This window comes from Bombyx mori, chromosome 7, assembly GCF_030269925.1.
Source record: "Bombyx mori chromosome 7, ASM3026992v2".
NCBI classification, from domain to species: Eukaryota; Metazoa; Arthropoda; class Insecta; order Lepidoptera; family Bombycidae; genus Bombyx; species Bombyx mori.
Genome location: NC_085113.1, coordinates 5340931 through 5457408, shown reverse-complemented (window position 1 = coordinate 5457408; position 116478 = coordinate 5340931). Strand labels below are relative to the sequence as shown.

At 35.8% G+C, this 116478-nt stretch overlaps 10 protein-coding genes, 1 long non-coding RNA gene and 1 other non-coding gene across 19 annotated transcripts; 7 read left to right on the top strand and 5 right to left on the bottom strand.

Annotated features, from left to right (window-relative positions):
• Positions 1-8622: 8622 nt before the first annotated feature.
• Positions 8623-33397, bottom strand: LOC105842350 (uncharacterized). Its single transcript, XM_062669282.1, has 5 exons — positions 32837-33397; positions 10790-10922; positions 10338-10684; positions 9671-9809; positions 8623-9569 (listed from the first exon to the last, which is right to left on the bottom strand). Exons 2-5 carry the CDS (start codon positions 10818-10820, stop codon positions 8623-8625), a joined length of 1464 nt encoding a protein of 487 aa, XP_062525266.1. The 5' UTR covers positions 10821-10922; positions 32837-33397.
• LOC101737409 (neuronal synaptobrevin) lies at positions 19179-36131 on the top strand. 5 transcript variants are annotated; one of them, XM_062669366.1, is made up of 8 exons: positions 19179-19585; positions 27295-27412; positions 30892-30970; positions 31536-31615; positions 31814-31865; positions 32090-32113; positions 33365-33400; positions 33477-36131. In XM_062669366.1, coding segments are annotated over exons 1-6 (345 nt in total). In that variant the 5' UTR covers positions 19179-19583; the 3' UTR covers positions 32104-32113; positions 33365-33400; positions 33477-36131. The 5 variants fall into 5 exon arrangements, 3 of the variants coding, with proteins under 3 accessions (XP_062525350.1, XP_037868031.1, XP_037868030.1); XR_009973496.1 differs by having other exon boundaries at positions 19180-19585; positions 32090-32215; positions 33365-33395; XR_009973495.1 differs by having other exon boundaries at positions 19180-19585; positions 32090-32215.
• Positions 36132-38513: 2382 nt separating this feature from the next.
• LOC101737266 (activating signal cointegrator 1 complex subunit 3) lies at positions 38514-72987 on the top strand. 2 transcript variants are annotated; one of them, XM_012694865.4, is made up of 39 exons: positions 38514-38732; positions 38827-38975; positions 39159-39417; positions 40394-40678; positions 40878-41127; positions 41422-41608; positions 41927-42078; positions 43148-43293; positions 43902-44102; positions 44577-44769; positions 45480-45666; positions 46083-46209; positions 46931-47214; positions 48041-48146; positions 49265-49489; positions 50029-50118; positions 50413-50557; positions 51183-51319; positions 51511-51687; positions 52749-52974; positions 53749-53890; positions 54853-54964; positions 55938-56029; positions 56923-56999; positions 58775-58995; positions 60182-60284; positions 61134-61323; positions 62525-62678; positions 64073-64209; positions 64973-65189; positions 65460-65618; positions 66330-66471; positions 67040-67230; positions 67690-67880; positions 68659-68827; positions 69606-69893; positions 70956-71090; positions 71707-71902; positions 72811-72987. In XM_012694865.4, exons 2-39 carry the CDS (start codon positions 38854-38856, stop codon positions 72957-72959), a joined length of 6564 nt encoding a protein of 2187 aa, XP_012550319.2. In that variant the 5' UTR covers positions 38514-38732; positions 38827-38853; the 3' UTR covers positions 72960-72987. The 2 variants fall into 2 exon arrangements, with proteins under 2 accessions (XP_012550319.2, XP_062525344.1); XM_062669360.1 differs by having other exon boundaries at positions 71707-72987.
• A 751-nt stretch (positions 72988-73738) lies between these two features.
• On the bottom strand, positions 73739-75378 carry LOC101737122 (alpha-1,3/1,6-mannosyltransferase ALG2). The gene has a single exon (XM_004931223.5). It carries the CDS (start codon positions 75376-75378, stop codon positions 74113-74115), a length of 1266 nt encoding a protein of 421 aa, XP_004931280.1. The 3' UTR covers positions 73739-74112.
• Positions 75379-75727: 349 nt separating this feature from the next.
• LOC134199144 (uncharacterized) lies at positions 75728-76656 on the top strand. Of its 2 annotated transcripts, none has more exons than XR_009973501.1 (2): positions 75728-75849; positions 76584-76656. It is a non-coding gene; the product is annotated as an uncharacterized LOC134199144 (long non-coding RNA). The 2 variants fall into 2 exon arrangements; XR_009973502.1 differs by lacking the exon at positions 75728-75849 and adding an exon at positions 76129-76245.
• A 135-nt stretch (positions 76657-76791) lies between these two features.
• Positions 76792-77830, bottom strand: LOC101736991 (peptidyl-prolyl cis-trans isomerase FKBP2). Its single transcript, XM_004931222.5, has 2 exons — positions 77267-77830; positions 76792-77090 (listed from the first exon to the last, which is right to left on the bottom strand). Exons 1-2 carry the CDS (start codon positions 77447-77449, stop codon positions 76833-76835), a joined length of 441 nt encoding a protein of 146 aa, XP_004931279.2. The 5' UTR covers positions 77450-77830; the 3' UTR covers positions 76792-76832.
• Positions 77831-78133: 303 nt separating this feature from the next.
• Positions 78134-86406, top strand: LOC101736857 (nuclear RNA export factor 2). Of its 2 annotated transcripts, XM_004931221.5 has the most exons (10): positions 78137-78653; positions 78774-79107; positions 79791-79908; positions 81221-81293; positions 81810-81950; positions 82814-83021; positions 83527-83714; positions 84774-84968; positions 85733-85848; positions 86220-86406. In XM_004931221.5, the coding sequence occupies exons 1-10, from the start codon at positions 78510-78512 to the stop codon at positions 86365-86367; spliced, it is 1665 nt and encodes a 554-aa protein (XP_004931278.1). In that variant the 5' UTR covers positions 78137-78509; the 3' UTR covers positions 86368-86406. The 2 variants fall into 2 exon arrangements, with proteins under 2 accessions (XP_062525348.1, XP_004931278.1); XM_062669364.1 differs by lacking the exons at positions 85733-85848; positions 86220-86406 and adding an exon at positions 85349-85660 and having other exon boundaries at positions 78134-78653.
• Positions 86407-88794: 2388 nt separating this feature from the next.
• LOC732959 (transcription initiation factor TFIID subunit 12) lies at positions 88795-90933 on the top strand. Its single transcript, NM_001046957.1, is given in 3 exon segments — positions 88795-89142; positions 89625-89817; positions 90672-90933. Coding segments are annotated over 3 exon segments (531 nt in total). The 5' UTR covers positions 88795-88932; the 3' UTR covers positions 90800-90933.
• Positions 90934-91374: 441 nt separating this feature from the next.
• On the bottom strand, positions 91375-107900 carry LOC101736728 (uncharacterized). The gene is made up of 4 exons (XM_004931220.4): positions 106589-107900; positions 102065-102191; positions 101047-101222; positions 91375-92363 (listed from the first exon to the last, which is right to left on the bottom strand). The coding sequence occupies exons 1-4, from the start codon at positions 106952-106954 to the stop codon at positions 92268-92270; spliced, it is 765 nt and encodes a 254-aa protein (XP_004931277.1). The 5' UTR covers positions 106955-107900; the 3' UTR covers positions 91375-92267.
• Positions 92776-92847, top strand: TRNAQ-UUG (transfer RNA glutamine (anticodon UUG)). The gene has a single exon. It is a non-coding gene; the product is annotated as a tRNA-Gln (tRNA).
• Positions 107901-108046: 146 nt separating the features above from the next.
• Positions 108047-110454, bottom strand: LOC101736585 (short coiled-coil protein homolog). The gene is made up of 2 exons (XM_004931219.5): positions 110020-110454; positions 108047-109871 (listed from the first exon to the last, which is right to left on the bottom strand). Exons 1-2 carry the CDS (start codon positions 110282-110284, stop codon positions 109729-109731), a joined length of 408 nt encoding a protein of 135 aa, XP_004931276.1. The 5' UTR covers positions 110285-110454; the 3' UTR covers positions 108047-109728.
• Positions 110455-113066: 2612 nt separating this feature from the next.
• Positions 113067-116040, top strand: LOC101736455 (large ribosomal subunit protein bL19m). Its single transcript, XM_004931218.5, has 6 exons — positions 113067-113315; positions 113410-113652; positions 114342-114484; positions 114722-114901; positions 115327-115481; positions 115843-116040. Exons 1-6 carry the CDS (start codon positions 113252-113254, stop codon positions 115973-115975), a joined length of 918 nt encoding a protein of 305 aa, XP_004931275.2. The 5' UTR covers positions 113067-113251; the 3' UTR covers positions 115976-116040.
• Positions 116041-116478: the final 438 nt, after the last annotated feature.

Below are 116478 nucleotides of genomic sequence, written 5' to 3'. Positions count from 1 at the left end.
TTGTTATTCCTAGCGCAAGTTTAGGTGGAAAAACGACTATGGATTTACTCGAGATTAAAATCATGGAATAGGTTATTCCTCGTATAGTTACTCGAGTATAAATTTAAGTTTGGTCGAATCCACCCTTAGTATGATGCCTATACAGTGTCCAATATATAGTCTGCGTGATGACGCAGATTACTATTCATATAAATAGCTGTTTCTTTGTATATTATTATTATATATTTTTTATAAATCATTGTGAATAAAATAAAGTTGATAACTTTGTAACGTAGTTTTTTTTTTACCAATAAAAAATCGTATCATTTGCAAGTCGCCGTGGCCTAAAGGATATGACGTCCGGTACATTCGTATCTAGAGATGCACCGGTGTTCAAATCCCGCCGGCAAGTACTAATTTTTCTAATTAAATACATAGTTAGCAAATGTTCACGATTGACTTCCACGGTGAAGGAATAACATCGTGTGGTAAAAAACAAACCTGCAATATTATAATTTACGTAATTACTGGTGGTAGGACGTTTTGTGAGTCCGATCGGTTAGGTACCACGACCCTGCCTATTTCTACCGTGAAACAGTAATGCGTTTCGGTTTGAAGGGTGGGGCAGCCGTTGTACTGCAAAAAACTGAAACCTTAGAACTCATCTCTCAAAGTAGGTGACGGTGTTTACGTTGTAGATGTCTATGGGCTCCGATAACCACTTAACACCATCCGGAGGGCCGTTCACCCATCTAAGCAATATAAAAAAAATAAAAGTGTGAACCAATTTTACATGGACATGCCAACCCTGAGTGTCTCTACCCGTAGTAATCTTCACTTGTTTTTCTACGTTGAAGGTTTCAAAGCAAATAATTTAGTTCTAACTTAGACTGCATGTCCCAATCTGAGTTACAGTAGTCGCGTTACACAATATAGGTCATAATTAACGTTAATCAATTCACCCATATAATCCACGAATTAATTCATTTTCATTTTATTAAATAAATTATTCGTGTTCGTAATTTCGTAGTAATTGACTAGTATTAATGATGTGTAATTAAGCGTTTGAATATTATGAATGTATTATTTTCAATATGAAGACCCTATTTAAACAGAGTTCTACAGTATAATTGAGAAATAAGCTAAATACTAGGTGTAGGGCGTTAATGATTTCGTTTTTAAGTTTATGTTGGTATGAAGCAAACTCAGTGGACACACCCCTACCATTGTCTGGAACTTGCCGGTTTGACGTCACTTCGCAAAACGAGGGCAAATACAGAGTGCACTCAGCCGACGAACAGAAAGAATCAATACGTCGAGAACTAAACGGAAACAAGGGTCATTTATGGATAATTTACATGAACCGTTTTCACTTTATTTTGTATGAAAGACTACCGATAAACCAGTTTATTTATTTATTTATTGCTTCGGTGGTCGGACGAGCTCACAGCCTACCTGGTGTTAAGTGGTTACTGAAACCCATAGACATCTACAACGTAAATGCGCCACCCACCTTGAGATATAAGTTGTAAGTTCTCAGTAAGGTCACAACGGCTGCCCCGCCCTTCAAGCCGAAACGCATTACTGCTTCACGGCAGAAACAGGCGGGGTGGTGGTACCTACCCGTGCAGAACTCACAACAGGTCCTACCACCAGTTATTTTTTCTTAAACATAAGTCTTAACTGTAATCGAAGAACGACTATCTACCCTACATCCAAACTAGAGAACTTGCCTCTGTCAGGAATACGAAGACGGATTAGCGATGAAAAAATTTTTTTTTTTTAAAATATACGGAAAAAAGGCTTGTCAGGTTATTATCGACATATGCAGTTTAATGTCGCCGTTCCAATACATTATATTGTTTAATATTGCATAAATAGCGGACTGGCTGTACGCTTTACTGCCAGAATAAAACACATAAACAATTTACATCACAACATAATTATGTATGTATATCAATATGTAATCGAAGGTGTGCGTATTTTTCGAAAATGACCGGGTAACTTTCTACTCTATCAGTAATAATCAAGATTTTTGGCAGATATATTATTATATTAGGTAATAGTATCAAGTCGTTTGTTCTCGAAGTACCCCGCTAAATGATACTGGACTGTGGCCTTATTAAATACTAGCGACCCGCCCTCGCTTCGCTTCGGAAACATTAAAACACACATGAAAAAAAAAAATTTTTTAAAAAAAGTAGCCTAGTTTCATCAGGGACAATGTCGGCTTCTAATGGAAAAAGAATTTTTCAAATCGGTCCAGTAGTTTCGGAGCCTATTCGAAACAAACAAACAAACAAATCTTTCCTCTTTATAATATTAGTATAGATTCTGGACACAAAAAACTAAGTGAAAATAATACACAAGAATTTAAATTAATTCTGAGTCCACTACGAAAATGTTCTTTCCGGAATGTTGTCACATTTCATAATGCGCTAATGTCTCAACTTTTGTACATACTATTTAAATTGTTCCTTGTGTTTTTTTACTTGTCTTGTGTTCCCTATAAACTGAAAAGTAGATTGACCAATTTAGATTAATTTTTCAGGGAATTTTCAGATTAGCCTAGCGGGCAATCCTGTGAAGATTGATAGGTTGTCAATTAAAATGGGACCAGGAAAGCCTGCTTTTACTAGTAAATAATACAATAAATGAATACTATAAGTTTTTTTAAGGTATTATTACGCAAAGCCCGCATCAATGCTCGTTGCAATTCAATTTGATTTCGGTCACGACAGCTCGTGACTTGCATACGTGTGACTCGCTTTAAAAATCAATACATTCGATTCTTTTTTTTTATTGCACAGATGGGTCAACGAACTCACAGTCCACCGGGTGCTAGGTGGTTACAGAGTTTCATATGTATTACATAGCGAATTCCATCACCAAGGTGGGCATAGGAAATAAAGGTAATAAAAGAAAAAAATACTCACCTTGGAACGTAAAGTCGGAGTTTCAATTTACTACTACTACTATCCGTCCCTTTTCCCGTTATCTGGGGTCGGATCTCCTCACTCTACGGCGCCAGGTTGATCTGTCCTGGGTTGCCGGTTTTGGCAATTGGGCTTTCTTAAGGTCTCTTTCGATGTTTGACCACCAGGTCGATGGTGGGCGGCTTCTACCGTTCTTTTGTTCTGGCAAGCCCAATGCGACCTTCACCACATGATCTTCGTCTCGTCTCATAATATGGCCGTACCATCTAAGGTGATTTTCCGTCATTTTGTCAGTGATTGATGTGACTTTAAAGCTCCCCCGTATGTAGTCATTCCGAACTCTGTCCATCCGTCGGAGTTTCAATTTAATTGTATAATATAACGGCTATCCCACCCTTCAAACCGGAAGACATGACTACTTCGCGGCAGAAATAGACAGTACGACGATGCGTAATACCGATCAGAGCGACTTTTGACAAATGTAATCCAAATTTGTTTAACTAACTATATCGAATGATTTAGTAACAGAGTTTCACATTCACAATTTTCACGATAGATTTGGGTCTACTACGTGTATTTGGTCATGTCTAGTATACTTCCGGTATCCGTTCCATTGAAGAAGACCTTACCCAAAGAAGATTGAAAGTGGAATGTAGAAAAAAAAATGACATTTGTCAAAAACACTAATACATTTCAAGAATGTAGTTCAATTAAAACAAACGAACAATAGATGGTAACATAACGTTATGAATCACTGCATTCGCAAAACGTACTGCGAATCTAGTTCAAGGTTCGAGTCACGTGAATTGAAAATGTGGCCACAGAGTAAATTGGGCTTTCGAAATTTGATAAGCTTCTAAAATCTGACACGCCATGCCCAATTATATTATACTCACTATAAACAGTTTAAAACAGTGATTCCAAAGTTGATTTAAACTCTTCAGGGACGAATTTTTTTAAAGTAAAAAAAAACATCAATGAATTTATTCTCTAATACGATTTGTTCATTTTATTTTTAAAATAATTCAATAAGCAAAAACCTTACAAAAATAGTGACTATTTAAAAAAAAGTCGTGAGTGCCAATATTTATTTTTTAATTTGAAAACTTACTGACCTTTGGCCTGGATTTTGGCCCAGAGGCCTTTCCAGTTTCACCAGGACAAGTGGGCGAGCAAAGCCAGGAGGGGTGGGATTTGCTAACAGCTCCGCCTCCGAAGAACACCTAACAAGTCAAGAGCTGCTGCTTCGCTGATGAATCTACGACCAGATCGGAATCGCGACCCGCTGAGAAGATCTGGCGAGAAACTCAGCGGGCTGATTTTTTTTTATTTTTTTATTGCTTAGTTGAGTGGACGAGCTCACAGCCCACCTGGTGTTAAGTGGTTACTGGAGCCCATGGACATCTACAACGTAAATGCGCCACCCACCTTGAGATATAAGTTCTAAGGTCGCAGTATAGTTACAACGGCTGCCCCACCCTTCAATCCGAAACGCATTACTGCTTCACGGCTGAAATAGGCAGGGAGGTGGTACCTACCCGTGCGGACTCACCAGAGGTCCTACCACCAGATTCATGGGAAAGTGTGCCAATGTCCCTGCATAGGTTAAAGTTTTAAACTGGTTGATATTTCCCGAATTTTTACACGTCTCTTTCTTATCTTTCGTATCTTTGTTCAAATTCATGCCATCATTTAGTCGACCACGACGGCGTAGTTGCATATTATGCATTGATATGACATAACATTTTAAAAACACTGTTTCGTGAACAATTACTTTAATAAAGACTTCTCTTGTTTTAATAAATATTTTTGTACAGTAAACGTTTGAGAACCTAATCTTAATCACTTAAACATAGTTTGGTACGTGCTGACAATGACTGTATTCGGTCTGCTATGTGAAAGAATTACTATTGCCCACTGAGTTTCTCGCCGGATCTTCTCAGTAGGTCGCGTTTCCAATCCAGTGGTAGATTCTGCAAAGCACTGCTCTTGCTAGGGCCAATGTTAGCAACACTGCCGGTTTAAGCCCCGTGAGCTCACCTACATGCCAAGGAGAAGCTAAAATAGCTTCTCAAGGCTATCAGCAGAGGTAAAAAAATTACTAAAATTACGTATTGTTCCGATTAACACTAATCGTATATACGTTGTAAATTATACTGAGATTAGCATACAATGAATACTTCTCTAACTACTTTAAGGCGTTTTTCTTTATTTTCGCTTCTCTAAATTATTATACCTAAATATACAAAGCTGTTATTTGCTCCAAAAACAAATGGCTTAAGGTCTTTTCGTCGGGTCTTGCTTACATCACCGCGTACGTGACTTTAATTAAACAAAAGTTTTGTAACATGTGCCGCAACTGTTAACCCAAAATTGTTTGTATAATACATTCTGTTGTTTGTCCTAAATATACGGAAAACGGTTCCATTAATTCATAATTTGATTATCCTTAAGTACATACTAACAATGTTTCATTTCACAACTGATAATATTCGAACATCTGATCAGTCATACTATAAAAACCATACACATTTATTGTGCATATGCATTCGCCAAATAAACTAGTATTTCCATATTTAAATTTGATATGTATTCATTACAATAGTCAAAGGCTTTAAAATCCAAAGCCATTCGTTGATCTTTTAATAATCCTATGTTGTATGCCTATGTTTAACCGCGAACACAAAAGCGAAACCTTGACATTACCTTAGCTGAGTCGATGCGCTCCGGAGTTCTAAATTAGTCATGATCAACAAAGCATTTTATATTTTATTACTAATGCGACACCTAAATCGCAGTTGAGTGTAATACAAAATGCAAAAATCGGTTAAGAGGTCATTCCAGCTTCTCCGGGCGCTTCGTCTGATAGAATTTTGTGAAATCGCAAAAGCAAGAGCGTGTTTCCCTGAACGTAACAGCGGATCAGGATCGCAACCCTCTGAGAAGACCCAACGAGAAACTCAGTACGTTACGTCTATGAATTAGGTTGCATTCAAAGATTTCGACGAGAACCGTGACCGCTTGGGATACCTTAATTCTCTCTCTCTCTCTTCGATCGGTCTCTCACTGCTGAGGATCGTGACTCCGTCCGATTTCGTCAACCAGCTGTCTCCATCGATCCCGCCCTGCAGCCCGGTGGAGTGCGTCGCTGACAGATATCCCCAGTTCCTCCGCTATTTGGTACGACCATCGTACTGTAGAATTATACTATTATATAATATAATTAAAATGGTATATTAGATTATTAATTATATTACTTAATTATACCTTAATTACCAATAGTGAATCAGGTAAACCCGACAAAATATGCACGACGACAGAAATACGCAATCAGTTTCCTTTTTTGTGTCAGACTTTTGCTTTGCGGATTAGATTTAGGAAGGTTAAGTTAAATTTAAGTCATGTTATATCAGACGTTTATTATTATTATTTTTCACACAGATAAGCATAGCCCAAGTTAAAGGTACTAAATGCACAATTTTAAGATATGTAATTGATTGACTTCTAAGAACTTCTTAACTTCTAAGAACAACAAAGCATATCCTGACAAATGCTGAGCTATTCTCACGTTGTAGTATCACTGTCTGCGATCTTGTGTGCTAAATGAACTACCGTTTCAATGCCATTACTCTGAATAAGTTTAACGCTATAGTATTAAGCTTGTCATAAAACATCTCAAAGTAATGTAATCGGAATAAACTATGTGTTTCAAATTGAAGTATAAACAAAATTTAAATACACTTTCTGGCATTTTTAACGCGCTTTTGTTAGCATGGTACTTATATATGTATTTTTGTGTAACGGAATCTTTGAACGACATATTCAGTCTTCTTTTTTCCTCTAACTATTTGCCGGTAGCTTAAACGGACAGACCAGCTACGCGCGAACTTCTTCATAATTCCGGTTTTCTTGAAAATTATGCACACACACCAAGGATCGATGACAACACAATAATCTTGTAACTTCACCTTTGTATCCTGACCAGTATCATCGTTACTTCAACTTGCTATTTAAGCGTGGTTTTTAAAGTGAAACTTTTTTATTACATGGTCTCAAACTTTTTCATCTGTGTGTTGCATGTCGCGTGATGGTCGGCCGCGGAGTAGGGATAAAATGAAAGGCGCTCGTCAGAGCAGCCAAGGCCAATATGGCGGCGCCTATAGTTCGCAGCAGCTGACCGTGTAGTGTATAGACTATTACTCATTTGTGCAAGTGCTCCACGCTATTTTGTTTGTTTTTGTTAGTGTTTAATGTAAATGTTGTTTGTCAGAGTTAAACGTCTATAATGTGAAAAAAAGTTTCACTTTTACTGTGGTTTCATAAAACCAACACAATCCTTTTTTAGTTTCCAAGCTACACAATAATATATTATTTAGACTACGCTTAACGTTGCAAATTAGGCTGTGCGTAATGTTTAACAGTGTGAAATTGCTTAATTTAATTATCATTTTGACTGCTAACTCTTAACCTTGTAAATATTTATGTAATTAGACTTAAATAATTAAGGTGCAGTTAGGGTAGGTGCCCACAACGTGAATGCCGCCTATTTCAAGGTGTGCAGAGGAAACCTCAAGCCTACTCATAAAGTTGCAGAATAGAATGCATAATTGCTTTGCAGCAATCTGGACAAATCAAATGGTTCAGTGTTCACCAGTAGTAATCACGACAGAAATACGTTGAGAACGTTTATTACCGGTTGTAGGACCTCTTGTGAGTCCGCACGGGTAGCTACCACCACCCTGCCTATTTCTGCCGTGAAGCAGTAATGCGTTTTGGTTTGAAGGGCGGGGCCGCCGTTGTACTGTTAAAAATGAGACCCTTACAACTCATGTGTCAAGGTGGGTGGCAGCATTTACGTTGTAGATGCCTATAGACTCCGGTAACCACTTAACATCAAGTGGGCTGTGAGCCCGTCCACTAATCTATGCAATAAAAAATAAATAAATAAAAACTACTAAGTGAGAATACATATGGAGAAGAAGTACCATAAGCTCGTATACAATGAAACTGCATACTACACATACGACACTTTTACTAACAAATAACTGACTAGGCGATTAGAGTTGTAGATCTTCTGGCGAGAATTACTGAGCATTGAAAATTCGTGTCACGAAGAGATTTGTTTTGGCCTTTGTCTAGGTCTTACATATTATGTATCTTCATGAAATCTCGTAAATAAGGACTTCACGGGAGAATGAGCCGCAATGCCAGTATGATCGCCAACCGGCCGCGGCATTTAGTGACTTGTGGTAAGATGTATTGTAAGCCCCCACGAGAACGTACCTCCGCTGTCTATTTATACCGCGAAGCCGTAATAAATTGATTTCAAGGGTGGGACAGCCGTTATATTATACAATACAAGTAATGTCTTCGAGCTCATGTCTCGGGATGGGTATTTACATTGTGATGCCTAATATCTCTGATAATGCTCAACATTAGATGAATCCTGGGTTCATTCACCCATCTATGAATTAAAAAAATAATCTGTATCCATTTAAACATAAAAGTATGGATATTAGTTTTTAGTCTCGCTTGCCCTCGTTTAGGGCAGACAATCGTGCGTGATTTATCCCCTATTGTTTATTTATTGTTAAGAGCTATGAATGTTTCATTAATTCCAAGCTGCATTTGACTTATAGATTTTACATGTATGGTTCCAAAGCTTCGGCATTAAGATCAAAAGTCACCTTTCGTGACTCTGGATGAGTTACTTCGTCTCAACATGTTCCCCGAATACAAATGATTCTGTATTATCCTCCATGATAAAGGCAGATCTTCTTGGCCAATGAGTGGTATGTCTTAAGATCTTAATACGATCACCATAGCGTGCTTTGAGAATCTGGTAAAAATCTCTTGTCTCGCCCTTTAATGTCGTTTCCCAAGTATTTGGTCTGTTACAATCTTTAGGATATGCTTCACAAGTGACTAATGATGGCTGACTATCTGTTGCTTTAAAGCTTGTTTTTTTATTCAAATCACTCAGTGTTTCTGTGTTTTGAGTGAATTCTACTACATTAGTTGTTAAATTACTATAGCTTTTAATTTCATTTTTAATTATTGTGGTTTTTGTTGTCTCTGAAATAGTTGGCTTGATAATATCATTTTCACTTTTACTAGATGTAATTGGCTTAGTAGCTAAATTTGTTACTAAGTATCTTGTACAGTTATGCAACGTTGGTGAATTTTGTTCAGAAAACATATAACTTATTGATGTTTCAGTAGTATTGTTGTATATCGTTATTACAGATGAAGTATCTATTGGTGAGCTCAACATAGTCGTCACTAATGTCTCTGCAGCTGTTTCAGATTCATTAACATGCACATCATTTGTTACAGTTGAACTAAGTGAAACAGTAGTAACATTTATAGAGTCACTAGCTATTGCGTTAGCATTCGTTGACTCAAATGTAGATCCATTCATTGCAACTGTGGCATTACTGTCATCAGCAACGGAGAGAGTAACATTATTCAGGATTTCATTTGTAATAGTTGAAACTGTATTCATTTCACTTGAACTTAAAGCAATAGTCGTCAATGGCAGAGTTGATTCAATATTTGTTACTGTTGGCTCCGAGCTCATACTAGGTATCTGATTGACTGTAGAAAGCGTGATAGGATCATCGGAACAATTATTGATATCAGTTTCTAAGTAATCTGGAATTATAACGAGAAAGCAATTTAATGCAAATAAATGCAAACATGAATGCCACTTACTCATCTCATAATATTTAGCACAAACCATTTCTCATACTAACATTTTTTGTAATCACAATTGTATTCATACATATCACATTTATCCAGAAACCTGCGAAAATCTTTATTGACTTTTTCGTATCCACATTCCGGAATCCACGTGTGATTACAAGTCTTTGATAATAAGCATGGGTCCGGAGGCTTAAAAGAAGGTAATCATAATATCTTTAACCTGAATTTTACGTATTAAAAGTATGTAAATCTAAATATCGTACCGAAATATAATGCGTTGCTACTTTTGACAATATAAACACAAAACATAATTCTGTAAGAAAACAGTTTAATCAAGCTTCCAAGAATTTTTTCTTCATAAAAGTAACATAAAGAAATTTAATTAACAGGAAAGCGAAGCTGGGTTCTCACCAATTACGAGCTGCCTATCATCATTAGACATTTTTCTTTAAGATTTAAATAAACATTTTACTTTAAAAACGTTTTTATTTTCTTAGAATTTCGTTTTGTTTTATTTATTTTTTTATCGCGTAAGGAAGTAATAATATATAAAAATGTTTATGTTTTAAAAATAACTTTCCGTAAAACACGATATTTCAAAAAAATTTCTCGCCATAAACTTTCTATTTTTCATACCATGAGTTAAAATCCAAAGAGAAACAATCATTTATTTCGTATAATGATTTAATTTTCCAAAAAATCTGAATCACGTCTTACTTTGGTAGGTTTCGAAGAGAAACCTTTAAATATTTTGACCATAATTTTCCCCCCCTTCATGAAAGTTAACCTTTTTAAGACAACTGTTCTCTTCTTTGTTACCAACACGGGACGAGTCGAGGAAATGTGACGTCTAGTTTTTGTAATTTTCCTTATCGGCTGAGGCGTATACCTCCGCTTGCCTCTTAACATGTGCATTGGTAATGTTGGAACGTACGTCGGTTCGTATATCATCCTCCTTCCGTCTGGCAGATACTTGTAATTCCCGATGCGTATGTAGTTATGCTTTAAAGTGGGACACCCCGTGGCAGGACCAAAACAGTCGGTGTAGTTAGTTACCTGATAAGCTGTAAATAAATTTCAATAATTCATTGACACCCCTAAAAATTTTAGAAGTGACTTTATTAGTTTTGGCGGTAATAATAGAATGAAACACAAAGAAATATACATACTTCTATTATGATCACAGTCGTATTCGTACATATCACACTCGTCTATGAACAATCTAAAATCTTTAACCTCGGCGCCACATTCTGGTATCCAAGTATGATTACAGATGTCTGCAAGGAGACAGCTGCTCAAAGGCTGAAATTAAAATGATTACTGATCGGAAAACACGTCATGCTTATAAAACTAAATTCATTAAATTACAATGTTCATACAACTTGTAACAAATTGTAACAGAATTATAAACAACTAGCTTTACACGTCCGCTTCGCTGGGCATTTAAAATTAACATTATTATTTCTCACCCCCACAAAGATTCTCATCATTAATGCCCCCGCAACTGGTGGAGGGAGTCTAACACTCATATAAATATTAGCCTATCCATTAAGTACATGTATTTTCTACATAGATACCAAGTTTCAAGTCAATCGGATGCACGCTTCAGTAGTTAAAACGGAACATCCGTAAAAACCACTGTAGATTTATATATTAGTATAGATTGTATTTATCATCTTCGTTTTTAAAACATTTATTTCACATTCCAAAACAAATAATTTCAACAACCTTACTTATATATTCTGTATGTTTTCGCCCTTATAAATCGATATCACCACATCAAATATTTTCATAAATACAAAACTTTACTATGTGTTGTTGCAAGTAAAGTTGAAACTAGCCTATACCAACAAACAAGTATGAACAAAATATAGAGAGTTCTCAAACCCAAAATCATACTCAATTACATTTATATCAGATCTTTAACGTATAATTAAACCTGATCGGATACAATCCATGACCGAATATACTATAGGTACTATAGTAGGTTTTTTGCGTTCATTATTCTTAAATAGTTTTTTTTATTGCTTAGATGGGTGGACGAGCTCACAGCCCACCTGGTGTAAAGTGGTTACTGGAGCCCATGGACATCTACAACGTAAATGCGCCACCCACCTTGAGATATAAGTTCTAAGATCTCAGTATAGTTACAACGGCTGCCCCACCCTTCAAACCGAAACGCATTACTGCTTCATGGCAGAAATAGGCAGGGTGGTGGTACCTACCCGCGCGGACTCACAAGAGGTCCTACCACCAGTAATATTCTAGATTATCAATTTCAAAAATAATAGCGGACGCTATGATTAATTTATTATGAAATTCGAACAATGTAAAGAGTCTCTCAATTGTTTATATGCTATTTCAAAAAACATTTATGTGAAGGTGTCACGCGAGTTGAAACCTTGAGATTACTAACTATATACACTATATTATTCTCTCGTAGAAAAAGTCCTATAAAGGTCAATTTATGTATTGTTTATATGATTGTTTTTTTTAGAGTGGGATTTCCGTTTTATCTACTTTTAAATAACAACGGCGCTGAGGAAGTTTTTAATTGACAATTCGAATGATAACAGTTAGTATTGAAACAAAGAAATTAAATGAATAAATTTTTATATGAAAATTCATCTATTTTAATTTTCCGGTAGAGTTGAGTTATCCTGGGAAACGCTTCCGTTTTCGCTCAATTAGAGACAGCTTAATGAGAGCGCTAATGAGACAAAATACTTAAAGCTTTCAAAAGATTGAAATGTATATTGAATTTGAAAGATAAATACGTTTTTTTTTTTTATTGCCTTTGTAGGCAGATGGGCATACGGCCCACCTGATGGTGAGTGGTTACCGTCGCCCATGGACTTCAGCAATGCCAGGGGAAGAGCCAAGCCGCTGCCTACCGCTTAATACTCTCCACAAGCCTCGTTTGAAGAAGGACATGTCATAGCGCTCGGGAAACACCATGGAGGGGAGCTCATTCCATAGCCGGATGGTGCGTAGCAAAAAAGATCTCTGGAAACGCACTGTGGATGACCGCAGCGGCTCCAGGTAGTATGGATGAACTCTACTCCGGTGGCGGGCGGTGCGATGGTAAAAACGAGATGCTGGTATCATATTTTAATTACTTAATTACATAATTTAATACGTATTTTCGTTCCTTAATATGACAATACACTATACGGATAATATGATAAATTTTGTTCTTATGTAAATAATGCTTACACAGTGACTGTAGATTTTATTATATATGTTTTTTTTTTTATCTATAATAATTTCTTTCGTATTTTCTAAGAGTTTCGTGTGTAAGGAAAATATTTTTTAAGAATTATATTTGCTATAGTTGATAGAGAAAAAGAGAAATAACGACCAATTAATATCACCAATATAACACATCGTGAAAGTACCGTTGTATTAGAGTGTTAACGATTTTCGATCCTTAGTTCGTCTATAATCACTTTGACAAATGCCTAAACGTCTTCAAAACTCTATGAAGAAAATGTACAAGCTGCGTTTTCGTCAATCAAAACAAATATCTCACCCAAACGAAATGTTGGACTGTTGGTATAGGAACAAAACCTGCATAAGAATAATATCAAATAAATAAAACATGTCGAACGCACAATTCACTTTTGATGCAGAAAGTTACCTGCTAACAGAAATAGTAAAAACTTAAAATATGTTTCAAACATTCTACAACTATAACATTTTATGGAGAATTGGACGTAAGCGTCGACAATTTTCCATGCGCACACTATAGGTATTCGATACGAAAAACAATGTTTTTCCCGCAGGCAGTTATAAAATTTTCGAAAGAAAGAGGTGCCTACGACGAGTTCGCGATCGACTTCACGATGAAGCAAAAAGATCGTGTAATCAAAATGAACTTTGGTAATTAGTTACACGGTATTATTTTTTGTCTGTCTTATTACTGCTGTAGGCTAATAAGGGTACGAGCACACCTGCTTATATGTCATTACCATTGTCTATGGACCACAATAACGATAGAAAAAAACCAAGACAATACCTACCTGTTCCAACGAGACTTTAAATAACAGTAGGTAAACTAAGCATAAAATAGGTATCGATATTGATGAAAAGGATACAAATATAGTGAAAACATAATACTAATTAATGAATAAATGACTGCAAACAATTTTTTTTATTCCATATATAGGTATATATAAAAAAACCATTTGAATTTAGAATTGATTGCCAGCCATACACAAATTTGTTTCAAATGACGACGAATGAATTAAATTAAAGTATTTTAAATATGTATATTCAATATGTAATATATGTAATATTCAATATGTAATGTATTATATAATATTTTAAAAGTTGTAAGAGAAAAAGGCAATATTTGTCCCAAAAATATGCACAGCTCATGTAAAAAAATGTTAAGTTAAATGAATGAAAAATGATTTAAATTAAGAAAATGTGCTTTTACTGCTACGAAACATCTTTTCTTCATAATATACAGTAAACCTTTATTACTAATTTCTTTTCTTATTTACCAAGCGAATGAAAAGTGATGATTGATCTGTGTGCTATATTTTAATATAATATGTTTTTTTTAAATAATACTTTGAACATTGTAATAATAAAAAATTTATATCTGATTTCATCTAACAGTATCTAAAATTGATTTTAGCTTGCAATTTAAATCATACTCGTGTATAATTTTCTTGATATCAGAATTTAATAAACACGGAATCGAAATGTCATATAAAATTGTCGACATTCACTTCGAACGGCAAGACGTTTATGCAAATAGCTTACAACTGTACTGCAATGTATCTCTATGCTAATAAACAGACTGGATATACGTATGTACATTTTTTTTTTATTGCCCTTGTAGGCAGACGACCATACGGCCCACCTGATGGTGAGTGGTTACCGTCGCTCATGGACTTCAGCAATGCCAGGGGCAGAGCCAAGCCGCTGCCTACCGCATACTTCCACATACTTCCACAGCAACCACAACAACAAAACATCGTAATTTGCATATACAAAACACATTAAAAATAAAATATTCGGCGATAATTATTAGCACACAAAAAAATTTGCTAGGAAATTGCTAGTCGTAAAAACATTGATTTCCGTCAATACATACGCTATGATACTCGTTAGCTGTTGATTCCGCATTAATTGCTCGATAAAACTTCCTTAGTACAACCGGTCCGGATATACGGATGTAATATGAGTGCAACGATTACTTGCTCTTGATGTTGACTCGGAGGTGAACCGGTTTCGAACAAGTTGCATGGGCTGTTACAATATAACAGTCTCAATCCCTTGGCGGTTAAGTTCGCTGCGTTTATTAATACAAGTAAATTAATTTACTGAATAGTCGCAAGTAGACACTAATGCCCGCATTTTTAAATGTTTACACAAGGAATGAGAGTTGTTGATAAAAGCTCATCGTAAAAAGTGTATTATGTATTTGCCACATTTTTATTGCTTGAACGTGTAAACGAGGTTACAGATCACCCATTTACTTGTGGTAGGACCTCTTGTGAGTCCGCACGGGTAGGTACCACCACCCTGCCTATTTCTGCCGTGAAGCAGTAATGCGTTTCGGTTTTGAAGGGTAGGGCAGCCGTTGTTACTATACTTGAGACCTTAGAACTTGTATCTCAAGGTGGATGGCGCATTTACGGTGTAGATGTCTATGGGCTCCAGTACCCACTTAACACCAGGTGGGCTGTGAGCTCGTCCACCCATCGAAGCCATTAAAAAAAAAAAAAACCATGTTAAGTATGTACCGGTGCCCATAGACGACAACAACAACGTAAATTCCACCACCCACCTTGAGATATGAGTTTTAAGTCTCATTTATATAGACCAACCGCTGCCCCACCCTTCAATCCGAAACTTGTTACTCCGTAGAAAGTATCAAATTTCTCGGAACGTCTGAAATTATATAATGAATATACGTGAGATTAAACCGTAAAAGTAGTTTTAATTGTGTTTACGATTCGCAATAATCGAAGAAAATGTTATGAAGATTTAAATTAAAAATATTTTTTGTTTAATCAACAATAGAAAGTATCAAATTTCTCGAAACGTCTGAAATTATATAATGAATATACGTGAGATTAAACCGTAAAAGTAGTTTTAATTGTGTTTACGATTCGCAATAATCGAAAAAAATATTATGAAGATTTAAATTAAAAATATTTTTTGTTTAATCAACAATAGAAAGTATCAAATTTCTCGAAACGTCTGAAATTATATAATGAATTTACGTGAGATTAAACCGTAAAAGTAGTTTTAACTTTGTTTACGATTCGCAATAATCGAAGAAAATATTATGAAGATTTAAATTAAAAATATTTTTTGTTTAATCAACAATAGAAAGTATCAAATTTCTCGAAACGTCTGAAATTATATAATGAATATACGTGAGATTAAACCGTAAAAGTAGTTTTAATTGTGTTTACGATTGGCAATAATCGAAAAAAATATTATGAAGATTTAAATTAAAAATATTTTTTGTTTAATCAACAATAGAAAGTATAAAATTTCTCGAAACGTCTGAAATTATATAATGAATATACGTGAGATTAAACCGTAAAAGTAGTTTTAATTGTGCTTACAATTGGCAATAATCGAAGAAAATATTATGAAGATTTAAATTAAAAAGAAGTTTAGTTTAATCAACAATTGCAAAAAATCGTAGCGAGAAAACCCGAGTAGCGTATTCGGCCCTTTCCTATATAGTTCGTTTGACAAATGAACTACAATCAACAACATTTTGTATTTCAAGGCGTTGTTGCTACACTACTAAATAGCTTATTCGATCTTTAATCTCGGTACTTTATTTTCTCTACTAGCGACCCACCCTCGCTTCGCTTCGGAAACATTAAAACACACATGAAACAAAAAAAAAAAAAAAAAATTTTTTTAAAAAATAGCCTATGTTCATCAGGGACAATGTCGGCTTCTAATGGAAAAATAATTTTTCAAATCGGTCCAGTAGTTTCGGAGCCTATTCGAAACAAACAAACAAACAAATCTTTCCTCTTTATAATATTAGTATATACAAGCAACATTAACAATTTTGAAATTGAGGTACCATTCGAAATACAATTTTTTCACTTAATACCATCGGAACCGCGCAATTTGATAACCATATGTTTGACATTTATTACTTTTTTTTATTTTTCTCTTTATCGATGAAATAGCAAAGGTCGCGTCTGTAACGACTAACTAAGCACTCCGTTTCAAAACTTTTAAAAATGCAATAACATAAAGACAAATGTACCGTATGTTCCGTGGGGAGTGCTCTGAGGAATTGTTTGAGATGATACCTTCATCTCGTTTTTACCATCGCACCGCCCACCACCGGACTAGAGTTCATCCATACTACCTGAAGCCACTGCGTTCATCCACAGTGCGTTTCCAGAGATCATTTTTGCCACGTACCATCCGGCTTTGGAATGGGCTCCCCTCCACGATGTTTCCCGAGCGCTATGACATGTCCTTCTTCAAACGAGGCTTGTGGAGAGTACCTACTTAACGGTACGCAACGGCTTGGCTGTGCCCTTGGCATTGCTGGCGTCCATGGGCGAGGGTAACCACTCATCATCAGGTGGGCCGTATGCCCGACTACCTACGAGGCCAAAAAAAAAACTTTTATTACAGTTTAATTGTATTACAGTACATATTGTAGCTACCTACATACGTATTCAAATGAATGTTTTCAGAAATATATAGAATCGAAGAAAAGAATAAAAATTCTTATTACAGTAAATATTATTACACAAAGTTATTACAATTATGACCACTCGATGGACAATGCTTCCCACGTCCACGGCAATTGTGCATCGAGTGGTCACCATTTCAAATTAGACCCGACCTTCATCAATGAAGAGACCGACTCAGAAGATTATAATTATAATAATTATCTTCTAAGACTACTAGGCTAACAGTATGCATTTAGTGTCGGTAGCCTACTTATGTGTTCACTGAAATCGAAGTTTTTTTTGCGTTGTGGGCAGATAACCATACGACCCATCTAATGGCGAGTGGTCATCGTCGGTCATGGACATCAGCAATGTCAGTGGCACAGGCAAGTGGCACAGGCAGTACTTTTTTGTCCATATCATAACTAGTAGTGCATTATAAGCCCGCTCGAGTAGGGGTCATGTACCTTATATTTAACACTGACAGGTTTTTTTTAATGGAAGTACTGCGTTTGGTCTGCATGCCTCGCCGCTTAGTCAAGGTAAACGGGTGAACTCCAAGGTTCGACTGACGGTTTTGGAAACAACTACCCGAGCATCCCGAAACACAAATTGCTGCGACGATCTAGCGGGAAACGACGCGGGCTAATGCTAAGCTAAATGTCACGTCAAGCCTTACGACGAGTGCGGTGAAGATACGAGGCAGTCAGGTCCCAAACTAAATTGTAAAATATTTTTTTTTTTTTTTATTGCCCTTGTAGGCAGACGAGCATACGGCCCACCTGATGGTGAGTGGTCACTGCCGCCCATGGACTTCAGCAATGCCAGGGGCAGAGCCAAGCCGCTGCCTACAATTCTTCTAATATGATCAAGTTTCGACATTATATCTCAAAGTGAGTGGTGGCATTCCCAATGACATATTTATGATATGCAGCGACCGCTTAAATCAAGTGATGTTGAGTTATTCACCTACGAAGTAACAAAAACAAATGCTTGGTAAAAGACCACAGGAAGCAATATCAAAATACAAAATCTCTAGAGCGAGAATCAGAAAAAGAAAGAAAGATTAAACCGGAGCAAGTAATAAAACGTAATCAGTCAACCTGCTTTAACTGTTTATCGCCAATACCTAATTTTCCCATCTATAAGCAATGCCCTGACAAAAATTAATTGACAATATATCACTAAAAGCTAAAGGCATAGAAAATTCGAATGTAGGCAAGAAAAATGTGTTCGTTAGCTTGTTAAGTCGAAATATTACCGCATTGTCGAAATATTAGCGAACGTCGCGTGGGTTTAAATGTCATCCACAAACTCCAACAGTTTATTTTTTCTTCAGATAAATAGAAATGGAATGTACATTCTCGGATATAGTTCGTTCATTGCTTTCCAGGTTTTTCATCCGCCCACATCTTCGCAAATCCCTAATTACTTCGCCCACGTAATAAAAAATACATATTTTGTGACCTTTACTTTTGACCAGTAATTTAAATGATGAACATGAATGATGAACTGTTACACAAAAAAAAATTAATATGTTAATATTTATACATACATAATGTTAACAGATTAAAGCATAGCTTCGTTTTTTTTTAAATTAAAACCAATTAGAGTTAGTATCTGTTGGTAGCATGTCTCATTACGTAACTCCCACGTACCGACGCCGATTGATTTTTGTTTGCATCGCCCTACGTTGTACGCATGCGTTAATAACTTAACGCACACACCCCAAGCCGGCACTGACATACATGCGCAAAATCAACCGAAACTCACAATCAAACCTCGACCCTTAGAGGTCAACCATAAAGTCGTATTTCACGGTGGCACTCGGCTTTATATTATTAGACAATTCGTTCCTATTAAGGCTTACACAGGCGCGCCCTCTTCCATACAAATCGGGAAAGTCAGTCGCGTCAGGTTTTCCTGTTCTTTCTGTATATTCTGAAAATTCCCATCTTTCGGTAATATCTAATCATTCTTCCGCTATATTACGTGCGTGATATTGATTGCGAGCGTTGACAATATGAAATTCAGTGAAAACAAAATTTAATTCTGAAATAGGGAGTCGAGACTAAAAATAGATCATTGCTCGATACGTAGGGTAATTTAGTGAGAGCTTTCCATTCATAAATTACATTCATTTCGCGTTCGGCATTGAGGTAAAACACTTCTCAGATCTCGTGTTGTCGGTGATCGGATATAGGCAATTTTGACAGCGGCTAATTGACAAGGGCCGCAACCCGGTTCAGTACGTGACAAGTTTCAGGAACTAGGAACAGCAATGTAAGTATTTAAATAAGATTTTTTTATTTATCTTTTTACTTTCGGAACAACGCCAAACGTCTTTAAGACTTTATATGATTTGCTTCTTGAGTTGCTTTTTGTCAAATCAATTGTCGTTCTAATTTGAGATTGCATGCTTTGTTTTGTTTGATTTAAATATTTTTCTCGCATGATCTCGATTATTGAATTTATTATATATACCAAACCCCTAAAGTTACTTATTCTTTTTACATTAAACCAAGGAAATGAATAAATGGAATATGTATGTAGATATATATTTATATATATTTTGTCACATATTGCTGCTATTAACGCACAATTCTAGAATATACTAACTTTTAATGTATTAATTTTTTTCCAGGCCTATTGATTTTGTATTATAATTTAGATCGGCCGCAAACTTATAGCGGACCGTGCGTCAGCCGTTTAGTGGGCACTTGACCTAATTTAGTTTCCACAGAAATATTGCGAGAAGAAAATTCAATCATTATAAGGCTTGGAGGGATTGATTATTAAAGACGTAGCGTACGATGACGATTATAGAATGAGGTTTTAATTTGACATCATACCCACCTATGGTGTAGTCATCCACTGCGATTATTCGCATTTTTAAATTACTAGATGTTAATTGCGGCTTCGCCCGTAGGGCCAAGGAAAAGCGTGAGTGTAACTTCCTGTGAAACGAGATTTCTATTCGGGATAAAAAAACAACCTATGTCCTATAACTGGAACTAAAACTCTCACTTTCAAAAATTATGTCAATCCTTTGCTTTTTTTTGACGTGAATGAAGGGTCAAAGAAACACAAGCAAACAAGCTTTCACATTTAAAGTTCCTATTTATTATATTTATACGATTAATATTGATTATACATATAAAAACTGTCAACTGTCAATTGGTTTCTGTCGTGAAGCAGTAATGCGGTTTGAAGGGTGGGCCGGGTCAGTCGTGCTGTTAAACTGATAATTACAGCTCATGTCTAAAGGTGGGCGTTTACGTTGCTGATGTCTATGGGCACCATATATGGGAAGTCGCCGTTTCCTAAAGGATAAGACGCTCGGTGCATTCGTATCTAGCGATGCGCCGCTGTTCGAATCCCGCAGGCGGGTACCAATTTTTCTAATGAAATACGTACTCAACAAATGTTCACGATTGATCTTCACAAAATTATAATTTTCGTAATTACTGGTGGTAGAACCTCTTGTGAGTCCACGCGGGTAGGTACCACCACCCTGCCTATTTCTGCCGTGAAGCAGTAATGCGTTTCGGTTTGAAGGCCGGGGCAGCCATTGTAACTATACTGAGACCTTAGGACTTAAATCTCAATGTGTGTGGCGGCATTTACTTATTGAAATGAAATGCATGCAGGCATGAAATATTTATTAATAACACAAAACATACGGACCATATATACAGGGTGTCCCAAAATTCAACGATAAGCCGGTACCCGTGTATATCAATAACTACCCATGGAAAAATAAAATAAAACATTAAATTTTTTGAAAAATGTTGTAATTTGATACCCTACACCCTATGATTAGATACTGTTGTTATAAATGCGAACATATCCCCACATTTTTTTTGTATTAGCTACCTAAGTAAGATAACTATTAATTGCAGTTCCAAATAGAACCAAAACATTCGTAGTTTTTAATATAAAAATAAATAAAAACAATATTTTTTTCTCGAAATTTTAGAATATTTTAACTTTGACATGCTACTGTGTAAAAAAAAATGTATAAAATGTACTATGGCATGTTATTATAAAAGTTAGCGCAACTCATCACAATTCTAAAATGGTGCAATACTATGACAACACTTGTAAAAATTCTAAAAATTCTCTTATCAAGGCACAAAAAGGATTATTTAGCTTAGTTTTTGAAAATATTACCTTTTTTTTTTAACACTGGGGAATCCATTTACGGATACCCGGTCGAGGGGGGTAACGGACCGGGTTATGTCGGACTCCGGCGCCTCCGGAGAGGAAGAGGGGGAGAAGAGAAGGGCCGAGGTCCCTCACCTCCTCCAATTTCTCACAGGAGACTACGCCTTGAAAAAGGCGCGCGATGCACTTGCCCCGCAGAACGACTACCGACTAAGCCCTATCGAGCTCCACCACACCGACTACACGAAACTTACGGTACCGCGGTGCGCGCCGAAAGTCTCGCCTTAGGCGGTATCCGTACTAATGTTAAGACGGGATCTCATCCCCGGGAAAATCCCGTAGAACCTCGTCTCGGGAGACACACCGTGAGCGGCGCACAGGAGCCACCTTGCACCGCTCCACCACCGGACCAACAGTAGAGTGCCGGGCGCCCCTGCAACCGGCACTCGATAGTCCCTACGAGGGCTGAGCGCCGGCCTCTCGCACGCGCCGTCCACCCCGCCTTCTGCGCTGAGGAGTCGAAGAGGGATCCCATTCCCTTTCGCGCTCCTCAGCCTCACGAAAATATTAAAATGAAAATATTACCTACTGTTCAAAAAAGGGTTTTCAAACTGTTTCAATTAAAGTCTTAAATGGGTAGGTACGTACGTATGGTTGCGTTCTTATGGGTAATTATTGACCCGACCACACACCGGTACCGGCTTATCGTTGAATTTTGGGACACCCTGAACATAAATATATAGAAATAAATAAATACTTAGATGTAAATACATAGAAAGAAGTAAATTGTACTTAAAAATTCAAATAACATTTTGAAATTACGTATAGGTAACGTAGGAAATCACTTCAATGGAGCACATCGCGTTTCCAGAGATCGCCGCCTAAAATTAGGCTTTGAGAAGCCCTTTTTTATCTTCTTATTATTTACTGAACTTTGTGATACAGCGTGTTCATCAAAGAAATGTAATCGATTAATGACTCAATGAGCCCTTTATCCTGAACTTTTAGGATTTTTAATAAATTTTGAGTTAATTAATTTTTGTATGTTTTACAAAATGTCTCTTAATTGAGTCTGCCTCTTGGCATAAACCTCCTCTAACATATTCCATTGTTGTACATCTTTAGCATATCACAATTTTACAGGTTTTGAAATGAAAATGTTGAAGCCATATAAAATTTTAATATAAATCTATTAATCATAAATAACTGTAATTGCCAATTTCAACAGTTCGCTGATAAATACTATCTTTTTTTATTACAATTAACTTGCTAACTTGGTTTCCTAAAACGTTGGCAGTACACGAACAATAGTATGAAAATTAATATCGGAGGAAAAAGTGTAAGGTAAGCGTTCATTGAAATTAAAACAGGTCCACGGGGGGTGATTTCGGACTAACATGAAGACGCAATATAATATGTACAATAAGCGACCAGTTAGCACGTGATGTTAAAAACAGTGTTGTCTGCGTATACATAAAAGGGTTATATAGATCAAAAACAAACTTTATTCCAAATGCTTTAGGACAACATATTTGACAAAACGATTTATAATGAATGGGGTTATATAGATCAAACACAAACTTTATTCCAATGCTTCAGGAAAACAAATTGACAAAACGATTTTATTGCTTAAAAATGACGCGAAACACATACGAGTATAAACTTCTCCTGGCAATATAAAGTTGTTGATCTCATATATCTGTGACACTGTTTTTTTAATTTTATAAAAACTTTTAAGTGAAAATGAGAATATGTTTTTTGGGTTTAATTAGACCTCTCGTTGCACTTAAGTAATGTTTTAATATTTTTAAATTTAGGGATAAAATAACAACATACACACGAAAGCTTAAAGCAAAGTTTATGGACGTAATAAATTCATTTTCTGTTATTTAGTCAAGGGAATGTTATTCCCCGATTTTAACGTTTTTGGGGTCCGTGTTTTGTTTTAGTTATAAACTCAATGTAAATATCTACTTTGCCTTATTCACTTCTCCGGCATAAAACATTTTCAATTGAAAAGTCTGTGTACTTTAGAAGTCTATTCATTATCGTCATCAAGTATTAATATCACTTCCACGCATGGCTTGAATCTTGGATATTAGTAATGTAAAATATTATGAATACGTGCTTTAAATTATAACCGGAGATATTTTGAAAATTGAAATGGCCGGCATTTGTGAAAGCTCTACCACAAATTGGGGATCCAGTTTCACAACTGACAAGAATAGTCATAAAGCTCAGAGCTTTTTATTGCCCTTGTAGGCAGACGAGCACACGGCCCACCTGATGGTGAGTGGTTACCGTCGCCCATGGACTTCAGCAATGCCAGGGGCAGAGCCAAGCCGCTGCCTACCGCTTAATACTCTCCACAAGCCTCTTTTAAAGAAGGACATGTCATAGCGCTCAGGAAACACCGTGGAGGGGAGCTCATTCCATAGCCGGATGGTACGTGGCAAAAAGACCTCTGGAAACGCACTGTCGATGACCGCAGTGGCTCCAGGTAGTATGGATGAACTCTACTCCGGTGGCGGGCGGTGCGATGGTAAAAACGAGATGCCGGTATCATCTCGAACAATTCCTCAGAGCACTCCCCATGGAACATACGGTACAAAATACAGAGGGAACCGAAGTCGCTCCGCAGACCCAGAGGTTCCAAACGATCCGTGAGAATGGTATTATCGACGATTCGAACGGCCCTCCTCTGTATGGAGTCAAATGGAGTTTTATGATTTTTTATGAATTACGCGCAAATATTTATAGGATATCCTAAATCAGTACATAATATTATTTTGAAGTTAAAACTCTTTTCCTATTAAACTTTCCAACAGCCCGTAATGGAAATTCGATCAGAAATTCTCCTCGAAGTATTCTTATCATAACAGTTATAACATATTCAGGTATAATATATCTGAAAACGCTTTATAGATAAAATAAACAATCTCCTTTGAAAACATTAAGAGAGGAATAATTAATTAAAAACCAAGCAACACTCACGAAGCTCGTTGTGTAACTTCAAACGATCTCGTTGATGAAAACACGAGTTATTTCGCTAAATTAGAGCCCATTGTAATCAACTTACCAAGCTGTCAATGTTGTTAGCAAGAATAGCGAATAATACGATATTACTTGAATAAATAACAATTAATACCACGTTGATATTGTGTAACAATTTCTTAAATCACTTTTCGAGAACAATGATGTAATTTATATATCTTCTACTTGGATTAGTAATCGCGAAAGCCAGTTCGCACTTTTTTTATGATTGAAAGATTACTGGTGGCCCGAAGGCCTTTCCAGTTTCACCAGGACAGGTGGGCGAGCAAAGGCTCAGCCAAGAGGGGTGGGGTTTGCTAACAACTGCCCGAGCGCCTCCGAAGGAGACCTAACAACTCAAGAGCAGCTGCTTCGCGAATGAATCTACTACCGGATCGGAATCGCGACCCACTGAGAAGATCCGGCGAGAAACTCAGCGGGCTGATGCATGGGTTAGGTTGCACGTCGACCTCTTTGTCGAGTTCGACGAGTACGGTTACCGAGGTAGCTCGCACTTCTACTGACCGAATGTAAAATACTATATTAATATTTTTCCATGCTAGCGAAGGCAGGTAATCTTATATCCCTTTGATACTATCTATACTAATATTATAAAGAGGAAAGATTTGTTTGTTTGTTTGTTTCGAATAGGCTCCGAAACTACTGGACCGATTTGAAAAATTCTTTTTCCATTAGAAGCCGACATTGTCCCTGATGAACATAGGCTACTTTTTTATTAATTTTTTTATTTTTATTTTTTTGGTTTCATGTGTGTTTTAATGTTTCCGAAGCGAAGCGAGGGCGGGTCGCTAGTATTATAATATAAACATACATTTCGAATATGCTTTCTCCTCAAAAACCCGCTACATCCCAAACACTCACTAACTTCACATATCTTTATGAAGCGGTGGTCAGGTCTGACGATTAGAATACTTATATTAGAGCTGTTGCAACTAAAGCCTTAAGGTGAGCTGCATCATTTACTTTGATGGCTGCTGACCCTGTTTAAGTTAATACCATGTAGCCTCTGAGTAACAGCCAATCTTATTAAGCAAAAAATAGGATTTCTTTAAGTAAGAGTGTTATTCAAAACTTTATACTACAAAAAGCTTTTCTATGAAAGTTAATTATAAAACGACAAATACAGGCGTCGCTCGAGGTAAGGAAGATCTGAGCCGTCAGACACAGCTTGTTAAGCTAGCGTCGATTCAAACAGGGTCTCAATGGGTGCCTTTGTTTAAGCCGATCATCTTATCTACAAAGGGGTCTGTCAAACTTCATTTGTATTATTAAGTTTTGGTAACTCCCAACTTTCTTGTTGAATAATATTCTGTCTTAAAGTTTGTGTTACGAAATAATAGCATTTGTCAGGCTTACGAAAAACATTTTGGTAAGCCGAACTGCCGAACTCAATGAATTTTCTCGAATGGGCAGTGTCTACGTCTTCTGCGTACTGAACAGATCTTAAGATGGTAAATTATCCTCATTGTCTCATTGTAATATTTTTATTCCACATTGAAAATACAAATGAACAATTATAATGATCAAATCATAAATGAATGTGTAAAACAAAAAACATTTGAGGTTATCACATTGAAAATTTGTTAGAAGTAAATTTAAATTATCATAATGACTTTTGGCTTAGTATGTACAAAATGCTATTAAAAGTGTGTCTGGACTACAGGACTATTCCATAAGATGATGATGTTTGTAAATTTTGTTATATAACAAAGATGTCGTTTCCTTTTTCAATTATAATTTCAAAATTTCCATAAAATATAGGTAAATTTTAATAATTAAAGTTAATTTATAAAATTTCTTTATTACGAAGCATTTTTTAATTTTCATTTTCTTTTTGGATATAATGAGATTAAGCTGTGATGAATAGCTTGTGATGTTCAAATACTTGAACGTTCAAAGAATTTTTCAATAGCTTCGAAATTAAAAATAAACCTTTTGTTACTTAATTACCCATAAACACGTGTATTTTGTTAGAAGCAACGGTTGTAGTAATTATGTTTGTGCTTGTTTTAAAACATTGCCTGGTTTGTTACCTATATTCGTTTTAACCTGTAACTAAAATACTAACAATGAAAGTTTATTTGTTAGTCACTCATATTAACTATTATAGTAGTCATCCAACTACGAAAATTACAACAATAAACTTAGAACCTCTGCTGTACTATCGATATTTTAATGCACATATATAATGCGATATTGAAGTCGTCGTGGCCTAAAGGATAAGACGTCCGGTGCATTCGTATGTAGCGATGCACCGGTGATCGAATCCCGCAGGCGGGTACCAACTTTTCTAATGAAATACGTACTTAACAAATGTTCACGATTGACTTTCACGGTGAAGGAATAACATCGTGTAATAAAAATCATACCCGCAAAATTATAATTTGCGTCATCACTGGTGGTAGGACCTCTTGTGAGTCCGCACGGGTAGGTACCACCACCCCGCCTATTTCTGCCGTGAAGCAGCAATGCGTTTCGGTTTGAAGGGTGTGTGATGTGTTTATCTAACGGGCTACGAAAGACTACTAATACATTGTTATCACTCATCTGCTACACTTACATAAGCCCCACCGATCCTGGTGAAACGGGAAAAGCCTCCGGCCACTAGTAATCCCTGGTCCATAAAAAAAACTTACGTAACAAATTCAAATGGAGTCTTACAAACAAATCAATGAAAGATTTAAATTCCAAAAATAAATTCCTGTGTATTTACGGGTCATCTGTCTGACCTTATCGAGTACATAATGAATATTGATGACGTCACCACGCAGGGCGACGGAGGGTGGCTTGGCGCCGGGCGGTGATGACATGCCCGTGGGCGGACCAAAGACGCCCCAGCAGATTGCCGCCCAACGTCGCTTGCAACAAACCCAAGCTCAAGTCGATGAGGTATTTATTAACATAATCACTACATAGTATAAAACAAAGTCGCTTTCTCTGTCCCTATATCTGTCTGTCCATACGTATGCTTAAATCTTTAAAACTACGCAACGGATTTTGAGGCGGTTTTTTTTAATAGATAGAGTGATTGAAGAGGAAGGTTTATATGCATAATAACATTCATTAAATAGTGGAGAAATCAATAATAAATTACAGTTTCCAAAGCGAAGGGAGGGCGGGCCGCTAGTACCAAATATACTGTTACGCAATTCACCGTTTACTTAATTTTATTTATTTATTTAAGTTATTAAACAACACATATTACTTTCAGAGAAGGCAGATATTGATGATTAATTAAATTACAAATAAATACTAAATTAATAATATTAAAATAATATTAATAATATTCAATATTAAATAATAATATTAATAATTTAATAACTAAAATATATTATTAAAGAGAGTCCCTTTAGGCAAGGTTCCGAAGATACTGGCAGCATTCCCCCTAGCTAGACTAATTCTTTAATTTTAATTTTATTTTATTTATTTTACTTCATATACGTTAATGTACATTGTCTTATTGTCTGAGGAATTCAACGTTGAAGGAGAAACGAACGTAGGTAGTTTATTGTTTGCCATATTAAAAGAAAAATAGGTGTTATACAAACTATGTTTACTAACAGTTTTTTTTTTATAGCTTTGGTGGGTGGACGATCTCACAGCCCACCTGGTGTTAAGTGGCTACTGGAGCCCATGGACATCTACAACGTAAATGCGCCACCCACCTTGAGATATAAGTTCTAAGATCTCAGTATAGTTACAACGGCTGCCCCACCCTTCAAACCGAAACGCATTACTGCTTCATGGCAGAAATAGGCAGGGCGGTGGTACCTACCCGCGCGGACTCACAAGAGGTCCTACCACCAGTCATCATCATAGTCGGCTACCCTTGGCAGAGCAGTCATGATCTTTTTTATTATAAGCTTTGATAACAGTTCTCAATAACGTTTACTAAACGACCATACAAATATATAAAATATAAGTGAAAGAGTTGCATAAAATGCACATAAATATTAAAAATATTTTAAATACATTAAATATAGTTATGTATTTAAAGTTTTTAGATACGAGGCTCGTACATATAGGATCGCATCAAACATATCTTGAGGGCGAGACAAGTAACATTATACTAGAGTTAAAGCTTGTAGACAATTATGCAAATTCAATTACACAAACTAAACGGATAGGACTTAACCATAGTCTATTTAATTTGATATATAATACTTGAATAATTTCCTTGGTTTTGTCCTCCAGCTTACATTCGCTGTTCAGTCGGAGTTCTTTATTAATTAATATGGATGATGCTAAATATGATTGACATTTGAAATCTGAAATCTTTAGAATGCATATTTCTGGGACTCATAACTTTTTTCCTCTATCTATTTGTGTTCATTAATTGTTTATTTATTTTTTATGTGTAAAGTAATAATATTATATTTTATTAGTTATTATCTTTTTTTTTGTCAATCAATAACTAACTTGCGGACAACTTATTTTCTAAAATAATGAATGTCCACTCGATGGCTGTCTTATTGATAAGTCCGTTGTACTTTTTATATGTTATGTTTTGCATTCATTTTCTATTGGTGTACAACAAAGCATACCCTATTCCAGTACACAATATTTATTCATTTTAATATTAAATAAATGTCGATTTGAAACAATGCATGTCGATTAATTAATTTTCACCGTGTTTGCTCACATCCAATACGCGCCGTATTTCCTGGAAATCAAACAGGAAATTCAGCGTATTCCTTCGGGCCCGTGTTTGCGTAAACACGTTTTCCGTATTCCTTTTCATACCTTTCGCGATTCCAATTCTATTTAAACGAGTTTCATCCGGTTTTTTTAATAAAACGCAAAGTTACAATTACGAGAGAATTACGGGTTATTTTGCGAACCCGCAATCCAAATTTCCACTGTCCAGTCTATTTATGGAGCAAAACTGTCATGCATTCCAATAGTAGAACGAGACAACCGGTATGCAATAGAAATGTCAAGTCAAGTGAGTAGCATTATTAAAGCATATAAACCTAAAAATCCTTTCAATTACGAAGTGTGTAAAAACAACAGAATTGACTAGTTCCAACCCGAACTTGCATTTTTGATTAGCAATCGAAGAACTTCATCTTACGTATGTAGTATTAAAAAAAGTCAAATGGATTGTAAGGAAGACTGTAAGAAATCCTTTAAAATGACTCTCTCGTCTTCTTTTTACCTCTATCTAAATCTCACCACACCCCACAGGAGCTAAGTCCATCGATGTAGCCCGGAAAGAAATCCTTTAAAATGACTGTCGCCTTCTTTTTACCTCTATCTATATCTCACCACCCCCCACAGGAGCTAAGTCCATCGATGTAGCCCGGAACCAGTACGCTATGCAGTGCATTTTCAGAGATCTTTCGCCACTTAATATCCGCCTCTAGTTCTTGGTAAGAACTGGATGCGAAAGGCAAAAGACCGAAGAGAATAGGGTGCATTCGAAGAGACCTATTCAGCATTTAGTGGACACGGGTTGCAGAAGAGAAGAAAAGAGAGATCCGCCTCTGGAATGAACCCCATTTCAGGACGTTTCTTAAGCCGTTTAGAGATAAGCTGCGATTCTAGATGTGCTTCTGGCATTGCTAATATCTCTAAATATCGAAGACCCTTGACTCATCATTAGGTGAATCACGAGTCCAAGTATAAGATAATAATAACACGCAATTTATGCGCAAATTATTCTCATGTTAACTTTATATACTTCGAATTAATGATTCTGATTTTTTTAATTTAACAATGATATCGCATAATGTTTATTTTAATATTAAAAAAAAATTACATTATGACTACAAAACAGAGTAAAATTTATTATACACCCAAATTTAAAGAATACATACGTCTATACGTGTTGTCAACGTTAATAATAGACTTACATTATCAACATACCTCGTAAACGCAACCCACTCTCAATAAATAAATGAAGCGAAATGAAGGCACGAACATAATAATATCACATAATGTTTTACTAAGGATGTTTCCGTTTGACGTCATTACGCTTGCGTCAGAGATTATAGTTGGATGTAATAATCCATATCGAGGGGTGAAAAGCTATTTGGGTTAAACGACATTTTTGCTTTACAGGAAAGCCATTTATAGTTTAAAATCTATCTATCTATCTATATAAAAATGAATTACTGTTCGTTAGTCTCGCTAAAACTCAAGAATGGCGTATTCAAAACTATTAATTTTGCCATTGAATAAAACTATTCATCTTCTTGTTCTTGTCCCACTACATGGGGTCGAGGCACTATGTCCTCTTTCTCCATAAAGTTCCCTCTGCCCTCACACCCTTCTCTCGCATATCCTCTTTCACACAGTCCCTCCTAATATTTTTGGGGCGCCCCCTCTGCCGTTGAATAAAACTATGATTATGCATCGGTTTCCAGGTCGTTGATATAATGAAAACAAACGTGGAAAAAGTTCTGGAGCGCGATCAAAAGCTCTCCGAACTTGACGACAGAGCAGGTAAGGTTTCAATATAGGATTAATTCAGCTTTATTATTTTGTTTCTTATTAAGAGATACCTTTATTATGAAATCTCTTCTATTTAAATACACACATTTCGAATAAGTACTTTCCGTGTATTTTTCGTGATCAAATTTGAATCTTATTAAAATAAGCACGAAATTAAATAGTAATTCTACAAAACAGCCTATTGCCTGTCAGTTACTGGTTTTCTTGAATTAAATTCGGAAATTACTAACAATAAAATTGTCTGTATTGACATCACAACACACTGCTCTAATTTTTTATATATTGGTAAATCTCATTTCGTAATTTAAATTCTTTATGACTTGCAATTCGAATGTACTTTTCCTCAATCCCCCAGAACGAAAAAGAAAAGTTGAGAGGTTGAGTGCTCAGTAGATCAATTCGAACTTCTCTGCAAAATGTCGTTTAGTGCGACTAAATATTTTCTCAAACCTCACCAGGCAGGGTGGTGGTACCTACCCGTGCGAACTCAAAAGGTCCTACCACCAGTAAGTAACAATGCAAGTAACAAGAGGATAACGTTTTGTTGTGCTTATAGATGCACTACAACAAGGCGCTTCACAATTTGAACAGCAAGCCGGCAAGCTTAAGAGCAAATTCTGGCTGCAGAACTTAAAGGTATGACAACAGATTTTTGTAACATCAATATCATTTATCATTTTCATCATTTAGAGACTAAGGAAATGTCTATATTTTACCGAAAGTGTTTTTTTCTTTTTAAAACACAAACAGCTCAGCGCATTTTGTTAGGAATCGAATGGGATACCTTAAGGCCTTTGACGTTTGAAATTGACCCTCCGATTTATGTCATTACAGATGATGATCATCGCAGCCGTGATTGGAATCATCATTCTGGCTCTAATCATTGGTGAGTAATTCACATCATCAACAAAAAAAATCGATTCACGTGCATAAAACACTTTTACGGTTTATCTTAAACCAAAGCGAAACCACGTTTTCGATTAAAATAAACAAGGTATCGAAGCCGCAAAAGTTTTTTAATCACATCGGCAACTAGAGAAACAAAAACAAAAATATTACTTGAAATTAAGCTATTAGACTAATGATGTGATTATTTTTCCTAATTTTCAGCCAACTTTGTGTGAACACATTTCGGTAACCGCAGTATATTATAGAAGTTATTGTTATAATGTTAATACCTAGTATATAACGTATGTTGTTTTTAATCGTTACGTTATTGGTATTAAGCCTTTGTTGGTAAGTGGGCGATCGTAATGTGATTGTTAATATTAAATGTTGGCTTTATCTGTTCTATTATATCACTTCGTATACGTATATGTGTCTGTCGAAATGTTTTATAGCGTTTCGGTCTTCTAGCTCTCTGTTAGTAGTTATTCATATCATATATAACATTATTATTTTTGATTTCTCAAATTAAACATACCTGTAATCTCAACAGTCTTAAAAAACAGATCCGTACATTGCAAACTATAATGCCTATTGGGTTTTAGGACAGAAATACGTATGTGGCTCTGAATACAGCGACTACAATTTCAATTGTTTTTTAATAGATACACAGACCCAAGGTAGCTCTCGTGACGCATGAAAAACTTGAGACATTATTCCAATACCACTCACAACACATATCTAACACTTCATACTATGATATGAATAATTTACTTCCAGACAAAAATATAATCAGCTTTATTTTGCAACTGTTGTTCTTGTATCTGAAATTGCTCTTTACCTACCTTTATACTTTACATACCTACATACTAAATTAAAAATGACAAAAATCAATAGTCATACGAGTATAACTAGTGTTGTCAAATAGCTTAACGCAAGAAATACTAATCTATAACATCAAAGAACGCTTACCTTAACAATATCCGAAAATTTAGAAGCTTCAGATTACAGAATCGGTAATTTACGAAAAATTTAGGTCATAAAAATATTATTGTGCAGTTTGAGCAGCTTAAAAAGCTTAAGTGAATAATGTTATAGCTAAAATGCTTTTAAATCAGTAACCAAGGACAATAGCATATTATAATCTACCTCAGATCTGTAAATAAAAGTGCTATCAATTTTTTTATTATTACAATGTTAACGAATTTCTAGAAACAAAGATTGCTGAGAGAAATGATATTATTTAAATTATTAAGTTAGATTTTATAAAAACATTTATTCGTAATGGACAGTAATGAAAAAAAAAAAAACATTAAAGACTCATTATCATAAAATTCCTTATTCGCATGAATTTAAACATTAAACATACTTAAAATTTTGCAACAAACCCCAATACCCTTATTGTTTTGTCTAATTAAATACTATTTAATGCATTTCTTATGATAAATAATTATTGCTATCATATACGTTATTCAAAGCTAATCCAATAATATTTTCTAGGTCTGTAAACATCTTGTGTGAAGGATTTCATGTATGGTGAGATTTTATTTAATTGTTACGAAACTGTTAATAATGAAAAGTATTTTATTTGATGATCACCTATTTTTTTCAGATGGCACGAATGTTGACTTCATCATCAAGACCTTTATATAGTATAGTTTCCTTATAACTTATCACTATAATTATAATATCGATGTATATTTTATCAGTATATTAAATACCTCCGTATATAGTATTTAAACATATTTACAAATGTATTATTGGTATTTCGAAAATCACGCGTCTTAGACACATTTCGTTTACCTAAATCACATTTAAAACACTGATAATATAGTGTATTTTTAGATGATCTTTTTTTGTTAAGAAAAAGATACTTACCTATTTTCTACCTTTTAGATAAGAATTTATTGAAAATATCCTTCCTATCAGAATCCTATCAGAATTTTTTTTTAATTATATGAAACATTCAACACTCTTTGGTTTATACAACAATACTTTTTCTAGCCTTACTATTTTTAAATGTATTTATTTTTATTTCTTGAATAATTTAATTGTTTAATGCAGGTCGTTGCGTGGTTGAAAAGTGTGTTGAGGCTTTTTGAAATAAATACTTTAACTTTATACTATTTCTGCTTGAAGTAAGTTTTAGCTTTTACAGTTCTTTCAACTGTGTTGCTTCCTCTAGTTAAAAGTGTTCTAAAACTTTTTGAATGATATTACTTTGAATATTTTTCATTTTTATACAACATTACTGTAACCAGTTTAAAATTCAATTAACGTAAGTTCCATTTCGAACCATTTTTGATATAAGGATTTATTTTTATTATTTCAAGTATCCTGTTTGAGTTTGAAATACAGTGGCTTAATATTGTTTATTCCAGTAACTTAGATTTAATCTAGCTTAAGTACTTTAGACTTCTACATTGTGTTTTAAAATTATATAATGCGTTTTAAAAGTATATAATCGTTTGCATTTACATTAATCTAAAAATATTCGAAATTATTACAAGTATTCAAATTAAATAAAAAGCTTCGTAGTCAGTTAGAAACTATAAACATTCATATTTAGGCGTTTGAAAACAATTTAGATTAATTATTAATCACGTATATCGATGTGATTGTGTTAATAGTTCGGATTTTGTCAGTATCGTATGCAATATATCGTTAAAAGTATTTAAATTGATTTGATCAAGTAAAATATATTTAGATATTTGTGTATAGGCCGTATGATACTGGATTTTAAAAAATATGCCATAAAATTTAAGGCTGAGCCGCGTTGAGCAGAATGTGCTTTTTCCTTGGAAAAAAGCACTCTGTTCCGTTCTTTCATTTTTTGGCATAGTTTTTATATTCCGTATATAAAGATTATGGTTCTTTGTGCTTTTACATAAGCACTTCGTTGTTAAAATCTTAGGAAGGTGTTTGTAAATAATCGTAGCAAAGAACTTCAATTTTGAAATGTGTTCTTTGGGTACCGATGTCATTGACACTTTATGGTAAATAGCCAAAGTTACTGTATAACCAATGCTACTCATATCAAATATAATTAATCCATTCTTTGTAACATTTATGAATAAATTTTGAGAACGAAACGGACACATTTCAAAATTTGAGGTTTTATTTCACTGTAAGGTAAAAAACAAATACACCAGTCTTTAATATAGGATTAGTGTTATTAACGTAACTTATTATAGAATGACAGTAATCTTCACTTCTCACTGATGTGGCTTTATTTAGCACCTAATTATATTATGTGTTTGATTTTGTTACCTTTACATTTCAACATAATCTCAAACATGTAAAGCTGACACAAATAAACCGTTCGTATCAAATCGGAACGCATTTCAACCATCATATAGTACTCCAAAGAAAACAGCCATACCAAACACCAAATAAAAATGACAAACAATATATTGTATGAAATATTTTAACGATATATCTAATAATACCAACCAAGAAACTCGATTACAGCATTAGGAACAACGGGCGAAAGTCCCAGATCAAAATTCCACAGCAATTCATATAAGCAAATGACTTAATATTCCGGTGTCTAGAAATGAAAGTTTTATAGCATAAATAATTAGGTTTTTTGTTTTGCATTATTGCCGCGCATATAATCTATTAAAAGCGTATGTAGCTAAATCAGCGTGTGTTTTAGATTTGCATTTGATTTAGGCTGTAGTTATTTAAGTATATTTATTATAGCTAGTTATTTAAGGCTGTTTCACGCATCATATAACCAAGCCTAACAAGTTAAACGACAAGATCGCGTACAGCCTAATATTGAATATCTATACTTGTTATGTATTTTGTTTTATGATGCCTGGAATAAACTTACTTACAAACGAAAAATGTCCGAAGTTGCGAATTTTAGCTTAGCATAGACACATTGCGATAAGGTGTGTCGTAAATATCTAGTTTTAAACAGCATTTTAGTAGGTAATAATGTATGTATTAAATGTTTATAAAGGTCTGTAAAGGAAATTTAAAAATAAAACATTTTCAAATCCCATAGCTGTTAACTACATTATCGCTGAAACACCGAGATATCCGAGTAACAGTATTCTTCGTTCAAAATGTTTGTAGTTTATAAAATGTTCTTAATGTTAAACTTGTGAAACTTATATCGATTAGAATTAAGTAATGATATCACTGTAATCACATCATGAAATAAAAGTTTAATTAAAGGTTTTACTAAAATATTGAATGTACCAAATTATTGTATTACTGCTTCACTGAAATAAAGCAAATTTAATAACAATAAAAATGTTGTGTTGTTTTCTTTTCTTAACTACATTAATTCGTTGCGCGTTTTCATCTACCATAGGTTTCCTTCACAGCATAGGGTATTATTGCTATTTACTGCTGAGAGATTTATGCACGAGAAAATCCTTGCTCGGGCCCGTGGCAAATGTGGTAATTCTAAATATTAAATACTTTCCTGTCCAAAAATTTTTTTTTCACAACTATAGAATTTTGATTCTCCCATCTGCTCCTAACTCTGGAATTAATAAGTAGCGGTCATTAGGTGTGTACTTCCATTTGATTCTACAGAGAAGAGAGCTCTTTGGATTGCTGATAATACTAAAATCACTTAACAAACTCCCTTTCTCGGCGAGCTGACGGCTCACCTTATGCCACCACCACCAAAGCCCTACACCATAGCATGAATGTCGCTGGAATAATCAAAAATACTGATGTACATCACAAGCGTGATGACGAATCCAGCTTTTTGTCACTATACAGTGGCAAAAAGCGAGTTTGACATGCTATCTAGTCAATAAGCTTCGGAGTATTTACTGTTTTCTTTAACTATCGTGGTGTTCTGCACTCGGAATTCTTGCCGGATTGTCAAACGGTAAATAAAGAATATTATTTGAGCATGATGCGACGTATAAGAGAGCAAGATGAATGGATTAGGTTGCACGTCGAACTCTTTGCCGAGTGCGGTTACCGGAACTAACGCTGCAGAAACAGCTCGCAATATCAATGTTGCGTTTGGAGAGGGGACTGCTAATGAACGCACCGTGCTATTTTGGTTTAAACGCTTTCGTGATGGAAATTTTGATTTGTGGAACGAACCACGTGGAAGGCCGACCATACATGTGAATAACAATGAATTGAAAGAGATGGTGGAAGCCGATTTGAGCCAAGCTACCCAAGAATTAGCGGCATGGTTTAACGTTACCTTACCAACAATATTGACTCATTTGCGTCAAATCAATAAAATAAAAATTTATGTAAAATGGGTGTCTCATGATTTGACTGATCTGCAGAAAGAAACGCGTGTTGAAACTTGTGTTGCCTTGTTGAATAGATACAGAAATGAAGGAATATTAGATCGAATTGTGACATGCGATGAAAAGTGGATTCTTTACGATAACTGTAAGCGAAAAATGTAATGACTAACCCCAGGACAAACGCCGCAACAGTGTCCTAAAGCAAAGCTTACCAATAAAAAGGTAATGGTAACTGTTTGGTGGTCTCAGCATGGTGTTGTTCACTATAGCTTTCTCCGATCTGTTCAAGCAAGAACGGCAGATGTTTACTGTGCCGAACTCCGGACAATGATGGCAAAACTTGCAGTGAAACAGCCCCGACTCATGAATCGATCTTCACCATTATTGCTCCATGATAACGCGAGACCTCATACAGCACGGGAAACCGTTTTAACTCTACAAGAACTGCAATTAGAAAGCATTCGTCACCCTCCGTATTCGCCAGACCTTGCTCCAACGTACCTACTAGCTACTATTTCTTTCCTGATTTTCTACGTGATAAAAAAGTTTCCAGTTTCTTCGTAGGAGGCAGTACAAAATGCTTTCACACAGTTTGTAGAATCTAGATCACCAGAGTTCTATCGCAAAGGCATAAATGACTTTCCTGTTAGATGGAAATAATGTTAGATATTTTGATTAAATAAATATCTTAAAGGAAAAAAAAATTAATTTCAATTTTTCAGTAGAAATCGGCAACTTCATACTTTATTCCCTAATACGAGTACTCGTACCTACTTGCAACTATAGCTTAATCACATACTGATTGATCACAGCACATTGACAAGATCTAATCATTTATTTAATGTGCACCACCGATTGCTCGTGTGACCAGCCGAGGAAGTAGAACCGAGTGACTGGGACTTGAGAAAATAAGTTGCAAGATAGTATAGTCAAGGAAATTGAAGTATGACTAAGTACTAACTAAAGTACGACTGTACAACTAAGAACTAACTAAAGTATGTAGGGCTAAAGTAAAAAAACACATCAATTGTTTATTGTTTAGCTTTTTTCACAGCAGCATAGAAGCGCATAATACACGAAACTGAGATTCAGCTCGAGATTTCAAACACGGCTCCCAAATTAAGTAGTATAATTATTTTATTTTTAATGATCCCTATTTCCCGTATTATCGAGCCCAAAATGGCAAACTTAATGCTCTTTAAGGTACTCCCATCAGTTAAAGAAAAAATATTATTTTAGTAAATATTGAAAAAGTTATATTTTTCATCTTTTCCTACTATTAATTTAATCCTGTATGCTTGCTAATGTACAGAAAATTGGGGTGAATTAAGTTGATTGCGGACATTACTGAAACAATCAAATCAGCTGTAGTCATAGTCATAGATTATACACTTTTAATATGTCATAGATAACATTTTGTAATTTTTGTATGACATGTAGTCGTGGAGTGATAACTTGTATTTGTAAAGCACAAAATAAAGTTGATTTGTGCAAAACATATTAGACCCAATTCAATTCAGCAAACTAAATTTACTTACTTTAGGCTTTTTTTAGCTTTAACTTTAGGCTTTATGATTTATTTTACACTAGAATTTTTATTTTTAGCAAGAGAAAAAGTTAATCGTGAGGTAAAAATAGAGATAGTGGTCTCTCACAAATTTAAATAAAGTTTTGCAATGTTGAACGGCTATGAAAATTTACTTACAAAACTTATTATTTTAGATATAATTAAAATAAATCGTCTGAATCATGATAGAACTTCCTCGCATTACACGAGCCTTAAGGGCTCACACACAGCTTGATAAACCTCGATGCTTGAAACCTCCAAATGATGAAGCAAACTTAATATTATTAACAAAAAATTTACAAAGGTGAGTTAATACATAGTTTAGTGATACCTCACTCACTCAAATTAATTTCGATTAATTTATCCGATTATCATAAGTCAGATAGGTGATGGTCAGTCTGCAGGGCAACTGTACTTTTTAATTATATTTTTTACGAAACAGCTACAGCATAGATACTTATTCAACATTAAAATTAATCCTTGACAGATTCAAATCATTCAGCGATATATCCACATACGTACAACATAATGAACCCAATACAGCTGAGCTACTGAATCTACTGAGACAACTAAAAGATGCATGCAAACTACTCACGGGTGATCAGCCAGACGATATCATTGAGGACGCTGCAGTGCTAACATTGAGAATGTTTCTTGATCAAGACATAGTCATGCTTAAACATCTTTCACAGTTGAGGCAAACATTTGGATCTGCCGCATCCACTACTGTTAATAAAATTTGTGAGGTAAATAACAATCCTAAGATTGAATATAAGCTGTTGTTTTGAGTGTCTATGAATATCTACAAAGATATGTGAATTGTAACTGTTAAAGCTTGGATGAATTCATAGGTTGCATATTCTGTTGTTAAATTAATTGTCATCTTAACAATGGTTCTTTAACAACAATATATCTTCTATCTGATCTGATCTGATCTGGTGGTAGGACCTCTTGTGAGTCCGCACAGGTAGGTACCACCACCCTGTCTATTTCTGCTGTAATGTGTTTCTGTTTGATGATTGGGGCAGCAGTTGGAACTATACTGATACCTTAGAACCCAGATATCAAGGTGGATGGCGCATTTACATTGTAGATGTCTATGGGCTCCAGTAACCACTTAACACAAGGTGGGCTTGTCCAACCATCTAAGGAATAAAAAACGGATTATACCTTTTATCTATCTCCCCCATATTTATGCCAAATCATAATAAATTTCAACCCATAACGAACATTATCAATTAATAATATTCTTATAGACTTTTAATTTTAACAAGCGCACAACCCATCTGGTAGGAATTGAATTATAAGTGGGGCTCACAGACAAACCAACAATAGTCATCATGAGACATAAGGTTGAAGTCTCAATTGTATTACGCCATACCTGTCCTACTCTGTCAATTTGTATGCAGAGCATAATATGATTGCTTAGTGAAGACTCACAATAAACCCTCTTGAATACCCAGTTTGTTAATTGCACTAAGCTATTATAGTAATACTAAAAGACAACTGGATACTTATTCTCCATTATTCATCTCTTAGTTGCCTTTTATGACGTCCATGATAAGAGATGGGGTAGTGCTATTTGAGTCTAACAACATAAATCCATAAATGAAATGGAACAAAATTTTGAATATATTATAGATCTTATTATGCTCACGGTACATAATACGTTCTAACAACTATTTTGCATTATTACATAAAAATTTCTCACTTTACTTCCAGATAGTAAATCAAATATCAAATGATATATCTGAAGACACAAAAGAATACATTAGATCGGAAACAAATGGAACAGATAAAGACAATTTTAAAATTTGGGGAGAAAATATCCAATGTTATTACATTCCGTATAAACCTCCAAAAAGAGTATTAAGCAAATTAACAAAGAAACCGGCTACAGCAAGTGCCTTTGTAGAAGATTTCTCAATGAAATACAACAAGGAAAATGTTAAAGTTAATGGTTTTCAATCACAGAGTACAACCAGGAAGACAGAACAAGAACCTAAGGTATGTTTTGATTTATTATAATTGTTAGAGAGCACATGAATTACCTATCTACCATTGGTCACTGTAGCTCTTAGGCATCATAAAATCAAAAATATTAAAATTTTATAGTCCTTTACAATTTTTCAATTAGAATAAAGCACAAATAACCAAATTTGACTGCTAGTTTGTAAATGACTTATGTAAATCTTATCATTTACAGTTCGGGAAAACATGGCTAGAAACCAAAGTAAAGGCACTATATGAAAATGAATTAGGAATGTCAAGTGCAGATATATTACAATCTATGATAACATTCCTGAATTCTCCAAGAAGTAATGATGAGCTGCAGAACGACCTCTTCGAACTATTGGGCTTTGATAAATTTGAGTTTATACAAGAGACACTCGAACATAGGCGGGACATTATAAATAGCCTAAAGACACCCACACCACAGCCTAGCATAACAGAAAGTGAGATATTTATAAATTTGTTTTCGAATGAAATAAATAATTTTGTTTTATGGCCTAAATTAATGTGCATTGATTCCTTTGTTACAATCAGCCTTAAATAAATTTAACTAGGTGATCAAGGTCAGGAATACCTTAGATTCTAATAACAGTGCTCGTTATTTCGTCATATGTATCAATGCCGGAGTATACTTTAACTATAAGCAATATAAAAATTTAAATTTTGGTCTGTGCAGTTCTAGCTTAATTAACTCACAGTACACATTACTTGCAAATAATACACAATGTCTTTCATAGTTGCAGCTATTTTACCTGAAAACAAAATGCCACAGTATCTTTGTCAAGTATCTGTGCTTTCTGAACAAGAGAAGATGCTTGCCAAATTGGTACGGAAGGAAGAAAAGAAGGCCAAGAATTCTAGGAAAAATGACAATGATGATGATGATGATCAGGAAATTAATATATCACAATTAAGAGCAAAGAGGTAATTGAAGTTTTTAGATTTAATTTCAGTACTAGACTGATTTTTTATCAAATAATAGATTACAGGATAAAATAGGGCATAAAGCAATCTTTATAACTGGATGTGTGAGGACATCACAACACGAATTTCATAAACTTGAGATATCAGTCAAAATATCAATGGCATTGTAATCATCATGAAATCTCCGTACCTCATTTGAAAATTCACGAAATTGTTTTATATATGCCTAAATACACACAAATGAATAATAAAAAAATACACCGTCATATCTTTATACAGTTAAAGAATTACATTTTACTAAACGATTGTCAATTGCAGAATAGCAGAACTATCAAAGCCGGTTGTTCCGTTTTCGGCATCGTCGCGATTGTCCAACACCGACCCGATTCTACAGAGGATATCGTACTTTCAAACTAAAGTCCAATACCCGAACGTGTACGACTCTTCGATTGATGCAAAAAATGCGGCAGGTTCGGATATGTGAAACTAAAATTAAATAATAGCTTGGGCGGTGAAAGGCTATTTGGTTTAAGCGACGTTTCTCTTAATATGCGACATTTATCTTTGTAAATAAAGATGTGTTTTCTTTGGCATTCGCTTCAACAGTTCAATGTTTTTAATTGAACTTCAACTAATTTAACTCCATTGAAATAGCTGGAGAAGATTTTTTGTTATGGTATTTGTTTCCAAATTTTAAACTTTAAAGGGCTCTCCAGTAAAGTTGCAAATGTCGCTTAAACCAAATAGCCTTTCACCCCTCGAACTGATTTTGTATGCAAGCAACATTGAACTACAAAATTGGGGAGGGTGATCACCTAGGTGTATGGTTATGATCAGTCTACATCTCTATTAACTAAGCTCCTAGTTTATATCATAGTCATCAGGACGACAAGCCACGAAATGGCCTAAAATATCCGTAAATTTCGGGTAAACGTACCTCCTGTATGCAAAAATAGCGTTTTGAAACAACGCAAAAAAAGTTTTGTGAATTACTTTTTTTATAGACTTTGCGTTACTCAAAATTTCAGCCACAAAAATAAAGTTTTAGCATTTAATCGTATTAAACAGAAAGACATCACTTTTGTTTATTTGTTGTGTTTTTCTTGGGGTCTCAATAATTCAAAACTATTCTTAGTGAATTATTTAACGAAAACTTATCGTAAAAGGGTGACTAATACATTAGAACGAATTGGAATATTGCGGTAGTTATCCGTATTGAGATCATAAGAACTTATCATTATACAGGATGTAGTAGAATGAGTTCCAAAGTCGAGACGGTATTGCTAAAGTAGTACTCGATACTATTTCGACATTAGAAGCATAAATGCCTATTGTTTTCGGTATTTGTTATATGTTAGTATGCGCCTATGTACGAACGCCTTTCACAACAGCAACGTCTTTCGGCGCTCGTGCATGGGCGATGTACGTACCGTTTGAAAAAAACTAAGCTAATAAATGAACTGTCGCCGTTGTTACTGTGAACTGTCACTGTTGTTATACCGAAAAGTTCATTTAAATAAAGATTATTCGTATTTCCAGGTTTCGTGTCCGGTTTAAAACTAATACTCCCCGAGAACGCCGCGAGGAAAGATCTCAAAGAATATGAAGAAGTCACAATACCGAAGAACGATCCGCCTCCATTAGAGATCGGAAACAAACGAATTCCTATATCCGCCATGGACGAGGTATTCTTTTTTTTTTTAAAAGGTACTGTATGCTCGTACAGGAAGGTATCGCCGCCATCCTTACTAGTTCTGACTGGTTTTCAGTCTACTCGTTAAGCCATTAGATATATATTTCTGAACAGACAAGTAGTATAAATATATTTATATCTGTAGTATCTGGTGAATCTCTGGAACGGCTGGACCGATTTTGACGAGACTTTCACTGATAGATAGCTGATGATATAAGGAGTAACTTAGGCTGCTTTTCTTAGACTAGTTTCCCCCCGCGGCGTCACCCGCAGTACGACAATAAACGCGGGTAACATCGCGGGACTTAGCTATCAATAATAAAATTTAATGTTTCCGAAGCGAAACGAGGGCGGGTCGCTATGTTTTATACAACTCGTATGTGTTTTGGCGAAACACGAAACGCCAAAGCTATTCTATAAATTAAGCATTTTATTTATTATGGAAAAGGTTAGCGAATTTATTTTCCCGATCATTCAGCCAATGCATGTATATTGTTTAGTGCCCTCATTCACTTTGGTCTCGACCGTTGCAGCCGCGATATGCCACAAGACAGCGAGTGAAGTTTCGACAAATAACTCTTAACAATATTTTTATTACAGATTGGTCAAATGGCATTTGAAAACATAAAAGAGCTGAATCGTATACAGTCGGTGGTGTTCCAAACGGCCTACAATACTAATGAGAATCTCCTTATATGCGCACCGACCGGCGCCGGTAAAACTAACATCGCTCTACTGACGGTTGTCCATCAAATAAAGCAGCACATCGAGAATAGTGTTATTATGAAAAATAAATTCAAGGTGAGTTTACGAATTTTCGGATTCTAGAAAGGGAGAAAGAGACAGAGATAAAAAATATCACTACATAGTTTTAGTAGTAGGATGTAGTAGTTTTATTTTTCCAACTGAAAAGGCAAAGGCGTCATACCATACAGCCTAATCTTTTATTTAAATATATATTTTATTATAATATGAAAAATTATAATATGAAATGAGATGAGATGATATGGGATGAAATATAATCTCAATAAAATGGTAGACATTTACTGAGATTTTTTCAGTGGACTTTTCGGAGGATCCCGAGAAGTTACGTCCAGCGGCTTTGTTTCATTTTCCCATATTTGTGCACTTTCACAGATACAAAACAGTTAATAAACCACCGTTATTACACATTTAAATCTGAAGAAACACTAAATAGACGAAATAAAACAATTCACACAACCTCGCTTCTCGCATTCCCGCCAAAAAGTCTTGCATAGTTTTATTACATTACAGATTATCTACATAGCTCCAATGAAAGCTCTTGCTTCAGAAATGACAGCTAGCTTCGGCAAACGACTCAAAGGTCTAGGCATTCTGGTCCGCGAACTGACGGGCGACATGAAGTTGACCAAGAGTGAAGTACAGCAGACTCAGATGATCGTCACCACGCCCGAGAAATGGGACGTCGTCACACGGAAGGGAGCCAGTAAGATTATTCACTCGATCATATAAACATAATATTAGTTAGAATATTATTATTATTATTATTTTATTGCTTAGATGGGTGGAGGAGCTCACAGTCCCTTGATGTTAAATGGTTACTGGAGCCCGTAGACATCTACAACGTAAATGCGCCACCCACCTTGAGATATGAGTTCTAAGGTCTCAGTATAGTTACAACGGCTGCGCCACCCTTCAAACCGAAACGCATTACTGCTTCACGGCTGAAATAGGCGGGGTGGTGCTACCTACCCGTGCGGACTCACAAGAGGTCCTACCACCAGTAATTACCTCTAAATGTGTAGTAACAAATAATTTACATACATAAGTTGAACTTTAGATGAACGAGATGAATGGTTTAAATACAGGGGCTAGTGACAATGGTTAAACAATGTCTCTAGGCATAGATTTGAAATGTACACTTATTTCTACTGCCTGATTGTATGGTGAAGCAGTTATGGTTTTTTAAGGGCGGGGCATTTCAACCAATTTCAATGGGACATTTACGTTGTCCATGGTCTCCAGTAACCACTTCAAACCAGGTGGAAAGTGAGCTCATTTACAAAAACAAAAAAAAACAAAAATATAGAAATAACTTTAAAAACGAAGACACATGTTAATTTCTCTTTCACATATCTTTAGATCGGCAAGGATATTCTTACATTGCCATATAAAGTTTCTTATTATTCTCGACAGCTGACACAGAGCTGGCGTCAATAGTAAAGCTGATAATCATCGATGAGGTGCATCTCTTACACGGCGACAGGGGACCGATAGTGGAAGCCATTGTCGCCAGGACATTACGACAAGTCGAATCGACTCAGAACATGATACGAATCGTTGGATTGTCTGCTACATTACCTAATTACCTCGATGTTGCCAGGTGAAAATATTTATTGGGAGTTAATGGGAATTTATCCAAAAACTTCCTACCCCATACTTTTGTTTGAAATAAACATTCTCAAGTCTTCAACTTATTTAATTAGTTTATTTTTAATTACTTAATGTACTATTTTTATTTAAAAATATTTTATGGCTTTAAAAAAAGCCTAGAACATAAAAGATCAATTTGAAATTCTAAGTATTAAAATTTTTATTTACGACAGTTTTAGAGTAAGGTCGCCTTTGCGGCATAGAGGTCGCCTAGACTATTTCATATATAAATTTAAGCCGATCTGAAAGGTTCCATCAGTGTATATTTACGTTTAATACTCAGTTACGTGTGTTGTAGCCTAAGCCTATTTTTAATAAATGTGCAACACCGATTTCAAAACTAACGATTTGATGTTATTCGAACAGGTTCTTGAGAGTTAATCCGTATATCGGATTATTCTTCTTCGACTCTCGATTCAGGCCCGTACCATTGGAACAACAGTTTATTGGTGTTAAAGAAGTCGGTAGTGGTGGAGGCGCTCATCTGCGTCAGGTACGATAACCTTATCAAATATATTTATTTACATTCGACATGGCCTTGGATCTTATGAGGTACATAATATTAGACATTGCCTATTCTTCATCTTATAAGGTACATGATCCTACGAGCTGGCGAATCGGAATAAAATAATGAATTCGATATTTATCGAACAACACATGTTTTAACAGTTCTCCAGATCTTAAGATATCGTTCCGTGCTTATGATACTTATTGCAGTGGAACCTTCGCGAACGTTCGTGTGATATAACTCTGTCATGACGCTGTTTTTAAAATCCTTCCACTTGCTACTATGGCGCCACCTTAGTTAGTTCCCTTGCAGCGGACACGCAGCTGGCACATACACTTTGAATATACTGAGATAGTACTCCTTATTTCTATCCTCCAAACTTTACACCCTACTAATTGGTTAGTTGTTATTGTGAAGTCTCTATCGTTAATTGTTAGTACCGATATTGTTCAAGAAATGGCTCCCGCTGTCCATACAAGTGATCGGAATATCTACTGCTTTTGCTGTTGTAGATTGCTACACGACTTCACAAGCAATATACATAGTATGGCTACTGGAACCCTTAAGTAGAACGAAAGTATGTAAATAAGATATAGTTAGTCGGAATCGGTAACTCCCCTAATGAATATCCAGATAGGTTACAATTAACGTAGGATTCCTGTGATCTAAATCTAAATCTGGTAATTTTTTTCTACGAAAATTTTAGATGCAAATAATGAATGAGGTGTGCTACGATAAAGCCGTCGAAATGGTGCAAAAAGGACATCAAGTGATGGTGTTCGTGCACGCTAGGAACGCGACTCACCAAACTGCGCTGATATTGAAGGAACTGGCACAGAAGAAGGGTCATTTGAAACATTTCGAACCGGAAGACACGGGGGGCTTCCTCAAAGCCAAGAAGTCCATAAGTAGCAGCCCTAACAGACAACTGGGGGAGTTGTTTGCGAGCGGGTTCGCTTGTCATCACGCCGGAATGTTGAGAAGCGATAGGTATGTCTTATAACGTAGATATTTTATTTTAGTTTGACAGATCATTTACATATCAAAATCACATGAACGTGTAATGTAATATTACTGGTGGTAGGACCTGTTGTGAGTCCGCGCGGGTAGGTACCACGGCCCTGCCTATTTCTGCCGTGAAGCAGTAATGCGTTTCGGTTTGAAGGGTGGGGCAGCCGTTGTAACTATACTGAGACCTTACAACTTATATCTCAAGGTGGGTGGCGCATTTACGTTGTAGATGTCTATGGGCTCCAGTAACCACTTAACATCAGTGGGCTGTGAGCTCGTCCATCCATCTAAGCAATAAAAAAAAAATGTAAACTTTATCATCACAAATAATTATTTAAATAACATTTTGTATCTCCAATTAATCGATTCAAGAAAACCAATAGAAATAAGAAATGTTGTTGTGGGCTTATCCCACATTCCACGCACACACATTTAGGTACTCATCACAATATAATACTTATATTATAATATATTTATTTAATCAATTTTATATATTTATTGAATCGTTAAAGATCTAAAGCACATTAGTGTTTTTAAAACAACAAATTATAAAAATAAATAATAATAATATAAATAACAAATTCAATTCCTGCAAAAATAATATAATAATAATAAATCAAAGTAACAAATGTAAAACGTCGTCATGAGTTAAAGTAAATACTTTTCCTTTTCAATTAGACATCTAGTAAACACGAATCTAAATAAATCAAAAATAACGAGATAAAAAAAAGAACTTTTGATTAGAATGCGTGTTGGCTTGGAGCGCGCAGTGTACTCGCCATTAAACTATGTTTGTTTTTTATAGGAACATGGTGGAGAAATATTTCGCCGAAGGATACATTAGGGTATTAGTTTGCACGTCGACGTTAGCTTGGGGTGTCAATTTACCAGCGCACGCTGTTATTATAAGGGTAAGTTAAATAGAAAAAGTAAGGGTATGCTATATTAATTTTACCCTCGGTCTTCGTTGACCACGAAATTTAAATATCCGAATCACATTAAGAAACAAGCTTCTTATACTGTTTGTTTGTGATCGTATTTTTTTTAACTCAATCAGTTCATCTAGCCTTAGGTTGAGATTTCACGAGAGACTGATATGTATAGTTACATGTGTTGAAATGTGCAGATGTTACCATCCACTCAAAGGTCCATTGTTTTCTCATGAGAATCATAATCCACTACCCCCGCGGAGCACTGGTAATTACTACGCTACCTATTTTTATTTATTGCTAATATGGGTAGACGAGCTCACGGCCCACCTGGTGTTGAGTGGTTACCGGATCCCATAGACATCTACAACGTAAATGCCGCCACCCACCTTGAGACATGAGTTCTAAGGTCTCAGTTGTAACAATACAACGGCTGGCCCACCCTTCAGACCGTAACGCATTACTGCTTCACGGCAAAAATAGGGAGGGTGGTGGTACCTACCCGTGCGGATTCACAAGACGTCCTACCACTAGTAAAAGCTATAGTATGTAACTAAGACTTAATATTTTTTATGAAAAATGATAATATGGAATGAAATGAAATGAAGATGATTAATTTGAGACGTTAATCAACGGGATGAAATTAAATGAAATGAGATGAGATGATATAGGGATGAAATTTAATCTCAGTAAAATGGTGGTCATTCACCGATATTTTGTCAGTGGACTTTTTGGAGCATCCCGAGAAACTACGTCCAGCGGCTTTGTTTCCTTTTCGCACATTTGTGCACTTTCACAGCACTTAAACAGTTAATAAACCACCGTTATTACACATTGACAAACCTGAAGAAACACTAAATAGACAAAATAAAACAAATCACACAACTTCACTTTTTTTTATTGCATAGATGAGTGGACGTTGCTCACAGCTCCCCTGATGTTAAGTGGTTACTGCAGTCCATAGACATCTACGACGTAAATGCGCCACCCACCTTAAGATATAAGTTTTAAAGTCTCAAGTATAGTCACTCCTGGCATTCCCGCCAAAAAGTTCTGTTGATGGTACTATGTATATATGCATACAATATTTAAATTTTCAGGGCACTGAGATCTACGATCAAAGCCACGGCACATTCGTGGACCTAAGCATACTGGATGTGCTACAAATATTCGGTAGGGCCGGCCGGCCGCAGTTCGACACGTCCGGTACCGGAATCATAATAACTACGCACGACAAACTTACCCACTACCTCAAGTCGATGACGAACCAGTTCCCCATCGAGAGCAACTTCATCAATTTGCTGGCCGATAACCTCAATGCTGAGGTGGGTAGTTGAATATACAAACACTTTCTTGCTGGGCTTGTGCTGTCGTTAATGGAACTATGGGCTAGCTTCACAGAACGAATGTCGCCATTCATTTTGTCTTTGTAGTATAAGGCTATGCTTCGAATTAAAAGATCGGTCTCATGTCTGATACTAAAGGTTTTTGTGAAGACGCTAAAGTTACATTAACTGACGCTAGATGGCGCTGCTCGGCTATCAAAAGTCTCAAACTCAGTACTCATATAAAAGGAAATGTTGCACAAACCTAAGACGAATAATTAAATATATATTAACAGTATATTTATTGTACAAAATCCCTTCAAAGTAACAGATATTCGATACGCCTGCCAATTGTAATTTGTTGTTTTAATGTTCTTGTATGTATAATGTATATGTATATATAAAGAAATTATACAACTATAATTAAAAAAAAACCTTAAAAAAATGATACACCTTGTATACACTATACCGCATGTAATAACGGTTATTTTTATGGATTGGAAATAAACCGAGTTTATTATTATTATGTTTTGTTGCAGGTGGCGCTCGGCACTGTGACAAACATCGATGAAGCCGTTGAATGGTTGAGCTATACGTACTTGTTCGTGAGAATGAGAATAAATCCCCAGGTTTCTTTTTTCCTATTTTTTTTTATTAATTTAAAAAGAGCCATTACAAATATTATATAGTTAAGAATGTTATCTTTATTTAAATGTACTCAGTTTAAAAACAAAAACATCTTAATTGTAAATCAAATTAAAAACATAACTAAAAGGCCTATTTTTAATGACATAATCAAGATGTTAGGATTCAGGTCATTGCAGATATTACAGACTTGGTTCATGAAAGTATTTTAAAATAAGGAAAGTCCCGCGGAATCTTCGGTGTACATATATATTAACTTATACTATTATCTGTCATAGGTTTACGGCTTAACCTACAGCGACGTGCAAGAGGAACCGATGCTGGAGACTAAACGTCGCGAACTAATCACTGCGGCCGCCATGCAGCTAGACAAGACCCACATGATCAGGTTCAACGAACGCACCGGGGATTTGAACGTCACCGGTATGTCGCCTCTCAATCTTATCCAATATTGGGTAAAAGTTGACCAAAAAAAAACAGCTTACACAGAATATAGATAAATCAGTTTGGTTGTTCCTCATAAAATATGCGTATCGTACGAAGTGCACAAGAAGGGCCGATGTACCCACGCGAGGAATGGCGACGTCTGGTGAAGCGTACCACCACCCGAAGTGATGACCACGACAACTCTGCCAAAACATTTTCAGATATTCTCGACGCTATACTAATATAATATGGTAGTTTTATTTTCACCTACCCGCATTTCTCCATAGTATTTCCCCCCACACTCATTCTTCCATTGTATTTTCCCCCGAACTCTTTCCTCAACAGCATTTTCGCCCACCCTCATATCTCCATATCATTTTCACCTATCCTCATTTCTCCATAGCATTAACCCCTACACTCATACTTCCATAGTATGTTCCCCCCGAACTCTTTCCTCAAAAGCATTTTCACCTACCCTCATATCTCGATATCATTTTCACCTACCCGCATTTCTCCATAGCATTTTCCCCCACACTCATTCTTCCATAGCATCAATTTTATTTTGTATATATTTATTAGATATTATGTCACTATGCAAGAACTCATTGTTATCGATAAACAGATCTCGGTCGCACGGCGAGTCACTACTACATAACGTGTGAAACCATGGAGGTGTTCAACTCTATGGTGCGGAAGTCGATGACGCAGGGGTACGTGCTGGAGATGCTGACGAGGTGCTCCGACTTCCAACAGCTTAAAGTAAGTGCTTAATGATAGCCAATGCATTTTCTATACCTTTGATTTCATCATAGGAAAAGTGTAAATGCTCTTACATAAAAATATTAATTTCATTCAAACAATGAAAAATTTCTTATTGCTTGGAATATGAAGAACATTGTCAAATTAACTTTATACCAACTCCTGAAATCATATGTTTGTTTTGATGAAAGGTTAGAAAAGAAGAGTTGACAGAACTATGGCAACTCAAAGATAAATACTGCGAATTGCGTATAGAAGATCCACCGGAGGACATACATTGGAAGATCAATATACTGTTGCAAACTTATCTATCGAGAGGACGCATCAATGGTTCGTCTTTGCAGTCAGATCTCAATTATATCAGTCAGGTAAATAATGAAAGACGTTTGAAAATATGAATAAAACAATAATAGTAAAAGTATACCCTTTTTATTATATCTGTAAGTGTGCGTGTGTATGTACGTAGCGTGTACGCGTGTATGTGCGTAACGTTTTCGTGTGCGTGTATGCGCGTGTGTCAGTCCGCGCGCGCACTCCGAGGAATTTTAAGGAATGTTGACGTAATGAGCTAGTGTTGTAATTAGTCGATATTGCGCTATCGATACTAACACATCTTAAGCCTCCGTGCGAGTGTAAATTATAAAATAGTTCTATGAAGGTATTATGTACTTCAAATAAAAAAAAAGCAATTGATCGCGTATGAATTTAATTTAATGAACTGATACTTATTGAACAAAATGAGCGTGAAATCTTATGAATTACTGTCGCAATCAGATTAATCAGTAGTTGAAGAATTTGGTGTACTATTGTCACTCTCCTCACGTACTTCATTAATAAATGATTCGACAACATCCTCCATTACGCCATCTTACGGCTTTTATGGTAGGCAGCGGCTTGGCTCTGCCCCTGGCATTGCTGACGTCCACGGTGACCACTTACCATCGGGTGGGCCGTATGCTCGTCTGCCTACAAAGGCAATAAAAAAAATCCTTTTGCCAGTAATGTTCCTCTAATGCTAAGACATGTTGATTATGCTAGTACTCGCCGTTCCTTTTTCGTCAAATCAAATAGCTATTTGTGCAAACAAAAAGGCAAGAGTAAGTACTATTTATATTAGGAAACACACGTAAATAACACTGTTATCGCAAAATTAAAAACAACGAGTCGGTAAGCGTACTCTCACGTTATGGTCGACACTAGTACTGGGAGAGTGCGGGGTATGAAGCGACGGTCGGGCGCGGTGCACGCCCGCCCGCTTCCTCAGCCACCAATTCCTCGGAGCTCGCACGCGGACTGTATGTATGTGTGTGTGTCTGTCTGTGTGTGCGTGTGTGCGCGTACTTAGCGTTTGTGTGAGTGCGTATCGTGTTCATTTGCGTGTGTTGTATGAGTGTTTGCATATTACCAAAACACACCTCCACAATTTCAGAACGCCGTCCGAATAATACGGGCGCTCTTCGAAATAACTCTACGCAAGAACAATGCGTACATGGCCGGCTTGTATCTGAAGATGGCGAAAATGCTCGAGCTTCAACAGTGGGACTTCTACAGCGACATGAGACAGTTCAACTGCTTCACGAACGAGACCTTAAAGTACATCGAGTACCCGATGCTGAAGCCGGATCAGATCAGGGATATGGATTGGAAAGAGTTAGGTATGTATGTGGGCCTCTCGGTCGCTTTTTATCCCCGTTCCCTACTAGACGTACAGTAATGTTACGCCGGTAAGAGTAACACCATCTATCGCCGAATAGTCGAACGAATATCGAAGGTTCTAGTAGCATCCAGAACGCTCGAGAAGTACAACGCCATCTATTGTTAGATAGCGGAAACACAATACTCAAAACGTGTGAAATATTCTCGATAATTATAGGGATGTGTTATCGGCTATAAAAGCGTTGTAGAGATGGCACACAGTCAGTCAGTAATCGGAACCACTCGAAGCGAAACAGCGAACGGATCACCTGAAGCGAAGCGGAAGAAGCGAATTGAGAATTTTAAAGTGTTCTGTGTGTGTTCTAAGTGATAAATACAGTTGTAAGTTGTACTCTGGTGGAACATTTATTTATCCCGAAACCCAGCGCGTAACAGTAATAAAAACAATTAAATATTTAAAAAAAAGAAGATTGCAGCATCAGCAGTCAAAGAAAATTTAGCTATTTGATTTTGATCACACAATGTTATTTAATCCTCGTGGAAGTCTACTTGTTCAGTACGTGTTGTGTTAGGTGTTACATATTTCTGATATAATCTTTCTTAGCATCTCACTTTACTTTAGATGGGTAGCAACATTTATGGTGTAAAAGTCCGTGGGCTACAATAACTACTTAACACCACGTGGGCCGTGAGCTCATCTACCCATCTAAGTAACAAAAAAATACCGGGCGCCTTAACTTTTAGGTCACGGCAACTTTAATTTTCTTTTTTAGGAGATCTAATAAGGAACCCAAAGAACGCACGTCACATGAAAAAATGCGCCGACGAATTTCCGTTACTTGAAATGGAAGCGACTCTGCATCCGATAACGAGAACAGTGTTAAGGATACGTCTCACGATCACGCCCAACTTCAAGTAAGTCACTATTTGATTGCTCTACAACGATACACTCTAGCACTGCATTATTTTATATTTTTATTGCTTATATGGATGGACGAGCTCACGACCCACCCGAGTGGTGATAGTTCTAAGTCCAACGACAATCGTTCAATTCGTCGTCGTTCAAAAGTCATCGTGGCCTAAAGGATAAGACGTCCGGTGCATTCGTATGCACCGGTGTTCGAATCCCGCAGGCGGGTACCAATTTTTCTAATGAAATACGTACTTAACAAACGTTCACGATTGACTTCCATTGTGAAAGAATAACATCGTGTATAAAAATCAAATCCGCAAAATTATAATTTGCGTTATTACTGGTGGTAGGACCTCTTGTGAGTACGTGCGGGTAGGTACCATCACCCTGCCTATTTCTGCCGTAAAACAGTAATACGTTGCGGTCTGAAGCGCGGGGCAGCCGTTGTAACTATTATTTTCTTTTCTGGTCGTTCCCTCAATGCTGAGGATCGTGACTGTATGTCAATCTTCTCCACTCGGTCCGGTTCTGCGCCATATGTACCGCTCCCCATATCTGGCCTCCAGTCACCTCCTTGAGTTGGTCAACCCATCTAGCTGGCGCTCTTCCTCTAGCGCGCTTCCCCTCCATCTGTCCGAGAATTGTGAGTTTCTCCAGGCTGTGCAATGAGGATCGCATTATGTGCCCAAAGAAACTCCGCATCCTTTCCTAACACATAGTCAGCAGGCGCTTGGTGACCTTCAGCTCTTCGAGGATGGAGACATTGGTTCTCATAGCTGTCCAAGGAATGCGTAGCTATACTGTAACTATACTGAGACCTTAAAACGTATATCTTAAGGTGGGTGCCGCATTTACATTGTAGATGTCTATGGGCTCCAGTAACCACTTAACCGCAGGTGGGCTGTGAGCTCGTCCACCCATCTAAGCAATAAAAAAAACTTGAACGCTTCCTATATCGTCACAGATGGAACGACAAGTACCACGGCAAAGCCCCTGAGGCCTTCTGGATATGGGTTGAGGATCCCGAAAGCGACATCATGTATTACCACGAATATTTTCTCATCACCAAGAAACAGGTAATGAAGATCTTCTCATTCGCATTGTGTTACCTCATCGACGCGGCTTTAGACTGTGTAGTCGTGTAGTCTCAACTGAATTATTGACCTAGCGTCAATAGCCTTTATGCTTTGCTGCTTAAATTATCTGCTAATGAGTGCATACTATTTGAACAATAACTATCCCCTCAACCCAAACGCGTGTTTGTATACCATAAATGCTAAATTTGTTCTGTTTCGTAAATAAATTAACATAAATAAGTATTTGCTTAAGGATCGTTATTCCATAATCATTGACATCTCAAGAGATTGATCAATTTGATTTTTTTTTGACGTTAAAAAAAATTAAATTCATCTCACTATAAATTAATTATAAAAACGTTAAGCTAAATGAATATGTGACTATGGAAAATGAAATATTTAAAAGTATTTAAACTTTACCCGAGACTAAACTAAAAATGATATACTATGTTGGCTTAGGAAGAAAAAGACAAAACATTGCCACTCACTGTCATCGATAAAATCAAACCTATAAAATTTGAGTTTAGTTAGTAAATTTTGACAACATATTTCACCAATGTCGTATTTACTTCTATTTTTCCGTAAGTCTATGGCTATGGCACAGCATCAGTTAGTTCTATTCTATTATTGTACCACAGTTCGCTTTATTGCATGTTTTTAATTTTACTCACTGCTTGTTATGTAAAATTTTACATCGATACATCAGAACGAAAAAGGGTCACATGTCTAAATTCAATATCAGTTTCAAACTGCAATATCTAATTTTAAATCAATTTGGAAATAATTAATTTGTGGAAAAATGAAATGTCGCTAAAGGGAAATGATAAAATGCAGTTTTCTGAAGAAGAAAAACGCTCTGATAATTAATTCAACAGCGCTTATTTGAAACTGGTTCCACTACGTTCTGACGTATCGCTGTGTAGTTTCAAAGGACAATAAGAACGTCCCAATTGAAATGTTCGTAAAACTTCAGGTAATCATGAACGAGCCACAAGAGTTGATTATAACGATTCCAATTCAAGAACCTTTGCCGCCGCAGTACTACATCAGAGCTACGTCAGAAAGGTTAACATTGTATTTCTTATCAAAACCAACTGAACGACTTATATTAATACATTTATTTTAAATTTCTGAATTTATTTGTTGGCACTTTTCTTTATTGCTTCTTTAATTCACTATCCACGCCATCTGTTGACGATCCAAGTTAAACTACGTGCGCAAAAGAGGAAACAAAACGTGTGGTAAAAAAAAACACGGTGCCAGTTATTAAAACGATAATTTGTGAATATCGTTAATCGATCTGTATATGAAACTCTCGCGAGTTTTAAAATTCAAAAGCGCATCAGGGAACTTCGGAGTGAGTCCATAAGTCTATCATTTTCTCAGTTTCAAAAATATTAAGCACAACATAATATGTTATCTTAAATATGTCCTAGATTTATTTCAAGATAATCGACGTACTAAATGTCTCATCGTATTTTAAAGCCGTGTAGTTTTATAACTGTCTATATTTAAATAACCACTGTCTACGATGCTCTCAGAGTAGCCGAGGATAGGACGAGGTGGCACAACATCATCATTAGAACTAACCCTCCAACCCACAGACACAGCTCACTGAGTTTCTCGCCGGATCTTCTCAGTGGGTCGCATTTCCGGTCCGGTGGTAGATTCTGCGAAGCACTGGTTTTGCTAGGGCGAGTGTTAGCAACACTCTGGGTTGAGCCCCGTGAGCTCACCTACACGTTAGGGTGAAGCTGCTATAGCATCTCAAGGCTATGAGCATAGGTAGGATAAAAAAAATTAGAACGAAACTCATGGATGGCAGTGGTCACGACCCTCAGACGTGAGGACGTCGACTGAAAGAAGATGAGTTTAATATCCCTATAAGAGCCGTATAACATACTAGAACAGAATATTCCTTATAGAAATATAAACTTTAAATATTAGTGTTCTCACAGATGGGTCGGCTCAGAGAGCGTGCTGCCGCTGACGTTCCAACATTTGATCCTACCTGAAACTCATCCACCTCACACGGGTAAGGAATCTAAATCACTGTTTCATTGTTATTTAGTAACTGTGGTAAATTGATTGTGTTGTAAAGTCACATAATGGAATTTCATCAAATAATGTTCTTAAGACGAGTAACGAGTGCCCGAGTAACGCCATCTGTCGTCAAATAGCAGAAAAAGCATATTGATACAAGTCTTAAATGTTCGAACGAACGTCTGAAACGACATTCTCATGTTGCTCTTAAGTTTTGACAATTTTTTTGACTGGCCGCCTGCCTGGCGTCCACCCTCCTTGGGAATGTTTTTGTTGACCTTGGACCTAGGTTGTATTGGCGAACGATTGTTGGGATGAAATGGCAAATAATGTCCGGAAGAAAGCTAAGGCTATGCTCGGTGAAATAAAAGGGAAAGATATCACTGACAAGGATACATGGTGGCGTTATAGCCAGATCTGATGCTCAGAAACAGTTGTGTGCCGCTTTAGATGGACCTTGTGGACGAAAGGACTTTACCCTATCACGAGAGCTAGAGAAGAAAGAGCGAAATATATTAAGCATGTTAGATGTATGAAAAATGAGTCAGGTACAGTTCTAATGAAAGATGAGGAAATAACACCGCTGGAAGATTTACTTTAAAAAATTTATGAATGAGGAGAACGACTGGAATAGGCTGATTAATAGGAAGCCTGAGAACGTGAGAAATATGAAAAACAGAAAATCGGAAAGGCCAGACGGTATGCCAATGGAAGTATGGAAGATACTGGGAGAAGATGGATATAAGCGGCTGACTTTATTCTTCCTATTCTAGAAGATGTGATCACTACTGAATGGAGCACTAGTACACTGGTGCCCGTATACAAAAATAAAGGGGATGTGCAAGACTGGCAGCTATCGGGGAATAAGGCTTATGTCACATAGTATAAAAGTTTGGGAAAAAGTGATAGAGAAGCGATTGCGAGATGAAAGTGAGATAACCCAAAACCAGTTCTGGTTCATGCCTGGTAACGGGACAACGGACGCCATATTTGCACTCCGCCAAGTGTGCGAAAAATATCGCGATGTGCACAAGGATCTGCATAAATGGTGTTCTTTTTGGGGAAGGTTTAACGACGAAAGGGAAGATCTTCCACCGAGCGGGTGATATTGCTCGGTAGACCGACGGTCCGAATGTTGTTGTTCGGAACTTGTATATATGCGCTTTATCTTGAAAATGTCGTAAGCGAGATTCAGGCATCTGTCAATTATCTTGCGTTGTATTATGGCTACCCGCCACATTCTTTGATCTGGAAAAAGCGTATGACCGAGTACCTAGAGCAGTTTTGTGGTGGGCGTTGAATGAGAAAGGTATACATGCTAAGTATGTGAGGCTAATCTGTGCCATGTACAGTCGATCCAGCACGTATTTACGAACCGCCGCAGGGAATTCCGACGAGTTACATGTGGCAGTGAGCTAACACTAAGGGTCTGCGCTAAGTCCCTATCTCTTCCTGCTGGCGAGCCTTGACGTCGGAGATACAAGAAGAGACCCCTTGGTGTATGCTGTTTGCCGATGACATAGTGCTCGTCAGAGAAAACGGGCTCAAGGATCAAAACACACTGGAGAAATGGCGATGCAAGTTGGAGAGTGTTGGCCTAAAAATCAGCAGATCCAAAACCGAACATCTGTTCTGTGATTTTGGCAGTCTCTCCAATTTTACACCCATTGCTCTCGACGGAAAGCGAAGAAATGATCCAAAAACACTGCTCATTTTATATACATATAAATCGTAGATGTAATATTTGTTGTTTTACATTCCCCACAGACCTGTTGGAACTGCAACCGTTACCGGTGACGGCTTTGAACAACCCATCGTACGAGATGCTATACAACTTCACGCATTTCAATCCGATACAGACGCAAATATTTCACTGTTTATACCACACCGACAACAACGTGCTGCTGGGCGCGCCGACCGGCTCGGGCAAGACCATCGTGGCCGAGATAGCCATGTTCAGGGTGTTCAACCAGTACCCTGGCTGTAAGGTAACTCTTCCTTCTCTTTCTATAATATATCTTCCATCCTTTTCACACTTGTCATCTTTTTGGTAGTGCTGCCTTCTCTTTCTATTTCATATCTTCCATCCTTTTCACACTTGTCATCTTTTTTTTTTATTGCTTAGATAGATGGACGAGCTCACAGCCCACCTGGTGTTAAGTGGTTACCGGAGCCCATAGATATCTACATCGTAAAGGCCGCCACCCACCTTGAGATATGAGTTCTAAGGTCTCAGTATAGTTAAAGGCTGCCCCGCCCTTCAAACCGAAACGCATTACTGCTTTACGGCAAAAAATAGGCAGGGTGGTAGTACCTACCCGTGCGAAATCCCAAGACGTCATACCACCAGTAAGGATCTTAACTGTCTAATAGTATTATAAATATGTTAACTCTCATTCTTCTAAGTCTCGGTACTTTGATGAACTCCATTTTGGAGCCCATATTATGTGAAAGCAGGTGCTTGAAGTCTCCGAAGAAGAAGCATTAATATGCTACCTTCGAAACCGATATGCGTTATCAAAGCTAGGATAATCAAGTCTTTGATTTGAATTAAAGTTTTACAACCAAACGGCTAGTGAAACTTACATACATACATCTCCCACGGCGATGGTGCATCTAGGTAGATCAGTATAGAAATTATTAGTGTATATGTTAAGTTAGAATATAAGAAAAAAAAACAATATATGCGATGCCCTAGACACGTCCTTACGGATCCATCAGATTCAACAACCTTTGCATTAGACGCCTTCAGATCTAACACTAGGAGCAGACTTAGTAGGGACTCCGGTAACCCTACTCATCGAACTCGACATAAAGGTCAACTTGCAACCTAACCCATGCATCAGCCCGCTGAGTTTCTGGCCGGATCTTCTCAGCGGGTCACGATTCCGATCCGGTAGTAGATTCATTTGCTTAGCAGTTGCTCTTGAGTTGTTAGGTCTCCTTCGGAGGCGCTCGGACAGCTGTAGCAAATCCCACCCCTCCTGCCTCAGCCCTTGCTCGTCCACCACGCCTTGATGAAACTGGAAAGGCCTCCGGGCCACCAGTAATCCTTCAATCAAAAAAAATAAATAAAATGATAGCAAAAACGAATGGAACTCACATTTAACTAAATATCTCGCTTCCTAAACAATTTGAATAGTCACAGATTATATATCAAGAAAATATTTACAGGTGGTATATATAGCGCCCTTAAAGGCTCTCGTCAAAGAAAGAATAAAAGATTGGAAGGTGCGTCTCGAAGAAAAAATGAACAAGAAAGTTGTAGAGCTGACAGGTAATTAATAAAAAAATAAAATTTTGATGCAATTTAATTTTAATAAAATCAAATATTAATGCAATCAAATATCCTTAAATACATACATGCTCATTGTTACAAATGTGAAAGTGTGTTTGTTTGTCCTTCATTCACGTCGAAACCCAGCAACGGATTGTGTTTTACTAAAGTAATAGTTCTTTTTGTCCCCAAAAAAAAACATCTCATTCCCACTTTGTAACTACGCTAACACTTTTCCTAGGCGCGTATAACAACTGGTATTGTTTTATATTGAGTTGAGTGTTTGTACATCTGTTTGTTCTACATATACGCATACGAGACTTTTATTTGTTAAATTTTAAACTTATTGCTATTGTTGGTGCTTTAGGAAATGACAATATTTCTTGACTTAGCAGTAGTTCTACTTTTTCAACTGGAACGGCAAAGGCAGCATTCCATACAGCCTAATTTTTCTAATTTTTTTAATGAAAAATGACAATAATATAAAGTGATATAAAATGAAGTTGATTAATTTGAAACATTTAGATTACATTAATCAACTGATATGAAATTAAATGATATGATATGAAATATAATCTCAGTATAATGGTGGTTATTTACTGAGACTTTTTCAGTGGACTTTTTGTAAGAACCCTACATTCAGCGACTTTGTTTCATTTTCCCAAATTTTTACACTTTCACATATATTAAACAGTTAATAAACCACCGGTATTACTCATTTAAACCTAAAGAAACACTAAATAGACAAAATAAAATAATTCACAAAACTTTGCTCCTCGCGTTTCCGCCAAAAAAATTCAAAAGAAGTTCTTGACTTAATTTGACCTCAATATTGATTGCTGTCAAAAGGCGACGTGACCCCGGACATCAGAGCTGTAAAGAGTTCGCACGTCATCGTGACTACTCCGGAAAAATGGGACGGGATCAGTCGGTCGTGGCAGACGAGGAACTACGTGAAAGATGTAGCCCTCATTGTTATAGACGAGATACATCTCCTGGGAGAGGACAGAGGACCCGTACTTGAAGTCATCGTATCCAGGTGAGGTCGCGGTCGGTGGTTGCATCCTTGCGGCGAAGACCAGGTCGGGAGCTGATTCAACATTTATAATGAAAAAAAAACATATTTTACTCAATTTTCTTAACTAAAATTCAATAATCGTAGGGTACGATCTATTTATATATTTGTATTTTTTTTCCTACCTAAACCGATAGCCTTGAGAGGCTATCTCAGCGTAACCTAAGAAGTAGGTGAACTTGCGGGGCTCAAACCTGACGACGTTGCTAATACTGACCCTAGCAAGAGCAGTGCTTCGCATAATCTACCACCGGATCGAAAACGCGACCCACTGAGAAGATTCGGCGAGAAACTCAGTGGGCTGTGTCTGTGATGACGAAAACGAAAGCGATGACCGATGCTTGAGGAACCTAAAAGCACCCTTAGTGGATCGGGAGGATCCGAAATGACGTGTATTTGTAAAATTTGTAGCGGCACATTATCATAGAAAAAAAAACATTTGGCCGAGTTTCGAATAATAACAGTCGGTCCGTGGGTTTACTGGGCAATATCACTCATTCGATGATTTGTCCAAGGGCTACAGTAACCACTTAACATCAGGTGAGCTGTGAGCTCGTCCACCGATCGTAGAAATAAAAAATAAAATAAAAAACCAGCGCCGGCGGGCCCGCAATTACGTCTGCCGTTCCTCGCGAAGAAATAAAATGACAATTAATACTTTCAAAGTATATTCTTCAATGAACTTTCCGCTAAATATATATTTACAAGCGGCCTGAGTCGGCTCAGCTCGGGTCTATAACAAAAATTTCAACGATATTTGACGTTGTTTTATTTTTTAAAATAAAAGAACACTTAATACGGCATAACTATAATAGTTAGACATATGCTGTCCCGACACTTTTTGTAGTTAATAATGTGTTCTACAAAGTCGTAGTACATTATTTTATTCTATCATCAATAGTTTTCGCAGGGCACGCGATGTAAAGACTATTTTTGGTATTTTTTACACCTTGCGTTACATTATTGGAGTTTTAGTAAGGATCCCTAATTTTTTTCAAAAAAGATTATAGCCTATGTCACTCGGGAATAGTATAGCTTCCAAACAATGAAAGAATTTTTCAAATTGGTACAGTAGTTTCGGAGCCTATTCAATACAAACAAACAATCAAATCTTTCCTCTTTATAATATTAAGTATTTATTTGTTTGATACCTTCGAATTTGCAGAACGAATTTCATCCAGTCCCACACTTCGCGTCGATTACGCATCATCGGCCTGTCGACTGCGCTGGCCAACGCCAAGGACCTCGCCAACTGGCTCAATATCGGAGAGATGGGCTTGTATAATTTTAGGCCATCAGTGCGACCAGTTCCTTTGGAGGTGAATATTAAATGTTCAATTATGTATAAAGATATTATGAATTGCTTTTTTTTGTAAATCAGGCAATACGGAAAGAATATTTGAGTCGACTATTATCAAAGCCGGCAATGTGACTTTTGGACAATTATTGGTAAATCAGAAAAACGAATTATTGACTTTGTATTCCATTGGCAGTCACAAAACTCTTCTGAACGACATCTTAGATAAATAACAGGTTAAGTATTAACCTTTATTTAATGCAGGTTTTGAGCCGTATTCTTTGAAGGAGATGATTATATTCAAATCAGTCTGTATTGACATATCAATAACATTTTTTTGTCCAAATGCACAGATTGCCACCTTTGATAATAAACGACTCATTTATAATCAGATGAACTAATGGAATCTAATCTAATAAATCTGAAAGACAATCTAATGAAATCAGCCATGCTTAATTTTTTTGTTTTTATTGCTTACATGGTTGGACGAGCTCGCAGCCCACCTGGTGTTATTTTTTTACTGGAGCCCATAGACATCTACGACGTAAATGCGCCACTCACCTTGAAATATTAGTTCTAAGGTCTCAGTATAGTCACAACGGCTGCCCCGCCCTTCAAACCGAAACGCATTACTGCTTCACGGCAGAAATAGGCAGGGCGGTGGTACCTACTCACGCGGACTCACACGATGTCCTACCACCCAACTACTGAACTATGCATCCGATTGACTTGAAACTTGGTATCCATGTTGAAAATACATGTACTTAATGCATAGGCTAATATTTATATGAGTGTTGGACTCCCTTCATCAGTTGCGGGGTCATTAATGATGAGAATATTTGTGGGGGTGAGAAATAATGTTAATTTTAAATACCCAGCGAAGCGGACGGGTACAGCTAGTTATGTATAAAGATATTGTAAATTGCTTTTTTTTTAATCAGTCAATACGGAAAGAATATTTATAGTCAGATAGACTAATGGAATCTAATCTAATCTGAAAGACAATCCAATGAAATCGGTCATGCTTAATTAGGTATAATCATTTAAGTCTACGTGTGGTATAATCCAAACACAAAAACAATAGGGCTGTATTTGAAAACACACAACGTGAGATAAACAAAGAGCCTCCTCCGTGCGTCGTATTTCTCAGTGCAGAGGGTCGTGACCTTGACGGAGCATTTTTGTTAGGACTATGTTCCTCCATTCACTCCTGTCTTCCGCGCAGTGGATAGCAGCATTAATGATGGATTAAAACAAAGAGCATGCTATGATAATAATATATTCATACATTTTTCGATGAGCACGTTTGCAAACTAAGGTATAGAAATGTTGATATATCTTGAAATATCATTTAAATTGCGAAAAAAAAAACTAGTTTCAATTTGTATTTAGAAATCAATTTTCCTATGTTCATAGGTGCACATATCGGGGCACCCGGGCCGGCATTACTGTCCGCGAATGATGACCATGAACAAGCCGACGTTCCAAGCTATACGCACGCACTCGCCGGCCGCGCCCGCACTCGTGTTCGTGTCCAGTCGACGCCAGACAAGGTTAATATCACATCACTCAGTTGAGCGAGCGAACGTGCGTGCGTACGTACGTGCGTGCATATGTATGCCTAAATTAAATAAATAAAATTATTTAAATCCACAATAATTAGAAAGAATTTAATTAATTTGGTATTTAATATTTTTATTACTAAGTTACCATAATGAATATAATACTCGTGCAATTTCATCTCCTAATATGGACGCCCTCAGGGTAAAAGCCTCGTCCAAAGAATTTAATTTTTCCCTGTCTTTAGCAGTGAACATTCAGTCTCTTCCTGCTTTAGATACAATGGCACCCAGGCGATCTCTATTTCTCACACCCTACGCTCCGTTCCATTTTATGGTGTTAATTGTCCATCGATTGTTGCCGTATCTCCCATGCCTAAACTACTTAACTTAAATCGAATTTTTGTTTTGTATCCGTCCCTGTTCCCCTTATGCGGGGTCCGGTCTCCTCACTATACGGCGCCAGGCTGATCTGTCCTGGGTTATCGGTTTTGGCAATTGGGCTTTCTTAAGGTCTCTTTCGATGTTTGACCACCAGGTCGATGGCGGGCGGCCTCTACCTTTCTTTTGTTCTGGCAAGCCCAATGCGACCTTCACCACATGGTCTTCGTCCCGTCTCATGATATAGCCATACCATCATAGGCGATTTTCCGTCATTTTGTCTGTGATTGATGTGACTTTATAGCTCCCCCGTATGTATTCATTCTTCTACTCTTCTCATTCTAAACTTAAATCGAATTAATAAATTAAATTATAGATTAACAGCGCTCGACTTAATCGCGTATCTGGCAGCCGAAGAAAACCCCAAACAGTGGCTCCATATGCAAGAGTCCGAAATGGAACAAATCCTATCGAACATTCGAGAATCGAACCTGAAACTCACCTTAGCCTTCGGTATCGGTATACACCACGCCGGCTTGCACGAAAGGGATCGAAATACTGTTGAAGAGCTTTTCATTAATCAAAAAATACAGGTAAAATAGAATACAAAATTAAATATGATTTTATTTGGTCCTTAAATCATGTAAAGCTTGTTCGCTATGTTGCAATTGTTTTGATTTTTATTACCCAATACTATAAGTCATTTGTGAACATGAATTATTGCCTCCGGGATTTGATAAGAATACACCAGGCGTCTTATCCTTTAGGCCAAGACGACTAGATACGATTTATTTTAAATACGGTCCGGCCGTTTCAGCAAGTTAAATGTTCAAACAAAATTGACATCTACTGAAACGTCATAGGTTTTGATTTGCACTGCCACGCTCGCCTGGGGCGTGAACTTTCCCGCGCATTTGGTCGTCATCAAGGGCACGGAGTACTACGACGGAAAACAGAAGCGTTACGTCGACATGCCGATCACCGACGTGCTGCAGATGATGGGCCGGGCGGGGCGGCCGCAGGTACGTGTGCACACGGACTAGGGTTGCCACCTTTTTTTTTTTTCAGATAAAGTACATTGGTTATTATACGTAGGAAAAAGTAAAGTACATCGTATTAATGAAAAATAAATTGTACTTTATGTTTATATACATATTTTTTATTACAATCGAACAAATTAAACAATAATGGTAATAATTAATGACAGTGACATTGTTGATATTTGAGGTTATGTTGTCTTCAGAAATATTTGTTAAAAAAAAGAGTCCTTAAGTGATGTGGCGTTGGCGAGTGGCGACATCGATTGAATAATCGATGTATTTCGCTGACTAAACTTTTGAAAATCCCAAACAAGCCAAATACTTAATTGTAAATAAAATATATTCGTGTACTTATTATTCACATAAAGTCAGAGTACAATTACCTGAAATAACGTACAATACTTTATTATAAAGTACGGGTGGCAATCCTAACCCGTACATATAGAATTAAATCGATCGAATCGATTTAATGTTACATTAGTGACGGCTTTCAAAGTTTTTTTTTATAATTTAGATGAGTGGACGAGCTCGCAGCCCACCTGGTGTTAAGTGGTTACTGGAGCCCATAGACATCCACAACGTAAATGCGCCACCTACCTATGAGATATAAGTTCTAAAGTCACGTCAAGATTGTTCACGTATATAATTCCGTAGATAGACCTATTCGATTATATTTAATCGTTCACTTCGCAGTTCGACAACGAAGGCGTCGCCGTCGTACTAGTTCACGACCAGAAGAAGAACTTCTATAAGAAGTTCCTATACGAACCGTTCCCGGTCGAATCGAGTCTGCTCGAAGTGTTGGCGGATCATCTGAACGCTGAGATCGTCGCCGGTGAGACTAACCGTGTTTTTTTTAGCTGGTAACCTAAGGGACTATTCCAATTACATAAATGTCTGGTAGGTAAGCTCACGGGGCTGAACCTAATAAAGAGTGCTAATTCTGGTCCTAACAAGGGCAGTGCTTCGCAAAGTCTACCACCGGGTCGGAATCGCGGCCCCCCCTGAGAAGATCCGGTGATAAACTCAGTGGTTGTTGAAAGACGTGTCATCAAAACTAAATTTTGTATATATTGAGGGTAGTTGAGCATAAGATTTTTATTTGTTGTTGTAAGAAGTCACAGAGATATGGACATGCCAAGGGCAGAGCCAAGCGCCTGTCTACGGCTAAAAGAACTATACGACAAAATGTTTTTTTTTAAACTAAGATGTCCGACGGTCCTAATACTAACAATTTCTACAGACGGTTAATAGGATATCGATCAGGTCTTCTTGTTCAAATTTGTTTCGGTAACTACCAAATTCGCCGGAACGTCAAATTAACGATGACTAAATCATAAATCAGAGGCGACATTAAGCGTTGTGAATTTATTTTTTTAACTTGACACCACTCATTTCACCAGGCACGGTGCAAACAAAACAAGACATCCTAGATTATTTGACGTGGACCTATTTCTTCCGGAGGTTACTAAAAAATCCCTCGTATTACAATTTGGAGAGCTTGGAGCCGCAAGACGTGAACCATTTCCTGTCGGGTCTCGTCCAAACTTCACTGGACGCTTTATGCGCGGCCTTTTGCGTGGAAATCGAAGAGGTAAGTAGTATTGGTTTACCGGTGCCAAGTATGGCACAACACGCTCCATCGCATCGGAGATTTACTGGTGGTAGGACCTCTTGTGATTCCGCTCGGGTAGGTACCACCATCCCGCCCATTTCTGCCGTGAAGCAGTAATGTGTTTTGGGTTTGAAAAGCGGGGCAGCTGTTATTACTATACTGAGACCTTAGAACTGATAAGAATGTCATATGTTTTTTCGCTCTTTGCATTATATTAGAATATAGAACATAAGCCTAGAATAGCACCTCTCGATCTCATTGCATCTCTCTGTGGACCAGATGTGCCGTGAGCGTTTTCCCACATCTATGCAAACAAGAACCAAACTACTTGTTCTGAAATACATACATACATACATATATACATTACCTACCTTGACATGTGCATATAGTTGAAGGCAGATTTATTATGATATGATATGATTATGAGTATGATTTTAGGATGAACGTACAGTCCACAGCACGTGGATGGGTCGTATCGCGTCGTATTACTATCTGTCGCACAGGACAATGGCTCATTTCTCAAAGAATCTAAACGGTAATATGAACGTGGATGATCTGCTACGGGTATTGTCGGATTCTGAAGAATACGCTACTCTACCAGTTCGACATAACGAGGATCTGCTTAACGGGTACGTACTCTAAAATGTATTACATTCTTCAACAGGGTGCGTGATGTCTATGGTCTCTGATAATCTATGAAGACCAGGGGGGCTGTGAGTTCATTGATCCCTCTAAGTCATAATAAAAGGCTGTATCAATTAACACTTCTTTTACGGCTTAATCTTGCGTTTTTTATTGTCCTTATATTATGGCCGATATTCTAAAGTTTGCATGGTCATGGACGACTAAATTGTTTGATTTTGTTTAATGTGCTAACTACCGTCTAAATTCTTTTTATGTAGACTTAACATTTCGTTTCACACAAAACGGCCTAATAATAGTATGTGGCGGTTTGTTTAACTTAGAATAGTAGTGTTTTCGTCTTACCGATATGAAGATTCCCCCGGGTGTTAGATAATTAATTATGTTTAAATTTTAATTATTAAATGTCTATGATTTGCGAGAACTGAATAAAAAACTAAAAGCTTAACGGTAGGCAGCGGCTTGGCTCTGCCCCTGGCATTGCTGAAGTCCATGGGCGGCGGTAACTACTCACCATCAGGTGGGCCGCATGCTCGTCGGCCTACAAGTGCAATAAAAAAAACATTCAGACAATTACTGGTGGTAGGACCTCTTGTGAGTCCGCGCGGGTAGGTACCACCACCCCGCCTATTTCTGCCGTGAAGCAGTAATGCGTTTCGGTTTGAAGGGCGGGGCAGCCGTTGTAACTATACTGAGACCTTAGAACTTATATCTCAAGGTCTAAACAATAAAAAAAATTCAAGAAATGTATGTGTATATTCGCAGGGAGCTATCGCAGCAATGTCGTTTGCCCGTCGACGCTCTGTCCCTGGACTCATCAAACGTCAAAGCGTTCCTGTTACTGCAGGCGCACATGACCCGGATAACTTTACCGAACTCGGATTATTTGACGGACACGAAATCTGTTTTAGATCAAACGATCAGGATTTTACAGGTCCGTTTGTCTTGTTGAATCCTCAAATACATATCGACACTTGAAAGGCAAACGTGACTAAGCGACAATAATTGCTTTGTACATAAATGATAGGCAATAACCATATTCGATGCGCAAAAAAAATATATTTCTAGGTCTATTAAAATCATTTCAATCCTAAGCTAGATTCGTTAAATATTTTTTTTTTAGGTATTTCATCTTTAAATTAGTCTACTGTAAAGTTCACGCATTGTCGCTTAGTCACGTTTGCCTTTCAAACGTCGATATGTAGGTACAAGTCCAAGTTTGTTTCTCATTCAACATTCTTAAACTTAAACGTTTCGCTGTGTGATGTCCATAAGAAATGGCTTCGATGAATTAGTTACATTAAAATCGATCATAAATGTATTTGGTAATTAAATCTCATTTTGTATGAGATTTATCTACAATTTATTTTATTTATTTATTTCATTTAATTCAGATTTTGCATCCATATGACATTCATTGACATTTCATATAGTATACCAGAATTAAATAAAAACAATAACTACAATCTCGGAATAAAACAAAAGCAATAATAATTATAATAAAACAGAAAGGCTTGTGGAGAGTATTAAGCAGTAGGCAGCAGCTTGGCTCTGCCCCTGGCATTGCTTAAGTCCATGGGCGACGGTAACCACTCACCATCAGGTGAGCCGTATGCTCTTCTGCCTACAAGGGCAATAAAATAAATATCAAAAAAATAAACATATGTTTTTTTTTCAAATATAAATATATAATAATATATTGTTTTTCACAGGCAATGATAGATACATCAGCAGAGAACGGCTGGCTGTCCGTTTGTCTGTCATGCCAGACGTTGATGCAGTGCATTATACAGGCGCGATGGCCGTCAGACTCTCCCTTGACCACCCTCCCGCACATCGAATCCCAACATCTATACTTGTTCTTACATTTAACTAAAGACAGTAAGAAGCCTTGCATGATGCTTAACGGTCTGAAAGTTAGCTGCATGCGAAACTACGAGTTACTTGCTAAGTATTTGAGGAAAGAGTTCGAAGAGAATCAGATTCAACAGATACACAGGGTGAGTTTTTTTTATTATTATTTTATTTTCAACTAGCTGACCCGGCAGACTTCGTAGTGCCCCAATCGATAAATAAAAGACCTAAACTTTTGTATAAAATAAACTTAAAACAAACAAAAGGAACCCGTCCGACGGGGGACACATCAAAGGAAAAACAAAATTGTTATTTTTATTTAATTCCGAGCATTTTCATATTTATTTACCTTTTAAACCCTCTCTGGACTTCCACAAATCATTCAAGACCAAAATTAGCCAAATCGGTCCAGCCGTTCTCAAGTTTTAGCGAGACTAACGAACAGCAATTCATTTTTATATGTATAGATATAGATTTTGACATAGGGAATTCGATGGTAGCGCTATGAAAAATGTATAACCTGGATGCCGGTAGTGATCCTGTCCGTCTCTTACTTAACAATTTTGATACTTGATTTTTTGCTTTTATAGAAAAAAGCGTGGGGTGCATGGTATCAGTATTTATAAATGTTTTATGAACAGATATAAGTAGAAGGGTTATTTTGATAATATCCTCAAAAGCATCCCACACTTTTTTTTACATTAAAATCATTTTTTCTTACACTGTCTTTAATTCAAATTTATTTTCTATTTTTAGTTGGATTATCCATAAAAGCGTATTTTGTTAGTTTTTTAAACTATTATGTATTATTCATTTTATAATTGAATTTCAATTTTTTTCTTAATATTGAATTGTCATCGGTTCTTAATAAATCTCTATATCTCTATCGGTTCTTAATAATTTCGAGTTAATCCGACGTTTTGAAGGAGGTCAAAATCATGTTCAAAAATTCCGTTACAAACATACATACGTCTGAAGCTAATAAAAGTGTATTAATAAGTTTTTTGGGAAGATATACGACAAAGAGAAGATCTTCCACCAAGCGGGTGATATTGCTCGGTAGACCAACGGTCCAAATGTTGTTCAGAACTTGCATATATGCGCTTTATCTTGAAAATGTCGTAAGCGAGATTCAGGCATCTGTCAAATATCTTGTGTTTTGTGATGACTACCGCCACAGTTTAATTCGTATTTGTGAATTTTCACAGGCGATATGCGACCTACCAACTACGGACATAAAGTTGCACGTCCGCGGTCTATGGTTCGACGCTGATCATGAACAAGACAAACGGATCACGCAACCTCCCGCCCGGGATCAGTGGATGCCTTTGCATGCTGATCAGGTTTGTTCATTAGCTCTCTGACTCACCTAATGGGCACGCAATGGTTTATACATAACATTTATACATTGCTTACATAACAAAAATGTATCCGACTACTCGACAGAAGCGAAACTAAGCTCGCGCTGTGTGCTTAGTGCGAGTTTTTTAACTTATCGATCGCGTTACGTTTCACGTAGTGGGGTTGTACAACATTCAAATTTCATTATTTTTATTGCTTAGATGGGTGGACGAACTCACAGCCCACCAGTGTTAAGTGGTTACTGGAGCCCATAGACATCTACAACGTAAATGCGCCACCCACCTTGAGATATAAGTTCTCAGATCTCAGTATAGTTACAACGGCTATCCCACCCTTCAAACCGAAACGCATTACTGCTTCACGGCAGAAATAGGCAGGGTGGTGTTACCTATCCGCGCGGACTCACAAGAGGTCCTGCCACTAGTAACGAGTTAACTTTTACGCGATCGAAAAGTTATAAAACTCGCACTAAGCACGCAGAATACAACGAAGCATACCTGTTTTGAAGTCATAGCATCGCCCAAGAAGAATTCAATCCTAACTGACTTACGACGCGCTAGATCAGGCAATAATGTTCCTTATCACGTTTGTCATTAGGAATATACCCTGCTATTGGATATGCAACGTAGAGGCGGCAATCCGAACAACGTGCTATGTCCGAGGTTCCCGCGCGGCAAGAACGAGGGCTGGTTCGTGACGCTCGGCACCGTGGACGATGGAGAGTTGCACGCCTTGAAACGGGTCCCGCCTAGAGGAACGGCACAGCTTACATTCTATACTCCTTCTCGGACTGGTAAAGTTCTTCCTTTGCTTGTCTTTTTTTTGGGTATGTCAATATCGGTAATTTCCTTCTTTTTTTTTAAGAGATTTTACGACCTGGTAACTGAGGCCATTAAGTCATGTCTTATTTTAATTTATATTATTCATATTTTTATGAAAAATGATATTATGGAGTGAAATGTAATGAAGATGATTAATTTGAGACACTAATCAACTGGGATAAAATTAAATGAAATGAATTGAGATGATATGGGATGAAATATAATCTTAGTAAAATGGTGGTCATTTACTAAGATTTTTTCAGTGGACTTTTTGGAGGATCCCGAGATCTTACGTCCAGCGGCTTTGTTTCATTTTCCCACATTTGTGCACTTTCACAGATATTAAACAGTTAATAAACCACCATTATTACACATTTAAACCCGAAGAAACACTAAATAGACAAAATAAACCAAATCACACAACTTCACTCCTCGCTTTCCCCCAAAAAAGTCCAATTGCCTTCTTCCCACGTCAATGTTGCCAGTGTTGAGTCTATAAAAATCTTCAATAAATACCAAACATATTGTCATATGAAAAATGGTATGAAGTTAAACAAGATGATGTTGATTAATTTGAGACTTAAATTCAATTAAGATGAAACTTAATCGGATGGGATTAAATATCACAAAGTAATGATAACCCGCTTAACTGCTTCAAAAACGTCAACCCAAACGTAAAATCTATTCCCAACGTAGCGACCCCTAGATAGGGAGTGGTGTATGGAGCTGCAAAATCGAAAGAAAATAAAAAAAATTGGCTACCCCCAATAGCCTTTTGGCGGTCCCACAGAGGTCCCAAGGTCCCTAGTTTTCGCACCAATGTTAATAAGAATAATATTTTTTTTTCTATTTTCAATACAATACTTATTTTTTCTTCCAGGGCGTATAATATATACTGTATATATTATGAGTGACAGCTACATGGGCTTAGACCAACAATACGATTTACAATTTGAAATAATAGATGCAATGCCGTCTGAAAACGTAGATAAAGTGTATGACACTATTGAGAAAACATTAATCGAATGATTTTGTATTAAAATAAATTATTTATACCGTTCGTTGTGTTATTTTATTTCATCTCAAATTTGGTATGGATTATAAGAACAAATCGATGGAACAAACAAACAAACACATATTCTTAAATGAGTTTTATATTTCTATTTGTTAAAATAAAATTCATACTAAAAACGTACTGTTTAATTTCGTCCTCCCTAATGTGACATGATACTGCATGCCTGCACTGGGTTCGTAATCAAAGCGACGATGTTTATTTGACTTTAGCTAAGAATGCAAGTTGTTTTGTACCTTTATAGTAGTAGAATATTCCAGCTTGGCCTCGATGAAAGTGGATTGTTGTCTACCCTTACCAAGATGACCATAATGACGGTATCAATACAGAAAGAGCAAGGTGCTTGTATCTATCCTGTCAGTTTCACAATACTATCACTAATTACAGATAATCAAAGTTACATTTTTATTAGAAGATATTATTCCTTATTCGTAGAAGTGAATTGTGAACAGAAGTTAGTAACATATTTACTAAAGAACAATCGTATCTACCTAACGTAATCGCATCACTTAAATGAGTACACTGGGCTTCTTTCCAATTAGGTCAGTACCAGTTCAAAAAATTTATAATTTACAGGAAAACTTTTTTTTTGCGGCAGACAAGATAAAAGATGCAGATATAAAACATTACAATAATGGCAACGCCTTTAAAATTCATATACCACCTAAAAATTTTATAAAAAGATCACACAAAAGATGACTTTTATAATGTTTAATACTAAAGGAAATAAAACAAATTTATTTATTTTTCAATAATTTTCTTTATTTTAATATAGTTGCTAACTAAGATTACTTATTGCAAAGCTCACCAAAATGCTATTCATGGATTAGATATTAGCAATTTATATTACAGCATACTTAAAAGAGGTTCACTTATAAACAATCCCATTAAATTATAAACATATTTTAAGCTACTTAGTAATCAATCTTTATTATAATTTTAATGAAGATACATAATTTCAAATAAAAGTACTTTAAATAGCAAAAATCCAGATGATGAATTCTGCTGAGATATTGAGTTCACATTCATACTCATTTGAACTATACAACAATTTACTTTGTTCAAACACTCTCATACAATGTCAAACATTGTTGGAGTGTTTGCATTTTGTTATTTTTTCTTCCTCTCTTCATATTCAACGCCTCGAGCCTCAGAGACTATTTGTCTTTCTCTTGTTAAAATACCATCTAACTGTTCTGTAAATGCATCAAAGGAAAAATTTGTTTCAAATCTTTTAAGTCCTGCTTGACCAAACCTCTCTATTAGATCAGGATTCGAAACTAATTTACTCATTGCTGTAGCAAATGATTTGCTGTTTGGTTCACACAAAAAACCTGTTACTTCATTAACAACTGTTTCAGTTGGACCCCCACTATTCACAGCAATCACTGGTTTACAGAAATACATTGCTTCTAATGGAACTATGCCAAAGTGCTCATTTGATGGAGTGTACACCAATGCCTTGCAGTTGTACAATAAAGAAATTTTCTCATCATCTTTAGGAGATTTCATGAATGTTATCTTATCATCAATTTCTAATTCTGCTGCCAAATCAGTCAATTCAATGTAATGTTCCATGTTTTCTAAATTGATTGGATCAAAACCACCAGCCATTATTAAATGAACTCTATTCCAATCTGCTTCACTTAAAATATGTTTCAAATGTTTAAAAGCCCTGAGAGCTAATTGTAGATTCTTTTTTCTCTCATACCTATTAATTGATAGGAATATAAACTTATCAGTACCCACTGGAACAATTTCTTTGAGTGGTTTTGGCATTGTAGACTTAAAATATTGAGTGTTAATAGATGGATAGCAAATGTCAGGAATGTCTTTGATACTTTGGAAAGCATCTTGGTATACCCTAGCTGTGTATTTACTGTTGACTAAGACTTTATCTGCTTTAGCTGTTGTCAATTCCTCAAGCCAATTAAGTGGTGCCCTGTATAACTTTTTAAGAATTCCACCCTCTGAGGTAAGTAATTTATCTGGATGGTGGCAGTAAAATATGACCCTGAACGGTCCTCGAGCCATCTTTAAGAATGGAATACATAATGAAATAGAATCACAGAAGATTAAGAGCGGTTCTTCATTAGGAATAATGTACCATGCCATATAAGCAGCTGCATAAATCATACGTATATAGGCACATGCAGCCTTAAATCTTCCCAAAATGGACCGGGGTATCCAATCGCCAACAACCGTAACACGAAATGTACCATCACGTGTTTCGGCAAAGCAATGCGTTGGATCGTGATGGTTTGTGTAGAAAGCAACTTCGTGACCTTTCTTCTGAAACGCCAATGCGGCATCGACTACAAGTCGCTCAGCACCGCCGATACCCAAGTCTGGATGAAGAAAAAGTATTTTCACCATTGTTCAAGAGGATACACCAGTTCTATTTAATTACACATTTGTACAAATAAGAACATCCAGTTTTACAGTACAATGTAAACAAGGGTGGAGGACGACGATTGCTAATATCTTTAGAATCGCCGGATAGTACAGTAAATCCACTGAAGTAGGTCTTAAGTTATATATAATCTTACTCTATGAGTAGGTCTATGAGTAAATCACATTCAATGAAAATTGAAAACTGTTTTGTTTTGACACATTGACAGATTTGACATTTTTTCTTCCCGTTGTCCATGAGGACAGGCAAAGAAAATACCCTACAGCCTACATTATTCTGGTTAATGTCCATATATAAAAAATATAATATTATAAATTAATCAGTAGCGATAATTTGGAGTGATGTACACTTTTAATAAAACTTTTATACGCATATTTAGCAATCGAGGGATTCCCGATCAATTAGGCACCGTTTTTACCATAATAATGATTATGGTAAGTCTGAATTTACGGGAATTTCCGCCAGTGTTAACAAAAGCTGTTTAATAAATGATTCCAGAGAATCTGAATATAGAACTTAGCACGTTTATCCTGCTACCGATTGCACATTAAGCCTGTCTGATCGTATATCCGGCGAGAAATAACGGACTGATAATTTTGGGTTAAATGTTAAATCGACCTTTGTCGAGTTCAACGAGTTCTGTTACCTGCGCTTTGTCTCCTGCAAGTGTTAGAACTGGTAGCATTCCATAGCCCAGAGTTTATCAGGTGACTGCTACGCGGGCCGAATCGGCCACTATAAGCAAAGCAGCATTCAAATGCTGTCTTTATATAATTTACATTTGGGTTCAAGATCAAACTCGCCATGAAGTTGGCAATCGATGATCACAGGTAGGCAACCCGTCGGCGAGTAGTCTAGAAAAAAACGCACTGCCCAATACATAGAGCAATTTAATGTTATTAGGCCTGGAAATACTTTTTTTGTATTTTTAGCTAACACAAACTTTCCAGAGCTAGACTTGCTGACTTTTGTTTTTCCAGTACCAGTACCACGAAATTCTGTATGTTACTTTAGGTAGGCATTACAGGGCATTGTGTATAATCCATATTATTTTACCTTAACCATAATGAAGACTGGCGATATTAAAAAACTGGCATGTTCGAGTAACAAGAAGCCATTTGCGTTTCCAACCATTTGATGAAATGTAAATTCAATTTTTTTTTTTCAGAAAACTCAAAAAGGAAATATATATTTTTACAAGTGTATTTTTATGGAAATTAATAATAAAACCCTATAATAAACTCCTTATTTTCATTTAAAAATTGTTTTATGTATCAATTAGATTCTTGAAGTTTGTTTATATGAGCTTCGAATGACTCAGCAATAGTTACTTTTAGGGATAGTAGTTCAATATAAAATATAAATTGCAAATAATATTCAGTTCAAAACATGTATATGTATTTGTCAGTTGAAACAATTATAATTCATCTTTTCTTTCAATTTTCACCAATTCTACGTGAAAAGTAAGAGTAGCAGACTTTGGTATCTTTGGTGGTGCTCCAGCTGAACCATAAGCCAATTCCGGTGGAATGACAAGTTTACGTTGTTCTCCTTCGCACATTCCAAGTAGCCCTTGATCCCAACCCTTAATAACTTGACCAGAACCAAGTTTGAAGGTTAAGGGGTTACCTCGAGGAATTGAACTATCAAATTCTGTACCGTCATCTAAAGTGCCCTGAAAAAATAATAAAAAATATTCATATTGCAATTTGTCACAGACCTTCAATCAATTTTATGTTGCTAATATCAAAATAGTTGGGAATATGATCTTTCTAATATAATATCAGTAGTTTTTCTTAGCAAACGTGCCTAATATTAACAGGGTTTTAAGATTGAAAAAATAATTATTACAGTGTAGTGCATATGCAAAAGATCTCCTTTGCGGCTCTTGATGGAACAGTCCTCAGGTCTTTTCTTAATGCCAATTTGTAGTTTCTTTGAAGCTGTACTTTCTATTACCACTAACTTAAACATAAACATTAGAATCAGCACAAATAAAAGAATATTACAAATTCTTATCATACTCATAACCATTGTTCTTTGATTATTTAAACACTGATTTTTTAACTTAGTTGCACAGCTTGTTTAACTGCTACAAAACACTGCTGAACACTAAAATGCGGTTTAAATCAACTCTGAATGTTCCGTAAAAATAAATTTATGAATTGAAAATTACGTGTGTAGGTTTACACACTTAAATAATATACTAAATATAAAATTCTAAAAGGATTATTTAAATGTCTTAATTATGAAAGGGATCCCGGATTCCGGATGATAAAGGATAACAGGATAACCAAGTTTTTTTTTTTGTACAATTTTTACTTATTAGGAAAGGCAAGAGGACCTAAGCCCATACAACGTTATCTGTTCTATATAACCATAGATATTTTTTTTGGTATATAACCATAGATAAGGGTAGCCGTAATCTTAAATAACTAAAAATGAAAGATTTTATTACTTTTTTTATGAATTAATGGCTTGTAACGAGACCTTCAACTCAAGTCTTATATTTTCTTACATTCTGTTAATGAAAAATGAGATAAAGTTCATTATGTAAGACTTTAATTAATTAGGATGAAATAATATTAATCGACATGAAATTAGATGAAAAATTGCGTTGTTTTTCTGGTTCTTCCAAAAAGTCCAATGAATTTCAGAATATTTTCACAATTATATAATTATATATATTATTAATGATTTCTTCCCATTCAACATATAAGTTGCTGTCTCATATCGATTTATTCAACTCCATTTAATTTCATTTAATTCCAACTAATTTTTGAAAGGACAGACATGCCTTCAACCTTTGCCACTAGATATTGGCCGATAGGCTGCGTTACGTTTGCCTGTCCATAGGACATAAAATATGACGTATCAAAGAAAAAAGGGGGTAAAGTACGGTAATCAAAACAAATGTAAAACAAATCAAATTTTATTTGATACATATTATACCTACATAACGATAATAAAATAAATTTTAATTAAAAAAGCGACACAAAATGGACCATGTCATAAAATAGAAATTCGGATATCGATGTTTGCCTGCACTTATTAGTTACAAGGAAAAATAAAAAGTCTCAAATAAGTAATAAGTATGAACAGTCCAAAAAAACTTGATAAGTATAAAGGATTTCCTTTGTACATTGAAGCAATTACTACTAAAGATTTTAAAAAATATCTAGAAACATGTTTGACTCTGGAAGATGAAGCTCGGGATCATTCGTTTCATAAAATATTAGTAAGTTTATCACACTATCACCAGTTCTAACTCTTAGGTCTATTAAGAAATTCGTACTCTTTTTAATTAACTTTATTTAAAATTAATTAGGTATGAATACAGGGAGTTTTTATTTTTCAGGTGAACCATTGGCCAGAAAATTTGAATAGTTTCATATCAGCATTTAGTGATTATTTCGGCTTTGCTCTTATCCCTGTTAATGTTGTTAAAGAGGACAATGATAAATTATCATTCTACTCGAGCAATCTTAATTTAATATCAAAAATTATTGAATTAAATTTTTTATTTCCATATCAAAAATGCATGTCCAATATAGAAATTTTATTTAATTGTAAAAGCTCCATAGAGTTATTTGGAAAGTATACTACAGTTGATGAAATTGTTACCAAAGTTGTAAGTAACAGATTTAAAGGAAGCTGTGAATTGGATTTGTCTGCATTTTGTGAAGATAAAGGTAATAGTTACTTGAATGTTTTCCCTTTGTTACTCATATGGTAGTCATCATGATCCTCATAGTATTTAGTGGCTACTGCAGATGTCATGTACAAAGATGTCATTAATCTGAGTGCAGTGAATAATAAACTATATGGTGTGCTATGCTGTAGAATGCTGCATAGACCATGGGGATAAGAAAATTAGGTAAAATAGGGAATCTTTAAATAATACTTGATATTAATAAAACTGATACATATCTATATAAACATTCAAATTACATTACAGCCAAAAACAAAAATGTTCAATTTGTAAAATTTGAATTACGATAATTTTTACTGCCTATGGATAGCCTATTGTGCCTGTATATGGGTGAATAAAGGCACCGCTAACCTGGGGTTGAATGATTATGGGAACCCATACATAAGATAATGTGAACATACCACTCTCCTTATGGTTCAAATATTTTATAAGAGATATGGCAAACCATAACATTTAAGTACACTAACAAAGGACTACTTCAAAACAAAAATAGGCAGAATAGTAGTACTTAGATTCAGGCTTATAACTAGTAAAGTAACTTAATCTAACCATAGATTTAATATAATAACTTTTTATCAACAGTTGAACATTAATTAAAAATTATTATCACAGGATAAAAATGTTTCTTTTGCGGAATTTTAATAAATTGTTTATTTATTTCAGAATTTTTAGAAAATAAAATTTATTTCTACAAGTTGTCGCTTCTATCACATTTCAAAATATTAATGCTAAGAATGGGTAGAGATACAAAATCTTTGAATTTAAGCTGTAACAACTTAAGGTAAAAAAGGTCAATTATTTAGGTTAACAGTCCATTCTATAATCAAGGTTCTCTATTAAATACGAAATGTCCTACAAAGGGTATATAGGAGGGTATGTATATAGCTATATGGGTGTAGAAAACTGTAGATAGTTTTATTTATTTATTTTTATTTATAGTTTTCTATTAGAATAATCGATTCCATGAAAAAAAAAGTTCCCAAGTAAATAGTTTCGGAATAAACAGTGCTTAAACATAACTAAAAACTGTTTGTCTGCCAGTCCTTGAATTATATTTTTCAAAATGGACAATAATATTACTAATCATATAATAAAAAATAAGACTGGTTACATATCAACAGATGAATTTTTTTTATTGCTTATATAGGTAGACGAGCTCATGGAACTACTGGTTAATTTTTCTTTTTATTGCTTATGTGAGTGGACAAGCTCACGGCCCACCTGGTGATGAGTGATTACTGGAGGCCATAGATATCTACAATGTCATGCCGTCACCTTCTTTGAGACATGAATAAGTTTCAGTTCATATACAACAATTTCTCTACTGTTCAAACCGAAACATATTACTGATTAACAGCAGAAATAGGCAGGGTGATGTTACCTTACTCTTTGGACTTATAAGCATCACCAGTTACTATGTAAATCATAATTTTGATTTTGTTCCTTCACTGTGGAAATCAATATTAATTTTTTTCAAGTACGTATTTTATTATAAACGTTGGTACATGCCTGCGGGATTCGAACACCGGCACTAGTTCCGGAAGTTAAACAAGCTCACGGCCCATTTGATATTAAATAATTACAGGATCCCGTATCGCAAAATGTGGATGTCAACAAACTTCCATTTTTATTCCTTTGCAACTGTTCTATTCTTCAACTGGAATATATTATAATTATTATTAGTCCATCTATACTATCACTACGAGTATACAACCCACCCTATGGTGAGGGGTTACCGTCGTGCAGCGATATCAGCAATAACAGGTATGTGCCAAGCTGCTGCTGCCTACTGTTGAGTACTCTCCACAACGCCCTTTCGAAGAAAGACATGTCATAGCACTCAGAAAACACTGTAGAAGGCAGTTCATTACAAAGCCGCATGGTATGTGGCAAAAAAGATTTCTGGTAACGCAATGTGGATGAATGCAGTGGTTCTAAGTATTAATGAACCCTGATCCGATGGTGGGTGCATTGCTCAGAGCACTATCCATGGTACATACGGTACAAAACACAGAATCGAAGTTCCTCTGTATAACCACACTTGTAACAACTTTTAAAATGTTATTAACTAATAAATGTGTTATTTTTTTCAGTAATGCTCCAATGGAAATTCTTAACTTCTTCATGAAAGGAAATTTGACATCCATCAATCTGAGTCACAATAGAGTAGGTTGGATATTATATTTATTAAATAGTGTGATTTTTAACTAGATGAAACGAATAAGCAATACTAAAAAGAGACAGGCATATACAGCACGACGTGAATGCCGCCAGCGAACTTAAAAGCTGAAATCATAATTGTATTATTTAACAGCTTTCCTACCCTCCAAACCAGACCAGACGACTGCTTCGCGACAGATATAGGCAGTAAGGGAGGGGTGGGATTTAACAAACATCCTACCAGTAGTAGTTATGCAAATTTACATATTTTGTTTTAATTAGACAATTTTATTCCTTCGACATCCTTCCGAAGCCCTTGGTAGGCAGCGGCTTTGCTCTGATCCTGGCATTGCTGAAGGCCATAGGCGACGGTAACCACTCACCATCAGGTAGACCGTATGCTCGCCTACCTACAAAGGCAATTAATAAAAAGAGGCCGTTCGTGAATATGTGTTTAATGTTTCTTAAACACGTAATTGTCACCGGAAACCTTGAAAGTTTAAATTACAAACTCAATTTCAGATACCATCATTGAACCAAGTACCGAGAGTTAGCAGTAAAATAGAAAAATTATGGATGGAAGAGAATCCATTATGTGAAACACTAGACGCATCGACCTACATAAAAGATATATTGTTTAAGTTCCCAAGATTATTGGAGTTAGTAAGTGGAGTTGGCTATCAAACCAATCAGTTTCTGCCCTGGCCCAAACAAATTAAGATTAAAAAAAACATTAAAACAATTATAAACTATGACTCTCTGTTAGCCATTCATTAATTTAGCTTGGGCGAGGGTTGTGTTTGGATGACATAATTTAATGTCAGAAAAAAATAAGGAAATAAATATGCATGCGCTACAACACAGTTCTCAAGTAATACAAGTACCTTTTAGACTTATCTCCATCTTTTTCTCTCAGATGTTAAAGTCGTATAGACTGTTATAGACATATCCTTTTACTGTCATTTTTTTTAAGTTTAGTTTCGGTGCCATCGATCTTTGAAGCAATGATGCTAGAAAGTTATCAATTAAAAAATAATAATAATGTAAAAAAAAGAAGGAAATAAATATGCATGCGCTGCAATACAGTTCGCAAGTAGTACAAGTAGCTTTTAGACTTTTCTCCATCTTTTTCTCTCCGATGTTTTAGTCGTATAGACTGTTATAGACATATCCTTTTATTGTCTTTTTTTTAAAGTTTAGTTTCGGTGCCATGGAACTTAAAATATAGCAGTGATGCTAGAAAATTATCAATTAAAAGATAATAACCGTACGTTATTACTATTATTTTTGCTTCATTGGTGACTTTGGCCTCAGGTCAAGGTTCGTTTTCCGGTTGAAGTCGATATTCTTATTAAAGTCATTTCGTATTCTGAAGCTGTATAGTCTTGTCTCGTGTGCGTGTTTCTCATGCCCATAGTAGAGAAGAAACGAGATACACCATCTTTTAGGAATTGTCAAGGAAAAATACAAGCAACATTATTTGATGTCAATATCATAAATTAGCTTACGCATATTTTTCTTTTCAGGACGGCGTCAAATTAAATCACCATCGAACGTACTTACCGTCGATAAGGAACTTCGTAGTGCCAGCCGCATTGCACTCAAACCATGCTATTGACGAGTTCTTGGCCATATTCTTTTCATACTACGACGACCCGTTCCGACATAATCGCAAATATTTAGCGAATCTTTATGACGTTGAAGCGAAATTCAGTATCAGCACTTGTTTTACTTGTAAGTTCTAATTATGGTTCTGTTAGGTTGTTGGAGATTATAGGCACTACAACGTGGATGCCGTTGCCTACCATAAGGCATAATAGCAGAGTCTCCGTTGCACAAGGGTGATAATAGTTTGAACTTTTTGGGGGGAAAAAAGAACAAACCATTTGTATTCGCTTGCAACACAGAAAGTTTGAGTACCTATAGTGTGCGTTGGTAATAGTAACATTTTAGCCATAATTCAAAATGTTTATTTTTAATCTCCATATAACTCGTGTGTTGTATTTTAGTGAAACTTTTTAATCGTAATTTATAATTTAGAGAAGCGTGGCTTCGCAGTTAAAATTACCTAAATAAAATCAATAGTTAAATAGTTTCAATATAGTTTTTTTTTAATGTTGTACTATTGTTATATAAAATTTTATGCTATAGATATTCTAATGTAATCTTTAGTTCAATAAGAAACATCAACCTTTTGAAATGCAACCAGGATTTTGAATTTTCCAATTGTATTTTACAGCAAGAGAACAGAGAGATCTTCCACATTACATGAACCATTCGTGGAACATTATGGACATGTCAATGCAAGCCTGCAGTTCGCCGGGCGCTAGGATCTACAACGGTGAAGCTGTACTGGCGATCCTTACAAGCCTGCCCGAAACGATACACGACCCGACAACTTTCTCGATTGATGTTTTACTTCATAATGTAAGTGAACAGTTTTTTTTTTTATGGACTAAACAAATTAAAACTATTTTTATTGATCGTCTTGTGAGAAGGCAGCAAAGGAAGGTATCATCATACTGCCTAATTCTGTTTCAAAGCAGTAATGCACACTTATTTGATAGTTGGGATAACAGTTAAACTATATAATTGAGACTGCGACCTCATGTCTCAAGGTGGGTGGCGGCGTCCATGTTGGGATGTCTATGGGCTCCGATATCCACTCGGGCTCCACTTAACACCAGGTAGATAGTAAGCACTCTCCTCCGTATATTACAATAAGTAAATATGTGAATGTGTGATATGTGATTAAGGTGGGTGGCGCATTTACGTTGTAGATGTCTATGGGCTCCAGTAACCACTTAACACCAGGTGGGCTGTGAGCTCGTCCATCCATATAAGCAATAAAAAAAAAATCCCCTTATCAAATTTAAAGACTATCTGTAACTCAAGGCGTGGCAATCACTACACGACTTTAGAGTTCTCGTAACGTCAATACAATGAGATCTTTAGATATTAATAAAATAATAGAGACATTAACTTTTAAGTTAAACACGTTAATGAGATGGAAACCCAACTCAAACTAACCGCCAGACCTCAAGATACTGTTATTACTTTATGTGTGCAAAGAAACAACTGTTCGAAACGTAAAAAATAATGAAATAATAATAGACGCGAGATTAACTCGTAAAAACTTTTAATTATTTAGATCACAATTAAATTACGTTCATATTATATGCAGGCAAAGGCTTTTAAGTACATACATATCGACGCTTGAAAGGCAAACGTGACTAAGCGACAATAACTGCTTTGTAGATAAATGATAGGCAATAACCATATTCGATGCGCAAAAAAAATATATTTCTAGGTCTATTAAAATCATTTCAATCCTACAGCAGCAGCTAAATTCGTTAAACTTTTTGTCAATGACCAAAAAAAAAAGATAAAATATGTCATACAAAAAATGAATGTATACCTTGAGGTGTCAGTGGTTATAGTCGAATTGCGATCAACGGGGCGAATGTAGCAATACACTGATTTCAGGAAAAAACTTTAGTACTGGTTGTGGATGGTGTTTTTAAAGAGAAATCAATAACAGGACAAGATAAAATTCTACAATTCAGACGAACATTCGTGTTTACGTGTAGAAAGGAGAAAGAAGGTACTAAATATCTCATCGCCAATGATATGTTAACTGTGACAACAGCTGCGAATGAACACAAACTAAACAGTTTTAAGGTAAACCGATTTACGTTTTAAAAAAATTGCCTAATTTTTTTTTATATTACTTATATGGTGGACTAGCTCACGGCCAACCCGGTGTTAAGTGGTTATCTGAGCCCATAGACATCTACAATGTAAATGCGCCACCCACCTTGAGATATGAGTTCTAAGGTCTCAAGTATAGTTACAACGGCTGCACCACCCTTCAAACCGAAACGCATTACTGCTTCACGGCAGAAATAGGCGGGGTGGTGGTACCTACCCGTGCGGACTCACAAGAGGTCCTACCACCAGTAATTAACACTGATTTCCCGGAGTAGTCCACCGGGTGTCGTGGCACTCATACCCGACTCACCTCTGTGCCTACATGATCCAATCTGCTTCTGACTCAACAGAGTATCTCTAGGAGCATGAATTGGTAGTGGCTACATCTAGGCGAGATTCCAAGGGTCCGTCAGATGGGACGTATGAACTTCTTTACGAGTTCTGACACCCATTATTAAGTAGATACTGTCAGCTCAATCCCCCGTATACGGATCCTATTGCCGAAAAAAGATGTGAGTACCAACCATCGACCCACTTTCGTGATTATCTTACATGTACATTTGGAAATCAATTTTGAATCCAAGTTTTTCGTTTTTCACGGTTGTATGTAACCTAAATAGGAAAGAGATTTAGTAATTTATAAAAATAATAAATCATTGTACCTACTTTGCTATACAGCTTCCGACCACAGGTTAATTTTATGTCGAGTTTAAAAAAAAAGTGTTTTGTTTTAGAATCCTATAAGGAACGGCAATACATTAATGCTCATTCATCCAACAGCTGATGATGTGGACAATTTAGTGAACATATTTTGTCGATTGACTAAGCTTAAAGCGTGGGCAGCCAAAGAGTATGTATTATTGACTGTTGTATCATTTCTAAATCTTAATAATTAAATTTATTTTGAGTAAAGAATACTACCCTCCTTGCTTCCTGTAGGTACCTTATTTCTGAGCAACGTTATGCCACCGAAGTATTATTCTGTGCCTAATTTCGCTACGTGGGTTGACTCCTAGAACCTTAATAATGGAATATTTATCAATTCAGCTACGTTTGTCATGATTTCTGATAGATCTATCTCAAATTTATTGCTAGACTATTTTCTTTTAAAGTACTGTCAAATGCGTCAAACACTTCAAAACCCTAGTAAATAAAAAATAGAAATGATGATGTATGAAATTATTGATTTTTATTTTCTCATTATATATCATATTGTTTCAGACGTCTTCGAGCCTGTAACTGGGACATCAGAAAAAGCCTGTCAATATTTATAGACGATTTAAAAAAAAATGACGTCCCGAATTTTTTTCTTGAATTTGATGAACGCCATGCGCTCGGTGTAACAGCATCAATGGAGGAAATTGACTAATAAATCGCATTATTGTATATTAAAAAACATTTTGTATTATTTGTTGCATTTCTTTTTTCTCTTGACAATTGTCCATATGGTATAATTTAAATTATGGTTAAACTTCGAACAACATGCTATACAAAGCTTATACAACGAAGACGCTTTCTCATTTTACTTCTCCAGTGAATGTAGATGTTCATCTGATTTTCCTAGCAAGAGCAGTGCTTCGCAGAATCTGCTACGGGATAGGAATCACGACCCACTGAGAATGGGATGTGTCTGTGGGTTAGTTCGCTCGTCGAACGCTTGGAGTATGAAGACGGTGACTAGTGCTTGAAAGGCCTAAAAAAGCACCGGAAGCGGATCCGGGGATCCGGCAAAAATTGTTTCAGCCGACGGCGGCTTTGCGTTGCTAGTATTATTTAAATTATAATTTAAAATATAAATAATAACTGTGAGCTCTTTTGGTTTCTCTAGTGTAATAAAAACGAGGATTTTCATTTATTGCATATAGCTGAAAAATTAAATGGAGCAGAATTAAATGAAGTTGATCTGAAACAGTAGACTTTGTTCTTGTCTAGTATACTTTGTTGTAAACTATAAAGGGCAGACCTACCTCTATCCTCCATATTATAAACTAATTTAATAACAATAAAAAATTGTACTCTCATGATGTAAAGCTACTTACTACACAAGAAAGAGTTCAATGCTTACTTCAACATGGTCATCTGTTTAAGGGAAAATTTCCTGTGAGACCGCCAGGAAAATGTGTCCCCAGTAAAAAGAGATTGGCTGCTATGGCTGCTAAAATAAGGCCCCCTGAGAAGGACAGATTGATATCTAGAAGTGGTCGAATAAAAAAGAAGAACAAACATCGGATTTTAAAACTTGACCTAATACTTAGTAGTTGGACGCCTCACTTTCCGGTTCACGCAGGTGCTCACTGGGCATGATTGCTTCGGTGAGTTCCTGCACCAGATCGGAGCCGAGCCGAAGGCAGAGTGCCACCATTGTGGTTGTGACTTGGACAAGGCGGAGCACACGCTCGTCGCCTGCCCCGCATGGGAGGGGTGGCGCCGTGTCCTCGTCGCAAAAATAGGAAAAAACTTGTCGTTGCCGAGTGTTGTAGCATCGATGCTCGGCGACGACGAGTCGTGGAAGGCGATGCTCGACTTCTACGAGTGCACCATCTCGCAGAAGGAGGCGGCGGGGCGCGTGAGAGATGCACAAGCCGCCGCCGTCGAGCGGGGGTCAGGAGGCGGATCTCGCCCAAGCCCTGGCCCTGTAAGTGTTTCGGGTCCCCTTTACATGTCGGTCTGGGGACTGGCGAAGGGGGCCTAAGAAGAGGACGTGCAAGCTGCTCTGCACGCGTTTTACGCAAGAGCATCCGGGTGATGGAAGGCCGGCTATCCTCGACCCACGCTGGTTGTGACCCAGCGGGGTATTCCGTAGGATAACCCATTCTAACCGGCGCCATCTAGGCGGGCTCTGGATAGCCTGCCTACCGGGAGGGCTGGTGGTCGTGGCGCCGACGACCGCCGGTCCGGCGTCCCGAGGGGGAGGGTAATGGGAGAGATGTGCACTAAACGCTTCACTTTCCCCCTTTGACTTTTCATGAGTTGTCTCATGCGAGGATCGGACGCGGGTTGTTGAGCAACAGGAGGTTTTAGTCAGTTCGACTCTGACATGTCTCGAATATATTAAGTGTATAATCTATGGCCCCGCCCTCCATCCCCAGGGATGGAAAAAAAAAGGGGAGGGCGGAAGATCGGCGATTTTCTCCTGACCAAAAAAAAAAGTACTTAGTAGTTCTTTTTTTCAATGTGACAATAAGCTTCTTTCTATACCGTTGTTGCCAGTATCGATTTTATAAAATCTCCAATTAATTTAAATATACGTGTTCTGTGAGAAATGATATGGGATAACGGAATAGGACGAAGTTGACTTATTTAAGGCTGTTATTAATCGGGATCAAATTAAATGATACGAGATGAGATGGAATGTAATAAAGTCTCCCTAAAATGAGAGTTATTTACTGAGACTTCAGTTCAGGTTTTTGGAAAAACCCAGGAATCCACGTCCACAAAGCTCTTTTTAATTTTATTTTATTGAAGTCTTAGTAAACAGTCTCTAGGTTATTTAATCTCCTGACATCTCACCTTATTCATTTCTAGTTTTTATTATTAGTGTTAATCACTCGCGCTATTCGACTTATTGTTGTCGTTAAGCAATCATGCGTTTCAGTTTGAAAGTTGGGAAAGTCGTTTATACAATACAATTGAAACATGGATTTCATGTCTCAAGGCGGATGGCGGCACTGACTTTTTAACCTGCTATAATAAAACCTGCATCCTGTAACAAAATAATATGCTGTATGGGGTATGGTTTCTTTGCCAGTCGAAAAAATGTTAACAAATGACTTAAGTAATATTGTCAATTAGGAATGAAATTGAAATATTGAGACGATCTTATAAGAAAAATAAATAAACTCGTATTGACACACTCATCTCGGAGATTTCGAAATGTTTAAAGATTATCGTTTTTATACGTGACGTTTTCTCGTTTGTTGTGTTAAAAGTATAAATGTCCAATAATTCTCTAGCACAAGCAGCAAATATGCCTACAATAGGGACTGTTGGTCAAGGCGCTATACAATACGTTAATAATCCCATGCAAAGTCCTCAACTTCAAAACACTTCTATTCAAGGTTCTCCTTCTCAACACAGCCCTATGGGGACCCAGTCACAAGTAGCAAAAGTTGGCCAAGGCGGAGCTGGTGACCAGTCATCTCAGGTAGGTTGAAAAGATTTTAAGACTTCGTGGTATATTAACATATATTTTTTCAAACCTTACTATCCACGCAAACTCAACAACGCAATAGTATCCATAAATCCATTTGGACTCTTTGTCAAGGACTAAAGCTTTATAAAATATGTTAAATTTAATAGAGTAATTTAATAGTAATTAGTGCAAAACAATATAATTGTTACTTAACATTATAGTAAATTAAATCTTGTTACCAGAAGCATAAAATTTGAGTATAGAACTTGTTTCAGAAGATTTTTATAACCTGTCTTTAATTCGACAATTTTTTAAATTCTGTTTTCCAGAAATCTTATCCTTAATGTGGTCTCCTTAATGTATCTTTAGATATTAAAATTTAATTTGCTGGATGTGGGCTGTGAAGGACCAGTCATTGTGTAATGTCTGTGGGCTGATGATGACAATAATGACTACAATTTGAAAATCTATATTGTTGATTTTTTTATATACAGCTTCTAAGCCGTCCTCGTCTTCAAGAATTAGTTAGAGAAGTGGACCCAACAGTGCAGCTCGATGAAGAAGTGGAGGAAATGTTACTGCAGCTTGCAGATGACTTCATCGACACTACACTGAATTCAGCTTGCGCTCTTGCTAAGCACAGGCATGCACCAAATGTAGAACTGAGAGATGTGCAGCTACATTTAGGTAAATTATATATTTTTTAATATTACATATAATGCCACAACACAAAATTAAATTTTAATTTTACTGGTTTTACATCAACAAACTAATATCAGTTATGTTGTTTGTCATTTAACAATCATGAAAATATAATTAAAATACTGTTAACCACTGCGAGTTAACCATGTTGTGTGTGCCAAGTTAATAGCAAAGGTGAATTCCTTTTTTTTAGAATATTTTATGAGCAAATCTGATGAAACTTCTTATCAGTCAATATACATGACATTTTCAAAGGAATTTTAGGTAAACATTACTGTTTTTATCCTTGAAGTTGATTCGCTAAAAATGAGTGGACAAGCTTACATCATGCTCCAAATCTTGGATATTTCATTTATAAAAATCATTGTAGGTGTATAGGTGAATAGGTACATTAACAACATCATTACATAATTTGTGGAATAATAGTTTTATAATTGTCCTCAGCTGTAAATTTACCAGACAAAATGTAAGATATTCCTTAGTAAAAGTACCCAGACATGGTATTTGAGAACTATAACTATAGTACACCACAATATTGATTCACTATCTACCTACCATAAGATGTGCAGTTATAAATCATTATTTCAGCAATTATCGTTATTCTTTTGAAAATGGAAAACATTTCAGCTTTACACCTTTGCAGTTTCATTTAAAATTTTCTTTGTATTTGTTGAAACCTAGCAAAGACTCCTTATGCAATATAAGTGAAAATACATTGATGCATTTAGCTTCAATTTTGTTTTCTACTATTAGAAAGACCGTGATTAGATATTCTTGTAATAGCTGAATTGTCAATATAAGAACATAAGAAAAAATGAATTATCATTTTGAATTTTCAGAACGTCAGTGGAACATGTGGATACCAGGTTTTGGAAACGATGAACTGCGGCCATACAAGAGAGCAGCAGTTACAGAAGCGCACAGACAACGGATGGCACTCATCCGGAAATCGATAAAAAAATATTAGCTAATAAATTAGATATCAATACCTAAACGAGATTGTAATGTCTTGTATTTTATTATTTAACAGTTTACGATTTTATCTGTAAGCTGTTTTTTAGAATATAGTTGTAATTTTCTTAAATAAATATTTTCAAAATATGTATGACTATTACTATTTTCGTCAGTTTTCGCGTGATTCGTAAACAAGGTTAATACTACTTATAAAATATTTAAAACATCTAACATAATATAACGAAAATAAAAATCCCGAGATTTAACTATAAAAATTGTTTAAGTTATGTATGTTCATATATTATTTTATTGTCAAGGTCCTACGAAATAAACTTTACAGTAAACTTAGCAGCATCAGATAAATTAAGTTTTAAATTTTTGTAAGATTTATATGTTTATTCATTATAACACCATTGCCAAACTAGGAAAATTCTTAGAATATGCATATAATTTTGTTCACTCTACCTCTACTTATATTTTCCTTATTACAGAAGTCTGGCTTTTTTTAGTTAGCATAGTTTTTTAGCCACTCGACAAACGAGCTTAGTTGTATAATTCAATGAATGGGATAAACAAATAAAAACAACATTTAACTAACACGCAATTTTATTAATTCTAATAAGCTTGTGTTTTTTATGTCAAACATGTATTGATATATTTAAATAAATAAAATTTAAAATGATCACAAAAAAATCACAAAAATACCTACTTAACTACATATACTTAACTAATATTACTAGATGGTATAGTTTAAATAATATAAATGTACATTCAATGGTTTGTACAACCGTCACACACATTTTTTTAAAGATTAATACATTGGACATATAGAACATTATATTTAAATAAAACAAAATTTATTCATTTTCAATGCCTGGAATGTTAAACAAAATGAACAAAAATAGATTAAGTACATTACAATACCACAAAAACGTTTTTAAAGTGTTGCTAATACTAATAAAATTATTAAGGTGAAATTTAATTTCAATAGGACCAAGATAGAAATGTATTAAGTAACCTATATTAAGTCATGGCTGTGCCAATCATTGTGTCTGAATTTTTAAACAAACCCCTTTCTTGCCCAGATATGGAAAACAATTTTATAAAATTAAATCGTAAAATGTGATTTACGTAATCAAAAACACCATTGATAATATATATATACTTATAGATAATACAGAAAAAAAAAATTAAGTCGCCGATACAAGTGCATAATATGCACGTATTATTAATAAATCGAGGTGTTGAACATTAAGCCGCATATAGGTGACCTGCTCGAAGCGTGTCTCTAAAAATTAAAGGTTCCATAATTGAATGACCACGAAATAGTAAATTTTGAAATTCGAATGGTAAAATTTGGGCTTGCTCAAGACTTCGTGCTTGCAAAGCGTCACACGTATAGGTCCTAGCGAGTAAAATATCTTTATTGATTTTTTCTCTTTTTCTCTCTATTGATTTTTTCTCTTTTTCTCTTTCTTGATTTACACTGCGCAAGCCTCCTTGTCTGGTGTGTACAAGTGATCCGAAGGGTCAACCTTCTGCCAGTGCAACAACTTGGATTGTATTGTGACCGGTTCCTGAAAACAAAATAGTTTGGTTACTAATTTTAATATGTAGTTATGAAACATTGAATACTTTAATTATTTATTTATTTATGTGCACAATAACAATGGGCATAAAATAGGAATAATACTTTGATTATTTCAAAATGAAATATGGTCCAGCAGCCCCCCCCCTAAAAAGAAGAAAAAACAGGAGATTTCGAAGAGTACAAAAAACAAATTAAAATGAAGACTCCTACATAACATACATAGTATATATTTTGTTTATATATTAATGTTTGTATACACACTGAATGAAATTATAAGAGTTTCTTGTACTAAAAATGAAATCTTAAATATATATTTAAATGATACTGCTAGTAAGATTAAGTGTTTAATTTTTTTTTATGTAATGAGCACGACCGTGAATTTCAACGGATTTACCAGAGGTTCCATGGTGTAATGGTTAGCACTCTGGACTTTGAATCCAGCGATCCGAGTTCAAATCTCGGTGGAACCTATCTTTTTGTATAATTTTTCTCTTTTAACGGAACAGGGACCACTTAGTTGAATTAGTTTTTTACCATTTAAAACGATAACAACATATTTTTTTCAAGCTATATCCCGTGCTGCCGTCGAAAGTAATACATATTCATAAGATTATAAACTCGTGGTTTTATTAATACTAGAGGTCCCGCAGTAGTCGAAATTCGACTATAATTAATTGAAATTGTAAGTTTGTATACTATTATGATTGTATTTTATACTTCTATAATCACAAATTTCGCCAAGGCTACACTATAAAAAAATATTAATAAAGACGAACAATATTTAATATATTCTTAATTTGACCACAGACGTCAATTTTGACAATAAATAGTATGCATGCGTGTGTGCGTCAAATACATGTTATGTAGTGTGTGTAATGTTTTCTTTATTGATTTCATGTATCTTTTATGCATTATTTAAAAAAAATTTAGCATTGTGCACTTCTCTATATTCTCTATAAGTGTAGAAAATTTCATACTCCTCCGTCCACGTAATTTTCGTAAAAAGGGATACAAAGTTTTTGCTTCACGTATTAATATATAGAGATCTAGCATGAAAATGTTGCAATAAATTTCTTTTTGGATTATTCACAGAAATACCGCGTACACAGCTGATCCAAATAAAATAAATATTGTTACTTGATCGAGGCGCACAATTAACAATGTATTTATTTAAGTAATGTTTGCCTATTGGATTATGTAATTATTTCTGCGGCTGGTCTGAGTGTCTTCTCTTATTAATATTTTCAATTCAAGTCCTATAAAAAAATATTGTTTCTGAGGCGCGGTCTACGAAAGCCATCCGTGGTTATGGTTCGAAATTGAGAAATCCCTAACGATACGCGTCGTGTCGAAAATGCAACCGTGCATCAAAATTAACTATCGGAACAATGAATGATATTTATATGAAAACGAGGTGCCAGTCTCGTGGGTTGGGTCAGAAAACAATATTTTTCTGACTTCACGTGGTTCTCTTCATGAGGAATGGTGATACAAATCGACGCTATCCGATGCGGAGACTAATACATTATCAAGATACCCGGCTTATTAGTGACAATAGACACCTGCCTGTGATAATAGATCGGTCCCAGCGAGAGTAATGTGACCATTTTCCAGAACTAGTTTAAGGTAGTAAGGTGGTATTAATTTACATATTTTGATATTAAATTGCAATAGACCAGACGATTCTACTGTACTTTTTATACAGAGAACGTGCCTTGTTTTATACTAAATTATAAAATCAATTTTCAAACAAAGAGGAACCACTACACTTTTATTTTTTATTGCCCTTGTAGGCAGACGAGCATACGGCCCACCTGACGGTGAGCGGTTACCATCGCCCATGGACTTCAGTAATTCCAGGGGCAGAGCCAATCCGCTGCCTACCGCTACCTGCTTTTTGTGGGCATAGAGGTTCATTCCACGTCAGAAGTTCATTTTAATAGACGAATGGCAATTTTTTACCGGATTGCCTTAAAAGGCGTCTTAGATTAAGACATAAACGTCACAATTATTTTATTTACTCATTTTTATACGACGTTAGATTTACGTGCAAAACCACGAAAAAATGATAATTTTATAAGCGGTTAATACGATTTTTGTGTACTTCCCTTTAAGCTTACGCTATGTTATCCCTATCGTTTTAGCATTTTTTTATTTATTTCAAGACACCTCAAATATATATCAGGTAAAATGTATAGATGTAATAGAATGCCATTGTTATTTTTGTATTTCCCTCTTCAGACTGGTCGATCATATTTAAGATTATTATTAGCATACAGCAGGCAACGGCTTGGCTCTGCCCCTGGTATTGCTGAAGTCCATGGGCGACGGTAACCACTCACCATCAAAGACTACCATCATAAAAGGGCAATAAAAAAATACATAAAAGGAATTACAACTACAATAATATTTTATCTAAAACACATTATAAACCTTTTTACTACAGGTAGCAATTTCGAGTTTAAATCTAAATCTTTTATTGCTTTATGTGGGTAATATTATTTTTATCTTAATACAATATTGCAATATAATACAAGCTACTGGAGTTTTAATGATACTTTAAAGACGGTGGTCTAATGGTAATATTGATGTAGAATTCAAATTCAAATTCAAAGAATTATTTACTTTTTGAAAGTAGACTAAAACATTCCGATCTACTAGTAATTTTAACTGGTGGTAGGACCTCTTGTGAGTCCAAGCGGGTGGGTACCACCACCCTGCCTATTTCTGCCTTGAAGCAGTAATGCGTTTCGGTTTGAAGGGTGCAGCCGTTGTTACTATACTTGAGGCCTTAGAACTCATATCTCAAGGTGGGTGGCGCATTTACGTTGTGGATGTCTATGGGCTCCGGTAACCACTTAACACCAGGTGGGCTGTGAGCTCGTCCACATCTAAGCAATAAATAAATAAAAAAGTTCGAACGAGCAAAACTAAATACAACTATAAATAGTCTTCGCCACAAGAAAATACAAATGCTGTAAACAAAAAGAGCCTCTATTAAATTACGTTATTATATAGCAGCAATTCAATCAATAACAAATAATCCCAAATTCAATCAGCGATTAGTTACATACGTATAATACTAAACGATCGAGCATTTCACTTGGTCGGGTTATATTAGCGTTGCGTCTAATGTTTTGTGGTACGGGAAAGTATCGGATATTATGTTCACGCTAACGCTAACAATGTTTACATTCTAGTTTCAAACGCGTATCAGTTTGTTTGTTTTGTTTTCGCGGATTAGTTTAACATATTTATTATATCCCTGTATAAAAAAAATCAATATACAAACTTTTTATTTTATTTTATTCAAATGTTGTGAACCCCAGAGTGTATTTACAAAATTTATAGCTTCTCGTGACGAGCACTATTAGGCAGAAACCTCAAGCACCGGTGATCGTTCTCGTCGAACCCATCGCTTGCGACGAAGGGCTCGCCGAGTAAATTATAACCCACAGACACAGCTTAGTTTCTCGCCGGATCTTTTCAGTGGGTCGCGTTTCCGATCCGGTGGTAGATTCTGCAAAGCACTGCTCTTACTAGGGTTAGTGTTAGCAACGTAGACAGGTTTGAGCCCCGCGAGCTCACCTTCTAACTCGGCGAATCTAGTATAACCCTTCGAAGTTATTAGAATAAGTAGAAAAATTTTTTGACAGAAATGCCTTACGTTTGGAGCAAGTTTTTTTCGGAACACCCTGTGTATCTACACGCAACAGACTTGAGCCAGTCCATTTACGTTTATTCAATTTGTTTTTGTAATATCATTTTTTTTATATTGTAGAATTCAGAAAACCTTTGATCAATCTAAAAATTTAGATCATCATGAGATGTGCTTGCTACCTATCCGTGCCGACTCAGAATAGTGTTAGGCACAACAGGCAAAAATGTTATAGTAGATAAACAAAAAACATGTTATATATACAGAAACGACAAGCATTTTAAAATGTTCCGCTTTTTTGACTACAGAAAATCATAATATTTACTTATTTAACACGTTAGAATTAAGACATTTCTGAGAAACAAAATCATAGTTATTCGATGCTGTAAGCTTTGAAACTTTGCCAAATACAATGCGTGTGAATATCATGAGCAATTTAGGTAACTTTTTGTGAACTTTTTTTTATTGCTTAGATGGGTGGACGAGCTCAGCCCACCTGGTGTTAAGTGGTTACTGGAGCCCATAGACATCTACAACGGAAATACGCCACCCACCTTGAGATATAAGTTCTAAGGTCTCAAGTATAGTTAGAACGGCTGCCCCACCCTTCAAGCCGAAACGCAGAAATAGGCGGGGTGGTGGTACCTACACGTGCGGACTCACAGGAGGACCTACCACGAGTAAAAAGATCTTTCTTCTTGCAAAAACTGAAAGTGTACGGTTTCAATTGTAAAAAAATGAAAATTTTACTTTACGTCATAATACTTAGGGAATAGTAGAATCAACATTTTAATAAGTTTTACACGTTGTCGTTTCAGATTCGCATTAAAATATAACTTTGGCAAATAATAATAAGTACGATGTTGTATTGAAACGCGATAACTATAATGTGATAGATAAAGCAGATTACGAGCCGATCCAACATGCGTTTACATAGTGGCAACTGGGAAATGCGTCATATCGCGTTGTTAGATACAAAGTTTTGTGTTTTTATTATAAATTTATAGTACGTATAAACATGCTCTGCAGTAAGTACAATAGTAATCTTTTTTTCGAATTCATGATCACAAAGTGCCCTTGACGAATTTGCTGCCGCTACCGTTTGAGAGTGTGCATCAACAATGCATTCAGGTTGTGAACAAAATTATAGACGATATAATTCAAAAGATATGATCTATCTATACCTTTAAAAGAGCAATTCTTGTATATCAATATACAGTCAAACCTGGGTAAGTGAGAACTGGATAAGTGAGAAAACTCTATAAGTGAGAGTAATAGCCAGGACCCATCATTTTAAGCTCCCAAAACCTCTATTAGCGAGAAACAGAAACCTCTTTAAGAGAGAGTCGTTTTTCCCTCATGGACCTCCGTAAGTGAGACTGCTACTTATCTATACCTCTATAAACGACAGTCGAGCTTTATTTATTTATATTATTTAGGAAGAACAAATGACAAAACAAATTACAAATTTAACATCTGCTATTTTATGACTCATTCTTGACTTTCGTGGAAGTTCCTACCATTGTTTTTGTATTGTTTTCTCGTCAATATTGAACCTGTTCTATTTGGTGGAACTAAATAACGTTGTTATTTTATCGCATTCTTTTCGAGTGGACACGTGTGCCTCTGTACCGTCCTGTTTGTCGGACTTACTCAGTTTATCGTTAATCAATTGCGAAGGAACGTTCTGTTCTGCATCATGTCAAAACGGAAAATTAAAATACTGTCATTAAGTGATTTACTTAAAATAATGAACACCTTTGAAACCGGAAAATCGCGAAATGAAATTCACAAGGAGCATTAGCGAGAAACTCGGGTTAGTGAGAAACCTCTATAAGCGAGAATGAGATTGTGGTCCCTTGAACTCTCGCTTATCCAGGTTTGACTGTATATATAATCTGAATTTCCGAAACGGCTCCAACGATTTTCATAAAATTTAGTATACAGGAGATTTCGGGGGCGATAAATCGATCTAGCTACGATTTATTTTCAGAAAATGTTGTTTTTTCGTGTTTCAATAATGAACTCTTCCCGACATCTATTGGCGAATAATAATACTATCTTTCTTAATTGAGGGCAACTAACCGCTTTAAAGACACAACAAGATGACGTTATCAAAAAAAAACAGAGCAAAGCATCACCTATAGTAGTATTATTACGGTAGACACGGTAATTGTGGAAATTAATTTCCACACGTTTACGGTTTAGACTCGCGTTTTTTTTTTAAAAACACCTAGTGATATAATTTACAAACGATAACACTTATTATTATTAGACACGTACGTATTGTTATTATAATATGTACTAACTAGTTTATATCCTAAAAAACGGAGATAAATTACGTACGGTCATCTGGCCCCAAAACTAGAGGATTCCCGGTGCTGTGGATAATATACGTTTATATTTATAATATACATATTATCAGGACTGTTCATTTCCCCTTCGCATGGCTGAAAATCGTGATATTCACGCAGCTTCTCGAATTTTCACGTAATGTTTTAATTTCCATGTCTCGGTTTTTTTTGTTGATTCGCATTTCGTATTAGTAGATTATATTTTTTTATACTTTTCATTGTTGTTATGATGAGAGGACAAGCTCAAGTCCCACCTTGGTGTTAAGCGTTTACCGAAGCCCAAAGACGTCTATAACATAAAAAAAAATAACGGCTGTCCTACTTTTCAAACCGAAATGCATTACATGCAAAAATAGACAGGCTGTTGAAATCTATACGCGCGGCCTCACAAGGCGTCCTACCACCAATATTTGTTTTTGTACATATTTCATCTATCTCTCGCTAACAATAATCTACATACATATACATATTGAACAACCAGATAAGGAACAAGCAAACCTGTTCATCACACGAATGTTTTGTCCGGTGAGAATCGAACCCACGAACCCTCGCTTTAATAGTCAGGGGCGATAATTACTGCACCAACGAGTCAGTTAGTTTATACTATTTAATAAACTATACGCTGTAAAGTTTAATTAATATCTTATGTCGACGGATCTATTAGTACATCAATTTGTAAATAACATTCAATAACGCGAATCGAGTTCCGTTTTGGTATTATTATAGATAGCAGTTAAATTTAAAATCATTCGCCCAGAGTCCCAGACATTTGCGCTTGCTAATCTATAAACTAAAAAAACAATTTTTTTCACTCCAGAAAAAACGGAATTGATACACGATCATTCTCAGCATCTGCTTTTACAATTGCTTTATTTATAACGTTATTACCGTAATATTTTTCTACGTTTCAATTCATACAATACAATAGATAAAAACTTAGGTAAAACTAAAACTAATACGGTTTAGGTAAAACTAAAACGAGCAATAATTGAATCATCACGTAGATAGGTTATTCTGTTTCCTTATAATTCAACACAATAGACAGCGACCTTCAATCCACAAAATCACTTATTCATCATAAATTACGTACCTAGTACGTTCATCAAAAATATTTCTCACGTCACAAATTAAATATTAAGTATATGTGGGTACAAGAATTTTGGATGACGATTTATAGAAACTAGCCCATCGTCAAGCTATTAAAACATATCAAGGCTTTGTCGTCAAGAAACAACGTACAGTCACAACACTAATGAACCATACACCCACCCGGGTTAGTTTATTCGGCACCTTAATAAATATTAACTACTTAATTTGGATTTATAGATTCTAGTTAGAGAGAAATAGATGAAATATGTGCAAAAACAAATATTGGTGGTAGGACGCCTTGTGAGGCCGCACGCATGGATTTCAACACCCTGCCGATTTTTGCAAGCATCAAGCAGTAATGTGTTTCTATTTGAAGAGTAGAACAGTGGTTATACTGTAGAACGGTATTTATTTTATAGACGTCTATGCGCTCCGGTGACCACTTAGCACGAGGTGGGGCGTGAGCTCCTCCACTCATCTTAACAACAATGAACAAAAAATAAATAAGAATCTACTAATTCAAATTGTGAATGAACAAAAAAAAACGAGACATTGAAATAACAACATTACGTCAAAATTCGAGAAGCTGCGTGAAAATCACGATTTTCAGTCATGCGAAGGGGAAATGAACAGACTGTACGCGTGCTCGTAATTTAAGAAGGATATTGACCGTCTGATCTAAAGATAACATTAAAGAAACACACGATCTGTTCGTGTGCACTGGTAGGTAATTACTTACAGGTACATATTTTAACAAAAAAAGACATTGAATATCTCTTTTTTTTCCAACCTGTTCTTGTAGACTCGAGGGGTTATTTTAGATTCACCGCATTAGATTCACCGCAACTAGTAGGTCAGCTCACGGGGCTCAAACCGGGATTGTTGCTAACACTGGCCCTAGTAAGAGCAATGCTTCGCAGAATCTAACATCGGATCGGAAACGCGACCCACTGAGAAGATTCGGCGAGAAACTCAGTGGTCTGTCAGTGTCTATGGGTTCATTTACTCGTCGAGCCCTTCGTCGCAAGCGACGGGTTCGGCGAGGACGGTATAGTCTTTAACATTGACCGAAGATTATTTCATGATTATCTACTTTAATTGCCCTTTTAGGCACACAAACATACGGTCCACGTGAAGGTGAGTGGTTAACGTCGCTCATGGACGTCAGCAATGGCGAGAGTACAGCCAAGCACTCCTTTAGTTGAGTGTTGCGTAATAATTTGGTATCAAAAAAATGTTTACAGTAGTGAAGTGTGTTTTTACGTTTCCAATGTGATATTGTGAATGAGAAAATTTAAAGGCAGGATTCAAGACTAAAAGATAGCTTTTTTAAGAACAATCAGTTACTTTATACATATAAATATTCGTTTGATTTTATATGCAATTAGTTTTAGGACGCGCTCAGAAAACAGCATAGTTGGAATACTGACATACAAAGGTTATCCGATGATTACTATTTATGTGCGTAGACATATTTTCCAAGAAAACACGCAATGAATCACCTTTTCAAAATAAAGATAATAAATTAGTGTTACCGCGCTCTAATCTAAAACTGATATTAATCTTACCTTGGCAATGAGCTGTCCGTCGTCACCGATTAAGTATTCTTCAAGTCCAAATACAAGAGGCGATGCATTACCGAGATGGAAGATTCTAGAAGACGAGCCAATTGTCACTCGGAACTCTATGGTCTTCGCCATAAGCACATCAGTGATCATATAAACGGACTTCTTCCCCTTCAGATCTGATAAGTGAAAATAGCGATATAAATCAGATACTTCGATTCAGGGTCTGAAAATCGCCGGTGACATTCACTTTGGGAATTGCATAGGCTGGGCAGCCACTTTAAATCAGGTGTGCCGTGAGCATATTAACTCGTCTAAGCAACAAAAAACATGTTTGCCTTCTTTATTATGTGATAGTTTACTGGTGGTAGGACCTCTTGTGAGTCCACGCGGGTAGGTATCACCACCCTGCCTATTTCTGCCGTGAAGCAGTAATGCGTTTCGGTTTGAGGGGTGGGGCAGCCGTTGTAACTATACTTGAGACCTTAGAACTTATATCTCAAGGTGGGTGGCGCATTTACGTCGTAGATGTCTATGGGCTCCGGTAACCACTTAACACCAGGTGGGCTGTGAGCTCGTCCACCAATTTAAGCAATAAAAAAAAAAGTTTGTCTTCGAAGTCGAGTGCTAAGAAGACGTTTGGGAGTGCATTCTGACGTGACGTGGTGACAAAAAGTTCTGTGAACCTATACAGTTTACTGTCACCCAGCCAGTACATTATTATTAGAGTGTAGACAAGAATCGATTTTTTATGTAGAGATAGTTCTGCAGACCTTTATAGAAAGGAGCTTAGATTTTTACACAAATTTCAGATTATCGAATGTCATTATTTTTCTCTGAATAAAATTAATTACTTAGGATGCTTCCGGTAGACTTTCTTTCATTATTTTTTTCATTAATCATAGAGACTTCTGCAAAGTCCACACCGTGAATGAATTCTTTTTTTTTCTTAATTATAAAGGCGCCTCGTTTTACGCCTCGGATTACTGTAATTAATAATTAGATAGTCTTTAATTCTTACCTTCATTATTTTCAACATCCAAATAAATTTTTTTAACGAGTTCCTTATTCTTAGGAATCGTACATCTGGAGAAGTTCACCATGATGACTCTAACTTTATTCTTGATGGCTTCATCTTGCAAAGTGATCTGAAATGAAGCTTATTTATAGTATTGTTTATGCTACCAGTGTGCTTAGTGCATGTTTTTTAATCTTCATGATAGCGTAAAAAATAATTAAAATTTTTATGCAGTTGGAACAACAGCACTGGCAGCAAACGTAGGCAAACGTTCCAAAACTCCATACAAATTCGAGTTAACTTTTACGCTATCGAGAACGATAAAAAACTGGCACTAAGCACACAGCGCGTTTTTTTATATATTTGTTGTTTAGATGGGTGGACGTCGTCACAGCCCACCTGGTGTTAAGTGGTTACTGGAGCCCATAGACATCTACAGCGTAAATGCGCCTCCCACCTTGAGAGATCAGTTCTAAGGTCTCAAGTATAGTTACAACGGCTGCCCCACCCTTCAAACCGAAACGCATTACTGTTTCAAGGCAGAAATAGGCGGGGTGTTGGTACCTACCCGCGCGGACTCAGAAGAGGTCTTATCACAGTAATTTAATTCAATTTAATTGTAATTTACTGTCTACTTTGCAAAACATATTCCTTAAGGAATCCCAATACAACCATTAATTTATCCTCAAATAAATACACACAAGTTTAGTAATAATGTTCGCACAAAATAATAATCTTTCGAACTAAAAGATTTTCCTCTTGCATTTTCATGATTTTATTAGTAGGTGTTTTGCGCCAGGGTTTTAAACGTGACTCATTCGAACATCACGATCTCAACATTTTACCGGTTCAAGTTCGGTATCGAAGCAATACATGTGCACAAAACAAATTTGCTTATTCATATACCATTTTTAATTGTAAAGTTTTTGATCGACCAGTTTTTTCTCACTTCGAGTAGAATGAGCTCGATTATTACGTTACTCACACACACACGCATACTACAATGTGACAACTCTTTTTATCTACCTACTGCTATTAACCTGGAGAGGTGATATTAGCTTCCAGAACTTGGTAATACTTCTGCTCACCTTGCAACATTTATCTGGGGCTTTAAATGACAATGCATGATTGTACTGATGTAGTTAACGCTCTAGATATTATAATTGGGAAATATTTGTTTCTTTTACACTTGTCTACACGTGTTACCTCGAAACTCCGTAGACCTTGACTTAATGGAGGACACGTGAATCATATTATTAACCTCAAGGGTGTTCTTAGTAAAAAACTAGTATTCTCATCTTGTACATATTTCAATTTGAAAAAACGTTTAATTATAAATGTAAAGGTCAGAAAAACGAGTACTACCATTAGAATAAATGATAATTGCTTGCACACCTGGACTGATAAATGTCGAATGATGCCAAGTGGAGTTTTTTTTTCCTAAAACATGATTTTCCTTACATTTGGTTTATCGGTGTCCACAGAGGCGGATTATCCATAAGGCAAACTAGGCACGTGCCTAGATGCGTGTAGTTACAAGGGGCGCGCGTGCTCAGAATTTTCATATAAATAAAGAAAATAACATATCGACGATTAAAAACTAAATGCCTGAACTAAATGTTCTGGTCTACTAAAGTCTAGGGTTTGATGATACAACGTCATCGTAATTGCAAAAACAACTAGTTAAAATTTATATTATTATGATGGCCATTTATGTCCGGTACAGGGGGGCCGCTCTGGACCTTTAATCCGCCACTGGGTGTCCAAAAAGTTTCGTGTTTTGAAATAACGATGCCAGTCACGCTAGAGGTATGAGTCCACTGTCTTCACATTATAACAAGCAATTTTACAAATATATCGTGACTAACAATGTACTGTGTACTCCGTTAATCAATTTCAGGATGTACACGCATACATAAACGAAGTGTCTGCGTATCTAATCGATGATTTCAGATAAGATTACAGGTAAATATAATACCCTCTATGAACGTATCAAAATGATAATTCACGAGCTGAGATTGTCGACAGCGTTGACGTTGTTCCGAGTTATCCTAGTTTTTAAAATGTTCATTGAATTATCAAATTATGGTTAAAATATTTATGTATAGATCAATTTATTATAAACGAACTTCCTTACCCATATTTTCGATCGATTATCCATATGGATTTTCTATTACGCACATTTAGCCTATCTATGTAAACAAAGTCAATGTTTATAATGTTTATAGTAGAGATGGATGAATAAGCTCCCGTTAAAATGTAAAAGGTAATACCAGAACACCTACTTCGCGGGAGAAATAGGTTGGATGGTAATGGTACCTACCCATGTGGGCTTGTATTATGACCTACAAGTAAATATCGACTGGCGACCGCGTTACACTGTTATAATACGTCTTAGAAAACAACCGTGCTCATTCACCGGAGAATCAGTTACTCGCTTTTACAGTTGACCTTGTACTATGGCAGTGGTCGGCAACCGGCGGCTTACGAGCGGCATGCGACCCTTTGGCTCCTCCCTACCGGAGAAGTCAGAAGAAGTCTCTTTGGCAAATTTGTTTAGTTCAAGCACTGTATATTACTTATTATCTTGCCTTGTAAGAGACAAGTAATATTTTTTTTTTAAACAAAAAGATGTAATAAAAAAATTGCTCTTAAAAATAAATATAAATTGTGTGTAGCTCTCTGCTCTGCTCTTTTAGTTGACAAGGTTGCTAACCACTACAAGGGTATTACAGCTTACTGATTACACTTTGCACACCATACTAAAATCATTGCTGATCTGAGTAGTCAGGCTTTGTCGGGGAATATTTGTAGGCAGCGGCTTGGCTCTGCCCCTGGCATTGCTGAAGTCCATGGGCGACGGTAACCACTTACTATCAGGTGGGCCGTATGCCCGGCTGCCTACAAAGGCAATAAAAAAAAAAAAAAAAAGTTCAATGAATCAGTCTCTTAAGTAGAAAAATAGAAAACTAATCATAAGGAACAAGAAGTTCAGTAAGGTGACCTTGAGGAATGCATAGAACTGGTAATATGAATTAATGAATTAGATAGAAAAGTAGGGAACCATTATTACAGATCAGACGATGATAACCTTCTTCTTAAATCTTCTACTTATTAGCCAGATAAGGCTCATTCATCATTCAGATCCCGAGATTGTAAATTTCATCTCCATACAAGGTGTAACATTATTTTTAATGTATTTTCAAATTTTCTGGTTCTATTATTATTTTCATGTTTTTCTAAAATAATCTTTCAATATTTCAGAATATTTCTATCAAAAAATTCCTGCTTATAATTTTAATTAATACCACTATCTTAATCTGATAATCCCAGTACTTCAAAATAGATCATAGCCTACATGGGGTAATAACCAACAATATATGGATCAATGATGCCATGCCATAATTACAAAATAATTATTAGTGAGTTATTTATGGAAAAATAAAGCACTGGGGCTAAATGTAATCAATGTAATATTCCAACCAATTCCATTCCAACACTGATGCAAGTAGATGTAAATTGAATTATCTGTGATCTATACATATCGACGCTTGAAAGGCAACCGTGACTAAGTGACAACGCGTGAACTTTACAGTAGACTAATTTAAAGTTGAAATACCTGAAAACTAAATTTATTTTAATGAATCCAGCTGTAGTAGAATCTAGCTAGTAGCTGTAGGATTGAAATGATTTTAATAGACCTAGAAATTTTTTTTTTTGCTATTCGAATATGCTTATTGCCTATAATTTATGTACAAATCAGTTATTGTCGCTTAGTCACTTTTGCCTTTCAAGCATCAATATATTAACAGAAATATTTATGACAGAGGCACTAATTGTTATGCAAAGGACTAAATGTGTTTCTATTACATTATTTCACTCATGATTTCATTGAATATATAAAGTAACAGTTTATAAAATTTAATATAGACTTTTTTTTCATTTCCTCTTTGTTAGCCTGGGACTATGTCTATATGACTATTAATTTAACTATTTAGTAGTTCTACCCTTTACATCAGAACACATTACTGTATTGTGATAAAAAAAATTACTGGTGACCTAAAGGCCTTTCCAGTTTGACAAGAACAAGTTAGAATACAGGCTCAGTCTGAAGGGTTTGGGATGAAAGCAGGCAGTGGTAGCAGTACCTGTATGGGCTTTCAGTTACAACCAGTAAAACATGTCTTCTTAGTTTAATTTAGTTGATTTAAGACTAATTTTAGTATGAAATTTTATATCATATTTTTTTTTATTGTATATTATATTTAAAGAACGGCACAAGGACAATTGTTACTGTGACACAACTCATCTATTATTATTCTTAATGTTTATGTCCAATCCTTAATCATATCGTTTTCTTTTTGTTAAACGTGAATCACGCGGAAACGGTTGGTTTGTAGTAATAATAAAAACCAGACGATGTCTTTCAGGTGAGGTCAAGGTCAAGCAGGTAAATTTTAGGAGTAAAAATGAAGGACTTGCACTTAATAGACACTTAGTTTTAAATTATTAAAAGGAAACTCTTACCTTTACACTCTCGTGTGGAAACTTGAAATCAATATCTTGAAAGTCGCCGTCTTCCAACCACTTCACGTAATCTTCATTTGATTTCTTTTTGTTTAAATTTTTTAATAATTCTCCGAGAGGCGTGAAGTTTTTACCGTTAATCTCTTTCTCGTTTGGCACGAACAGAGACGTGACTTTGTATAAATCAGCTTCAGTGATGTGCGGTATACACACTAACTGCCTGCTTCCAATTTCAATCTCTATTTCGTCTCTTATAAACGGCCACGCATCTTCAAGTTTCAGTGACTTCAAGTTTTCCAATCTTACATCTTTACGAATCTCATGAGAGTAAAGCGATTTTACAACTACTTTAAGCTTCTTCGGCATTTTTGTTAATAAATTTTAAGAAAAGTAAACAGCAGACAGTATCTGTAGACCGTGGTCAGAAAACGACTGAAAAAGAAAATATTGTGTATTTTTTTTATTGGATTGTGACCTGGTAACTAAGACCTTTAGGTCAAGTCTTATTTTAATTTTAATGAAAACTTTTTTAATTTTTTTTTATTGCTTTCATGTATGGACGAACTCACATCCCACCTGGTGTTCAGTGGTTACTGGAAAAATGATAATAATATTATGAAATAAAATAAAGTTGATTAATATGTAACATGGCATGAAATGAAATGTAATGAGATGAGATGATATGATATGAGATGAAATATAATCTCAGTAAAATGGTGGTTATTTACTGAAACTTTTTCAGTGGACTTTTTGTAGGATCCCGAGAAGTTACGTTCAGCCCCTTTGTTTCATTTTCCCACATTTGTGCACTTTCACAGATACTAAACAGTTAATAAAGCACCGTTATTACACATTTAAACCTGAAAAAAACACTAAATAAAACAAATCACACAACTTCACTGCTCGCGTTCCCGTCAAAAAGTCCACTGGCCCTAGCAAGAGCAGTGGATCGGAAAAACGAACCACTGAGACCACTGAGAAAATCCGGCGTGAAACTCAGTGGGCTGTGTCTATGGGTTAATTTACTCGTTGAGTCCTTCGTCGCAAGCGACGGGTTCGGCGAGGACGGTGTCCGGTGCTTGAGGCACTGTTAATTAATGGATCGGGAGGATCCGTAATTATGTGTATAGGGCGACGTCGACTGTTTACCATTCGGTCCACAGGATCGGGTATGATGTCACGATTTATCTTTTGTTAAGTGGTTTCAGGAGCCTATAAACACTGTAACGTGAATTCTGTCACCAACCTTGAGACATGAGGTTGACCACGACGAAAGAATAAGTGTCAAATAAAACCCCGCAAAATTTGTTAATTGGTGTTCAGTTAAGGAACGCGCAAGATCATGGCGACATGTATTTTGTAATATTTATTCAATACAATATATACCTATTTATATATTATTTACAACAATCAAAATAGTTATATAATAATATATGGGCTAAAGAAAAAAAAAACACATTTGATGTTACTTTTTATAATTGAAATATAAGCTGTTTTAACATGAACATGAAGACTTCAAGTTACATGAGAGGCTCTAAGAGAACTTAATTTAATTCATTTTGCATTTTACTAAGTTTAGGTATGTACCTTAAACTGTAATTTTATAGTGTGCAGTGGAATGTATTTCTGTAAAAATAATTGTTTCGTGATACATCTCAAAAGCGTGCAGTACATATAGCTTATATGGGGGGCATGCAAACTTGCGCACTTAGTGCTTTTCAGGGTTTTGTGATAAAACATAAAATATTTTAAGAATTGAGAACCTACATAAATTACCTATAGTATATTAATACCAACATGATTCCGCTTTCTGTTAAAAATTTCATTATTACTAGTATTACCAACGAGGCGATTGCGATTTTGCGTATTTCCGTAAAACCAATCATTTCGGAATAGAGAAATATTTCTCCACCTATTTTGACAAAGAAGATATTTCGTAAAACAGAAGTTTCACTGAAATAATGATCTCTCCTTTGTAGTTTTCTATTTAATAATCATCAAACGTTGCATAAACGTCCATCACCTCATATAACAATTGTATACACAAAACCTGTCTATAACCATTAAAATTAAGCAAGTAATGATAAAGTGTAACTAAGCATTATAAAATAAAGGAAAAACTTAAAATGCATCATGAAATTGAAACATTTTACAATAGTATTCATATAAATTATTAAAAAAAAAATAGCTTCCTTATCAGATCAGTCATCATGTTGAAAAAATATCCAGCAACATAAAAGTGCCAATGGTAAAACATACACAGTAAGAAAATATTTAACTAAATCTTACATATAAATTAATAGATCAACTGCATTATCACATTTTCGCAGTGAAATAACACCTTACATTTATAATTTACAATGTTTTTGTGTTAACAAAGGGCATTGTCGCTTTGTTAATTTCATTCTGCTTGGGATGCATGCCATAATAAAAAAACAAGTTGTTTTTGTGTGCAAAAGAATAAATGAATAATTAATAATAATTAGTTTGATTTAGTTTTTTAACAAAATTAATTGGAATATTGTAATAAACGGTATTACAAAAGTAGAAACATTTCATTAATTTTTTTATAGAAAATGTCATTGTTAACTAAAAGTTTGAGTAATTAATTTCCAGCATTTAAGTATGTATTTTAACATTTCTTAACAACAGATTTGTCCTATTTGAGAATATTCTGACGAAAAACTAAATCTGTCTCTTGAAATAAAATGAAAAAATAATCCAGGCTGGATAATTAAAACATAATAATATAAATCATTACAACAATAAAAACATAAAAACATTTTACATTTTAAATATACCAACTCTACACAATTATAGAAAGGTAGGAAAATATAAAAAAATACTCATTTTATAGTGGATGTATTCTTGCCTGAAACTTTATTTGGGAATTATTTGTGAGAATAATTATAGATTTTTCGGTTCATTTTTGTTTTTTTGCCTCAACCGATTTTTAGATAGTTATAGATTAAGCATTTTTTTGACTAAAATATATAATAAATTATGCACAAGTACCCAAAGATATATTTGTATCATAATATCAGTAACAAGCTATTTAATAATTAATTATCAGAGGTTTATGTTTCCTACACAACAACATAAGTTACTAAAAACCAATGAAGATAATATGGTTAAATAATTCACTTCTTTTGTATATTGGGAGTAGTGGATTGAAATACTGATGATGCCGACATGAGATTTTCTATATATTGACCGAGAACTTGATTCTCGGAGCGGAGTTTTAGGTTTTCTTCTTTAACAGAGTCAACTCTTTGTGAAAGGTCTGAAAACAAAATTAAAGTATTTTCTAAATAAGTTAGGATTTTGCAGTTTATATACATTATCTGATAACCATAAAACAAAACTAAAGTCATTATCAAAGTGATGTTTATGAGTAGATAAATTTCCATATGATTAGTATTTGAACCTACCATCCAGAGTATTTTGAAGCTCCAAAACTTGTGATATCAAACGAGCCTTTTCCTCTTGCTCATCTATGCCGGAATCAGGTTCAAAACTAGCTGGTCCGTTTAAGCCAGGGCTTGAAGATCCAGCAGTGTAAGAACTGGGTAATGAGTCCATCGAACGACCATGATCTAAACGGTTGTTATCCGTGTCATCGGAAATGATGACTTGAGGGTCGTCATCTGCAAGAGGTATATTATCATCACCACATTTCTGCATTATAACGGACATTTATTTTGATAATTTAACTTTTAGATAAACTGGGCATAGATTAAATATTAGGATACTGGTAAGTTTTAAAGATGTTTATAACATTCAATCGATATTATTTTATTACGAGTTATGACGTTGATTTTTTTGTATCATTTGTTCATTCGATAGGCAAAGGGGTTACAAGCCATAAGACAATCTTTTTTATAAAAAGCTTCACGTTTTTTCTATAAAGAGTGGAATTTTAACGAAAGAACGTTAAGAAAGAAATTAAATAACATGGGATTGCATGGGACAAGATAAAACAACCCCATAAGTGTTGAATGAGATGAAATGAAGTAGCCTTTGAAAATTTTTCTTGGAAACTTAGATGAACTAATTTGAATTGAGTAATAAATTGATTTTATGTTTGGTCTCTTTCGGAAAATAAAATAAGCCTTCTATGATATTTGCAACACTGAACCTATCATATAACACTGAACTGGACCCACTAAGAAGATCCGGCCAGAAACTCGGTGAGCTATGTCTGTGGGTGCCCCAATGCGAGGCCTGCCTTGGTCTACTGCCGGCCACTCACATGCGCACGAACATTTGTACATTGTACGAATGTTCGCGCGCATATGAGTGGCTGTCAGACATTCATTCGCAAGCTTAGCGGCTGTGCAAATGGGTTCGGTATTCAATTTGCGAACCCGTTTGCGCTTCCTCCTAAATTTTTTTAAGAATGTCTCACGAAGTTCTCTTCTTTTTTAATTCGTCATTAAAACATTGAAGAGAAAAAGAGTTTTTAGTTCTGTCCCAGGCGTCATTAACGGCTATTCTGTTTTTATGAGATTTCTTTTGAGGGTCCCATATGGTCGATTCCTTTTGCAGGAGATCAATGAACTCTATCACCTTGGAGTTGTTCCAATCCATGATGAAGGTACGCTACACAGTAGACGTCACGAACTATGAAAATGGCGAAACGTCCGTTACCTTCGCAATCGTGGGCGCAACTGGTCACGTGGTCACACGAATGTGTGGGAGACTACGCGAAGGATCGCGGTTCGCGCGCTTTGATGTCCGTTAAAAAACCGACACTGCTTGGAAAACCACGAATGCAGCGAAAACTTTGCATAATCATTTGCAAATGTCGTCCTACACTTGTGGGTTTGCGTATTCGTGCGAATATGAGTGACCGGTATAAAGCAAATAATATAAAAGTATTTAATGTATATATGTATGTATTTAATGTATCTATGTAGTAACTAATATAATTATCTGTGATTTTTTGTCTCTTTACGTAATTTATTATGAATCTGTACTCTCTACTGAGAGGTGGTAGACTTTTTGGCGGGAGCGCGAGGAGTGAAGTTGTGTGATTTGTTTTATTTTGTCTATTTAGTGTTTCTTCACGTTCAAGTGTGTAATAATGGAGGTTTATTAACTGTTTAATATCTGTGAAAGTGCACAAACGTGAGAAAATAAAACAAAGCCGCTGAAGTGACTTCTCGAAAAGGAACCTCTAAAAAGTCCACTGAAAAAATCTCAGTAAATTACTTTCTGTTTAAGATTTATATTTGGCTTACGAAAATATGATCACGTCTCAGAATTTCGCGCTAAGCTCAAGTGGCTGCCAATTCGCCTTCGTCGGAATGCTCATATTCTTTCTTTGCTCTATACTGTTCTATTTAATCCTTCTTCTCCTTCTTATCTCAAAAGACGCTTTGAGTTTATCCGTGAGACACATACCATATCCCTGAGATCAACGGACAACATGCAATTAATGATGCCAGTGCATTCGACAAGGTTCTACGATCACTCCTTTACTGTTCAAGCTATTCGTTTGTGGAATGCTCTCCCGGTACGTATACGACATGCTGAAACATTAAATTCGTTCAAACGCCTCATTAAGGAACATTTTTTAAATATTAGTCAACCGATTTAATATGTGATAAGGTAGATTTCTGAAATTGGTATCTATTTAAATTGTATATGTTTCAAAGGTATTTTAAGTATCTTTTATATGTAAATTGCTTATTCTTATTTATGTGTAAAGAAGCAAAATTTAAACTAAATTTTTATTTAATTTTTATTTATTTTTTATTTTTAATAATTATTATTATATTGTAATACTTTGTATTAATTGTATGTATATTTACGGAGATATGTATGTGTATATGTATGTGTACATATATGTATATGTATTTCACTGGAATGGTACACCGCGCGTAGTTCGTTTCCAAATGATTCTTGTCCACCTGATGGTTGTCTGGAAGAGATCGCTTTTAGCGATAAGACCGCCAATTGTACTTTTTGTTTTTAATGTATCGCACTGTTTATTTGTTTTTTGGTGTACAATAAAGAATACTCTTTCTCTCTCTCTCTAAATGACCACTATTTTACTGAGATTTTCATCTTATATCATCTCATCTTATTTTATTTCATCCCAGTTGATTAATGTCTCAAATTGATCATCTTCATTTAATTTCACTCCATATTATCATTTTACATAAAAACAAGAATATAAATTATAATAAGACATTTCTTAAAGGTCTTTGTTACCAGGTCATAATATCTCTTTTAAAAAAAAGAGGTGGTACATATTACTGGTACTAAAAAAAGCATTTTTAGGCGGTGCGGTAATCTATGGTCTATATAAGCCTTGGCTTCGGCCTTATTGAAATTTTTATTTCAGGAAGAAATTATAAAGGACTTGGCTTCGGCCGTAATGAAATTTTTATTTCAGTTTAAAACACAAATCATATAAGCCCTGGCTTCGGCTTTTTTGAATTTTTTTTCCAGAAATTATATAGAACAGACAGAGGTATATGGGCTTAGATCCCCTTGCCTTTCCTAATAAGGAAAAATTGTACCAAAAAATCTATGGTCTTAGATTTAGTAAGACAACACGAAAAATTGAAAATTTAATTTTCCTATTCAATGTAAGGGATTACTATCGTGTTTTCGTGTTTTCAAGGGTATTTTCGTTTTATCAAAGAAGTACCTATGGCTGTAACTTTAAGAAAATCAACGGAACTGTTCACAGTTGCAAAATGGTTAACGCGCAGAGGTTAGGAAATAGAAAATTGTTGTTTGAAAGTATTACAACAATGAATTTAAAAAGTTTTCGTCAATTAATTATGGGCAATCGTCACATGTTTTAGACTGCCGCACTTTGTCTTCGCTACCGGAGAAGGCAAAACTCGCGTCACTCGAGGTGACTGAAAAAGCTGAGACGTCTAGGCGTAGACCTAAAAAGGTGAATCCTCTGTTGGAGAATAGACATGCCTACCCCGAATTTCTGCCTGATCCGAACCCTAAATGGCGTAATTCCTTGCGAGAAAAGTTGGAAAGGGCGGATATGTTGAAACGTAGAAATCAGATTGACATACCTGAGTTTTATGTTGGTATGTAATTTTTACATAAATTAATTACTTCATTGATGTACTGAATCACAACTTTCAAAAATTTTTTGCATACTATATGATTAAAAGCCCCTTTGCTAACTACTTGCCTCCACTTATATTTAGGCTTTTATTTCATTTCTAACTCTCCATATTTTTAGATGATAGTGTTTTGAGGCAATATTTAATATATTGCTCCTCTCTAGTTAAATTTCAGTATCTTGATACATCTCACATTATTTATAGTTTGTAGCATTTACGCCCACTGATTTTTTCTGTTACCAGCAATTATAGCATTTCGAGTTAGGCAGATCACTTGAAGATTGAAATTGTATACTAGACCTATTTTTATAGTTGATTTGGAAGTAATCTCATGGTACTTTCTGATTGTTTAATTGCCACATACTATCTGGGAGTGGTGCTACTTTAGCTGCAGTAAGGGCAGATATAGGGTAAAACCAGCAATCTTCTTCTTTCCTCCAAATATAAGCAACTCTTCTTCTGTGAACTGCTTTATTTTTATTGGCTCAAATGGAGAAATTGGGAATTTAGTATTTGTTGCAAGCTTTATGTTCCTATGTAATTATAAGATTATTAGCTGGTTATTCATCTTAACCTACCCACTATAAAAGAAACTATTGAATTTAAAGACTAGTATAATAAACTCTTAATAAATAATTCTAATGTACCAGGGTCTATCTTGGCAGTAACAATAGCTGATCCTCATTCACAAGGCAAGACCAATAGGTTTGTTGGAATATGTATTGAGAGAAAAGGATGTGGATTGAGAGCTGAGTTTACTCTAAGGAATGTTGTTGATCATCAAGGAGTTGAGGTATGTTTTTTGCAAAAAATTGCATGCCTTACTTTAAAAAAAAAGTAAAAGCTTGAAAAGTGTTACTCATTTTTTATTATAAATAAAAGTTTGACTGTCTTCTTATAATCAGGGTTTATAATGTGACCTTATAAACCCTGATAATGACTTATGAATAAAACAAATAGAATCAAAATCCTTAGTAATACTAGTTATTACATAAAATTTACTCAACATAAAGTATTTGAAACTTAACAGGTACGCTATGATCTATATGATCCAACAATACACAAGATTCAAGTGTTACGTGTTGAAAAGCGTCTTGATGATAAATTATTTTATCTGCGTGATGCTTTGCCAGAGTATAGCACTTTTTCATTTGATATGGACCCGGAAATACTACCTGAAGGAACTCCAGTACCCATCAATCCAGTGAAGGTAATATTGTACTCTAAAAGTTATTGTGGGATAAAATATATTTTTAATGTTTATGTCTTAAGATTTAATGTTTTTGTTCATTTGTTCACACACTATATCATATAGACTTCTTTCGCTGTTAGCAAAAAAAACTGACACTTTGAACATATTTTTTGTCATTACATCGAATTTTGTATAAAAACTATAAATGTGAGTGTCTTTCGAAAGACCAACTGGTCTTTCGAAAGAGAAGAAAACTAAATGAACAGAAAATTTATTAAGACATGAGCATAGCATCTGATTCATGAATAAGTGTTATAATCAATTGTTAATATAATTAAATTGGCTTTTGGTATCCTTAAAAGTATGGTGGCAGAAAACATGTTAAATTCTAAATCATTTAAAATTTAGATTTTTTAATTAACAATAATGATTTTTATCAAAAGGTTGAACTTAAACCAAAACCATGGCTTGAACGATGGGAGCGACAAGAATTGCAAGGAATTTCTAATATTGAACAGTATTTGACAAAAAAAGATAAAGTGAGAAGAGAACTAAGAAAAACACCCTGGGAAAAATATGATTTGATGAAGCAATACAGGTAAAATGTATCCTAATTAGTAACTGGCTGTTAAGTCACTTCTTTTTGCACTAGTTTTATTAATGCAGTATTATTATTATAAGGCTCATGGGCCATCCAACAACAACTCCAAACAACATTAAACGATGTTGTTTGGAGTTCATTTGTGGAAGTTAGCGTCGGAACGGTACTTCGATAAGACTATGCGTCATGATAATCGCCTTATCGTTGCCGCCGCTGACTACTCCCCAAATCCCAAGTAATGATGGAACACCTACACAATTGACTAGTGGCTAGTGATTTAGGATTAAAGAAAGCCATACCATTAATTCATGGCCAATCTTTATTCAAAAGATTTCAACATGATCTGTTTTATTTCCAGGAAAACTATTCCAATTGAGGAACAGACTGATATTTGGTCTGAAGTGAACAGTCAATTACAGCAGTTACAACTAGCGCGCAAGAAATCAACAAGGAAACGCACCTTTAGTGCCCCTAAAACGCAACTTGGTTGAAAAATATAAGAAAGTAGAAAAAATAGAAATGGTTATTAATTAGGACAATAAAATATGCTAAAGTTTGTTGTGTTTTTTTAGATAGATGGACTGTCGTGTCTTCTAATTTTATTGCGTTTTGGAGGAAACGCACCAGAGCTTAGGGTCGGCCGTAAGACTTATCTCGTGTTCAGGGTTTACTGGAACCCCTTGAAAACAAAATGTGAATACCACCGCTGATTTGGAATAAATAATAATAAAAAAATATAAATTTGTTAATTTATACGATTTTACTAAGAGGATTTTTTAAAACTATTTTAAAACAATAGATTTGTGAAAGAAACAATCTTATATATTAAACGTGCATTAAACGTAAACAAATATTCGAAACGCATTACGAAAACCAACGAAAACTGAACATGAAGGGTAGAAAGAAAGACAACAAAGCCACAAACTCTGTACCTACTCTATATAATAAACTGCCCACCGACAGCGGCCAATTAGGGAACGACATGGTTGCATGT

Excerpts from the sequence above, each read along its gene's own strand:
- LOC101737409 (XM_062669366.1), top strand. Across the intron at positions 27,413-30,891 it reads CCCAAGCTCAAGTCGATGAG|GTCGTTGATATAATGAAAAC; the intron begins GTATTTATTAAC and ends ATCGGTTTCCAG. Across the intron at positions 30,971-31,535 it reads CGAACTTGACGACAGAGCAG|ATGCACTACAACAAGGCGCT; the intron begins GTAAGGTTTCAA and ends TTGTGCTTATAG.
- LOC101736991 (XM_004931222.5), bottom strand. The coding sequence starts at position 77,449 with ATGGTTATGAGTATGATAAGAATTTGTAATATTCTTTTATTTGTGCTG. Across the intron at positions 77,091-77,266 it reads TTTTGCATATGCACTACACT|GGCACTTTAGATGACGGTAC; the intron begins GTAATAATTATT and ends TTATTTTTTCAG.
- LOC105842350 (XM_062669282.1), bottom strand. The coding sequence starts at position 10,820 with ATGTACGAATACGACTGTGATCATAATAGAA. Across the intron at positions 10,685-10,789 it reads CGACTGTGATCATAATAGAA|CTTATCAGGTAACTAACTAC; the intron begins GTATGTATATTT and ends ATTTATTTACAG. Across the intron at positions 9,810-10,337 it reads TCTCTTCGAAACCTACCAAA|CCTCCGGACCCATGCTTATT; the intron begins GTAAGACGTGAT and ends CCTTCTTTTAAG.
- LOC101736585 (XM_004931219.5), bottom strand. The coding sequence starts at position 110,284 with ATGTCCGTTATAATGCAGAAATGTGGTGATGATAATATACCTCTTGCA. Across the intron at positions 109,872-110,019 it reads GCTTCAAAATACTCTGGATG|ACCTTTCACAAAGAGTTGAC; the intron begins GTAGGTTCAAAT and ends TTTTGTTTTCAG.
- LOC101737122 (XM_004931223.5), bottom strand. The coding sequence starts at position 75,378 with ATGGTGAAAATACTTTTTCTTCATCCAGACTTGGGTATCGGCGGTGCT.
- LOC101736455 (XM_004931218.5), top strand. The coding sequence starts at position 113,252 with ATGGCTGTAACTTTAAGAAAATCAACGGAACTGTTCACAGTTGCAAAA. Across the intron at positions 113,653-114,341 it reads CATACCTGAGTTTTATGTTG|GGTCTATCTTGGCAGTAACA; the intron begins GTATGTAATTTT and ends CTAATGTACCAG. Across the intron at positions 114,902-115,326 it reads TACCCATCAATCCAGTGAAG|GTTGAACTTAAACCAAAACC; the intron begins GTAATATTGTAC and ends TTTTATCAAAAG.
- LOC101737266 (XM_062669360.1), top strand. The coding sequence starts at position 38,854 with ATGATAGAACTTCCTCGCATTACACGAGCCTTAAGGGCTCACACACAG. Across the intron at positions 49,490-50,028 it reads CCGATAACCTCAATGCTGAG|GTGGCGCTCGGCACTGTGAC; the intron begins GTGGGTAGTTGA and ends GTTTTGTTGCAG. Across the intron at positions 51,320-51,510 it reads CCGACTTCCAACAGCTTAAA|GTTAGAAAAGAAGAGTTGAC; the intron begins GTAAGTGCTTAA and ends TTTTGATGAAAG.
- LOC101736728 (XM_004931220.4), bottom strand. The coding sequence starts at position 106,954 with ATGCCGAAGAAGCTTAAAGTAGTTGTAAAATCGCTTTACTCTCATGAG. Across the intron at positions 102,192-106,588 it reads TTCCACACGAGAGTGTAAAG|ATCACTTTGCAAGATGAAGC; the intron begins GTAAGAGTTTCC and ends GCTTCATTTCAG. Across the intron at positions 92,364-101,046 it reads ACGGACAGCTCATTGCCAAG|GAACCGGTCACAATACAATC; the intron begins GTAAGATTAATA and ends TTTTGTTTTCAG.
- LOC101736857 (XM_004931221.5), top strand. The coding sequence starts at position 78,510 with ATGAACAGTCCAAAAAAACTTGATAAGTATAAAGGATTTCCTTTGTAC. Across the intron at positions 79,108-79,790 it reads TGCATTTTGTGAAGATAAAG|AATTTTTAGAAAATAAAATT; the intron begins GTAATAGTTACT and ends TATTTATTTCAG. Across the intron at positions 81,951-82,813 it reads TCCCAAGATTATTGGAGTTA|GACGGCGTCAAATTAAATCA; the intron begins GTAAGTGGAGTT and ends TTTTCTTTTCAG.